This window comes from Mercenaria mercenaria, chromosome 1, assembly GCF_021730395.1.
Source record: "Mercenaria mercenaria strain notata chromosome 1, MADL_Memer_1, whole genome shotgun sequence".
In the NCBI taxonomy this organism is placed as follows: Eukaryota; Metazoa; Mollusca; class Bivalvia; order Venerida; family Veneridae; genus Mercenaria; species Mercenaria mercenaria.
Genome location: NC_069361.1, coordinates 63,612,405 through 63,732,770, shown reverse-complemented (window position 1 = coordinate 63,732,770; position 120,366 = coordinate 63,612,405). Strand labels below are relative to the sequence as shown.

Below are 120,366 nucleotides of genomic sequence, written 5' to 3'. Positions count from 1 at the left end.
TGCATATTCTTTGCTTTAGAATTACTTTTAGTTTCAATATATTATAATTATGTATGTACAACGTTTAAATATTAAACAATGCTGAAGAAGAGTGCAATATTAAGTATTAAACCTGTAAGGTGTAGTTTTGACTGCATTATTTCAATGACCTTAATAATTATGTCAGAAAAAAGCAAAACAACTTGCTAGACGATTAAGCTTAATTATACAGTAGATTTTATTTTATCTATGGTAAATACAGACTTTAAGCAGGAAACTTTTAATTATCAGTAATATGATAGCATTTCAGCTGAAAGAAGAAACACCTTCTATCAAATTAAAATGGTAACATAAATAGATTTTGTTCTTGAAAATTATAATCTTGAAAACAAGTCGAGAATCCAAGGGATATTTTTTCCGAATTTTATCAGTAGTAGTGTACGTAAACGATGTTAATTAAATGTGTGACTGTTTTAGTTCTACCATTTTAGAAAATGCAAAGATGCTCCTATCAAAAAAGAAAAAAAAAGAACAGCAAAAATCGGCTCCATTTATGAACAGGGAGTTAAAGCAAGCTATTTTAAAAAAGATGCTTCTTCATAATATGTATATTAGAGATAAAAGTAGTAACACATGGGAGTCTTTTATGAAGCGAGGTAATTGGGTAACAAAACTGAGACGAAAATCTGTCAACACTTATTTCATTGAAAGATGAATTGGTGTTACTAAATCAAATGATCAAACCCTTTTTTAACAAATAAAGTGTCATTTTTTTTTTTGAAAAAGTATAATTTTAAATGAAAATAATACATTATTAATGTCCAGCAGGAAATGTGCAACTCTTTTAACAGATTGTGTTGATGTTGCCAAACACATTGGAGAAAACTCTTTACTAGTGAATGTCAACCACCCAAGTATTATTGTGACTGAAAAAAAAAATGAAGAAAAAAGTAAAGATAGAATTCTAGAACTCAGTTTCAATCTAACTGGCGAATCATTTATAGATATGCAAATAAATAAGTTATACAGCGTGATGGTCACTGGTTATTATGGGATTTCATCTTAATTAGTAAAACTTGTTAAACATTCTGTTGGGAAACGTCTAACACAAATAATTAATACTTCACTCGAGTTATCATCCTTTCAAGCTAATTTTGAGGTTGCACAAGTAGCCCCAATTTATAAATAAATCTGAGGGCATGCCACGCTGCCCACAAAAAACACATACAGAAGAATTCCAAGAATTTCGTAGGATCAATAAGTGAACAACTATATGTAATTTAAATAAGCATTTTGATATATATCTTTCAACATTTAAACCTTGTTATGGAAGAAAAAGTACCCTTTTGGAAATTATTGTGTGCTTAAAATTTGCATGTGACAAAAAAATTCTAGGTACTCCCAATGTTGAAAATGTTACAAAACATGTACATTTCAAAACATTGCGAAAAAAAGCAAAATGAAAGAAAGTAGAGCTGTCAAAATGGCGAAATACTGCTATGTTTAAGAAAATAACTAATTTAATCATATATTATTACTGGGAATACCTAAATAAATATGTTACACAAACATCCAAAACATAGTTAAAGAATAATTATGTTCAAAAAGGGTAGTTCTACAAAATAGAACATTGACATTCAAAGTACATGTAATATTATACAATATATATATTCTCAAAGAAACTTAGCTTTTTTCAGGCCTCAAAAGGGAAAACCCCGTATATTTTCAGAAAATTATATGTACATATTGATGGCATCATTTTTTGTTATCATATATTGCATATAATCTATGAATGATAACATATCAACAGTAGTAAATCGTCTATTGTCCACAATTAATAGATGGGAAATAACTCAGTTTGCTAATATATTAAACTTGTGGCTGTTTTTCAAAGTCTTCAAATTGTGGAATGTATAAGTGTCAAATATATCCTATACAAAGTATCAATTTTAGGCAAGATTTTTCTTGTTAAACTAAACAAGTCTTGCAAAAACTGAAAGGCAACAGTACGAAATTCAAAATGCAAGACAAAGATGATAGGGTATACAGGGTTTTCGTTTGTTTGTTGTTGTTTTTTCATTAAAGGGAGAAAACTCTTACATATTCTTACTTCTTTTCAAATTCTGGTCATCCTTCTTACAATGACTAATCATCATTTATGATATAAGAAATTTGTATCATAAAAAAGGGAAAAGAAGGGATAAAAAGCTCAGTGTCAATAGGAAACATCGTGCAATCTTAAGTGGTGATAATTATAAGACTTCGCAGTATACAGGAATGTACACAAAAGTAATAGAGAGATAAAAAATGGGAGTGGGGTGCAGTATCAGCCGGATCAGGCCTCTATAAAAACAACCAGTAAGAATTTAGTTCTGTTTTGTCATCAATGCCATATATTCGCTCCATTTTCTGTCAAACTTAGATACCTTGTTGTTTTTTTTCATTGTACAACTCAGTCTGTAAAAGTACATTAAATTGCTTTTTAAACAGTTGTGAACTTGGACCTGAGTTCTTAAATTTGCAACGATATATATTGTATTTAACCAAGAGTATAAGATTTGTTATTGCTTTATTTTATTTTTCATTACCTATAATTATGTCTGTTATTGGCCAATTTGTATTCACATTCGAACATTTTAAGTTTATCCATCTTTTGACATCTTTCCAGTAAGTGTTCGTTAACTGACAATCCCCCAAAAAATGCTTTATGGTTTCAGTTTGATTTCCGCAAAAAGAACACCGGTTGTCATTTTTTATTTTCATTTTTTGTAGTAAATGATTTGTTGCAAGAATCCTATGATTGATTTTTGTACTTGTAGCATGTGTAACTGTTTAGTTCTGCTCAACGCGTGGACAGTAGCATCCATTTCCACTACAGTTCATGAAAAGGCTCAATTAAACCTAGGCTACAACATTTTCGTTTCTGTCGTGTTGAGCGACATGTGGAGTTTACACATTTTCTATTTTATACTGAAACCACTGTAATTTTGAATCATTGGTAGTTTTGAAAGAAAGTTTATATGTGTATTTCCGGTTAAAGTTGGCATCTAAATGAAGTTCCTCATTCCATTTAAAGAAGCTTACCTTTTTATAAAGTATAAACTACCATCGAAACCAACACTTAGGCCTAAAAAAAATCTTTGTTTCCGGTGACATGCTGAAAAAAATTGGGTAGGTTGGTCGGAAAAAAAAATTTTTTTTGAATATTTTTTTATTAAGGGAGATTAATCGGAAATTATTTTTGTGTCAAAAAAAAAATACAAATAAGGGAGTTATGCTTTTAGAGCATCAGTAAGTTGATTTCTAGCATCACTGACCATGTTTAAAGCATATAAAGTGCAGTTTTGCAACTTTTTGTTAAAAAGTTGAAAAAGATATTCTCCAAGGCCATAAAAACATTAAGGATCGGGCCAAAAATTAGGGTAGGTCGGGATACCGGAAACAAACAATTTTTTATGCCTTATAAGTACAGTTTCTTTTTAAGGACTGTACTTACTTAGAATTCTTTACCGGCAAGAGTAGCCGAGGCTCCTGACTTGGCACAGCAGGAGCTTACCAAGATTACAATCTAATCGCAGCTATCCCCCCAGACTGTCTTAGAACCTAGGATGGTCAGAGCTGTACCGGCTGGGTGAATTCCCATTAGGCGCTATGCTAGCTGGGTTAGTCTGTCACTGAGGAACCAACGCAGTCTTGGGACTATCTCTTATATTCTATTACTTTAAACTTGCTTGTTTCTGCCTATTCTGTTATATCTGTACTGCTTATCTTAATTGCTTTTCCACTTTTTCTTGCCACTAGCCGAAACATAATGGTCAAATCGATAACAGGGTTTCGTACGATGTAGATGTAAATGTAGATATATTTCCTACTTTTTCTGAACAATTCGGTATATACTATCAATAGTGATGGTCTATGAGGTATAAATTTTCAAAATCAAAATTCACCTGAGGGGTGGTCTTCAAATATTTTGATGAACCTTAAAAAAAGAAGAAAACAAGTATAAAAAATCCACAAAAACAACGGTTTCACATGCGAACTGGTAAGAGAACATCATGACGTCAATTAGGACGTCAAATGTAGATGCATGACGTCCAATCTATTACTACTAGGATGAATAAACTTCAGAAACGTATTAACCATAATAATTCTTATGGGTATTTTAGAATGAAAATAAATAGTACCTTCTTATTGTTTATTATCTCTTATATCATATTTCATCGCTAATGCCTTCATGGTTAAATTCATGTGCGATCATCATCATCATCATCTTCATGCAGTAATCGCCTCGCTGTAGAAGTGTATATTCGCGATTTCATGGACGAAAAACAACGCCAAGGGCCTTGATTATTTGTTAAACAAACAAACAAGCTACCAATACCATGTTTCGCGTCTTTGCAATGGTATCAAGTCAACTCGGCCCCTAGTCAACTCGACCCCCAGTCAACTCGTCCCCAATTTGGTCATTTCGTCCCCCAAAATTGGTTATTTCGTCCCCCTCATGATAAAATTTGGTCAACTCGTCCCCATTTTGGTCAACTCGTCCCCCTTTTTGGTCAATTCGTCCCTCTTTTGGTAATCTTGTCCCCCTTAATATTTTAGGAATTTTTGTTTTTTTTTGTGATATTTTGACTTTGAAAACTTGTATTTAAAATCATCGAGAGTTTTGAAGGAGTTATATTGGAAATAGTTAACTTTAAATAATTAGGTTTGATAAAATAATAAAAGAAATGTACTGAAAATAAAAGACAATTAACTGAAATGAAATAACTAAATACAATGCCCTTAGTATTAAAAATATAATATAATAGAAAATCTAATTAACTTTTTAAAAATCATAGTAAGAAAAGAGAGAGCAATAAATCCTTACACCTGGTCATAATAAAAGAAAGTTTTAATTAGAAATACAATAAAGAATAAATAAACAACTAATATCTGTCACATATGTTTAACTAAAAATAACCAGTATGCTTTATATTCATTTTTGTCATTAAAATAAAATAAATACTTCAAATGTAGGGAGACAGTGGTTTCTAAAAAAAAAAGTAGAATGAGCATATCCCTGCATACGGAAGGTGTTAAAGGTTATTGATCACATTAAAAGGCGTTGACTGGGCTGACTGGAAGGTGTTAATGGTATTTTATTGCATGAAAAGTTGTTGACTGGCCGAATGAAATGTGTCAAAATTTTCCCCTAGTAGAATTAAATGTGTTAATGGTTGATTGGAGTGAGGAAATTATTTGTTATAAAAAAAGTTTAATAAAAAGTTTAATCTTATTCAAGAGTTTTAAAATAAGCAGCATCAAATACGGACATTTAAACAGCAATCATGTTGTTCAACATAGCAGACTTACAAAAACAAAGGAAAAAAAACCAGAAAATTCTCCTTGTTAAACCGATAATTTTTAAAGCAAAAAGTTCTTAAAACAAACGAAAACTTATGTATATTTCTAGCATAAAATATACTTATTTGAAAAAAAAAGACTTAATTTATCATACTTTGATTTTTTTTCAAAAATTCGTTTTAAAAAAGGGGGACAAAAAGGGGGGACGAAATGACCAATTTGAAATCGCCGAGGGGGACGAAATGACCTGGCAGGGAATCGCAGACCGCTCGCACTCAAAGCGGACACTACCGCAGTCGATGTCGGATACGGATTTTATTGATATCTAGACCGACCACAGTAAGGAATAGGGATTTAATATGCGATGTTCGATGGTATAAGCGATATAGATTTCAGACGGAAATTTCGAGAAAGCGTGATTGTAATTTCTACAACAAAAAGATCAAACAAAACAAAATCAAGCCCATTACACGAACTGAGAAGCAAAATTACCGGATAAAATGGCCAAGTGGGGCGAGGGAGATCCACGATGGATTGTAGAGGAACGACCGGATGCGAAAAATGTCAACAACTGGCACTGGTAAGCTGATCAGTATGCACTTGTAACCCTTGGGCATACTCATGGCATCTTGTTTACCCTTGGGGGCACATAAAGTTACCTTTGTCAGTCCCGTCCATCCAAATTTATATCCTGCCTCAAAATAGTCTAAATAATGAGACCTCGGGCAGACCGATTTTACATTTTGATATATTAGTTGTCTACCTAGAGGTCTCAACCAGAAACAATCAAAACTGTGGTGGAAACTGTGGTTAATTGAAATTACGATTTATCAGTAGTCACGATTTTTCTTTAGCCCTAACTGCTTACCTGTTGTTTTAAATCATAAATAGTAACTAAAAAACATAAGAACAGGACATATTTATCAAGAATTTCTGTTGTAAAAAATTTAAACCTCTAACGTTTCAATTGTCTTCATGTAATGGCGGTCGGAGGCGTGACCAATGAAAACGCTTCGTGTAGTAATGTGTTTACTGGTGATCGGCCATTTTCCAATATGTAGTACACTCGTGTTAAACCTTGGCATTTTTTTAACTGCCATAGTTTGAATTTTTCTCAAGAAATCTCGGTAATATATACATCATTGAAAAGGAAAAATTACAGGCTTTCTATGTATGTATTTCTCTTTCTTATCCGTTGCATTATTGTAACATAATTCCCGCCCAACGGATTCCATTGGGTGTTACTTACGCAAAGAAGAGGACAGTGCTACCACATTCTTTACCTTTTCTGGTTTGTACTCGGAGGCGGATATCGACAAGTCAAAATATTATAACGATATTCAACTCTTGAGTACAATTATTTGGACTAGCCTCAAAATTGTTTGATGTTGACGTGATCCTAGGAAAATATTGAGTTATTTTTCTTATGGGCAATATCTTTAGTTGTGTCAAACACTCAAAAGACTAAAACAGAGATAGTGGAGGAAATTTCCAATGAAATTGTGACCTATGCTGATTTGGGTTTAAATGCTGATTTTGCTGCGAATATGAGATAAATTCAAATGAAACTTGCATCATCAAGTTACATGTATCAAAAGGGGATGCAATTCCTCATTGATTTAGGAAGTGGCTAGGCCGTATTCCTAGTGTAAAAGGTAATTGCTGGTAATAAGTCGTGATTACTTGTCATAAAGTTGCCGTTATTACATTTTAATGTAACTCGGGTTCGAGGCATATTTACTGAACATGAAATTTTAACAGCGATTTCTGGTAGTCACCTTTATTTATTCACTCAAGCAGTAAAACGTTAATGTCTTAAATACTAAAGAAAACATTAACTTGATTAAGTTTATTATTTAAATTTATCAGTCCCGAGAAAAACAAAAATTTGATAAAAACATCCGATTACGGTGTACAAATTGCTATTTATTATTTATCGAAATTGCAATTATATTTTTGTCAGGACTAAAGAATAAGACACTTGTTTCCTGTCACTTACAATGTATTTAAGATGATGAGAAAAATACAAGCGCAAACATTTGAAATCATCTCCTCTCTAAGATATAGTCTCCGCTTTGTAAATACTGTTCTCAGTATTCATATTGATTACCGGCCCTCTAGCCTGCCCTGTAGGGGTTAGCTAGAGGTCTGGTAACCGGACCTCTAGACTCCTGGTCTACCGGTAACCGGACCTCTACCCTAGCCACTGCCATTGATTTATGTAAACATTATCAAATATTTTCCAAATTTACAAATTTTCTGGTGATTTAAACATGTATGTACTGTACACAATACACTGGGACCCCGTTATAACGCTGTCGTCGGGGTCCAAGGTTTGAGACCCGCGGATCTAGCGGGGTTAAATTTATAATGCGGGTTGATCGTATCAGCGGTATACGCAATACCCCACCCACCGGTAACGTATTTTGGACGCTGTTTTATGTTAATAAGAAATAAGAATCGTATAAACAGGACATCTATTTACCTTAAATGCTACTGAAAAATACATTAAAAGAATTATAACGCTGTGTCATCTTCTCATTTTGACGTGATTATGAAAGAAAATTGGATTTGTGTATCCCGGAAGTAAACATATATAACGCTGTGTGAGGAGTGCACGGTCGTGAGAATTACATATGCAATGCAATTGCACTGGGGGTTTATGTAACTAAAAGAGAAAAAAGCAGAGTCTTAAAAAGATTAATTTTGAATAGATCTACATAAAGGAAATCGATAAATAAGATAGAAAATTTTTAAATCATCATCGTTGATATACCATATTAAAAAGGGAGCACATTCTCAGTAAGGCTTTCAGTGCGTCGAATCTTCGTTATTTCTGATGAATTGAGTGTGATGATTACGAAAAACGGCTGCAGTTTATTACAAAATTCGATTTTTTTAGCTCACCTGTCACAAAGTGACAAGGTGAGCTTTTGTGATCGTGCGGTGTCCGTCGTCCGTCCGTGCGTGCATGCGTGCGTCCGTCCGTAAACTTTTGCTTGTGACCACTCTAGAGGTCACATTTTTCATGGGATCTTTATGAAAGTTGGTCAGAATATTCATCTTGATGATAGCTAGGTCAAGTTCGAAACTGGGTCACGTGACGTCAAAAACTAGGTCAGAAGGTCTAAAAATAGAAAAACCTTGTGACCTCTCTAGAGGCCATATATTTCACAAGATCTTCATGAAACTTGGTCAGAATGTTCACCTTGATAATATCTAGGTCAAGTTCGAAACTGGGTCACGTGCCATCAAAAATTAGGTCAGTAGGTCAAATAATAGAAAAACCTTGTGACCTCCCTAGAGGCCATATTTTTCATGGGATCTGTATGAAAGTTGGTCTGAATGTTCATCTTGATGATATCTAGGTCAAGTTCTAAACTGGGTCATGTGCGGTCTAAAACTAGGTCAGCAGGTCTAAAAATAGAAAAACCTTGTGACCTCTCTAGAGGCCATATATTTCATGAGATCTTCATGAAAATTGGTCAGAATGTTCTCCTTGATGATATCTAGGTCAAGTTCGAAAATGGGTCACGTGCGGTCAAAAACTAGGTCAGTAGGTCAAATAATAGAAAAACCTTGTGACCTCTCTAAAGGCCATATTTTTCATGGGATCTGTATGAAAATTGGTCTGAATGTTCATCTTGATGATATCTAGGTCAAGTTTGAAAGTGGGTCACGTGCCGTCAAAAACTAGGTCAGTAGGTCAAATAATAGAAAAACCTTGTGACCTCTCTAAAGGCCATATTTTTCATGGGATCTGTATGAAAATTGGTCTGAATGTTCATCTTGATGATATCTAGGTCAAGTTGAAACAGGGTCATGTGCGGTCAAAAACTAGGTCATTAGGTCTAAAAATAGAAAAACCTTGTGACCTCTCTAGAGACCATACTTGTGAATGGGTATCCATAAGAATTGGTCAGAATGTTCACCTTGATGATATCTAGGTCAAGTTTGAAACTGGGTCACGTGCCATAAAAAACTAGGTCAGTAGGTCAAATAATCAAAAAACCTTGTGACCTCTCTAGAGGCCATACTTTTCATGGGATCTGTATGAAAGTTGGTCTGAATGTTCATCTTGATGATATCTAGGTCAAGTTTGAAACTGGGTCAACTGCGGTCAAAAACTAGGTCAGTAGGTCTAAAATTATTAAAATATTTTGACCTCTCTAGAGACCATATATTTCAATGGATCTTCATGAAAATTGGTCAGAATTTTTATCTTGATAATATCTAGGTCAAGTTCAAAACTGGGTCACATGAGCTCAAAAACTAGGTCACTATGTCAAATAATAGAAAAAAACGACGTCATACTCAAAACTGGGTCATGTGGGAAGAGGTGAGCGATTCAGGACCATCATGGTCCTCTTGTATTCACTCAAGTGATCATGTCATCTGCTTAATTGGTGCAAACTTAAACGGTTTGATAGTTGACTGACCAATGTTACACGCTTGTTATGCAAACAATCTAATTTTGACACGGTACTGATTGCCTAATTGTCACATGTCTACATGTATTGAAACTGTAACAAAGGCGATACGCAAACAAGTAAGCTAGCAGACGATTATTGATTTTTGTGATGGAAAGGTGTTAAAGTACACAGGTACTTGTAGTTTTAACGCTGGTTATGATTAAATTATGTAACATCCGCGGATTTTTTAAAATTTTTTTTTTATTGTTTTTACCCTCTAAAATTTGGGCGCCAAGGCCATACAGCGTTATACTGAGGACCGCGGTATATCGAGGAGCGTAATAACGGGTTTCGAGTGTACATACTGCATCTACTCGGCAATAGTTGCAACTGATAAAACCAATAACTTTACATGACAGTGTAATGTGATTTATCCTCCATAATTATGCCCCCCTTCGAAGAAGGAGGGGTATATTGTTTTGCAGATGTCGGTCGGTAGGTCAGTCGGAATGTAGACCAATCCGTTTCCGGATGATAACTCAAGAATGCTTGGGCCTAGGATCATGAAAGTTGATAGGGAGGTTGGTCATCACCAGCAGATGACCCCTATTGATTTTGAGGTCTGTATGTCAAAGGTCAAGGTCACAGTGACCCTGAATAGTTAAACGGTTTCCAGATGATAACTCAATAACACTTGAGCTTAGGATCATGAAAGTTGATAGGGAGGCTGGTCATGACCAGCAGATGACCCCTATTGATTTTGAGATCAGTATGTTAAAGGTCAAGGTCACAGTGACCCTGAACAGTTGAACGGTTTCCGGATGATAACTCAAGAACGCTTAGGCCTAGGGTCATGAAAATTGATAGGGAGGTTGGTCATGACCAGCAGATGACCCCTATTGTTTTTGAGGTCAGTATATTAAAGGTCAAGGTCACAGTGACCAGGAACAGTTAAATGGTTTCAAGGCAATATCTCAAGAACGCTTTGGCCTAGTAGCAGGAAAATTGATAGTGAGGTTGGTCATGACCAGCAGATCAGACCTGGGGTAATTAAAAATGTAATTGTAATTAATTGCAATATAATTACATTTCCCAAGTAATTGAATGTAATTTGTTATTGGGTCGTTTATCAATTACATGTAATTGTAATTTAATTAATTACAGAACAGTTCTAGGGTGTAATTGACAATTACATTTCAATTACTTTCCAATTACATGACACATGCAAACCGAGTTTGTTGAACAAATAGTAGATATAAATTGTTCAACAAACGGGATTATTATTTATGTTTACTACCAGTGACACTTCACTTTAACATGCTAATATGCATTTCATAGCTGTGAAAAATAACAATAGAATATTATAGTAGGTGTTAACCCCTTGGACATAGCTCCTTTGTTCTGATATTTGTTTCATTAGAACCAACTGGTAATCTTTGATGGTGTTTGTCACTATGTTTTTGGAGAAAATGATCAAATAATGATTTGAAATTGTTATTTGCAAAATTATTATTTAGATTTTTATCTGAGCAAAAATTGAAATGCTTAGCATTTAGTTTAATCATTTTTTATCTGTGATAAAATTTGTTGTATTAAATGATATAAACAGCATAGCATTTCACAGTTCTAACAAGATAAAAAAATTAATTATTATTGTAGACATTATGAGTATTCTACAGTTTTAGTGACATAGTTATTCTAGGATGACTCATGAATGTTTTACAACTTATTTTCAATGTGGTCCTTAACTTGTAGTGTCAAGGATAAAAACTTAAAATATATGTTTAAAATGTAAATAATTAAATACTGAACTTGACTAGTTAAATTTGAAACATATTGCAGAACCATGATCCTATAAACTTCAGAGAAATTCAGACCTCAGAGAAATACCTGACTTAACATGCATCTTCTCTAACCGAATTCTGCTAGACGATGTATTAACTATTAATTAGGGCTGACTTGTAGCTCCTTTTGCAATTATATTAAAGACAGAGTAATGTTCTCCCGCAAACACAGATTTTACTTTGAGCTTAAATTCAATTTTGAAATAACTGAAATCAGTTAACATGTGGATTATCATGTTTGTGTAGTACAAAGTAAAGAACTTTGCTACAGTGTTTGTGTAAGAAGCACCACATTTGGTATTGTAATTGAATGTAATTAATTACAATTCCCAATGTAATTGTAATTTAATTGATTACATTGCTAAATTTCATGTAATGGTAATTGTAATTTAATTGGTCATTTCTCCATGTAATTGTAATTTAATTAATTACATTTTAAAGTAATTGACCCCAGGTCTGCAGCAGATGACCCTTATTGATTTTGAGGTCATTAGGTCAAAAGTCAAGATCACATTGGCCAGGAAAAGTTAAACGGTTTCTGATCTTCTTGTCCAAACCACAGCGCCTAGGGCTTTGATATTTGGTATGTAGCAAAATCTAGTGGTCCTCTACCAAGATTGTTCATATTATTTCCCTAGGGTCAAATATGGCCCGACCCCGGGGGTCACATGGTTTATATAGACTTATATAGGAAAAAACTTTGAAAAACATCTTGTCCAAAACCACAGGGCCTAGGGCTTTGATATTTTGTATATGACTAGGGTTTTGATATTTGTAATGTAGCATCATCTAGTGGTTCTCTACCAAGTTTGTTCAAATTATCCCTCTAGGGTCAAATATGGCCCCGCCTCGGGGGTCACACGGTTCATAATAGACTTATACAAGGAAAAACTTAGAATCTTCATGTCCGTAACCTATATCATTCAAATTTGGACCACATGTATAGTTTTGAGTGGCAAGATGAACCTTGACATGAGTTGATCTTGATCTTGACCTAGTGACCTACTTTCACATTTCTGTAGCTACAGCCTTAAAATTTGGACCACATGCATAGGTTTGTGTACCAAAATAAACTTTGACCTTGTTATTGACCTAGTGACCTATTTTCATATTTTTGAAGATACAGGCTTCAAATTTGGACCACATGCATAGTTTTGTGTTCCGAAATGAAATTTGACCTTGCTTTTGACCTAGTGACCTACTTTCACATTTTGCAAGCTACAGCCTTCAAATTTGAACCACAAGCATAGTTTTGTGTACCGAAAGGAACTTTGATCTTTAGATTGACCTAGTGACCTACTTACACATTTCTGAAGGTACAGGCTTCAAATTTGGACCACGTGCATAGTTTTGCAGGCCCGTGTGCAGGATTTGTTTGCTGGGGGGCCCAACCTGGGGTGGGTTCGGGAGGGTTATCCCCTCCCGATTGCAAAATTTTTAGCTCGACTATTCGAAGAATAGTCTAGCTATTCTACTCACCCTGGCGTCGGCGTTGGCGTCTGCGTCACACCTTGGTTAAGTTTTTGCATGCAAGTACATACAGCTATCATTTAAAGGCATATATATTGAAACTTATTTATTCTTTTTCTAGGTCAATTACCAACCTCACTGGGTCAAGTTCCATAACTCTAACATGTATTTTGAGCAAATTATGCCCCCTTTTGGACTTAGAAAATTCTGGTTAAAGTTTTACATGCAAGTTACTATCTCCAAAACTAATGTAGATATTGAATTGAAACTTCACATGTGTCTTCGGGGTTATAAAACTAGTTGATAGCAGCAAGTCCCATAACTCTGACCTTCATTTTGGCCAAATTATGCCCCCTTTTGGACTTAGAAAATTCTGGTTAAAGTTTTGCATGCAAGTACATACAGCTATTACCAAAAGGCATATAGATTTGAAACTTATTTTTTCTTTTTCTAGATCAATTACCTACATCACTAGGTCAAGTCCAATAACTCTGACATGTATTTTGGCCAAATTATGCCCCCTTTTGGACTTAGAAAATTCTGGTTAAAGTTCTGCGTGCAAGTACATACAGCTATTACTAAAAGGCATATGGATTTAAAACTTATTTTTTCTTTTTCTAGATCAATTACCTACCTCACTGGGTCAAGTCCCATAACTCTGACATGTATTTTGGGCACTTTTATGCCCCCTTTTGGACTTAAAAAATTCTGGTTAAAGTTTTACATGCAAGTTACTATCTCCAAAACTAATGCAGATATTGAATTGAAACTTCACATGTGTCTTCGGGGTTATAAAACTAGTTGACAGAATCAAGTCCCATAACTTTGACATGTATTTTGGGCAAATTATGCCCCCTTTTGGACTTAGAAAATTCTGGTTAAAGTTTTACATGCAAGTTACTATCTCCAAAACTAATGCAGATATTGAATTGAAACTTCACATGGGTCTTCAGGGTTATAAAACTAGTTGACAGAATCAAGTCCCATAACTCTGACATGTATTTTGGGCAAATTATGCCCATTTTTGGACTTAGAAAATTCTGGTTAAAGTTTTACATGTAAGTTATTATCTCCAAAACTAATGCAGATATGGAATTGAAACTTAACATGTTTCTTCGGGGTTATAAAACTAGTTGATAGCATCAAGTCCCATAACTCTGATATGCATTTTGGTCAAATTATGTCCCCTTTCGAACTTAAAACTCTTTTGATATTTAACATTTTGGGTAATAATTTCCTGCTTCTGTGACAATATTTCGAATAGTCGAGCTTGGCTGTCTTACGGACAGCTGTTGTTAAATATGGCACATGAATAGATGCATTTTCCTGCTACCTGAAACACCTTTAAGGATGCATGAATGTATCATATATTTAAGGAAAAGTCTACTTTTTAATAATTTCATCAAGCCTTTTCAATGTATGTATGATTGTACAGTCACAGTGTATGGACTTATTTTTCTGTATGAAACCCAGTTGAAAAAAATGTTGAAGTTTTAAGATGATTATTAAGTAGACTAGCTCCTAGACTATGATAAAAAAAAATCATATTTTTATGATTTCATGTAGTGAACTGAGCCAGTCTATATACTATGTCCAGTATTACAATTTTAACATCAGTCCTCTTAGAAAATCTCTAGAATAGACAGGCTTTTGTCTCTATGAACATAATGATATTTAAAAAAAAAAAAGAAAAAAAATAGAAATATCATAATTATCAGTCTAGTGGCTAGTCTAATTATTAAGGGTATCCTATTTGCTAAATGGTCAAATGTTTTTAGATTTCCAACAAAACAAACAAAGTATTACGACAATTACTATTTACATCATAGATTTCAAATGACAATGAACTCTTAACTGTACCAAAGATCTATAAAAATAAATAGATGTGTATTGTATACTTCTTTGACCAACAAACTATAACATCACAGAACATATTAAATGATATTTTTATGTATAAAACCCCTCATAAGTAACGAGTTTTAAATGCGTTTTGTAAGATTTACTGAGAGACTACTTTTAAAACTATGAGAGTTTTTAAGTAAGGTTATTGGACCCAAAAGAGTAAAATTGATACAGTAGTTTCAAATTCATAACTGTTGTAAGATAGGATAAATATCTATCAATTTAATAAATTTGGAGAATGTGCCTTAATGTAAAAACAAAATAAAACCATCATAATGTTTCAATTTTCAGATTCATTTTAAGATTTACTTAACAAAACCAACAATGTTCTGATCATTTTATAACACTTCCAAAGAGTAAAAAACATAATAGTTTCTCCACTACCCAGTCAAGTACCGATCAAGCGATCAATGAAGCATGCACAGATAAACTTTTACCTGTGACATGCCTGGGGCTAATTTCCACTACCGGACACGGTTTTATGGCTCTTTAGCCTGTGTATTGCTGTCAAATCAAGCCAGTTGCGCTGGTGTATAAATTTGTTATTTGAGGGGCCCATAGTAATAAAAATCATAACTAGCCAGCCAGCTGGGGGGGGGGGGCCCTGGCCCCCTGGCCCCCCACCTGGACACGTGCCTGGTTTTGTGCTCTGAAATAAAATTTGACCTTGATTTTGACCTAGTGACCTACTTTCACATTTCTCAAGCTACAGCCTTCAAATTTTAACCACATGCATAGTTTTAGTGACCTACTTTCACATTTCTGAAGCCACAGCTTTCAAATGTGGACCACATGCACAGTGTTTTGTACCCAATGAAATTTGACCTTGATTTTCACCTTGAGCTAGTCTAGAAATTTGGAACATTCAAAAATGACTCAGTGGTGGGCGCCAAGATCACTCTGTGATCTCTTGTTAGGTTATTAGGTTAAAGGTCAAGGTCAGATTGAACCAGAACGGTAGAACTTTTGTTAACAGTGAGCATACAATTTCTGTTCCTTGTGCAGTTACTGAATGCATCAAGGGGGGCATTTCGTGTTCGACGAGCTCTTGTTTATTTATTTGGTCGTTCGAAGTTTTGACGGTAAGATTGCCGGTCACAAATACAAAAAAAATCTGACCATCAAATTATTTTGACTAAGGAGAGTCATCAAACCTCGCAGGATTGTTGTGCACCAGGTGTTTGAATTGGGATTTCACACAGCTAGACCAGAGCTATGGCCCTTGACTAAGTAAAAATTATGCATAAAAAAGGTCTAAATGTTTGTGTTGCATGTATGTCTAAAAGTATTTGACCTATGGTTAATGAAATTTTGCAAAGTTGTGCACCTAGTCCAAATAATTAGACATGAGAAAAATTGTCATTTGACGTTCAACATTCAATATTCTTACATTTGACATTTTTACCATCAAAACTTTTTTCGACATCTAAACATATACTATCAACACAGTGTAGGCTAGCATATATTTGATTTATCAGTTTGAAACATTATAAAGTTGGTTAACTTTGTACCTAGTTGAAAAGAAATACCTTTGCTTCAATTCTGCAAGGTTAGAATAATTTTCAATTCATTATTTTGCAGGAAATGTCACTTCATTTTTTTTCACACCAAATTATTTACATTTGCCGAGCCACCATCTTGTTCAGAAATTGAAACTACCAAATTGAATTAAATTTGATCGGGGTTAGACGAAAAATTATTTCCATACTAATAAATTCATTGTAATTTTGATTTATTTTCTTCATAATTGTATATTTTCGATTCGTATCCTTATAAAAAAATTTAACGTATCTTCTAAAAAATGAAAGTTTACTGACATTTGTTATCTCTCTATATCATATATGGGATGGAAAAAGATAAATTTCGTTCAGAAAATGATTCTGATGTGAAAATCATGTTTCCATCCGGAACACCTGCCACTATTCAAATTTTCATGGACTGCTAGCCTGCGCATACTGGATTTATTACTCAGATAATTAATAAATAATGTAAAATATTACTTTTGATTGCTACCATAATGCCTAGTTCACATTTGGTCACGATGTATCTGGAGCTGGTAGACTGCCCGTATCCTCCTTTCCATGCAGAGGCAGGAGGTTTTCGTAGGGATTCACGGGCTCTGCAACCTCTACAATTTTGTTTAGCGAAAAGTTATACAAATTTGAAAAGTCTTAAGCCTGTAGCCAGTAGACTTGTCACAAGTGGCATTGCACAGTCCCCGCACGGGCATCGTAAGGAGGCAGCGCGCTGATCATGCAGCCAATGCACAATTTTCCATGGACATGGTTTCCAAAAGAAATTGTACAGAGATTGTAGACTTGTAAGACCTTCGCATGGCCCTCGCAAGCTGCCGTAAGGTTGCCGCTTGCAGCCCATGCAGTGAAATCGCACGGATATTGAGCAATCATTGTGGGGCAACCCTACAGCGGGTGCACCATTGCCGTGCAGCGGCCTTTCAGATGGTTATATATATTGGCCATCTCCAGCATGCTGCACTGTCACCATTTCTTCTCCGCAAGTTGTACGGGTAACATATGATTTCTGTGGGAAGCTTGCTGAGACTGCACAGCAACTGCACTGAAATTGCACAATTTCCGTAAAATCTCTCTGCAGGGTCCGTACAGATTTCTCCCAGCCTTTCCCCGAGAGCCTGTACAAAAAATGGCACGATGCTCGTATATAATGTGACCATGTACCCCGTAGCCTGTAGCCACCTACGATGCCTGGAAAACAGCAAGGAAAATCGTAGACAAATATATTGCACGGCGCCTGGGTCAAATGTGAATTAGGCATAAAGCTTATTTATGGTTTTTCTTCACACTGAATGTGAAAGTTTCAGTCTCATTTGTCTGATAATGTCCATTACTCTATAAAGCTACAGATCAATATTGACTGACTTCCCCCTATTTTTCTTGCTGCTTTTAGGACAGAGAAGAATGCTACAGGTTGGTCGAAAGATAAAATTAAAGAATTGTTGATGGGCCTTGTGGTAGAGACAGCAGATGGTAAGATTTTGATTTTGTACTAAAACAAATGTTGGCATGTTATGACCGGGAATTGTGTCATTATCTTGTATTAAGAATTTGTTGATAACGGCTTTTGATTATGAAATGGAGAGCAAACAGTATTTTTAAGGATATGGTGAATCAGAAGTAGAATTGTTTTGTTGAAAGTTGTTCTTAGACAATTGTAGTTCTGGTAAGAGCATTTTACAGTCATGTCACTTTAAAAGGCTTTCATAAGCTAATTGTGAAAAACTATTCAAAGCTCATCATAGGTTTATAACATGTTTACATGTAAGTGATTTTGATCATAAGTTATTTAAAGATTTAAAATGTCACGTTTGCATTTTTCTTCTGGAGCATTTGAAAATATTAAGTCAGTAATATACAGTCAGTTTATAGCTGCAAACCAGCTTATGCAAGAAGAAAACATTAAAGATTCTGAAAAATATATTTACAGCTAAATGTGAAATAACATCAGTGACCAGTATTGAAGGGGAGGCTTCGGCTAACAACAGAAAGGCTAAACTTATATTCTTCTATGAATGGGTTATAAAAGGAGAATGGTCTGGTAAGTTTGACTCTGATTTATTTAACACTGACCTCGAAGAACCTTTTATAATGAAAATTAAATATATCTGTTGACTGCTTCATTGACTTGTAGTTGTAGAATCTGGATTCAACTTGGGACCTATGGCTCAGAAATCAATACTGCTTTGCATCTCTTGGCTTTATAAATACAACAGGGGCAAAGTGTCCGGAAGAGAAATTTATCATGTTATGTCTTAAAATATGATAAGAGAACTATTATTTTTGTTCACAGTTTACTTGTATATGAATGTTGAGGAAGACTGCAAATGCTGTTAACTGTTGTAAGCACCATCATTTTCAATATGTTTTGTAGGGCGTATGAAGGAAGGAGAGAAGAAATACAAGGGCAAATTTGATGTACCAAATCTCAGTGAAGAAAATGAAGCAGACGAAGTTGATGTATGATATTTAAGTCAATTTTAGAATAAATAAACACTATTTTACACCTAAGAAATATGCAAGAGCCAGTGAAAACACAGGCAACACATTAAAGAATATATGATAGGAGTTTCCAACATATTTTGAATGAAAATTTCACGTTTACTCTTTGGTTCGAGGTCATAAAGGTGTCTCCCAATACAACCTCGTTGTTAGATCATTTCAACATAAATCTCAGAAACAGCCTATCAGGGTCTTGGGGTTATATAAGACTGAGTGTGGAGACCAGTCTGAAATACACAGAATCTGATTGGTTGTTTCTGAGCACAATTTTGAAATTGACCTATCACAAGACTGTATTCTGAGACTTGTCTCATAGTCTGGTTTTATAATATTGACTTTGGTGCCAATACTTTAATTGTTGCAGAAGTATACAGTTGTGATCATTCAGAGCTGTAGATCAGTATTGTATGTACAGAAAGGGTAAAATAAAATATTTTTTGGAATGAAATTGCTGAAATTTATAATCTGTTTCCAAACATAATTATACATACACAAGACAGGAGTTTAACCATGTGGAGCAAGTGTCCATTTTAAACAGATATACAGATGTACTGGTAATGTGTCACATATAATTGCAGGTAAATTTTACTGTTGACAAAGACACTGGTGATGGACCAAAACTGAAGGAGATAATGAGGACTGTCGGCACAGGGGTAATGCAGGAACAGTTTGCAAAGTATATCAAGACCTTAAAAGAAGGTATGCCAGTCTGTTGTTACTACAAGTTTGATCCATAAATATGCCATTTTGTTTACTTTGACAACCAGTCTCAGGTTTTACATGTATGTAAAAAGTGATACTTACATGGGTTGTTCTTCAGTGAAAAATCTGATTTGTTTTCATTTCACCAAAGTGATGTATTCAAGTATTAGACTGGTACTACAAAAAAATGAAATCCTGATACAGGGTCAAGTGATGTATTCAAGTATATTTGAGATGTAGCCACTTTCTGTACTGAAATGGTTATAGTTAAGGACTAGAAGTTCCCAGTTCTTTGTCTAGCAGAAGCTTGTTGTGCAGGCTTTAAAAGATGAGAGGAATCATTACATTGACCTAAAATTCTTTTTTTCATATTACAGAATACAGCCATAATGTGATATTACCTACAAAAGATGAGAAGAAGAAAACAACTAAAGAAGAAGTGGTAATCATTTAAAATTTTGTTACAGTTTGTCAAGAATTACCTTGGTTTTAATTGATTTGGTTCAGGTTGGAATGAGAGCGTAAGGCTTTGTGTGCTGAATCTGTAACATATAATGATACGGGGAATATGTCAGTTTGAGTGCACTTTGAACACTGCTGATACGTACAATAATTTTTGAAAATAGTCATACCTTGATGAATTATGACTATGAAGTGCTTCAGTCGACAAGTGATAATGAATTTATTTTTCATGAGATGGAGAAATAGTTTGAAATTAGGTCTAACCGTTTTCACCACAGTTGATGGTAGTAAAGTTGATTGTGTAATAACGGGAATGATTTTATGTAATTATTAATAGATAAATGCGAAGGAGGAGATGAACAAAATGATGATCAGCAATGAAGCTCCTTCAAACAAATCAGTCGGCGTGAAGATCGCAACAAAAACATTGTCTACACAAGAGGATTTTGTCTGCAGCCCACCAGAACTATACAGAGTATTTACAGAAAAACAGGTTTATATTTTTTTAGTGTTTGGAATTTATGCACAGAACAGTACTACACAAGATGATTTTGTTATGTGCAGTATTAAGAGCTTTTAAAGGTTTGTACAGTCATTTTTACCTGTTAACTCTGTAGGTAGGATATTATTCCTGCACTGTGATTTTGTACCTTTGTTATCCACCATATTAACTCTCATTACTAATATTGTAGGTTCAAGGGGGTGGTGGTAATTTCAGACTTGTTTTTAACCTTTAGCCCGCTGGCAGCAAGTGATTCTGCCTTTGCGACCAGTGCAAAACAAGATCAGCCTGCACATCCGTGCAGTCTGATCATGGACTGCACTGTTCCCTATTTAGTCAGTAAATTTTCAGTGAACACCACTTTGAATAATAAATGGTACTGCCCAAATTGAATGATGGAGCAGTCATTTTAGAAATTTAGCATGCTAAAGGTTAAATGCCAAATTACATCAATTGTTTTTATTCGACCTTCATGAATGTTACAATAGCGGTAATACTTTAAAGATTTACCTGCATATAAAACAGATTCGTATATATTATAATATGGGGTGGAACGCTGCGTCTTTTTTCAAGAGTTAATTCCGTATACAGCATATTAAACTGCACTTACATTGCTGAAACATTTATTTCAGATGGTACAAGCTTTTACAGGTGGTCCAGCAATATACGAGGTGGAGAAGGGAGGCAGAATTTCCTTAATGAATGGCTTTGTAACGGGAGGATTTGTTGATTTGGTCAGTACATGAATTTATATATTATCATTTATTTAGCGCCCTTTTTAGCTCACATGTCACGAAGTGACAAGGTAAGCTTTTGTGATCATGCAGCGTCCGTCCGTCCGCCCGTGCGTGCGTCCGTAAACTTTTGCTTGTGACCACTTTAGAGGTCACATTTTTCATGGGATCTTTATGAAAGTTGGTCAGAATGTTCATCTTGATGATATCTAGGTCAAGTTCGAAACTGGGTCACATGCCATCCAAAACTAGGTCAGTAGGTCTAAAAATAGAAAAACCTTGTGACCTCTCTAGAGGCCATATTTTTCAATGGATCTTCATGAAAGTTAGAATGTTCACCTTTATGATATCTAGGTCAAGTTCGAAACTGGGTCACGTGCCGACAAAAACTAGGTCAGAAGGTCAAATAATAAAAAAACCTTGTGACCTCTCTAGAGGCCATATTTTTCATGGGATCTGTATGAAAGTTGGTCTGAATGTTCATCTTGATGATATCTAGGTCAGGTTTGAAACTGGGTCAACTGCGATCAAAAACTAGGTCAGTAGGTCTAAAAATAGAAAAACCTTGTGACCTCTGTAGAGGCCATACTTTTGAATTGATCTTCATGAAAACTGGTCAGAATGTTCATCTTGATGATATCTAGGTCAAGTTCCAAACTGGGTTACATGCCTTCAAAAACTAGGTCAGTAGGTCAAATAATAAAAAAAAACTTGTGACCTCTCTAGAGGCCATATTTTTCATGGGATCTGTATGAAAGTTGGTCTGAATGTTCATCTTGATGATATCCAGGTAAAGTTCGAAACTGGGTCACAGGCGGTCAAAAACTAGGTCAGTAAGTTTAAAAATAGAAAAACCTTGTGACCTCTCTTAGAGGCCATATTTTTCATGAGATCTTCATGAAAATTGGTGAGAATGTTCATCTTGATGATATCTAGGTCAAGTTCAAAACTGGGTCACGTGCCTTCAAAAACTAGGTCATTGAGTCAGATGACAGAAAAACCTTGTGACCTCTCTAGAGGCCATATTTTTCAGTGGATCTTCATGAAAATTGGTCAGAATTTTTATCTTGATGATATCTAGGTCAAGTTCAAAACTGGGTCACATGAGCTCAAAAACTAGGTCACTATGTCAAATAATAGAAAAAACGACGTCATACTCTGTTCAAAACTGGGTTATGTGGGGATAGGTGAGCGATTCAGGACCATTATGGTCCTCTTGTTGTGAAAAACAAATCAGAATGTGCTTTATAGAAATATAAATCGGACACATCAGTATGTAGAAGGTCATGTATACAATATTTCTAGTGCTCTATTAAGAACAGTTTTCATGATCGATTAAAATGTTTTATTTCAGAGCTGTATGATACTGTGATACAGGATGTTACATATCATTTGTATGTATTCATATTTTACTCATTTTGCAGGAGCCGAATAAAAAGATAGTGAAAAGGTGGCGATTAAAAACGTGGCCAGATGCACATTTCTCAGAAGTGACTTTAGAATTTGAAGAAAATGATGGTAATACTTTGTTGAAACTGAAACAAACTGGAGTACCTGCTAATGAATATGAGAAAACTCTGGAAGGCTGGAGAGTGAACTATTGGGAACGTATTAAACAAGTTTTTGGATACGGAGCAAATATTTTTTAATGATCAGCTTTGTTGTTAAGGGTATTTACGTTTTTGAAGCAAGATGTACCACACTTTACATGGTTACAAAGACTGCACCGCTGAGCTGATGTGGCTTATTTGGATATGGCAACTATTCATTGTTGAACATGCTGATCAGTCGTCTATTTGTACAAGGAAATAAAACAGCTGTCAGGCATCAGCAGTTATTTTTCATTTCATCTTTGTCCTTACGGAACTCCAAGTGTGCTTAAAACACAGCAGTTTTAAACATGAACAAGTAGCTTGTATTTTGACAATAATCTTTGTAGAATATTGACTTACGTAAAACTTTTTATTTTCTTGTTGTGAGGCTGTAGTCGTCTTTATACAATTGTTTACATTCAAAAACTGCTTTCCAACTGGTTCATGCCCAGATTAGATTGTCAGAGTTGTTATTTTATAAATTGGCTAAAAAAATCCAGGGAATAGGGGGGATTTTGCAAGATGTAAGAGGCTGATTATTCTGCAAGCTTTTTCATATTTAATATTCTTTTACACTTTTATAATTACAGTAGAATATGCCAAAGAGTTTTGCCTTTTGAAAATGATTCAAGATAAGCATTCTTACTTGAATCACATTTGTTAAAATTTTGAATTCCTGCACCTTAATGTTCAAAAATTCAGCAGAGAATGTCAGTGCTTTGTGTTATTTATTTTGCTATTGCAGTTTGTTGGATTACAAGAAAGGTAGTTTGTATGATTAATTTCGAGGATTTGAATAGAGCTTAAAATTCTGTGATACTATATTTGGTTTTAGCTTATTTTCTATATTCTATTTACAGTCCTACCAAAATGTCTTAGAAGGTTACTAAAATCTAGCAGGGGCTATTCAGCTAGGCAAATAATCTGTAACTGTTAATATCCCATAAATCTCCATGGCCTGCTGTGCTGACCGACATCCTCACATTAATTACCTGCTATTTGACCTTATCTTACATCAATTACCGACCACAAGTTTCATGCCTTTTTACTAATCAGCAGAAATTTATAGAAGTCTTATATTGTCTACAAAGCAGGGAATGTTGTTTTTTTTCATCATTTCCAAAGAGCTATAAAATAAATTTAATCATATTTGTTATTTTTTACAGGTGAGTAATTATATATTTTTTTGTCTTTATCAGTTATGTTCTTGAAACAAAATTTATCTGGCAAAGCAATTGGCAGTACAGTACAGTTATTTTCGAGAAAGTTTTTTATTATCATTATTATCATACACAATAAAACTAAGAAAATTAGTATTCGTCCCTACCTGTTTCATCTAGAGGGTTTATAGTTTTACTACTTCCATTATTTTGTCTGTCCATGCTTTTATACGAATCGGTACTTATGCTGCTACAGGAGACAATAAATAATATTGAATTCAGTTTATTCGCTAATTCTTATTTAGTGATGAAAACTTCTTTTAGGTGGCTTAATTCCGTCTAACAGAATGTCCTTCTAATTGTTTCAATAAGTGTACAAAGAAAGGATGAAACTTTCTATATGTTATAAAAACATCAGGTGAAAATGCATGCATTTTGTTTTTACCTAGTTATGCAAATGTAAGAAACTACATGTATCCTGAAATGACTTAAAAGTATATGGTAGGTTATTGTAAATTGCTATACTGATACGAGGCACATCATTTAATTTCTGCAATTTTTGTACCTTGTCATGAGAAAACTTAATAAAACAGCTCTTGCAATAAATTGAAAAGCATTAGAGGTAGATCAATTAAGGGACTTTTGTTCACAGAATGAGTACACACATAAGACATTTGACCATTCCTGTGGGAAAATTATGAAATTTTGCGATAGTTTTAAAAGTATTTTGGTTGTATAAAAATAGGGGATATTGAGAAGATAGTGACATTTATGCTCCCATGTATTTTAGCAGAAGTATTTTTTACTTAAAGAAAACAAATTCAATTTATTTTTTGCATGCAAGTTAAAATCTCTGTAACTACTAAAGATATTCAATTTAAACCTCACGCATGTCTTCAATGTCATTATGTTAGGTCACTGGCTATGTCCCATAACTCTGACCTACAATTTAGCAGAATTATGCCCTTTTTGTACTTAGAAAATTCTAGTTAAAATTCTGCATCAAAGTACATATCTCTGTTACTTCTAAAGTACTTATAGTACCGCGATATTTACATACAACATAGTCTAATGCTGTTATTTGTCTATGAATGTTTCTTCTCCACTTACAACATGTTTTTTTTTTGTTGATCACTTCTACAAAATAATTACTGTACTGTAACATGCGATGTACAGAATGAGGTACATACTATCAAATTAAAAAATGTGTACTTCTGAAACGTGCAAAGAGCGTCTGACCATGGATTTTTTTGGAAGAATACGCTTTTTCCTTGTGCCTAGTAAGTGTCAACATTACTTGTATGAACCACATCTTCTTGCACAATAGTACAAATATGGGCAGTTCTGTCTTTATTCCAGAATGTACCTTTAAATTGATAGGGAACAGATCTTGAGCGAAGCGATAAAAATCGGGATCGATCCATTTTCGTTAACATGCGATATACCGAATGATATATTTACTGTCGACTTGAAAATTGTGTCCTACGGTCCGTGCCATAATCAGACAGTTCTTTTTAAATGTTATGTTTGATCGATTCCCAGTTGAGCCAGTGCTTTTTTCATATAATCATGAAATGATTGTTTTCTTTTCTAAAGGTCAAGTAAGACTTAGGATTAACTTACAGCATGTTACCATTATATTTTTCTGTGACATTTTAGTTGTCTCTTCATAGAAAACAGTTAAAGACCTGCTCCGCTGCTATTCAAATTCTTTTGTGTGTATGCAACCCATGATTACAATAGGTAACAGCTGTAACGGCCATATTTCTGATTTATAATTTAAACTTTTGAAAAGCAACGCTAAATTATGTTCTGAGCAAATAAAGGCCAATTTCGTCAGAAAGTTTATAACTTTCTAGGTAAAATAAATGCTGCTTGTAATTATTACATTCAAAGTATTACTGGGCCTTTAAACTATAACTCCAATATGAACTGCTAATTGTAAAGATTAATTTGTTTAACTTTCATAGATTCATATGCATTACTTGAATTTCAAGTGTGTTAAATTTCCTTCAACATTTCATTCAAAATACAACAATTGTATCTTTTTCTTGATTCCTCATGCAATAAAACCACCTGACCTAATGGGCATGTTCTAATCTCTGGCCTGGCCTGGCCCGGCCTGGCCTGGCCTGGCCCGGCCTGGCCTGGCCTGGCCCGATGAACCCAATTTTCGACCGAGCCGGGCCAGGCCAGGCCAGGCCAGGCCATAGATTTCAATTTCGTAAAAGGTGAAAGTGATTTTTATAGCTTCTTTAAAATCTGACTTTTTGAATAAGTTTAGATATTTCAGACATTATATAAATACATTTTGAACTCCCACTCTGTAAAATTATACACCTGGGAATAAGCCTGTAGCTAACATAACTATTATGTTTAATTTAAAGGTGATGCCTGATTAATTGTTATGACTATTATCAGGGGATTTCCACCTCAATTGACTCTTGACTGGTGGCTTGGTTTTCCCCCAATTGAATAAGCTAACTAAGTTCATTATTTTGTCTATTGAGGATTATTTAGTATTGTCCGAAATTATTGAACTAGCACTCAAGAGTATTCCATATGCTTCCATAAAAAATCGGTGCCCAAACATAAATAAATATATAAATATTGAAAACCAAATAAGATACCGGTATAAACATTTCTTTACTGCCAGGTCGTACATGCAGATAAAATTGTGCTGACAAAACGTTCAGCTACCAATCTCGGGACTGTAAGTTCGAAACCGTGACCTGTTTGACCATTTTCATTATCATTTTTTCTCTGTAAACTTAGAATGCAGGAGTTGTCACTTATGATATATTGTTCATTTTTTGAAAGAAATACACAAGTATTTGACATTCTTCTACATACAAGTTATTACCATGAAATGTTGTAAGAATAAAATTATAAAACCAGTATCAATAAAATGACATTATATTGATTTAATGAAAACAATCTGAATTGAAATCGAACCCATGGTAACATGTGTGAAAGTCGCAGAACTTATCACTACGCCACTGTGTCATTGGTAAACTTTGCATGTTATTTTGGTCAATTTAGATATTTTCAGGTTACAAATATGGTGTAAAATAAAGAGTGGCACCTGTCAATACTAACGGACAACAACTTTCAATTTCTAAAATAATGCTACATCCGTTCTAGAACCTGGGATAGTATGGTGCGGGGAAGCGATATATAAATTTTGTAGTTTAGGTTATACATATACTGAATATTTTTGTAAGATTGTTTTTATATTGATCTAAGTATGTGGAAAAAAATCCTACAAAGTTTTGTAAAACAGGCTCAAGAGCATCTTTTAGCATTAAATATATCACTTAGAAATAACATAAACACAATGCACCATTATTTTTTTTGTGCAAGACAAATATCAATAATTTAAAATGCAAACACCCTGACAATGAGTTAGAGGTCCCACAATGAATATTATTTTTATTACTCTTCCATAAATTGAACATCAGCTTAACTAAACCAAACACATTAAAAGTTCAACTGAACAGTTAAAAGGTCAGCTAAGGATAGTAGGGACACAACCTGTAATTACAATTCCCAAAGAGATGCATGCAAATATTCAGTTATATTGCAGCAGGTAAACTTATCAATGAAATTAGCCATTAGTTTTAAAACCAAGTGTTAAAGCTGACTTTAAATAATTTGATCACAGAAAAAATGGGTAGTTATCATTTAGTTACACCATTTTCTTCAGTGCAAATCTGTATTTCAAATAAGATGAATGATGGCTAATTAATGATTCTCCAGGGGACTGGTTTCTCATTTTGTTTGACATGCAGCAAGTAAACAATGCAGGTTAATACGGCAGCCTGGAAAACCTGGGATGGGCTCGTGGGATGGGCTCATGGGATGGGATGGGATGGGCTGAAGGTCATGGGATCGTGGGCCCAAGGTCAGAGAAATATATAGTGAGAAACATGAATTAAAAGTTCAACTGGGCAATTAAGAGGTCAGCTAAGGATAACAGGGACACAGCCTGTAATTACAATTCCCAGAGTGAGACTCACACTGTATTGGCTGCCAAGAAGGGAAACAAAGAAGAAAATACCAACACTTAGTCTTCTAACCTGTTAGAATGTACTTCTACGGTTCCAATATAAGTGATGAAAAATTTATGGACTGTATTTTTATCATAAGTAAAGCAAAAGAGCAATTATTTTTAACAAAATATGACCATTTATTGTCCATTTAGTGTTAATATAAACATCATTTTTTATTATATTTAAAGCAAAAAAAAAGCAATTAATTTGGATAAAATATAATCATTTATTGTCCACTTGGTGTTAATGTAAACATCAAAATCTATTACCAATAAATTGAAAACTGTCATATGTTTGAGAATCCCCCTTTTCGTATGTTATAATATGTCTAATACATTAAATTCATTTCTGTCATCTTTTTATTCTGAAATTTGTCAATTATTGTTTTCTTTTCAGTAACTTTTTTTTCAGAACTGATTTGTCATAAGCTCCATTTCATATTTTCTCTCAAAATGAATTTTCATCAAACATTAATGTTGTAGGTTCATTCTCTTACTTGGGTTAGAGGTCAACTGCTGAATTCATCATTTTTCTCCCTGTGACATATATACATGTAATTCTACCCTTTATCTTCATAATTCTTCATTATACCAAATTGTTTTGTTTTGATATTCAATTTCTTCTGCTATAAAAATAAGTCTACTTTTATTTCATAAAGGTATCAATTATAAATACACATGCAAGAAGTATATATTTTTTAATTTTCATAATATTACTTTAAAATTATTACTGTTCTACGTGTTTTTATTTTTCATAATATTACTTTAAAATTGTTACTGTTTTATTAAGTGTATTACTGACTGAATCAAGAGAATTAACAATAATAATAATAGCAATATACTGTTATTAGCCTACAGAATAAGACATTAACCCATTTTGTTACTCTCGGCCAGATCTTATTGACAGTATGGCATGAATTCCCAGGAGTATCATTTATTTTATAGAGAACTGTTCACCTTAAGAAACCTTCGAGAATCTGAGAAAATTTTAGGGGCAAATAAGTTCAGCCCATGTCCTTGAGCCCATCCCATCCCATCCCCAGAGCCCATCCCATGAGCCCATCCCAGGTTTTCCAGGATTCCGGTTAATACTGCCTGCTATTGTAATTGTATATTTAGATTTCATGCCATTCATTTCTCTATGTACAATAAAATCTGGCCTGGCCTGGCCTGGCCCAGTCGAAAATTGGGCTCATCGGGCCAGGCCAGGCCGGGCCAGGCCAGGCCAGAGATTAGAACATGCCGACCTAATGTTCATCTCAATGTCATAAGCTGACCATGGAGAAGGGTGCCAGTAATTTGATAGGGCTATTAAAAGCCAATCTAAAGATGCTATCTGTAACTCTCTGGCATTCCATGTTATTATAATTTCAAGCCAATCATTAACCCTCTGACCCGAAATTCTGGGAGAAATTGAAATCTTGGACATTTTAGTAGGAGTGTTTACAAGCATTTCTATGTGGAAAGCATTTGTTGAAAAACCTTCACATGTTCACATTAGTTTTTCCTTACATAATATTTGACAGTTAACATTTTGAGTTTCCTGTTGTCTAAAAAATGAAGAATAAAGGCAAGGGTTCTTTGATAGCTGCTTTCATTTTGGTCCAGCATTGGCAGTTGTGTTCCCAGTATTATTTTGCATGTATGCTTTTATTCATTAATCTTTAAATTCAGAAACACATATAAGAAGTGGTAAATTTCCTTTTGCTCATAGTTTTGCTCATTACAGATTTTTAAATGGATGGCCTGCAGAACAGCGTTGTATTAATGAAAGCACAATTTATGATTTTGACATTTTTTTTAGCTCACCTGAGCACAATGTGCGCAAAGGTGAGCTTTTGTGATCGCCCTGTTTCCGTCGTCGTCAACAGTTTGACTGTTAACACTCTAGAGGTCACAATTTTGGCCCAATCATAATGAAACTTGGTCAGAATGTTACTCTCAAATCTTGGACGAGTTCAATATTGGGTCAAAAGCTAGGTCACCAGGTCAAATCAAAGGAAAAGCTTTTTAACACTCTACAGGTCACAATTTTGGCTCAATCATAATGAAACTTGGTCAGAATGTTACCCTCAATAAAATCTTGGACAAGTTCGATATTGGGTCATCTGGGGTTAAAAAATAGGTCACCAGGTCAAATCAAAGGAAAAGCTTGTTAACACTCTAGAGGTCACAATTTTAGCCCAATCTTAATGAAACTTGGTCAGAATATTATCCTCAATAAAATCTTGGACGAATTCGATATTGGGTCATCTGGGGTTAAAAACTAGGTCACCAGGTCAAATCAAAGGAAAAGCTTGTTAACACTCTAGAGGTCACAATTTTGGCCCAATCTGAATGAAACTTAGTCAGAATGTTACTCTCAATAAAATATTGGTCAAGTTTGATATCGGGTCACCTGGGGTCAAAAACTAGGTCACCAGGTCAAGTCAAAGGAAAAGCTTGTTAACACTACGGGCCACATTTATGACTATATCCTCATGAAACCTGGTCAGAATGTTAATCATGATGATGTCAAGGTCCAGTTTGAATCTGGGTCATGTAGGATCTAAAACAAGGTCACTAGGTCAAATCAAAGTAAAAGCTAGTTAACACTGTAGAGGCCACATTTATGACCATATCTTAATGAAACTTGGTCAGAATGTTAATCTTGATGATCTATAGGTCACGTTCAAACCTGGGTCAGGTGGGGTAAAAAACTAGGTCACTAGGTCAAATCAAAGGAAAAGCTTGTTAACACACTAGAGGCCACATTTATGTCTGTATCTTCATGAAACTTGGTCAGAATGCTAATCTTCATGATCTTTAGGTCAATAGGTCAGGTGAGCGATGCAGGGCCTTCATGGCCCTCTTGTTTTCATTTATGGTTCAAAAACATATATGTTAAGTCATTTATTCAATTTTCATCCTGATCTGTTGTCTAAAAAGCCTTTTCCTTGTGAATAAATAATTGTAAAAATTGAAGTTCAGTATTTTTCATTATGAAGTTTTGTGTTGCCGATATAGTTTGACACCTGACAGATCATTCTGTCAAACCACAAAGAATGTTTGGGCATTGGTACTGAACAATAGATGAACTTCAAACTTTATTCATTCATTATCACTAAGACAAAGGTTAAGGTCACAAGTGACCTTGGAATAAAACAACTTATCCACTCAGCATCTCCAGAATGATTGCACTTGCAATCCTAAAATCTTGTGGGCAGTTTTGGGATTTGTACTTTTTGTCATTGAAAGAGAGGCCAAGGTCATGGTGACCTTTGAATTCCTTATATTATCTTGAGAATGGCTGCACTTGCAATCCTTAGTATCTTTAATTACATGGAAAATGATCTTGTTCATTTAAGAGATATTTTGGATATTAGATATTATGCAGTCCTTGCTTTTCTGAAGAAGTTTGCCTTGTCTCAGTTGCCTGGGGATAGAACTTGGCATTTGCTGATGTCTTTGTTGCTGTACTTACTGAGCACAGACGAATATAGCAGGCCATGATGGTCTTGAAGATCTCTTTTCTAGTCGCCTCTAAAAGGGACTGGGTGCCTCCATTGAGCAAGTTTAGCAATGAAGCTACAAACTGTCATCAGTGAAGATTCATGAATCCATTCATGAGAAGACTTATAAAGGTATTTTTTTTTTAGCTATGCTCAGGTGAGTTATTGTGATCGCTTGGTGTCTGGTGTCTGTTGTCTGTCAACATTTAGCTTGTGTATGCGATAGAGGCTGTATTTTCAACTGATCTTCATGAAATTTTGTCAGAATGATAAACTTGATGAAATCTAGGCCAAGTTTGAAAATGGGTCATCTGGGGTCAAAAACTAGGTCACTAGGTCAAATCAAAGAGAAACCTTGTGTATGCAGTAGAGGCTGTATTTTTCAACTGATCTTCATGAAATACTTGTCAGAATGATTACCTTGATAAAATCTAGGCCAACTTTGAAAATGGGTCATCTGGGGTCAAAAACTAGGTCACTAGGTCAAATCAAAGAAAAACCTTGTGTATGCAATAGAGGCTGTATTTTTCAATTGATCTTTATGAATTCTTGTCCGAATAATTGCCTTGAAATCTAGGTCAAGTTCGAATATGGGTTATCTGGGGTCAAAAACTAGGCCATTAGGTCAAATCAAAGAAAAACCTTGTGTATGCATTAGGGGCTGCATTTCACACCGGATCTTCATGAAATTTGATCAGAATGTCTGGATGAAATCTAGGTCAGTTTGAATATGGGTCATCTAGGGTTAAAAACTAGGTAACACGGTAAAATTAAAGAAAAAACTTGTGTGGGCAACGGTCTGCATTTTATACTGGATATTCATAAAATTTAGAATGATTGCCTCGATGGAATCTAGGTCAAGTTAGAATATGGGTCATCTGGGGTCAAAAACTAGGTCGCTAGGACAAATCAAAGAAAAATGTTTTGGTCCAATCTTAATGAAAATTGGTCAGAATATTTGTGTCCTTGAAATCACTAGGTCAAACATGTTTACACTGTTATGGTGTGTCTCAGGGGAGTGACCTAGGGCCATCTTGACCCTCTTGTTTTAGCTCTAGCAGTCCAGAAAAGGGAGCGGCCCATGCCCACATGCCCTATTGAATAAAGGAATACATTTCTGCTACATTCAAATGGTTCTTGACAAGGTGTTTCTATTTTAAGCTCTAGTGGCCCAAACACACCCCATTTTAATAAAAGGGAGCTTAAAGGGAGGACCTTAAAATGAATCTTCATATCCAGATTGATGTACCGGAAGATCCGTCAAGCAGCTGGTAAGAAAAAGTTTTTATATTAAAGGTATTTCTATTTTTAACTAAACAGCCTCTGAAAGGAGCCAAGCAATCATGTTTGAACAAATTTGGAAGAGGACCTTCTAACAATGCTACAAAATTTGGTAAAATCCATCAAGCAGTTCATGAGTTGTAAAAAGATTTTTTTTTTATTTTGCTCTGGCATCCCCTAAAAGGGGTCAAGCTAAAACATTTCAATAAAGTTGACAGAGAACAATGCCAAGGATGCTACTGATCTATGACCAGTAGTTTCAGAGTTGTCATCTGAAGAAAAATGTGGATGGACAGAGGAACAGACGGACAAAACGATGGTGAAGCACAATAGCTCATTCCGAGCACTTCCTGCTCTGACGAGCTATAAATGTGCATTTCTGCCATGCTTAAATGAAAATGGGAATAGCACAAACAAGTGAAACTGGGACTGTTTCTAGAATCATTCGGGTCTCTTATGGTAGGTAGCCTCTAGCCTCTGTGTCCTTAAAATCACTGTGACCCTCACCTACTGATCCCAAGACCAACAGGGGTCATCTACTGATTACAGGGAATTGACAATACCATCATATGTATGTCCAAGGGTTCTCCAGTTATTACCTGGAAACAAAACAACCCTCTGACAGACTGACTGATATAGTGGAGTAACTGATTTCATATTCGTTGAATAGAGCATGCAAACAGCATCCTAATGTCTTATATGTCACTATCTCTGGACATTTAAGTGTTGTGTCGAAAGTTCAATCAAAACAGCAAACCAGATTGAAAATTTTTTATTCATCAATGCAACATTGACATCGGCAATAAACAACATCACTGATGAATTTCAAATGGCATCTGCCAAAAAGATACGTGCAAAACAAAAAATAGCCCTTGAAAAAAATAGCAAACTTGCTATGAACAGCATTTCATCCTTTACTGAATATACACATCGTGCAAGTTGCTCCCACGCAAGAAACTGGAGATCTTAATACTTAAAACATTCATAAATAGTAGTATAGTACATAAAAATGTTAAAACGTCAAATCACAGATTCAAACTTTACAGCAGTGAATTGTTTTAAAAAGAAACAAGAGGGCCATGATGGCTCTGGATCGCTCACCTGAGTAGAGTTGCTTGCTTGAACAAATTTCTTAGCTAAAGCTTTAAGATCTAGGCCTTCTGGTTTATTTTTAGCAAATTTATGAAGATTTCCCTATGCACAATCAAGTAACCCTGGGGCTTGGTCAATTTGACCCTGGGGGGTCAAGATTTGAACAAATTTTGTAGAGGTCCACTAGGCAATGCTACATGTAAAATATCTAAGCTCTAGGCCTTCTTGGTTTTTTTTAAAGAAAATTTTGAAGATTTTTCTATGTACAATCAAGTAACCCCATGGGGCGGAGCCAATTTGACCCCGGGGGGGGGGGGTCATGATTTGAACAAATTTTGTAGAAGTCTACTAGGCAATGCTACATGTCAAATATCTAAGATATAGGCCTTCTGGTTTATTTTTTGAAGATTTTCATATGTAAAATCAAGTTACACTTGGGGCGGGTTCAATTTTGACCCCGGGGGTCATGATTTGAACAAATGTTGTAGAGGTCCACTAGGCCATGCTACATGTGAAATATCTAAGCTCTAGGCCTTCTGGTTTATTTTTAGAAATGTTTTGAAGATTTTCATATGTAAAATCAAGTGACCCCTAGGGCGGGGTCAATTTTGATCCCGGGGTCATGAATTGAACAACTTTAGTAGAGGTCCACTAGGCAATGCTACATGTCAAATATCTAAGCTCTAGGGCTTCTGGTTTTTGAGAAGATTTTTTAAGATTTTCCTATGTAAAATCAAGTGACCCCTGGGGCGGGGTCAATTTTGACCCCGGGGGTCATGATTTATACAAATTTTGTAGAGGTTCACTAGGCAATGCTACATGTCAAATATCTAAGCTCTAGGCCTTCTACTTTTTGAGAAGAAGATTTTTTAAGATCTTCCTATGTAAAATCAAGTGACCCCTGGGTCATGATTTGAACAAACTTGGTAGAGGTCCACTAGGCAATGCTTCACACCAAATATCTAAGCTCTAGGGCTTCTGGTTTTTGAGAAGATTTTTAGTTTTTCCTTTCGGTTGCCATGGCAACCAGAGTTCTCCATGGAATTCAATTCTTTGAACAATTTTGAAAGGGGGCCACCCAAGGATCATTCCTGTGAAGTTTGGTGTAATTCTGCCCAGTGGTTTTCAAGATTTTTTTACAAACTGTTGACGCACGATGGACGACGGACATCAAGCGGTCACAATAGCTCACCTTGTCACTTCGTGATAGGTGAGCTAAAAATAATGTACCTCGCTGCAGAGATATTTTAGCAGAGTAAAGTGTGAATATAACCAGGATCATTTTATACCCTACATATCCAGTAATTTTTCATTTAGCTGTAACTTGGTATCTTGAATTCCAAGGGATCAAACGTTTGAGACCAGAGAAAACTGTCTTACAAATTGAACTTGGGGCGTGTTTTTTCTCCTCTAAATTCATTGCTGTAGCTTCATACACATTCACATGTATATATTTTCATTTCTGAGAGTTCTAAGTAAGCAGAACTGCCTTTCTTTTCCTATTTTTGCGCACTAAAAAAGTTACAAATGTCATAGCTTAATTAATATATGTTGCAAGCACTTCAATCAGGCACCATTTGTTTACTTCGTGCCTGGCCAGATAAATACATAGGATACCTACTGATGGCACTTCAAATTCACTAAAGTTGCAGTATGTCAAAATACAGAGAGGAAGAATTTTTATGGACCTTGAACTTTTACTAGAAATAACCAGAATTTTGAGAGAATTCAAGATACCAAATTACAACTGTATAAAACATAATTCTGGACAGATATTCTCAATAATTCTACAGACAAGAACACTGGTCTACTAAAAACAGACATGGAATTCAACCCCTCTAAATGTTCAATATTGAACACAACCAGATCAAAGAGCCCAACTATAACTTTGATTGGATAACTATCACGACACTGGAAATATACCAACTGCATATATGGTTGGGCTGTGTCTTCTAGCCATAACAGCATACCTAGTGCCAATAATGAAACTAAGGTATACCCATCCCTTATCTTTTTTATTATATACATCGCAATATCACATCAATGTTAGAATGCCTGGATGTTCCTCCAAAGACCAAAGGTGTTAGCAAGTCAAATATGTAGTATTAACATAAATTTGTTACTATTTATAGTAACAGATATAATAACAGCACCTAATTCGTGTCTCTATAAATGTATACTCGTGAACAAATTTCTTTAAAAAGTTTGCCATATATGTATTAGCATAAAATACTTTAATCTAACATGTAAGCTATCTGAAAATAGCCATATGAAAATGCTCAGTGCTAAGAACACACTGCATTCCTTACGAAAAGAATTTCTTTGAATAGTCAAAGGCCCTGTAGACATGGCATTACAACTGTTTTATTGCAACATTAATGACTCAGCAATCTGTGCCATTTACAACAGCATTTTCTGTACTTGTCCCAGAATATTACTATGTTAAGTACTCGTTCTTCAGAAAAAAAGATGATTTTCTGGCTTCAACGATACTGTTTAAAATTTGAGGACGTAATACGACTACTAAATGCTTCATTACCTCTAATAAATGCTGTATTGAAAGTTTCAGAACTCTAGGAATAGTTTTAACTGCAGAAACAAACTTTTCACACACCCTTCATATACAACATCAAATACTTTGCCATAAGTTTTACTGCCAAGGACATGCTAAGAATTTGGATTGTTTCCTGTACTCTGACCATCAAACATTTTATTAAAAGAAAAAAAAAGGGGATCTTTTTTTGTTTTCTGTCTAAATAGCCTATTTTCTTACTATCAGTCATAATCATTTTTAATCTGATTAACCTGTAAAATCTGAGAAATACGTCTTCATAGTTCTATTAATGTAGCACCTAGAATTACGAGTCTGGGCATAGCAAATAAACAGATTTTAAGGATGGTCCTACTAAAAGGAACTTAACATAAAATTTGGAATTAAAAGATATACACAAGTTATCTGTGTAAAAATACGTAACTGTCAGCTTATGGAAAAGTGTATATGGCATATATGCCATAAATGGAATCAATGCTACACATGTGATAGAAATGTAGCTTCAAGCAGCTACAATATAGATAACACAACACAAAATGCACCATAACTGAAAGCACCATGGCAGTTTGAACAAGAAATTCTAAATGTCTGCATATTGATGAATGGAGTCATCAACAACATTGGTACTGGAAAGTTCTATCTATACATATAAATATGGTTTTTCCAATAATGATGAAATGTAGTTCTTAGCCAGGTGTATTCTACATTATTTGTGATATACTTTGTAGTAATAAATATATCATTAAAAAATTATTACAAACCAATGGTAAAGCTGAATCAGCCCAACTTTAATTTAAAAACACCATCAAATTTCACATGGTGAAGTCTTTTGCCCACCTACTGCAAAACTTGTATGCAGCAGTTACACATACTTAGTAGTTTATTAACACACATCATTCCATCATCTGTCAATGAAATTCTATTTTCTTTGACCTATTATGGTTGTAAGTGTTTTGGGCAAATCAGCACTAAACCAATGCATATTTATTAAATGAACTATTATCAACAAAACCTAGCTATCACTGTCACTTTTTGAGAGCAGGTTGAACAGAGATTCAATATGTTTTGCCACAATATCGACCCACATTGGCCGATCTCGAGGCCGTGGTCTCTGTGGCTCCTCCTGACTCTCGCGTCTGTTTTGACGCTGACTGGATGTTCCCGCCTCTTCTTGATCCTGACCCTGGTTACTGGTCTCTTTCGGTTTACTGGATGAACTGGGTCCTGGCTCAGGAGTTTCCGGCCTCGTGACAGGTCTCGGGGAACCAAGACTCTCTTTTATGTCTGGTTCTGAGTCTGATTTTCCACTGCTCTGTCTCTTTTTGCCTTCAGTCTTATTTTCTGTTTTTGCACGTTCAGTGCTGCGTGTTTCAGGTTTTTCTGACTCTTTATTGTCTTTGGATTTTGTTTCAGTATTTGACTCGGTCTTTCCACTGTCACCACCTCCCTCTTTATTAGAATCTGATGACATTTTTCTTCTTTTTGAGGGTGTTTCTCCTGTTGGGGAAAATAAACATTTGACAAGCAACATACAGGCATGGCCTCACTTTTCGCTAGCAATTTTAATGTTCTGCATTTAACAGCAAATACAAGTAATAATTAACTGTAACATTTTCATTTCTAAAACATGTACCTGTAAGCATTTAAGAAAGTTTCAACAAACTTTTCATGTAAGTTTTTCAATTTAACCTGTTTGCCTTATTTTTTCTTGCAGCACTAACAGACATTTTTGCAGCCTTGCAATTTACTAATTGTGCATTTCATATTTTCACTGCAGTCTAAAATCATGCAATTTCAACAACCTGTTCACAAGATCTGATGAAAATATATAGGACTGAATGCAAATGAGGTCTAAAAGCATATACCGGTAGACAATGGAGCGCCTAGACTTCTTTTGCAGTCACCACTTGATATATTAAACACGTACCAGATTCTTCTGAGACACTGCTATCTTGACTCTCCTGTGAAGAGTTTCTCCGTCTCTGCTGACGTGTACGTGTTGATGTAGTTTGCTCTGCTCTCTGTTGCTGATGTTCCCGACAAACATGCAGTATATACTGTAGGCTCTCGTACAGCATTTTGTTCATGTGTTTTGGTGGTTGCACAGAAAATATTAACAACATTGCACGCAAGTCCTGAAATGAACAAAAGTTTGAAAATTGTAAAAATTTTGCAAAATATCCATTACGGCCTGCATTAAAAGTCAGAGTGACAGCTGCAGAAGACAAGAGTTGTCAGTGACAGGTCGCTCCACTTTTTTTATTCTCGACAGTGAAATAGGACATATTTAAACTTGTTCTAACTGTTCTTAAAACAGGGATAAAGAGCTTATGTTCATTGTTTCACAAAACCATAGTAAATAAAATTTACCTTTATCTGAGGAAACCAGACCTACCAATAGAGTGAATAATAATCCTGTTGTGAAGGAAGAGTGGGACAACAGTGTGAATCAAGTAAAAGTGAAAGTGGATCAAACCATTAACCAGAATTCAGAATTTCTAAGTACACATAAGGGACATAATTTACATGATAAAAGTCTCATCCTTGAATACTATAAGTAATGAAATTCTATTAAATGGCTGCTTGGTCCAGATTTCAAAACAAAGGCAATACCTTTAAAAATTAGTTAAAACATCCTGACAACAAGAGCTCGTCAAACATGAAATGCCCCCCTTGATGCATTCAGTAATTGCAAAAGTAACAGAAATTATTTGCTCACTGTAAACAAAAGTTCTACTGTTCTGGTTCAATGTGACCTTGACCTTTGACCTACTGACCTCAGAATCTATATGGGTCATCTGCTGGTCATGATCAACCTCTCTATAAGGTTTCATGATCCTAGGCCCAAGCGTTCTTAAGGTATCGCCGGGAAAGGGTTTAACTGTTCTGGGTCAATGTGACCTTGACCTTTGGCCTACTGACCTCAAAATCTATAGGGGCATCTACTAGTTATGACCAACCTCCCTATCACGTTTCATGATCCTACATGTAGGCCCAAGCATTCTCAAGTAATAGTCTGGAAACGGTTTAAATGTTCTGGGTCACTGTAACCTTGACCTTTGACCTCAAAATCAATAGGGGTCATCTGCTGGTCATGATGAACCTCTCTATCATCTTTCATGACACTTGGCCAAAGCGTTCTTAAGTTATCGTCCAGAAACCGTTAAACTGCTCCTGGCCAATGTGACCTTGAACTTTGACCTAATGACCTCAAAATCATTAGGGGTCATCTGCTGGTCATGACCAACATCCCTATCAATTTTCCTGATCTTAGGCCCAAGCGTTCTGGAGTTATTGCCCGGAAACCGTTTTACTGTTCCTTGTCACTGTGACCTTGAACTTTGATCTACTGATCTCAAAATCAATAGGGGTCATCTGCTGGTGATGAATAACCTCATTATCAACTTTCACGATCATAGGCCCAAGCAAACTTGAGATATCATCCGGAAACCGTTTTACTGTTCCGGGTCACTGTGACCTTGATCTTTGACATACTGACCTCAAAATCAATAGGGGTCATCTGATCATGACCAACCTCCCTATCAATTTTCATGATCCTAGGCCCAAGCGTTCATGAGTTATCATCCGGAAAACGTTTAATTATTCAGGGTCACTGTGACCTTGACCTTTGACATACAGATCTCAAAATCAATTGGGGTCATCTACTGGTGATGACCAACCTTCCTATCAACTTTCATGATCCTAGGCCCAAGCGTTCTTGAGTTATCATCCGGAAATGGATTGGTCTACATACCGATCGACAGACCGACATCTGCAAAACAATATACCCCTCCTTCTTCGAAGTGGGGCATAAAAATTGCATGTGCATAATTGTCTTACAAAGATCTGTATTTGTATTACATATCATAAAGATCCATCAATGGGTTACTCTATGAATTTTAAAACAAAGGGCAATAACTCCGCTTTTACCGAGATCCTGATAAAAATTGCACAAGCACCACCTGATCTATAATTGTATTAAGTTTCATGAAGATTCATCAATAAGTTTCTTAAATACAGTCAAAAATCCCTATTTTCTACCAAATCAAGGGGAAAACTCTTCTTTTAATGGGTCAAGGGGGATAATACTAAATGTGAGCAAAGGTGATGTGCTTATTTGTAATTAAGTAAGGTTTAGTAATTCCAGCTAAAATACTTTGAATTATAAGCATTTTCAATTTGGGATATATCTTCAGCATGGATAGTAGTTGTGCATCAAAATCTGTCAAATGACAATGGATATATTATTTGACCAAGGTTAAAATTACTTATAATTACCCCAGAAATTCTTTGGAAGATGGCCATAAGCTCACGTTCAGACTTCATGTTTTCTACTGCAGATTTTTCGGCAGTGATAGAAGCTACGAGCGAATCCAAGAGTGGTCTCCCTTGCTCACTTAGAACCTGGTCAGATACCTACAAACAAACACAGTAACACTGAAAATGACGTTAATATAACAAAACTCTACTGGAATCAGTTAAATCACATCTAAAACTCAAAAAACTACAACTGACTTAATTCAAGGGCCAAAGTCCCATTACTTCCATCAAAAGCTATAGTACACTATATGTTTGGTTGTACTCACGGTGGTGTTATATTTTTTGCTAATAATTGCCAACAGAGCAATTCACATTCAAAACAATCGTGACTATTTTTGGGCCTTATATGTATGTCCAGAAGCATAATCAACTATCATGAAGCTATGGGAATATGTCTTTTGTCTGTCCAATCACACAAAATAAAAGTCAATTACGTGATACAAACATTATCCAATATTCTGTAGTCAATACACTGGAAATTAAAACTTCATCAACATCCAGTTATATACGAGATCACATTTTGCAACATTTACCTCACATTCTGGTTATCCTACTGTTACCAGTTAGAACGAGATACCATATTTATCAAGTTTTAAATCTACACTAACACAAAACTAGAACTGTCACAGGAGTGACTCATACAAAAGTGAATACAAAAAAGTGTCTTACCGACCCATGTTACCACAGAAAAATGTTTTTACTTTTTACATAGGACTTATAATAAAAGATTTAGAAAAATATCTAAAATATTAAAAATCTAAAAATAGGATTTCTAAAAATAGACTAATTCCTGGAATTTAAGGGGAAGAAACTAAGTACAAAAGTTAAAAAAGGTTACTTCCCTTTGGCTCTAAGCCAATCAGAATGAGATATAGTGAAAATACATCAAAATTAACCTAAATTCTAGGTAAAAGGGGACACAATTCATGAAAAATTAGTGTCAGAGTTATGCACCTTGTGTCACATGATGTGGGTGATGAGGTGGAACATCTATTTTAAGTCTGAATCAAATCCATTCAGTAGTAACTGAGATATAGTGAAAATACATCAAAATTAACCTTAAATTCTAAGTAAAAAGGGGCATAATTCATGAAAAATTGGTGTCAGAGTTATGCACCTTGTGTCACATGATGTGGGTGATGAGGTGGAACATCTATTTTAAGTTTGAATCAAATCCATTTTGTAATAATTGAGATATAGTGAAAATACATCAAAATCAACCTTAAATTTAAAGTAAAAGGGGACATAATTCATAAAAAATTTATGTCATAGTTAAGCACCTTATGTCACATCATCTGGGTGATGAGGTGGAACAACTATTTTAAGTTTGAATCAAATCCATTTAGTAATAACTGAGATATAGCGAAAATACAACAAAATTAACCTTAAATTCTAAGTAAAAGGGGACATAATTCATGAAAACTTGGTGTCAGAGTTATGCACCTTGTGTCACATGATGTGGGCACATGATGTGGGTGATGAGGTGGAACATCTATTTTAAGTTTGAATCAAATCCATTTAGTAGTAACTGAGATATAGTGAAAATACATCAAAATCAACCTTAAATTCTAAGTAAAAAGGGGCATAATTCATAAAAAAATGGTGTCAGAGTTATGCACCTTGTGTCACATGATGTGGGTGATGAGGTGGAACATCTATTTTAAGTTTGAATCAAATCCATTTAGTAATAACTGAGATATAGTGAAAATACAACAAAATTAACCTTAAATTCTAAGTAAAAGGGGACATAATTCATGAAAACTTGGTGTCAAGAGTTATGCACCTTGTGTCACATGATGTGGGTGATAAGGTAGAACATATATTTTAAGTTTGAATCAAATCCATTTGGTAATAACTGAGATAATAGATTTCGGGACATGACGGGACAGGACGTGACGCGACGGGACGGGACAAAACTGACTCCTATATACCCCCCTCAAACATGTTTGGTGGGGGTATAATAACAGAAATTGATGTAATTTATACAAACCTTGGGAAAAAAGTTACAGAAGAACTGGTATATATTTTGATTGTTTAGAGACAGTCGTTCGTCCATCAATACAGCATCAACATAGTCTATGAAGAAACTACTGGTACATAATATCTTGATGAAGTTTTTGTCAACCTATTGAATATATAAAACATAACTTAATGAAACTGTATCAAAAACTTTAAAATCATATCCTTCATTTTCAACAAAATTCTAAAATGCTTTATATAAAATAGGTGTAAAAGGAAAGTTTAATTAAAGCACAGTCTGAAATAATAAGTAGTACATAATATAATGTCATTTATGTAATAATATTTACTGTGTACATGCATTTCATACATGTAACAACATATATCAATGAAATACTACGTAGGTGGATCTCTTATTTACATACATATGTTTATTTTATGCAACATTGCAGTGGAAAGTGTGTTTTGTACTGCAACTTTACTATGTCTGTTGTTACAAGTACCTTTCACTGGATAATTTGGTCTATTTTACAGATTTATAACTATAAAACCAAGATATAAATATATACACATACTGACCAATGACACGGTGAAACAATACTTACCTCTGTGTGATAGATTTCGTACCAAAGTTTTGCAAAGTATGGGGAATGTAATGGAACACCTTCATACGCAACCATTGCACCTATAAAATATAGTCAATTATAATCAATGTATAAACCTGAAGGGGGGAAATCTCACCAAATTGTATTAAAATACCCATTCTCAGAATGTTTTTTTTCTCCTCTTTTTTTTTTGCATAAATTTCTCATCAGCTGCTAAATAGATTTCTCATTACTGTTTTCAAATAACACATTTACTTATAATGTTTAAAGAGTTTATTTTTTTTTATTAATGTATATAGGCATCAAATACATATCAAAATTCTGTTTTCTTCTTCTAAATATCATACATACATACACAAAAAAACTTAAACATTATTTGGTTATGCTATACAACCAAAATTTTAATTTTCCTTAACATGCAGAACTGGCCAAATACTTTTGTTTTTTCGTTGTTTTTTTTTTGGGTCATGACAACTACTTATACAGGACTTTTTCAAAGTTACTTCCATTCAGGTAGTAACTTGAATTATTTTAGGTTTAAGGATTTTATACACGAAAGATACAGCAATAAGAAACACTTGAAAAACACTGTAAGAGAACTTACTAAATGTGATAATGGGTTCAGTAAGGATCTGCTGATTGACAGCTACCCTACACATGAGATCAACCATTGAATGATAGGGAATGAAAAAATCCTGCAACGCTGCATCATACATTTCATCTACTCCCTGAAATAACAAAAATATTTCATCTGCAACTTGATATAAATGCAAAATATATACAAGACATATATTTAATGAAACTTTTTAGCTGTCATTATCTTAATATGATTCAAATATTTCATTTATACATCATGAATTCGTGACTAATCAAGTATTTATCATACTTCCTCACCAAAGAAAGATCCAAACTGACAAAGTGCTTCTGATTTCAATTCTTCATCTTCACATGGTGTGGAATAACATGGCATGTTAGGAAACTGACAGTATTTTATAAACTAACTCAATAACTCATTCAGAGTTTGTAAATGTAGCATATGGCTGTTAAATCAATTTGAAAGTGGATGTTTAAAGCCACAGCAGAAAGGTGAGTACCTTTGTTGCCTCTATTTGACTAGTATGTAAGAGCATGTTGAAATGCGGTCTTGGTGGTCGTATATTGGACTTTGGTCCAATTGGTTTCTGTCCACGCCTTGGAAAATAAGGACCATTTGCCACTGAAAATATTCAAATATATAATTTACTGATATGTGATGTTAACTATAAATAGTTAAGTATAGATAAAAAGAAACTTGATGACTTTCATATAAACAGAGTAAACAAACTAACAGTATGGTGAATATCCTTTAAGCCAATCATGAATATCCTTTAAGCCAATCATGAAAAGAGTCTTTCTTTTCTTAGCATTAGAATCATTTGAACAAACATGAAACAGCACCATCCTGGATGCTTCTTACCAATTTCAACCAGTTCATGATAAGTTGTTTACATATGTTTCTAGTTTAAGCTCTGGCCATGCTGAAATGCAGTCAAACACAACCATATGAACAAAACTGAGACAAAGTTTGGTAATCAAGTGGTTCAGGAGAAGAAATTGTTCCACGAAAATTGCCTGATCATCCATCTTTACTTATTTCATATGTCAGAGCTAAAGGCATCAGTATCAACAGACATTTACAGGGCTGCATCAGACAATAATTTTTGAATGACATTGCTTCAACTCTCAAAGTTTTGATGATATGGCAATTTCTGCATGTAACGGGTTTAACATCACACAAGCACAATTAAAGGTCATATGACGACTTTTCCTGCTTTTAATGATTAAGAAAAACCCTTCAGGCATTATTTCATCACAGCATGGCACCTAGGTGGAACCACCTCACATGAAGGAAGTCTACACCCTAGCCAGGTTTTGAACCTACAGCAACAAGGGGTAAAATATCTGAAGTTGGTAATCTTAATCACTCTGGCAATTAGGCCCCTTAGATGCTGATATGACAAATCTTGATAAAACATGTAATTAATGTATTAACTTACATGGCATGGAAGTATCCTGGTATGAGAGATGTGCCTGTGTCAGACTGGGAACTATAGCATTGATACACTCACTCTGATACGTCAGTATCATTTCCTTTAACACATCTGAAATTAAACACAACATTATCTTCGTTAATCTTCAAATTATCATATATGTTCATTGGCAGTAATACACATTTCTGTCTACTATCAAGGGTATTTAATTACTACTCTAAAAATATCACAAACTTAAATACTTCAGTTCCTTTTTTTGGAAGTTCATTCATTTCAAGTTAAACCTGTCTATAAAGACCACCCTTGAGAGAGCCAAAATGTGGTCTTTATTGGAAGCTGGTCTTTATTCACAGGTTAAAATACACTGTAAATGTTAAAATGGGAAACAAAACATGTGGTCTTTACAGCCAGGTGGTCTCTGTTCAGAGTGGTCTTTAACACAGGTTTGACTGTACATGTATAAACAATATATTACTGAAGCCATTGCCTTTCTTAAGATTTATACTAGATCTTATACATACACCTCCAAATTCGACAGCCCCTACTGGACCTCAGTCAAATGGCATATCTATACATGCAATCAACACATTAGACAGAACTATGACCAGTTTTACACATACCTATACAGACTATCTCAGGTGGAGTACAACTACTATACAGACTATGCATCCCTGATGGCGTATAACACTAACCTATACAGACTATCTCAGGTGGAGTATAACTACTGTACAGACTATGCATCCCTGATGGAGTATAACACTAACCTATACAGACTATCTCAGGTGGAGTATAACTACTGTACAGACTATGCATCCCTGATGGAGTATAACACTAACCTATACAGACTATCTCAGGTGGAGTATAACTACTGTACAGACTATGCATCCCTGATGGAGTATAAGACTAACCTATACAGACTATCTCAGGTGGAGTATAACTACTGTACAGACTATGCATCCCTGATGGCGTATAACACTAACCTATACAGACTATCTCAGGTGGAGTATAACTACTATACAGACTATGCATCCCTGATGGCGTATAACACTAACCTATACAGACTATCTCAGGTGGAGTATAACTACTATACAGACTATGCATCCCTGATGGCGTATAACACTAACCTATACAGACTATCTCAGGTGGAGTATAACTACTGTACAGACTATGCATCCCTGATGGAGTATAAGACTAACCTATACAGACTATCTCAGGTGGAGTATAACTACTGTACAGACTATGCATCCCTGATGGAGTATAACACTAACCTATACAGACTATGTACCTATATACAACGTATGTATCTCAGGTGGAATTTGACACTTACCTATACAGACAGTACGTATCTCAGGAGGAGTATAGGAGTTGAGAAGTGTCAGTAACTTCTTTGCTATAGTAACTTTCTCATCCCAGCTGTGTACATACATCTTCACATCATTCGACTGTGGTCCTGAACATAATTTAATGCAATGCGTTTATTCAAGAAATGTTTTAATTATTCTTGTATCTGAGTACATCAGAGCACTATGTGCATTTAACAATAACCTACATTAAACAAGGTGAATTCTCATTCCTCTTCAACTGGTTAGAATACAGTCTTTCCAAATTTCTCATACAAAGCATTAATCTTTTTGTCAGGGTTGCAGGCTCTAAGTACATGTAGATTAAATTTGATTTCATGAAATATGTAATTCCCTTGAACAAACCTACTAAAATGGTGTAACCTAATGATCTGACTGGAAACCAGGTACAGTTTATCAAGACTGGATATGCCAACTTTTTCATATTCTTTTCTATTTTAATAGATTCACTTTATGAATCATAATCTTATGATATGATATTTGTACTTGTTTCCAGTAACAATATTTTTTCATCCTGTACTTGTTTTCATATTCCTCTCTATGCAATTACAGCATATACAAAACATACCTTTCTTTTGCTCGACATAGTTCCTGGCATTTTTGAGCACCTGCAGCAATATGGACAACAGGTCTACAATATCACCCGTCACATGACACGCTGTGGCCTCATGGTACATCACATGTAGGGTGATAAATGCCTGGCAAATAAATATACAATGTCATATGTGATGTTGTACATAAAATAGCTCCACATTAGTTTAACAGTATCTTCTTACTTCTTAGTAAATATAAACTGCCAATACTTGCTCAATGCAAGCTTTCAGGATTTTGAACCAATAAAACTTGAAGATCAAAGGCAAACTTCAATGTCTGTTTGTTTTGGGTTTAACGCCAATTTTCAACAGTGCTTCAGTTATGTAACGGCAGGCAGTTAACCTAACCAGTGTTCCTAGATTCTGTACCAGTACAAACCTGTTCTCCGCAAGTAACTGCCAACTTCCCCAAATGAATCAGAGGTGAAGGACGAATGATTTAAGACACAATGCTTTTTATCGAATCGTCGCAGAGAACATACGCCTCACCCTGGGCTCAGACTCACCATCCGGGATCTGTAGATCTGTGCTCTCCCTATTGAGCTAAGCAGGCGGGCTTCAGTTTTCAATGAGATATGAAGCACCGACTTCCAGGTAACAAGGGAGATACACTAAAATGTCACTGATATTCATTATAGTTACAATAAAATATTATTACAACTTTTCTGTTTGTTTTAGTTTCTTTTAATGCCACACCAACACTAATATAGGTCATATGGATACTTTCCAGCTTTTGAGGGTGAAGACCCTAGACACCATTTTTTGCAATATTTCAGGCATAAACTGGCATCTGCCTCAGTAAGCCAGCTGGATGGAATCATCATATGAAAGATTTCTACACCCCAAACCCCAAGTAGGGTTGAACCCAAAAAGGTGAGGGGCAAAGGATTCAAAGTCAGCAGCATTAAACACTCGTACCACAGTGGCCCCTTATAACAATTATAGTAGCAACAGCTGCAAAAACTTCAAAAGTATTCTACAAACATTCCTACCTCACCCAACATCTGAAGACCTTTGTTAAACAAGACTATCAATCTGTCAGTCTCTGTGTCAACCAAAATCTTCAAGGCTCTGAAAAATTAAAATAAACTAACATACATTTTCTTATAAAGCTAAAATAAAAAATATAGCTTGTATAATAAGCCAAATTAATTACTTCAACTGACATTTACATTGTATATGTTCTTCAGTCAGTAATAACTACAAAATTAATTTTCTAGTACAAAACTGAAATCTGCCTAGACAAAATTTTAGACCTGAACATTCAATGTTTTAAATAGGGACTACATAACTCACTATTAGCACATGTCAGAGTAAAGACCTTAAAATTCATCTGAATGTAATCATACAGTTTATTTACCCTATCAAAGTTTGCCATCCTGACCGAGCATCAAGATTCTGTAGATACAGCTGTATGGTGTTGCGTCTGAAGCTGTTGATGGCCTTGATTTCCTCATCACTGCAGTCCTGGTACTTGGTTGCCATCAGTCGCATCATCTTGAACAATTCATCTACAGCCTGTACATATAGACAGCTTCATTTTGAATTCAATACAAACTAAAGCTGCTTTTGAGAAAAGCCCATGTCTCCCACAACTGCATAATCATCTAAATAGTAGTATATGAGTCAACCATGCACCAAGACCTCAACTGCCTTATCAGACTTTGGTGAGTGCTTTGATTATCAAACAAGAGCTGTCGGAGGACAGCAACGCTCGACTATTCAACAGCCTTGTCAATTGAATGAATACAAAAGTTGAAAAAGGGGCATAATTTTGTAAAATGCAAAGTAGAGGTATTGAACCTCTGTACTGCATGTCATATCACGACAGTGAACAAGTGTGTGAAGTTTCAATCCTTTCCAATTTGTGGATACTGAGATACCAGCTTACATACAAAAACTTAACCAAAAACTGCTAAGTCAAAGGGGCATAGTTTTGTAAAAATGCCAAGTAGAGTTATGGGACCTTCACAGTGCATGTTAGATCATGACAGTGAACAAGTGTGTGAAGTTTCAATCCATTCCAATTAGTGGATACTGAGATATCAGATTACATACAAAAATTTAACCAAAAACTACTAAGTCGAAAAAGGGGCATAATTTTGTAAAAAAGCAAAATAGAGTTATGGAACCTGTGCAATGTAAGTCAGTTTGTCACAGTGAATAAGTGTGTGAAGTTTCAATCCATTCCCACAAGTGGTTACTGAGTTACCAGCTTACATACAAAACCTTAACCAAAAATTTCTAAGTCGAAAAAGGGGCATAATTTTGTAAAAAAGCAAAATAGAGTTATGGAACCTGTGCAATGTAAGTCAGTTTGTCACAGTGAATAAGTGTGTGAAGTTTCAATCCATTCCCACAAGTGGTTACTGAGATACCAGCTTACATACAAAACCTTAACCAAAATCGGGACGCGGACGCCGACGCATGGGCGAGTGCAATAGCTCTACTATTCTATGAATAGTCGAGCTAAAAACAAGTTTCAAGGGCCATAATTCCAAAGTACCTGGGCCGATTTGGCTAGTTATTGAACTTGGCCGAGGACTTATTGGCAAACACATTTTGTTCAAGTTTGGTGAAGATCGGATGAGAAATTTTCAACTTAAGTGGACAAGCTTTATGACAGACAGACTGACAGACACACACACAGACAGGAGTAAATCGATATGTCTCCCATACCACTGTGTGGTGGGAGACATAATACTTATTACTGAAGGTAAAACTTTGAAAAATCTGTACTAAAACGCTGACGCACAAAGGGCAAAAATGTCAAGATGCTGTTTCCATGACTCAAACATTTCAGTAAATTAAAAATAAAACTTAAAGTTACAAAGCCAACAAGATCTGATATGACCTTTTTGACTACTAAGTGTGACTTTGGCTTTACAGGACATTTGACTCTTAAGTGTGACGTTAACCTTTGAGATAGGGGCCTGGTATTTTCGAGCAACCCTTTGTCCCACTAATGCAAGATTTAAGTCATACAAAAATAAGATTGCTCAATGCTGTTATGGCCCGGAAAAGCTCTAAAATTACCTTTGACCCCTAAATGTGAATCTGACTTTTAAGACAGAACCCTAAGTTTGTGTGCGACAGTCCATCTCATTGTATTTAAGCTAATAAAATTACTGTTCAAATTTAAAACCGAGACAAAATCTGAAATGACCTTTGACATCTTTATGTGACCTTGAACTTTGTGATGTGGACTGGAATTTGAATGCAACATTCTAACTCACTGTGGGTAAACATTTATGTCAAATATAAAAGAGATTAGTCTATACATGTCTGGACAAAATCGGATGGATGGATCCATACAAATACACCAAACACCCACTCTGATGACTATGTAGAGCTCACCACAGGAGAATTAACAAGTTTCAATCAGCCTAGAATTTCTTTAGTCCAGGATCTTATAACCACCAAGATAAATTCATAAAACTGTATTGGAACTGTAAAAATGGTCTTACCCCTGGATACTGGGCAGGATAAGGTGTTATGTTCTTGAAAGCCCACAGAATATTTTGATGCTGAGCTAGTTGTCTTGTAAATATTCTTGATTGCTGACAACACATACGTAACAGTCCGTAGTATGCAGGTAATGTCATACGATTAAACATCATTACATCCTGGTCCTCATGGTCAGCACTGTAACATAAAAAAGATTATTCTGTTCTTTAACTTTATCCAGTACAATATGGAGATTTATTTGGTCCAGCACTAAGGTGAACAAAAGCAAATAATAACTCATCCTTCAAACAACTGAGGTAGTGGATGAATGATCTTGGACATACAACTGAAGTAGTACACAAATAATCTTGAACAACTGAAGTAGTGCATGAATAATCTTGGACAAACAACTAATATAATCATTATGGATGAATAATCTCGGACAAACAGTTGAAGTAGTAGACGAATAATCACAGGCATACAACAGAAGTAGTGGATGAAAAATCTCAGACAAACAACTTTAGTGGAGCATGAATAATCTTGAAGTAGTGAAATGAATAATCTTGGATAAACAACTAATATAGTGAAATGAATAATCTTGGATAAACAACAGAAGTAGTAGATGAATAATCTTGGACAACAACTGGAGTAGTAGCAGTTTTCCCAGGAATCACTATCAACTCTTGGGCACAGATTATGACTGCAGGTCTCCTTACATTTTATTTTGTTTCTGCAAGATTGACACTATTTAAAGGATAAAATAATACTTACAGTATGTATGTAAATGGTATATGTTTACAGACATGTGAGTTGGTGACAATCAGTTTTACATTCTCTGGACAATCTACACAAGCCTGGTACCAGAATAACAACAGTGCCTGAAACCAAATATTGGGAAATATTAGGCTAGGACCCAGGAAAACAAATGATGAGCCAGATAAACTCTAGCACAATAATTTACGAACAATTGTATCTGTAAAAAACACCATTTTCTACATTTTTCAGAGCACAACTTGAATGACACAAATAAAGCAAAATTAATATGAAAATTTATATTTCAACAAAACGCTTACTTGCTAGATATAAAAATTTCTTGACAGACAGTAAGTTTACATGCATAACCTAACAGTTCACCAATCCTTGTAGGATTGTAGAATAAAGTTAGATCAAAAGGTGACTTTCCAGATATTAATGGTGAAGGAAGACCCCAGATGCCCTTTTGGACATCCTTTTAGGCACTGGCCTTCACTTGGGCAGTGACAAGTGATTTGAAGAAAGATTGGAAGGAAGAAACCACTCAGCCACTGAGGCTCCTCAAATCAATGACCTAATTCCTATAACAATACAAATAACTCACCTGTTTATTGTGATGCATTGAGATCTGTGGTTCTGACAATTTGGGCTGGAAAAGTGCCCACAAGTCATTGAAATGATGTGCAAACTGGAAAAAAAGATCATACAGCTCAAGACAAGATGTCACAGATACAAGACAAATATAAATTAAATCATTTAATAAAGATACGACTTTGTGGTACTGTAGAGGAGAACTGGTTATGAAATGAGGACTGTTTTTTGTTTGTTTGAAGGCTGTGCCATTCACAAAATTAAATTACAATGCTAGATAAAATTCATAATTAATTTACCTTTAAATTCTTTAAATTTAAAAAAATGCAAATCCATGTTGCTACAAATCAAAACAGAAAGGTTAAGCTTACAAAATAAAAAGTATTACAAGCAATAGAAAAATAAGTAACTTAATTCAAAACTTGTTTTTCACTCAGAATGTTGTTTAATTTAAAAGTTTTAATTTGAACTATATTTACCATGAGTTTCTCCTGTTTGGACACCAGACAGAATTGTAAGACTGTGAAATAACAAATAAGTTTTGTTGTTCCCTGTGTTTGAGGATCTACATAGAGTCGGCATCGTGGTAACAGACTCAGTAAATGCTCATAAACTTTGTGTAGCACCATCAGAGCCTCGCTGCTCATCTAAATATAGAAAATGATTACATCTTTGTTTTGTTAAAATTCCAGACAGACATTACATCAAGTCTTCAGATATATTTAACATAAAAGCTTTATTTTCAAATACATTATAATGAAAGCTGAACATCTATTTTATCAATCAACATAAAGAAAACTTTATACAAATTAAACTCAGTTAATACCAAACAAACACCAGACGATGCTTTATATTTTCATTCCCTTATTTGGGGCAGCAAAATCTGATATTTGACTTTCTTGGCCTTTCTTCTAAGATCTATTTTGTACATGTCATTGTAAAATATGGTGAAACTGTGTTTGTCCAATAGGGTCTCGGACAAGCTGGGGTAGTCGGACAATCGCGTTTGTGCCAATGATATTATTTTCTACACACTAAATATTTCTTACAAAATTCTGAAGTTACTGAGAAAATCTTACTGCAATATGCAAATTGTATTTAAAGTTATTTCTAAAATGCAACTAGTACCTCAAGGCTGGATAAATATATAATCATAAAGTCTGATAGGACACTCACCGGGATTTCTTTATGTGGACTGAGAACACTTCTAGAGGTTCTATACATCTGTCTAAAATGTGTACTGGGTACCAGTGATACAACCAGGGCACCAGCAGCTAAAATGCATAACACAAACAAGTTTCTTACCATTATCTATTAAAACATTTGTGTAAATAAAAAAAAGAACAATATTTATGTCAAGTGTCAAAGTTACAAAATTATATGAAAGAATGTTGTTGCTCTTTTGTTCAGCTTTAAGTCACACGATCACAATCTAGGTTATTTTCCAGGTGACTCTTCAGTGGTGGAGGAAGACCTAAGGTTCCCCTCTAGGTATTGTTCAATGCACAGTTCAGCACCTGGGTAGAACCACCCACCTTCTGCCAACCAGTGCGATAAAACATAGGACCTACTGGCAGTCTATTTTAAATCAAATAATGTACAGGAATTTTAGTCGTCACTGATATATTGATGCAATGTTTTAATGACCACTAAAATAAATAAAACAATAAATGTAGAATCCCACTTACAATTTCTGACTCTAGCGTTGTTGTTTTTGATGAGATAATGTTCCACCCAGCTGTCCATCTGGTTAAGCATGTAGTGATTGGCCAGTTTGTTACGAGTCACCTGATTGGCCATCCAATCTAGACATGCCACTGGATTACACATTGCCAACTTAAATGAAATGTAACATACATAATTATAAAAATTATTACTTTTGAAGTACAACAGAATAAACCTTTTTTTTTCATAAAAATGTTCACTTCACCAATAGCTACACCACTATCATCTTCAAATAGAAATCTAGAAAAAAAGGTAACTGGTGAGCCAATATCACTATGTTCTGCTATCAACAACTTTCAGATTATTAACTGTCCTAACACAGCATGCTCATTTTCCATAGGAAACAAAATGTTTGCATTATAACAATCAGACATGGAAGGCAAATGCAAGAGAATCGAAATTAAAAAATACTAAAATATGAAGCAAATACACTTTGTACAGCATTAAACATATACTCTTGCAGTGACCTTTATGTTTTGTAATTCTGAGACAGAGATATCATGAAATACACAATTACCTCCCAGAACCTCTGCAGTATAAGCTGAGTAAATGGGGGCATCCCTGGAGGGCCTCCAACAAATTCCACTAGCATAGACATCAGTTTGAAGAATGGTTGGGATTGCTGCAACATTAAAATATCAATGATCACTTACAAGCTCCTAACTTATGGTAAGTACATATCACATTACAATGATAGTGAAAAGCCTTTATCAGTTACTGTGAAATCATTTAATTTTGCGGGTTTAAAACTCTGTGGTTTTGCCTAAAACTGCTATTTCATTTGGATACAAGTTCGTGGATTTCAATTTATGAAGTTAAAAGAATGGGAATTTAACTTGTTTGTTAGAATTCAATTCTTTTAATTGATGGAACCACACAATGCGTTAAATTCAGTCCCCCACAAATATTGATAATTTCGCAGTAAGCAATAAGTCAAGAACCATCAATCTTCTGCAAACCAGCTGAATGGTTTCCTCACATTATGTGAGTTGGGCTCAAACCCTGGAGGTGAAGGACAAGTGATATGAAATCAGGTAACGTAACCCCAGAGGCTCATCACCCCTCTGACAGAGAAAGCAAGTATAAAATACATTATTTCTTTAGGGCAATGGACAGTCAAATCTCCTAAAGCAATAACAGTTACCACTAGTGATGAGAATCGGACAGCTGAAGCAGAATCGATTAATCGGTCCGATTCTAATCTCTCTCCGATTCGATTAATCGAAATAATCGGAACTGAAAGATCAAAAACAGACTTATGTAATGTGGCAATATGGTAGTAACAGCAAACCTTTCTCAAGACTTTCAGATTATTTTATGACTACCTTTATTACTTTTTATGAAGAATTCTATGACACAGCTACTGTATTAAGCAACTGTTGGGCAAAAATGACCCAGTTGTTCGAATCTTTAACCGGCTGTTAACCTATCTGCTGGTTAGATCTTGATTCAAAATATTTGTCTTGATGGGATTTTTTTTTATTTCACTATAAAGGCAGTCCTTAACTCAAAGATTTGTTTTTCAAATTCTTCTAAAATGTCGACATATAGCCTTAAAAGTTAACCAACCGATAGCTTACCCGGTTGTTCAAAGCTTTGAACAAATAAGTCCAAACTGCGATCTGGGAGGAACTATTGGACGAAATGCAAAAGTAACTATAATTCATCTTTTCTCTATGACTCAAGGTGTGGGATTCAAGCCATGCTAGATGCACTGCCAAATTTGACATAGAATATATGCTGGGGACATTGCTGGCAGGTCTGGAATTAGTTTATCATCTTTTTTTAAGGAAATCCACTATTTTGTATTGAATGAATTATAAAAACTTGTCAAATAAAATCTGAAAATTATTTCCAGTTAGAAAAAAAAGTGGGTGGGGTACCTTCGTTAATGTACGCTTTAAAGCATATTTTGCAAACAGCTCTAGTAATATCAAAGATTTCTTTAAAAGGAGCCAATATCCGGCATTCAGGCTTCATGCAGAACCCAAAATATTTCAAGGCGTCTGATTTTTTACTGCCAGGGCAACAAAATTTTTATTATGGTTACGATCATGACAGCTGGCCTGACAGCGTTCTCTATTTTAAAGAGCAGATATTTTGAAATACTAACCCAAAGACTATAAAAGAGCAAACGTATCAAAAGTATTTAAGCTTAACAGCGAGAAGTATCTGAAAAAGTCTAGAAAGCGGGATTTTAATTTTTTAACAAAATCGGCGACTAGAATCGATTCTTTTTAGTCAGAATCGATGTCGCCGACTTTGAAACTTTGGCGATGATTAATCGAACATCGGCGACAATCGGAACATCACTAGTTACCACTGACCTACATACTAAATTATTTTTTCATGGAACTAGTCCACACATATAAAATCTCATGATTCAACAAACATACAATTATCTGTACAATCTCATACAAATATATGTTTTTTTTAACAAGAATGGAGCATTCCAATATTGCTTCAAATCACAAACAAATGTCAGTTTTCCATTGTTTAGATGACTTAAACATGTTACATACCTCTGGACTTAACTTCTTTATAGCACCAAAAACCATATTCACAATCTGAAATAAACAATTATACAATGTATTTGACATTTGAAAGTCTACAAAACTAGAAATGATGACATAGGTATACACAAGCAGCAAAGTCAACAGACATCTAACAACTGAAGAACCCTAACACATGTTCTAGGAGTTGATACAAAATTTTATCATAAAAAAATAAAAGATGTAATAATTTTGACAATGTAAAGAATATCTTTTGAGTCAGCAATTTGTTTTGAAACAAAATTTTGACTCAAAATACTTTTTTTTTCATATCTATGATGTGCATATAATTCTGCATTATCCCCCTTTCTTATATAAAGTTGTACTATGTGAGAGAGTTAAAAGGTGAACTTACTGCACTAGCCAGTCCATCATTCCAACGACACAGACTGAATATAAGGTTACAGGTCTGTCGGACATTGATGTTGTCTCGAATCTGGTTGAAGAGGAAAGGATACCCCTGAAAAAGAACATATTTTTTTTTATTAAACAGTATTCAAAACAACAGTTCACAGAAGTAAGAGTATTCAATGAGCTGAAACATAATCATATGTCATAAAAAGACTTTCCACCTTTGGTAATTGTGTATTTCTTGATATTTATTTAAACAATACTTGCCATGTTGTTATATTAGTGTCAGTACTGCTCTATGTATATGATGTACAAAACCATCTAAATAGTTCTTAGGAAAACTGCAAAATTTTCCATTTTCTCATCATTCAAGAAATATGCAAATATTTTAAACTTTTTAAAAAAGATACATGTCATTTTAAAAAAAAAAAAATTTCTAAGACAGAATGTTACTTACTTTATTACCAGCAATAATACAATTATAATCTTTATCCGAAATCTGTAGCTGGTTATCCTCGGCACTCCGCGACTTCTCCACAAGTAGAGATATGAGAGCAATCATTTTCTCCAGTGACAGAGGTTTATATGTGTCGTCTGGTATCGTTATAACTTCTTCCTCCTCTTCATCATCAGACAGTATCTCCACCTGAAATAACATGGTAAATCAAGACCAACAATGACAATTTTTGTCTCAATTCAAAACTAGAAATTGCTTTTGTAAAAAAGCGTATGTCTCCCCCAATGCAAAGTCCTATAGGCAAGAAGTCAACAGGGGTCAGGAGCGAAAGTCAAAGAGACACTGATGGTTGGCTGCAATAGGGATCATCTACTTGGCATGTCCAGTCATCCCGCTAAGTTTCAACACTCTTGGCCTAGTGGTTCTCAAGTCACTGTTCAGGCTCCTGTGACCTTGACCTTTGATCAAGTGACCCCAAAATAAATAGGGGTCATCTACTCTGCATGTCCAATCATCCTATTAAGTTTCAACATTCTAGGTCAAGTGGTTCTCAAGTTATTTTCCAGAAATGATTTTACATGACCAGGCCCCTGTGACCTTGACCATTAATAGACTGACCTAAAAATCGATAGGGGTCATCTACTCTGCATGTTCAATCATCCTATGAAGTTTCAACATTCTGGGTCAAGTGGTTCTCAAGTTATTGATCGGAAATTGTTTTCCATGTTCAGGCTCCTGTGACCTTGACCTTTAACAGAGTGACCCCAAAATCGATAGGGGTCATCTACTCTGCATGTTCAATCATCCTATGAAGCGTTATCATTCTGGGTTGAGAGGTTCTCAAGTTATTGATTGGAAACGGTTTTCGACGTTCAGGCCCCTGTGACCTTGACCTTTATCAGAGTGACCCCAAAATCGATAGGGTCATCTACTCTGCATGACCAACCATCCTATGAAGTTTCAACATTCTGGGTAAAGTGGTTCTCAAGTTATTGATCGGAAATTGTTTTCCATGTTCAGGCTCCTGTGACCTTGACCTTTAACAGAGTGACCCCAAAATTGATAGGGGTCATCTACTCTGCATGTTCAATCATCCTATGAAGCGTTATCATTCTGGGTTGAGAGGTTCTCAAGTTATTGATCGGAAACGGTTTTCGACGTTCAGGCCCCTGTGACCTTGACCTTTAACAGAGTGACCCCAAAATCGATAGGGGTCATTTACTCTGCATGACAAACCATCCTATGAAGTTTCAACATTCTCGGTCAAGTGGTTCTCAAGATACTGATCGGAAATGGTTTTCAATGTTTAGGCCCCTGTGACCTTGACCTTTGATAGAGTGACACCAAAAACAATGGAGTTCATCTACTCTACATGACCAATCATCCTATGAAGTTTCAACATTTTGGGTCAAGTGGTTCTCTAGTTATTGATCGGAAATGGTTTTCAATGTTCAGGCTCCTGTGACCTTGACCTTTGACGGAGTGACACCAAAAACAATAGGGGTTGTCTACTCCAGCAGCCCTACAACCCTATGAAGTTTGAAGGTTCTAGATCAAATGGTTCTCCAGTTATTGATCGGAAATGAAGTGTGACGTATGGACGGACGGGGGAAAAAGAATACATCTCCCCCAGAATGGGGGGTGGGGGGGAGACATAATTTTGTAAGGATTTTGGGCTTAACATGGAGTCATGTACTATGGAGTCTTAAGAATTGACCTGTCTTTGACCTTAAAATTAAGTTAGCTTCCAAATGAAATGAGTAGTTTGTAGCTTGCTGGCTTTAAATGGGTTTAAATCAACACTGAGAGTCAGTGTTAGCACTGCAGCATGCTTTTCTCATGTAAGTCAAAACAAAGGCAAACTCACCCTTATTTTTTCATTGCTGCAAAAATATTCAAATCTATAAAAAATTTAAGTTCTTGTACTCCATCTTAAATTGCTTGTCTCTTCCCCTAAACACAATTTTTATATTTTCTATTGCACTTTTATCATAACAGAAAGGAAAGTATGTCTAGTCGATCCAACTTTTAACAAAACATGTTAATTATAAGCTATGAACTGCTTTTACTTTTTATAGTCTTGTTCCTTCAATAACTATTTCACCTTTTCAGATCATTAAATTCTATAATCACACATAATTTTCCCATGCTTTTCTGCTGATATCATGAACACTTACATGGTTTTCACATGCATTTTTGTTGATATTATGAATACTTACATAATTTTCCTGTGCTTTCTGTCCCATGTAGAAGTTGACCATGGTAGATATAGAGTTGGTATGTATAAGGAACATACACTCTGTATCACCCATCTTGGCAAAGTCATACAAAAATGCAAAATACTCCATCAAATACTTGCTGTGTGGCCTCACTCCATGCTCAAGCTAGAAAAAAATTAAAGACAGGATTTACATACACAATATACATATATGCAGCTGCTTTGGTCTTTCTGCTGTACTGACAGTATTTTGGACATTATTTCATAAAAAAACTGTTATAAATGGTAACAAATATTTGTGCCAACTTTAACTTGAGGATATATGGTTGTTTGATGACAAATGTCAGTTGAAAAAGATCTTTTACTTGAAGAAATAAAATTTCTGTATATAAAAACATACTCTCCTTTCTTTTATACTTTTTTCTAGTGACATATAATGGAGATTCTATATTGTAACCAAAAGATAAAAGGTCAAGACAAAATGTCACTCCAAGATAAAATGTCACTCAAACTTAAAACACTGAGAGTGAAAAAGCGGCAAAATAAAGTGAAATAACTTACTATACTGAGCATTTTCTTGATAAATCTGGTCACGCATGACTTGTTACCTAACTGTACTGTGTCTATTTCACCATCTTCACTGAAAACAATACAACAGATACACCTTATTCTATAACACAAATGTTTTATTCAAATACTACAGAAAAAGGTTTCAACAATCCTTGGTCACAACTATCATTTGAAGGAGTCTTATTTCTGTTGATTTTGCAACTGTATCAATCCATAAAATAAAATCCAAATTAACAAATAAAATTTCCATTTTATTTTATTTTCTGAGTCTGAAATCTATAGTTGCTTGCCTTAAGAAAATATTATTTCTTTAAACTTATGAACCCAAACTTAGAAGTGCAAAACTCCAGCCACTGAGTTCAAAGACAAATTTTACTTGACTTACTTTTCAATGAAGGGTTGTAGATACAGCTCTATTTGTGTTGGTTTTAATCTGTTTATCACATGTATCAACAGCCTCTGAAACATCTATAAAACAAAAATATCTTCTCTTTATCCCTACACAGTCTCTATTTGTCCATTATTTTGTGACATTTTTATACAACCTTCATGCTGTTGGATTTGTATTATTTCTGCTATTAGTAATTTGTTCCTCAGCAGTAATTTACATCTTTCTGTGATGAACAGGTAAAGGACTTAGGCATGTCTTTTGTCCAATTTTCGTAGAAAAACCCCCTCATATATCTGGAATCCAGTGGAAACAACAGAACTGGTAATCTATGACCACTACAATTGTAACAAGAGCTCGTAGAACACGAAACACCCCCACTGATGCATTCAGTAACTGAACAAGGAACAGAAATTATTTGGTCACTGTGCACTGGTCGTTTGACCAACTGACCCCAAAACCAATAGGGGTAATCAGCTGGTCATGATCAACCTCCTTATTAAGTTTAGTGATCCTATGCCCAAGCATTCTCAAGTTCGTCCTGAATTAGTTTGACTTTACACGGTCACTGTGACCTTGATCTTTGACCTATTGACCTAAAAATCAATAGGGGTCATCTGCTTGTAATGATCAATCTTCCTACCAAGTTTCAAGATCCTAGGACTAAGCGTTCTTGAGTTATTAACTGGAAACAGTTTAACTGTTCCCAGTCACTGTTGACCTTATCAATAAGGGTCATCTGCTGGTCATGACCAACCTCCCTTTCAATTTTCATGATCCTAGGCCCAAATGTTCGTAACTAATCATCCAGAAACGGTTGTAACAGTTCTGAGTCACCTTGACTTTTGACCTAATGACCTCAAAATCAATAGGGTCATCTGCTGGTCATGACAACCTCCCTATCAACATTCATTATTCTAGGCCCAAGAGTTCTTGAGTTACCATCCAGAAACCGTTTAACTGTTCCAGGTCATTTTGACCTTGACCTTTTGACTACTGACCTCAAAATCAATAGGGGTCATCTGTTCGTCATGACCAACTTCACTATCAACTTTGATGACCCTAGGACCAAGCGTTCTTGAGTTATCATCTGGAAACTGATTGGTCTTCGGATGGACCAAACCAACGGACCAACTGACCAACATCTGCAAAACATTATACCCCTCCTTCTTCGAAAAGTTTATAATTATGAAAGGCTTTCCTTACAGTCTTGACTCAAAATACAGACAACACTGGGAGAGCTGATAAATAGATTTGTGTATTTGTAGTGTGTTCGTAGTCTTTGTCCACAACTTAAATACACCTTAATTTAAAATTCATGGTAAATATTTAATTAAGCCTGAAAAAACAGTTATTCTTAGTGACAAGATGGTCTTTACCTCAAGTTTAACTGCACCATGTTTTTTCAAAAACTTCAATCTACTTCAAGATAGCATGGAAAGTAACAAACCTGTCTAGTGATCTGGTTAGGACACTTGATAAGGATCTGTTGTGGCCACCAATCACTCTCTGCCATATGATCCAAGAACCACTGTAAACACAAGAAAATTACTGACTAGCTCAATTTTTACATTACAAGAAGAAATATTGCAGGTTTGATCTCAAGATTAATAATTTTCTATCTTCAATAAATAATGCATATCATCAACACCAAAGTTATTTATTTCTGTTCACCAGTGAAGTTTTAATCATGATTTATACAAGCACATTAAATAGATTCCTGTTTATAACTGTTCTTACCTCACATGCAGCCTGACACGAATTAAACTGTTTGGTTAACAACTCTATCCACTGGACCATGGTTGGCTGCAAGTAGAGTAAAGAAGTAATATAAAACTCCATAAATATGGGGGGAAAATACAGAAAATTTGTCAAAACTGAGACTCAATGTGTCACCACTAAGCTTGATCTCATGCAAGAAACACAAAGATCCACTTCACCTCTTGTGAACAACACTTTCCAATGTTTTGATCTACAGTTTTCTATTAGCAGCCAACTGTACATGTATCACTGTTTTGGATCAAATAAATTGTTTGAATCAACTTAGATTATTACCCTGTTAACAGATAAGAGCTCCACAGGACATAGTATGACAATGTGGAAAAGTCAACATAATAAATTAAAGTACTTACTTTTTCTTTAGCGTGTATAAATGTTTCTAGGACAAAGGATGTACTCAGCTGTGAGGATTTCAAGGCTACAAGCAGTGGATCTGTCTTTGGTAATGTTGTTGGGATATAGGAACAAGTCTGCATCATAAAACTGAAAGAAAAATACAGGCCATGAATTAAACACAAAATGAACATATTATTGTATTTAACAAAAGAATTGTATTGTGGGAAAAAACACCCAAAGTCAGTCTGAAATGAATATAACCTACTGAAAAAATATGAAAAATTGAATGATGACGAAATAAGATTATTATTTGCCCCATATTTAGGTTTAATGTTTTATCATAAAGTGTAATTTTTCTGTTAAGAAAGTTACTTATTTACAGCTGCTGGCTGATGTAAGGATCTAAAAAGAATGGATGGAACATTTATCTCCTCAGCATCCATTCTAGGGTCATACTACTGTAAGTAGCACCAATTTTAGTCACAAGGAACTAAACTAGTCTGAATATCAGAAGTAACAGATAATCAAACCAGGACCACTAGCACTGTTGTCAACCTACAAACCATCCTGTTATAGTACTGGTAATCTATCATAGGGGAAGACTGTACAGAGACACTAATCACCAAAGCCAATCAAGATATTCATAGATGAATAATACATTAACATACTTACTCAAAGTAAGTGTGTTCTATAATGTTTTTGTCTTGAAGGAATTGCATATTGTCCTGCCAGATCCACTGCAAAATACATAAAAGTTCTAATGAGGTAATATCTTACAAGCTAATATCTATCATATATGACAAGTCATTTTCTACCAAACGATAAGAAATGTCACATATATATTCATTTAAAGAAAATATTTTAAATTCTAACCTACATTTGTACTATATATTTCTGACATGTAATTGACTCTGCAACTTCTCTACAGAAAAAGAAATTCCAGGAAAATTAAGATATGTGATTCATAACAGTATACTGCATTAGGAATGTGAAAATTGGTGGACAAATACCTGTTCAAGTTCTTTTGAAAGTTCAAAATTGAATTTTTTGGCTGGTTCCCCTATTTTTTCTTCCTCTGGTACCTTCTCCTTCATACTTGGTAAACATTTCTCATAGAACAACATGTATGCACTGTTTGTCTATAAATAACAAAATACTTAGTATACAAAAGTATAATTATATGAATAATGCCAGAAATTAATATGAAAATATCTGATAGCTGATTCAACCTATACAATCAATATTTGTAAAGCAATGAGTGTACAAAAGGCCCTAATTGTTTTATCATAGAAATTTCACATTTGGTTTACACCATATGGAATAGATTTTCTTCAACAAGTAAAGGAATGTTTGAAGTTATCTGCTTTATATCTTTGGTATTCACCTTGTAAAATGAAGCGGAACAATTTAATTTAACACTTAGCCTGCTGGCGGCACATGATTTTGCCTTTGCGACCAGTGCAGACCAAGATCAGCCTGCACGGATCATGGTCTGCACTGTTCGCCATTCAGTCAGTATCTTTTTGGTAAGCACCCCTTTTAACAGCTAATGGTACTGTCCAAGTTAAAAGATGGACAAGTTCATTATAGAAATTTAGCAGTGTAAGGGTAAAGTAAAGCACTTCAGGCAAATCTTGGTGACTGTCTATCTAGAGATAGACTGGTACTAACTTGTTTCTTTTTTAAGATCTGGCAATTTTCCTGTATCAGCAGGTTTGGTATAATATATATCAATGCATGGAAACATGTTTGAAGTTTCCAAGGTACTACAAGCTATACACAATTCTGATAGGATCATTTTCCCCATAACATTAAAGAATGTAAGCAGAGGTTACACTGAAACTGAATCAGTGTAGTAACAACAAGCGTGTTAAAAATGGAAAAATAGAGATATTCTTTGTCATACCTTTTCAAATGAAAAATCCATAAACTTCTCAGTAACTGAATCATAGGTTTTACTCTGAAACATACAATATGAAAATATAGAATATCATCATACAATTATTATCTTTGTTAGTTAGCAAGCAGTAACTTTGGAAAAAGTTAATAAACAAAGGTAACAACAACTGGAAATGAAAGGATTACAATCGCTTTTTTTTCAGGTTTAAAGATTTTAAATTGACTTACAGTCATTTCTCCACCGAAACATTCTGTAGCTATCTGTGTAGGATCAAACTGTTTCACTTCAGCATCATTGAACAAAAACCTGCAATAATAAAACCATCTCATATTGTATGCCTGATCCCTCATTAATGCCACAATATTTCAAACTCTATATTAAAACATAATCACTGCTTAGCACTGACATCTAGGGATGCACTTTTACATTTTCTGACAACTGCCTAAAATCTCTCCAATTATTCAACAGATGAAAAAGACAAGAGCTGTCTCCATAGGATGACATATGCCCCCAATGGCACTTTGAATGAGTAGTTATGGCCGATGTTAAGAGTTTAGGACCTTTGACCTATAGAGCTGGGTCTTGCGCGCGACACGTCGTCTTACTGTGTCACGCATTCATGCGTAGTTATTTTAAAATCCATGCATGAATGACAAAGATATGGACCGGACACGCCCATCAATGCACTATCATGAAAAATGACCTTTAACGTCTAAGTGTGACCTTGACCTTTGAGCTACGGACCTGGTCTTGTGCACGACACGTCGTCTTACTGTGGTACACATTCATGCCAAGTTATTTGAAAATCCATCCATAGATGACAAAGATATGAACCGGACATGCCCATCAATGCACTATCCTTTAATGTCTAAGTGTGACCTTGACCTTTGAGCTACAGACCTGGGTCTTGCGCGCGACACGTCATCTTACTGTGGTACACATTCATGCCAAGTTATTTGAAAATCCATCCATGGTTGACAAAGATATGGACCGGACACGCCCATCAATGCACTATCCTTTAATGTCTAAGTGTGACCTTGACCTTTGAGCTACGGACGTGGGTCTTGCGCACGACACGTCGTCTTACTGTGGTACACATTCATGCCAAGTTATTTGAAAATCCATCCATCGATGACAAAGATATGGACCGGACACGCCCATCAATGCACTATCCTTTAATGTCTAAGTGTGACCTTGACCTTTGAGCTACAGACCTGGGTCTTGCGCGTGACATGTCGTCTTACTGTGGTACACATTCATGCCAAGTTATTTGAAAATCCATCCATCGATGACAAAGATATGGACCGGACACGAAAATTGCGGACAGACTGACAGACGGTTCAAAAACTATATGCCTCCCTTCGGGGGCATAAAAACAATGCCCTACATAGTACCAACCATTTGTCCTGTCCAGACTCTGACTTGTTCAACCTGTCACGTATAAAACTGTAGTAATGACCCCCGTCAGCTGTTCCGGTGTGTACCGTTACACCAATCAGTTCATAGTCATAATGTTCATCATCCGGTACACCTGTGTCTCTCTCTATAAACCCATTATCATCATCCTCATCTGAAAATTGAAAGAAATACTCCAGAAAATATCATAATAGTAACATATGATCACTACTTAATTCTGGAATCAGCTGTCACTGCACATCAGTCCAGTCTGAACTATCCACACTTGTCGATTTCTCCCCATAAACATGAGGTAGAGGATGAATGACTTCAGACACATATTGTCTTACATGTATGATGAATCAGCACAGACAACACACCCTCATCCAGGGATCAAACATGAGATCTCTTGATTCACAGTGCTCTACCTAATCAGTAAACTTGTCAATCTGAGATAATTATAAAACTCAATTATTTTATGAGAATTTTTCTTCTTCAATAAAAAAATTCTCATAATGTATGCCAGCTAGGAAATAACTCTAGATGCAAACTGCATTTTATGTATTACAGTTATGGGTCATATTCATTACCATAAGTCATTGCAGTCACAAACCTTGCTGTAGTTTATCCGAGGAGATAAGATTTTTCTCCATGTAGGGTGACATATCGAGCCTGAGAGGGAACGAGAAATGAGTGTTCACTTTCTCCTTCATCATAGTTAACATGTTGAATGTGTACCGCATCGTGTTAAAACATATTATCTTTGGTAACTTCTTGAAACATGCTCTAAAAATATACAAATACACTTCCTAGATTATCTACATAATCAAAGTACATGTAATATGAATTCCTAAAATGTACCAATACAGAGTTTATCCAAAATGTATACTTTCAAACTAATTGAAACCAAATCTGCAATTAATTTCCTTGGTTGCATTCTGTGCTTTAAGAAGATCTAATAGATTTAATAAACCTTTACAACAGCTGGCTTCAAGTGATATGGGCAGCCATAAACTCGCCCAGTTTATGGACCCTCTTTTGTTATTATCAATATTATTCTATAATAGAATTTGACTTGTCGGTGCTAGGTGGCATAAGAGGTGTTACACATTCATTATCACTCATGAAAAGACTCAACCAAATCAAGTCTGATATTGTTTTACTCATGTGCCTTTTAAGTTTCTAACGGATCTTCTTGAAAAACCAACATTTAGAGGAATCTAAAATTTTCTGCTTGATCTCAAGAAAGACAACACAAAGGTAATATATGATCCATTTCATAAAAGTTCATGATATTTTTTACGAAGTATTCAACAAATCAAGGTATTTTTCCTCTTCAGGTTAGGATCTCATCTAACAGCTACAGATATTGATACAAAATGCCAGTTATTGTATTACTGAAGTTTTCAAGCCACTTGTGCAAGACCTTTGGCAAACAAGTTGGGCGATTATCTGCAATCAATGTTTCAACTCACCTTTTCTCTGCTCGCACTTTCTTGCCACATTTAGAACATGTATACATATTGTCCCCTTCCAACATATCCTTGACAGTCACCTCATCTAGTGATTCCTTCAAATAATATGGTTGTTAGACAAATTAATACTGACAACAAAAACTAAGATTTTAAGTATTTATTGAAAGATGCCTAAGTATCAAGCAAATAAGCACAGAATCTGTCAAGAGAGCCCTTTTATAAATTGCATGACATGACACACATTAACATTCTATTGGCAGTTGTTTAAAATCATTTTCATCCATATTTCGGTTACATTTCAACACAGGTAATTTTACTACAGTTATGTGCCAAAGTTAATTTCAAAAAACAGTTTTCTCCCAAACTCATGTCTTTACATTGATGAGCTGCAGTTAGTCTTGAACAATTTCATCATTTTTTTCTTTGGTTTATCATTACTGTCAGTGTCCTTCAGCATCGCCAAAAATTTCAAAATTTGTTTCTTCTTTACGGATAAAGATGTACAACACTTGAACAGAAAATAACGTAAGTTTATAAAGATATAATCAATACATGTTAAGTCTATGGGAAAAATCATTTTGTGAACTTTTATTTGGTACACAACTATATGTTCTCCATCTCTGGTCCACAGCTAATTAGTTCTGTACAAGTCATGACAATATAAATGTTGTTAGATACAAGTCCTCAGTAAAATGCCGAGACAGGGATATTATTCAAAGCCAATCCAAAGAGCTCTCTGTTCTATATGAATGAAACATACATAGAGCATATAAAACTCATTGTTTCCACCAAATGGTAACTTTATGGGGATATGTAATCATGAACTTCAAATCTTACAACGAAACATAAGTCAAAATTATATTTACTGTTGGGGTTCAATTTCCGAGATTTATAAAACAAAGAAACCCATAAAATTAGTCATCTACCTATAATGGTTTCCAAGTAAATAAAATACCAAATGATGTGCTAGATGGTACTGAATTACCCTAACGATACATAATACAGTTGAAACTCAGTATCTCGAATTCCATGCGATCAAGCTTTTTACTTCAAGATAACTGTGCAAAATTTGACTTATGGTATTTTGCGTACGTTTTCAGGACAGAGCTTGATAATGTCTTTGGGTTAGCCATAAATTTGAGATAAGCGAGTTTGAGATATTGAGTTTTAACTGTATGTATCCTGTATCAGAATGTTTACTTACATATAGATTTTTCATATCAGTGACTTGACACCTGACAGTGTAGAATTCCTCCAATGTTCTACTCACATGTTGACAGTCCTGCAAAGATTACACACCACATGAAACAACACCGTTTCTAAGAAACGAAAAGTATTTTTGCATACACTAAAATGACTTCAACAATATCAAAAAACTTTCCTTGCCTTTACAACAGTATTAAGTATTTAACAAAGTTCTCCATAACATTACAAACTTTAAACTTGTTGCATAATTTGTAAGAATTTCTAGTCAAAATACAGATGACCTGAAGGAACCCAGTTTCAATATTTCTTTCTGAACATCAGGGAAGGATGTCATGAATATACCTATTTTTCATCTTTATAACTGTATGTACTCCCATTATTTGACTAAATAAAATAAAAGTATATAACTTAATATGCAAAACAACATGCAGTAATAAAAACTAGAGCCATCACTAGGTGATTAATACCCCAAGATATTGCTTTGATACAGAGCAGGTAAAAAGTTGTGATTGTAACCTTTGACCTCCGTGGCCTAATCTCGGACCTAATGACCTGGACCTTGTGCTCCGCATTTTAACTTGATGAATAGAACAACTGATGCTAGTTTCATCAAAATTCTTCCTGCAGTTCAGAAGATACAGAGCAGACACTGATAAAGCTATGTGAAATTTGATCTCCAAATGAGGCACTGAACCTAAAAAACTGTGTCTTGCTTATATCTTGTCACATTATGGTGTAAATAAAAGGATAGAAATTTGAAGAATGGTATGTCTCCGGAAAGAAATTACCAGTGGACTGACTGATTGATATATGTGACTTTGACATAAACATCATATACTTTGGGAGTATAATAAAAAAATCACTTCATACTTACCAAGGATACAACATTATTTGTAATCACTCCACCAAATAATGTCTTGATCAACTTTTTCTGTAAGAAAAATGCACAAAAAAATCCTTATTTCCATTTCATGTTTTGTATACTCACAATACAATACTCATAATACAAAGTGCAAAATAAATAAGAAATGCTTTTTATGACTGTTTTAAATGAACCTTTCATGCTCAGGTTAGCTAAAAAGGGGAACGGTGATATAGTAGTTAAGGTGCAGGCCACTCAACCTGGTCATGGATATCAGCCCTACTGAACTCATACTTGCATCTCCTTATATGACACCTGTACTGGTTTTTTCAGGAAGCATAATCAAATAAACTTTAAAAGCTTTCATGTGAATCATTTTCTCATTTGAGTTTTTTTGCCATGTCCATTTATATCAAGATTTTTGTTACCATGTCAGGTGACATTTCCTCAAGTTTAGTGATCAAGTCTGTAAAGAATTCTGTCATATCTTTCTGTTCTCCTGTATTGAGAGGCTGTTTATCCATTGTGTAAGCCTTACAGAATCCACGTGGGTTGTACGCTTTTCTCTCACTCTCCTGTAACCAATATTTTTCCAATGAAATTAGATATTTGAAAAATCAACAATGAATTTTGTTAAACAGGATAGTAAAGAGCTGATCTACAGTAACAATTCTAACGACTTTTACAAAATGTTGAGAAAGCAGCTTTCATTTAGCTTGTTTTAAGTACCTTTGGGAAAACTACTGGCAATATATGCATTCTTTGCAAAATAGAACAGCCACTATTGGAAAATAAATGTGAAGATGATGGGCATCTTCCAATGTTCTGCCCTGAGAATTTCAAGGTCCAGAGTACGGGCAGATAATTATTAATGTATGAAGTACAATACAAGAAGCTGTATGTACCCACCTGTAAGTAAGCAAACATTTTCTGCAGCTCCATCAATGTGTTTTCATGCTTGGTCTGGATTGAACACTGAAAAAATACAAGATATTAATGAAACTTTAATATCCTTCAATTTCTTATAGTCTTCACAAGTTTAACAGAATTTAATTATGCATGTCAGTATATTTACATATATTTAACTTGTAAATGGAAGTTTTCACCAGATAGTAGAAAATATTCCCCATTTCTGTCACTGAGAAAAGAGATACACATTTTGTCTGTGACTGAATTCTAATTGAGGTTATGGCAGACTCCTATCGCTGAACATGAAGCTAAACAGGGTCTACATTCATACATGATACTGTGTAATACTGTCATTGCAGATTAATGACAAAACTCAACTGATCAATACCAGATTAATACATGTACTACATTTCTGTAGCATTTTGATAACGTTACACTGTTCTACTGACTAAACTAGAGTTCTTAACTTTGCCTGCCTTGTAGTTTTCGATAAATGTTGAATATATGTATATACATGTAACCAGAAAAAATTACAATGTAATAATATACTAACCTTGGCCTGTAATACAGACTGCCTGGCTTGTGGTATCATGTATAAATGCTGCATACATGTTGCCATATAGCAGGTAGCACCGAGATTGGTCAGTCCAACATATCCACACTTAGATCTCCCATCTTCATGTGGCCAGTAGTCCCATGGGTATGGTGCATGTGTATCTGTAAAATTTTTTCATTTAAATACTTTGCCAAGAATGATAAACAAGAGCTGTCTCCATAGGATGACACATGCCCCCGATGGCACTTTGAATGAATAGTTATGGCCGATGTTAGAATTTAGAACCTTTGACCTACGGACCTGGGTCTTGCGCGCGACACGTCGTCTTACTGTGGTACACATTCATGTCCAATAATTTTAAAATCCATGCATGAATGACAAAGATATGGACCGGACACGCCCATCAATGCACTATCATGAAATATGACCTTTAATGTCTAAGTGTGACCTTGACCTTTGAGCTACGGACCTGGGTCTTGCGTGAGACACGTCGTCTTACTGTGGTACACATTCATGCCAAGTTATTTAAAAATCCATCCATGGATGACAAAGATCTGGACCGGACACGAATGCACATCATGAAAAATGACCTTAATCGTCTAAGTGTGACCTTGACCTTTGAGCTACGGACCTGGGTCTTGCGCGCGACACGTCGTCTTACTGTGGTACACATTCATGCCAAGTTATTTGAAAATCCATCCATCGATGACAAAGATATGGACCGGTCACGAAAATTGCAGACAGACCGACAGACTGACAGATGGACAGATGGTTCAAAAACTATATGCCTCCCTTCGGGGGCATAAAAATGAAGTAGAAGTATAGGATACACTCTTATTTTGTCTATTCATATTTTGTTTAGATATCTTTGTATTGTTAGACAATACAAATTCACTCTAAGACAACATATTATTCTGTCTGAACAATTTATCTTCGTAGAAATCTGCAAGCATTTACCAGATAGGAAAGTTTATAAAGTATATACTTGTACTAGTACAATGTATGGAAACAACAAAGTAAATTGATATTTAACCAGGCAATCTGACAATAACTAACCTTTGGTATGTTGTTGTAACATCTTAGCATGCAGTATTTTATAGTTGTCAATATTTCCCTTCACCAGTTCCACCAGCAGATCGTAGGCTCCAGATCTTGACGCCTGACTCTTACATTTCGGGAAGTAACGTTTTGTTGGTGAAGGCAGTGCGAAAAGACTCTGAAATACTTCTCCCAGAAATTCCTGAAACAAATTTACGTACATATAAAAAATGAATTGAAAATCTTATTCAAGAACCTAATGTTGATAAATATTTTCGGAAAAAAGCAGTCCTGCAAAAACAGTAATGTATGATAGTTTCTTAATGAAACACAGTTTCGTTGCCTGTACTCTTCTATGATGAAATATTTATTGATATTCTCTGAAACTGATATTAATTAAATAGACTGTAACAAAATCAAACACCTGTCATGGAAAATAACATACAAAATCTGCATTCATCAGAGTATTTATATGGAAGATTATGTTTTAATACTGTTGTGGCAATACTGAACCTACCCTGCATTCATCAGTATTTTTATATGGTGGATTATGTTTGAATACTGCTGTGGCAATATTGAACAGTCCAATAAGACCATCATCTTCCTCATACCCATGGCGAGTCTCTAAAAACTCTCTGTTCAAAAGGTGTTGACTCAATTCCCTTGCTAAGGTGTTCAAATTTACTGGGCTATCCTAGATAAAGACAGAAAACAAGAGCTTAATTTTCTACCAGTTGTTTCAACAATTCTACTTTTCATCACTTTATTAGAGTTTGCTTTTTAGGATAGGTTTTAAGTTGCATGGTCACAATTTAAATAGGTTATTTTCCAGTTGAAGATGCTAAGTAACCCTCTGGGTATTATTTCAGGCAACGGACAACACCTGGGTAGGACCATCAACTTTTCATAAGCCAGCTGGATGGCTTTCCCTGGCAAAGAATTTAACATCTCTCATGGGATTTCGAAACCAACATGGATGCCGGGCAAAAGGACTGAAGTCAGTGAACCATTCAGCTGCAAATTAATAAATCATATAACTTTATCATTTTACTGTCAGCTGATTCCAATCTATTCACTAAGATTTAAAGCAGTACAGTTCGAAACAAGAGCTGTCTGATGACAGCGTGCTCGACTATTCGATGAATTGATTGAAGAATGGGGTCAAAATAGTTCCACGGATATTCAGACAAAAGAAAGAAATAGATTAGACAAACAATGTTCCTGTATTACTTTGATTTCGGTAAGTCTTGCACTAAATGGCAATATACCAATTTCAAAGTTCAAAAAGGGCCATAATTCAGTCAAAATAGTTACTTACTCTTGCCTACAGATGTAAATCATAATGATAAGCAAGTGTTCAAAGTTTAAAAGCCATATGTCAAATAGTTTTGACTAAACATGGACTTGTATGAAAACAGAACCAATTTCACAGTCCAACAAGGGTGCAGAATGTCACAATATACGCCCGTCACAGCAAATTTGTTTACACTAGCACCTGTATTTGCAAATGGAATTTTAATTTTCTAGTTGTTTACAATGTTGTTTTTTTTAGAAATTATTGTAATTCTTTTATTTTTCTAAGTCCACAAAAAACATCCTTACCAGGTAGAGATACCTTAAGATACACCCAAAATTTGAAAGTAATATCAATGTTGTACCACAGAAAAGTGGTCATGGTTTTTCCCTACGGTCAATTATAAAAAAGTTACAATGTAAGTTATTTATAGTAACAACTAAGGGAAGTTAATCTTTAAAGAGAAAAAAAAAAAAAAAAAAAAAAAAAAAAAAAAAAAAAAAAAAAAAAAATTTACAAGTCCACATAAAAATCCTTACCAGGTAGAGATAGCTCAAAATACACCTCAGAATTGGATGTAACATGCATGTTGTACTACAGAAAAGTGGTCTCGATTTTTCCCTACGACTTGTAATGAAAAAGTTACAATATAAGCTATTTATAGTAACAGCAAAGGGAAGTAATTCAAAAGAAGGGACCAGTGCATGACACTCCGTCTCATGATGGTGTACAATTGTGCCAAGTTACATCAAAATCCCTCCATGCATGAAGAAGAAATGCTCCAGACAAAGTCATTCTTGTATCTGACCTTTGACCTTTAAGTGTGACCTTGACCTTAGACCGAGGGACCTGGTTCTTGCGCATGACACTCCGTCTCATGCTTGTGAACATTTGTGCCAAGTTGTATCAAAATCCCTCAATGCATGAAGAAGAAATGCTCCGGACAAAGTTTTCATTCTTGTATCCTTTGACCTCTAAGTGTGACCTTGACCTTACCCCTAGGGACCTGGTTCTTGCGCATGACACTCCGTCTCATGCTTGTGAACAATTTTGCCAAGCTACATCAAAGTCCTTTCATGCATGAAGAAGATATGCTCCGGACAAAGTTTTCATTCTTGTATCCTTTGACCTCTAAGTGTGACCTTGACCTTAGACCTAGGAACCTGGTTCTTGCGCATGACACTCCCTCTCATTATGGTGAACAACTGTGCCAAGCTACATCAAAATCATTCCATGCATGAAGAAGATATGCTCCGGACAAAGTCATTCTTGAATTTTTCATTCTTGTATCCTTTGACCTCTAAGTGTGACCTTGACCTTAGACCTAGGGACCTGGTTTTTGCGCATGCCACTCCGTCTCATGATGATGAACAATTGTGCCAACTTTCATCAAAATCCCTCCATACATGAAGAAGATATGCTCCGGACAAAGTCATTCTTGAATTTGACCTTTGACCTCTAAGTGTGACCTTGACCTTAGACCTAGGGACCTGGTTCTTGCGCATGACACTCCGTCTCATGATGGTGAACAACTGTGCCAAGTTTCATCAAAATCCCTCCCTGCATGTAGAAGATATGCTCCGGACAAGGTCTGTGGACGCCGCCCGCCCGCCCGCCCAACCGCCCATCCGCCCGCCAGGGGCGTTCCCATAATACGTCCCGTTTTTCAAACGGGCGTATAAAAAGGGCCATAATTCAGCCAAAATAGATGACAGTGTTAAAATGTTCTCTTTCCTACAGATAGAGACTTTTATACTAAACAAGTGATAAAAGTCTCAAAGCCATATGTCAAACACTTTACAAAAAATATGAACTGGTATGAAAAACTTAACCAAGATTTCTAAGTCAAAAGGGGCCATAATTCAGCCAAAATCCTTGATGGAGTTATGTACTCTTGCCTATAACTGGACATGGTGATGGTAAACAGGTGTTGAAGGTTTCAAAGCTTTATCTCAAAAGACTTTGTCAAAATATGAACTGGTACGAAATATTAACCCAGATTTCTAAGTCAAAAAAGGCCATAATTCAGCCAAAATCCTTGATGGAGTTATGTGCTCTTGCCTATAACTGGACATGGTGATGGTAAACAAGTGTTGAAAGTTTCAAAGCTTTATCTCAAAAGACTTTGTCTAAATATGAACTGGTACGAAAAACTTAACCAAGATTTCTAAGTCGAAAGGGGCCATAATTCAGCCAAAATCCCTGATGGAGTTATGTACTCTTGCCTATAACTGGCCATGGTGATGGTAAACAAGTGTTGTAAGTTTCAAAGCTTTATCTTAAAAGATTTTGTCAAAATATGAACTGGTACGAAAAACTTAACCATGATTTCTAAGTCAAAAAGGGCCATAATTCAGCCAAAATCCTTGATGGAGTTATGTGCTCTTGCCTATAACTAGCCATGATGATGGTAAACAAGTACTAAAAGTTTGAAAGCTTTAATCAAAAGACTTTGTCAAAATGTGGACTGGTACGAAAAACTTAACCAAGGTGTGATGCCGATGCCGTGGTGAGTAGGATAGCTCTACTTATTCTTCGAATAGTCGAGCTAAAAAGTGTATCAAACAAGAGCTGTCTCCATAGGATGACATATGCCCCCAATGGCACTTTGAATGAGTAGTTATGGCCGATGTTAGAGTTTAGGACCTTTGACCTACGGAGCTGGGTCTTGCGCGCGACACGTCGTCTTACTGTGTCACACATTCATGCGTAGTTATTTTAAAATCCATGCATGAATGACAAAGATATGGACCGGACACGCCCATCAATGCACTATCATGAAAAATGACCTTTAACGTCTAAGTGTGACCTTGACCTTTGAGCTACGGACCTGGGTCTTGCGCACGACACGTCGTCTTACTGTGGTACACATTCATGCCAAGTTATTTGAAAATCCATCCATGGATGACAAAGATATGAACCGGACATGCCCATCAATGCACTATCCTTTAATGTCTAAGTGTGACCTTGACCTTTGAGCTACGGACCTGGGTCTTGCGCGCGACACGTCGTCTTACTGTGGTACACATTCATGCCAAGTTATTTGAAAATCCATCCATGGTTGACAAAGATATGGACTGGACACGCCCATCAATGCACTATCCTTTAATGTCTAAGTGTGACCTTGACCTTTGAGCTACGGACCTGGGTCTTGCGCAAGACACGTCGTCTTACTGTGGTACACATTCATGCCAAGTTATTTGAAAATCCATCCATCGATGACAAAGATATGGACCGGACACGCCCATCAATGCACTATCCTTTAATGTCTAAGTGTGACCTAGACCTTTGAGATACGGACCTGGGTCTTGCGCGCGACACGTCGTCTTACTGTGGTACACATTCATGCCAAGTTATTTGAAAATCCATCCATCGATGACAAAGATATGGACCGGAAACGAAAATTGCGGACAGACCAACAGACGGTTCAAAAACTATATGCCTCCCTTCGGGGGCATAAAAATATCGGAAATTAAATACAACAAGTTAACTAAACATTTTAATGTGAAATAAAATGACTTACCGACTCAACGTTAGCATCAGCCTTGGAGATACTCTCTACAAACCTACACACCAGCCAGAAATAATCTCTACATCCAGGACCATATGGTTCTTTCTCTTTAGGGGAACCTTCATCCTGTTAAAATATACGAAAAATGCATTTGTCTGAAATTTAGATAGAAATCATTATCAAGTTATTTGTTCTATTGTATTTTTAATATTTGTATTTTTTAATAAAAAATTTGATATTTTAGAATTTAGAAGTGTATTGTAAATATATATTTAAACTCGTATCTTTTCCAACTGTATACATGTAATTTACTACTACATTGTGCATTAAATCAAATGTAGCTTCAATCACTAGAGTTTTTTTTTTAAGTAACAGCTTCTAAGTTTCTTAATGATCTTTATAAACATCTGACAATCATCTGTTTTTTTAATATATTGCATTTCGATGAACTCAGAATCCATAATTTTTCAGACAGTACTGAAAGTGAAATATTCAGATATTTCCACACTGTTGTTGAATATTGCTGAAACTGTCTTACATCCAATCTTTTCTGTGGTTTTATCTTCAATGCATCTGGCAGGAAACTAAGAAGACTGGCTAAAATTGGCAACAAGAATGGATAACCAGTCTTTCCCTCAGCAGTTCTACCAAAACACAGTCTGTAAAGGCCCGCACATGCTTCACGACGGACGTGTGGCTGGAAGAATTTAAACAAGCTTTAAGTGAGATGAAGAAAACTGACATGCTCTATAAGCAAAGATGTCAATGGTAACAGCATATACTTTGCACAGTTTAATCTATATCTAAAATAAAGTTCTCTATCTTTCACATATAAGCTCAACAAACATTGTTCCAACAGTTATTCTCAGAAATATGAATTATTGACAAATGCAGTGTTCCTTTAGCATTTTCTCATATACATGTACTGGTACAATGAGCTTCTGAGGAGCTAAAATTCAGATTATTTCATTTTTGACACAATTCAGTAATACATGTTAAAAAGAGCTGTCACTATTAGTGACAAATGCCCTTGTAGCAACCCTTAGAATTAGATGAACATTTGTGTTAGGGTTAGGGTGAGGTTTGGGTTACGGTTTAGGCATGACCTTGACCTGAGAGACTAGGTCATAAGCGCGACACATCTTCTCAATATGGTTAACATTTATGTCAAATTATTTTCAAATCCCCCCATCTATGTTGAAGTTACAGTTCGGACAAGAATTTACATGAATGCACACACACACTGACAGTGCGAATTTAATATGCTCACCTTCAGGGGCATAAAAATGTACTTTTATAATCAAATTTAATGTGGGGACATGTAAATTTACATGTAGCAAATTTACATGTAGCAAGCACTCATTAAAGTTTTCTGACAATTTCTGGTAGACACTTAATCCTACAAATAGGAATTTTTTCAGCATAAATGCATACAGGTACATGTCTTAAAATCGCAAACATTCTGTTCCCAAACTATCAATCACAGTAAATACACATGTAAGAGTTTAAAATTTCACCTCTGGTGCCTCCAAGGTTAGCCGCTTTAACCAGCTGTCAAAGTTAGGGGATGAACACAAGCAGTCTTTCACTTTCTCCGACGAGAATGCCCAGGATACAAGGAAGGACAGCGAGTAGTGCACAACTGAAAATACATTACAGTATCATTATATCTATATCAATGGTACATTGTAGTATCAATGATACATTACAATATCATTATTTCTTTATCAGCATAACTTCAAATATCAAAGGAAATATTCAGCATTAAGATATTTTAATTCAGAAAGGACAATAGAAACTAATTGGTCATTTTTGCATTTAAGTAATATCACTATTATTCTTTATAGCAGGAAACATTAATTTACAGAAACACCTTGCACCTACACTGTGCATATAAGATTTTAGAAAACAAAAAGCTATATATATACCTTCTGTTCTACCCCACGTCCCTGCATGTATCTGGTTTGAGTCGCTGAAAAAAAAGACATTTAGATGTAACTAAAGTAAGAGTCCATTCCATTCATATCAAACTGTGTCTGTTTGTATATCTGGCAATAGCAATGTTCAATCATTGAATGTAACATGATTTTATTTACAGAAAACACAACTGATAATATAGTGCGTAACTTACACAGGCATGGCAGCATCATAGAGAATTCTCATCAAGATCTGGAGAACATCACCAACATTCAACATTGATATAATACTCTGAAAAATTGAAAGACAAGAAAAAATATTTTCATCATGGAGGCAAAACCTTAGCATATTTTAAAACCATTTTGACATTTTTCAACTAAAGCCTGAACTTAATATTTAATTTTACATCGGCATAAACTCTTAAATCTAAAGGGGGCCTCAATGGCTAAGTGATCTAACCTGATCTAGTCTGGGAATGATAATTTTATCCTGTTGTTTTTGTTTCTTGAGTTTCTTGCGAGGACTCTCGTATGTTTCAAACACATCATCATGTCCAGCCTCAATGTCCGAAGCATCTATAGAAAACTGGGTGATCAGACGTAGAAGAAATGCAAGACACTCTTGGTCCCACTATAAAAACAAATTTCAAGTTAGCAACAGCAGCAGAAGCAGAGAAAGGTCTGAACATAGTACTTTTAATCTAAAATGTACACAGTTCAGTTTTAACTGATAGTGTAAACATGATGCATCTATTTCATAAATTATCCATGTAGTATTACAGCGTAATTTTCTCAGCTTGAATTCTTGAATAATTGTTGATAAAACATTTGTGTTTAAAAACAGAAGACTACAATTACACTAATGACTTAATCCTGGCGTTTGCTCCCTTTTTTTTTAAATTCAAGGACTACTCTCTGGAACCCTGATGAAAGTTCTTGACAAATGGCAAACACGGAAAACTGACTATTGAGTTTATCTGCTAGTCACAAATATTTGCAAAATCTATATCCCTCTTCATAAACTTCAAGTATGCAAAATTAACTCAATTCTCTGTATTTTTTCTGAAGTATCATTTCATTCCTAAATGGAGTAAACAACTGGAAGTTAAGAGACCAGTTACCTGACTCCAAGCTTCATCCTCTTTCATCTGTAGACTGCCAGACATAAATATACTGAACATATGACTCAACCCTTTCTTCTCTATAAACTGCAGAATGAACAAAATACATTTCATACAATGTAATACAACTATAAAACAATTTTATACATTCATCTACACTAGCATACAGGCCTCCTAGCAGGCCTGAACAAAAATAAAGGTTTTTATAAAGGCTCCAATCTATGGAAATAAAGGCCTTTTAGTTTAAATTATTAAAAAAATAAAGAGTAAATAAAGGCTATTTTTGTCGGAATTCTCGTTGAAAACACATAATATATATAGGTATTTACTACATGTATGTGGTCTGGTGAACACAACAGCATTCTGAAAAACTCAAGATAAAAGATACACAAGCAGTATCCTAATAACAACACTTAAAAGGGGGGAAGAAATACAGTAGTATAACCATTAGTTGCTTTAAACTGGCATGGCAAGCAGTCTGAACAAAAAAATATAGGTTTTGAGTGAAAATTACAGGCTATTTGGCCATTTTAAAGGTTTTTTCAGAAGATTTAAAGGTTTTAAAGGTTTGCTCTGAAATTAAAGGTTTTTAAAGGTTTTAAAGGTTTCACTAGGAGGCCTGAGCTGCATATATTTCATTAACAGTTTGGTTTGTTTGGGGTTTAATGCCTTTTTTCAACAGTATTTCAGTTAAGCAACAACAGGCAGTTAACCTAACCAGTGTTCCTGTATTCTGTTCCAGTACAAACCTGTTCTACACAAGTAACTGCAAACTGACCCACATGAACCAAAGGTGGAGGATAAATGATTTCAGACACAATCTCTTTTTATCAAATCATCAAGGAAAACATACGCTTCATGCAGACTTTTTATATTTGTAAACAAATATTCAGAGATGAAAATTAATGCTCAAATGTTTTTCATTTCCTTTTGCAGACTGTTACTTTTGAAAGCATTATGCATTTTAACATCCTATCACCTATGAGGCCTTGCAAGAAACTCTTTTGAAGAAAACAACTTCAAATTAACTCCTAACTGACTTTGAAATGATATAAAACTTGATACATCATGAACTTTACTTAGGCAACCTTTACAACAGAAACACACACCTTTTTACTCCAGAGTTCCTCCGGAGCCTGCTCCTCATCTACTGACATCTCAGACTCCGTGCTCATCCGTAAAGAATCTCCACCCCCTCGGTGGGCCTAAAAAACATTGGTGAAAGTTGGAAAAAATTGAATAAGATATCTTATGCAAATAGTCAAAAAAAATTTTTTGAATGTGTAGTGCATATTATACAACATATAGTTAACATTGTCTCTCTATTCTGTAAAGGAGGCAAAAAAATTTTATTAAAAAAAAAACAAAACGTGATGAATAACTAGCAGCAGAAATAACTATATGTAGTTTGTATAACTTCTTTCCATCAATACTACTGTGCATTCTGTTAGCTAGACAGAAGGTATCATTTCTTATGTTGTACTTACTGTAGATTTTCTCCTATGTTTAGGACCCCTTGAAAGCCCCTCTACAATCTGAAGAGAGTACATCAATCTGTGTGGACCCTGGGGGTCAAGCAACTTCTGCCAGTTGGGAGTCATACTGGGGGTCTGCAATGAACATATATATACAATTTTTTTACAGTAAAACATTGTGAATTTAAAACATTATATATAATAGTTTCATTATTGCATTTCCCTTTAAAATGACAAAAAAACCTAACTCAGTTTTAACTATTTCATTACTTGAACTAGAGTAAATACCTTATCCTGAGTAATGCTCCTAAATCCTTGCAGGACGTCCGAGTTTGTGGGCAGCAGCATCAGTAGTTCCCACACCTTCCTTGATAATACAGTCGCTTTTGTAGTTTGGTTTAACTTTTCTTGACTCTCCTTAAAAAGTAAAAGTGTTCTATGCTACTGAGTAAAATCTTACTTTTTATAAAAGCAAAGACAAGAGCTTAAAAGAGGATTTTCAACGTCTTTTTCAGCAAGTATGCAATAGAATCGTAGAAAACCTCCTTATCATTTGCAGCAATGCTTCATATATGTCTAAACACAAACAAGACGGTAAAGGGGGTGACCAAAAACTGGGTAACTTCTTTATTATAGCCATCATTTTTTAATATGATCTAATCCTATACTTTGTTTCATTGCTGTATTTCATTGTTTATCTTCCATGTACTACTCCTATTCTGATATGAATGCATCCTTTTTTTGCAATATCCAAAAGATACTTGTAACTATTTACAACAGAAAAACCACTTATGATCTGATACAACAGATTTTTTTATTAAACTGGAACACAATTTGGCTCAAACAGAATCATGTCTACTGAATGAATGCAAACCTACCATATTGAGTGTAGCTAGATCAAGCCTGCTCAGTCTCTCTAACATTGTCAGAAGCTGACCAAAAAATGGTTCCTGGTTCAGAAGCATCATGGGTAATTTATCTCTGGGAGGAATTGGTAGGCTAGCAGAGGGAATGGAACCATCCATCTTCCTAGGCTGGCGCCCAGCTCCAACAGAAACAAACACAATCTAAAACAAACATATGTCCTATGTAAAACAATGATTCTTAACTTAGGTCTTTTTCTTTATAAAAAGAAAGATTATTCTTTGATAAAATCACTATTTTGTTAAAATTTACTCCTCCTTCTCATAAATTGCTCTATAAAATATATCAAACAATAAAACTTTTATACTAACAATGGGATAAAGTTGTTTAAGGATCAATTCAAAATTTGTTAATTAGTTTGTGCCATTTACCATTCCTCTACTGAAACAAGATGGCCGGATCTAAAAAATGTTTAATTTGTGGATAGAGGAGTCCATTGTACTGGACTAACATATTTAGGATTTAAAAATGATATATTACCTGACCGTCTTTGAAAGACATCTCACTGAGAGTTTTCTCGTCTATCTCACATGTCAGTTCCTGACCCTGGGTGATCATTCGTATTGGCCCATCCCCTAACATAGCACCAAGTATAGGAGTTAACAGACTACTTCCTGCAATACATAATTTAGAAATATATTGCATAAATGCTGAAGCATGCTTTATATGACTTAGTGTCAAATGTAGTCAGTACTTCTAATTCTTTCTTACTAATTTACATTTCATGTGTATCAAAACAGAAGAGATTGGCTGTTTCAAAAGAGAAAACATTAGAAAAGAGTTAAAGTTATTAAGCAGAAACAGTTTTTTAGGTTCAGGCCTGTGTGACCTTGACCTTTGGGCAAACTGACCCAAAAAACAATAGGGGTCATTTCCTTCATAAGGTGAATTATGCTGGCAAGTTAAAATGTTTGAAGGTTCTGGGTCAAGTGGTTTTTAAGTTACTTGGCAGAAATTGTTTTCAAGGTTCAGGTTGTTGTGGCATTCATCTTTGACCTGCTGACCCCTAACACAATAGAGATCATCTACTTCATAAGCCCAATCATGCTACCAGGTTTGAAGGTTCTGGGGCAAGTGGTCTGAAGTTACAGGATGGAAACCATTTTCATGGTTCCAACCCATGTGACCTTGACCTTTGACTACTGATCCCAAAAGCAATAGGCATTATCTACTTCACAAGCCCAATCATGCCACCAAATTTGAAGGTTCTAAATCAAGTGGTTCTCAAATTATTGGGTAGAGACCGTTTTCATCCCCTGTGACCTTGACCTTTGATCTATTAATCACAAAAAAACATAGGGGTCATCTCCTTGATAAGCCCCAACAAGCTTTAAGGTTTAAGGTCCTGGGTCAAGTGGTTCCCCAGTTATTGAGCAGAACTGCTTTGTTTTCAAGGTTCAAGACTGTGACCTTAACATTTAACCTACTGACCCCAAAAACTGTAGGGGTCATTTACTAGATGACCTTGTACAAGTGGTTCTCCAGTTATTGGGCAGAAACCATTTTCAAAGTTCTGGCCCTAGTGACCTTGACTTTTGCCCTACTGACCCCAAAACCTAAAGAGATCATCTACTTGATAAGACTAATAAAGCTATCAAGTTTGAAGGTCCTGGGTCAAGCAGTGAGTTACTTACCTAAACCACTTGCCTCCCTCTGTTGCCCGGCCTGGATTTGTTGTTTCTGTAATTGTTCCCACCAGTTAGTTACCTCAGCTCTCAGTTCAGCTACAAGGTCAGTGGACGACATTTCTACCTGTGTCTGTAAATATTTTACACTGATCAATTAAATATTTAGCTTAATATCCCATATTAATTATTACCTTTATACCCAACCAGAAGGCACAAGTTCCCCATCTTACCAGTAACTGGCCACTGTAAAACAGTAGGTAGCCACAATAATGTTTAGGTGCTGTCCAAACTGCTTTCAAAATATAATGAATACAGATATTCTTTTGAAATGTCAATAACACAAATATTTAAAAGTCCTTTATACATATTTTTGACTATGTTGAGAGCAGCAAGACATTTCACATTTAGTGAAATCAAAAACAAAACTCGAGGGGCAAAATTTTGCATTGAATTTCTTAATAACATTCCTATAAAGATTCTCAACATAAGTCAAATACTTTTGGGGAAATGTGCAAGAATAATTTTGTTAAATAAGGGACACTCCATGCACTCCACCCAGAAGTTGTGAAAATAAGATATCAGATAGTACTGTCCTTCTGTGCTGTTAGTTTCAATGATCATTAAATAACTTGATATCTCCAGACAGTTTATTTATTATGCTATGTATGAATGTCGCCTATGCAAATGTTTGTACAACTTACCTTCTCTCCGAGTCCTGCAGGTTGCAGCAGTATCCTGATCTGTGCTGACTGTTTATCTACAAGACTGCGTTGATGACTGATAATGCCATTCCCAGTGATCTGCCAGTTCCGTAGATGAAATGCGTACCTCTTTCTGAACAGCTCTAGATGGTTCTTCATGAGGACAAGACCACGTTGTATCACCATCAAACTCGTGTCTGGATCCTTAAAAAAAAAAAATATTTTAAAAAGCGGTAATATTACCAGTACTGTATGAAAACAAACAACACAATGACAGTTTTTTGTTTTCAGAACCCTAAAGCAGCAGTAAGACAGTAGAGGAGAACATGCTGACATACATGATCATATTCATGAACAGATTTTTTACTTATAACTGCAACCTATTTCTTTTTACAATCATCACAAGGTGTTACTATGGCTTCATAAGTTCATACAATATAAACACATTCTAACACTTTCCATCCTTAGGAAAGGAAATAGGTCTTAAATAATATTATGTAGCCCATTTCAAACTACCATGGAGATCAAAAATGTTGTAAATCAATGGGGCAATAACATAATCATGATTAAGTATGGCTTTCAAAGCCTTATCTGAAAAGGTAACTTCTAAATTGATTCCACAAAACTAAAACAGTTATATATATTTACCTCCTGGACATTGTTGGTAGCTCTCACTAAACTGTCCATACATCTCTGAACAAATTCCTCCTCCTTCTCCAGTAAACCGTTCCCGAACCCTATATAGTAACCGTTTACATACTGTATAGCTGTTATGCTGACATCAGCATTCAATGCTTGTAGAGCTATCTCCCATAGCTGATCCATACCACTGATCTGTAATCAAATCATTTACAATACAACAAATACAACCAAATATGCAGTAATTTTCGGAAAGATGCATGCTTTATCTTTTGAACAGATGTATGTTGTAACTTTTGTAAGATATGCTCATTTTGTTAAAAAAAAATGAAGGAAAAACGAAAACAAAGTTTACGATGCAAAAACTACATCTTTTAACGGATTGTAGAGCAATCCTTTGTGATAATTTCTTTTTTCCTTTTGAACAGACTTTAGTGAACTTTCTTAAATCTGTCACAACTTTCATCATGAAGTAACTATTAAAACTTGACTATCCGTATAATAAAGGTTAATGACAACTATACCTTATCTTCTGGCAATGAACAATCACTGGACGCATTGGCAATCCTGGACAGGTGTGATAACTGCTGGAACAGGTTTAAACCTATCATACTGGTTGACTTTGGACTCAACTGTGGCATCTGTACAGTAAAAATACATACAATACATAGTAGACTGGATAATTTCTGAGTTATTTTTATGTCATAATTATTTGCTTTTATCAAAAATTTGCAATTTAAAGGTGGATAATCAGATTTTGGCCATGTAACGGATTTGTTCGAAACTTTAGCATCTGATCATTTACACTCATTTATGTTCACTTAACACTTAATACAAATTAGATTTTCACTGGAGGTATTTTTAAAATTTCATTTTCCTATCCTGGTTGCCCAACCAAGATAGAGTTATTTTATCATAAGTATAAATTTGATAAACAGATTTTGCCTAAGGAAATGTATAAATATTAGACATATTGTAATATATTTGTAAAATATTTGCATTAAAAATTATGTATTTAGATGGAAATCATTAGAAACGCAAGTTTGAAAAATTACTATTACCTCCCTTTGCCTATCTTGGTTGCGCAACCAAGATAGATTGGAAATAAATGAATTCAGAAGCTACACACAGCTTTTAAACTTGCATTTTGGTTCAGATTGTTCAATAGTTGATATGTCTATCAAATGCAATGTAAAACTAGACATTGTATCAAAATAAAAAGAAATACCCAGCTTTTTATATACTTTCATATTAAAGGGAAGTAATTACAAAATTTTATAAAAATAATAAAATATACATTTCAAATAGGAATCTAACTCTATGTAATCGGTCTTTTTGTTCCTTAAATAATTCTCTACCAGAATATACAAAAAGTAAAAAATGTCATTAAATGTTGTTTAAATGTGGTTGACCACCTTTAAAAAAAAAAATGAACTGACTATAGTAATTCTAAACTCGAATTGACTGATACGCCACTTTCATGGTGTTTTTTCCCCCCCCATAAATCATACACAAGCAGGAAAAATTCAGACACTCTGTGTAACTGGCTTCTGAAATAACTTATACATGTCTGACCCTTCATCTTCCTCCTAGACTACTTATATATGATATTGCACCTTTCCCCCCAAGAATATATGCTGTTTATGTCGCACCTTTTCCAGGAATATATGTTTGAATGTTTCTAAGCCGAGAGCGTGATGATCTTTACTCTTGGCTTGATTCAGCATCCAACTTAACCATTCATCACAGCAGTCTTTATCATTGGCCAGGCATGCCCACAGTGTGTCTACCTGGTCTAGATTTAATCCTGAAACATGGGAAGTAATATGTCACTTTACAAATAAAGCTACATGAAATACCTGATTTTATTCAAAGTAGTGACTTACTGATAAAGAAGCTTTTATAAATATGAATATCCTTACTGAAAGCTTGCATGGAAGGTTTAAATTTAGATTGTACATAAACATTTTTGTCCAAATACGTAATTAATCATTGAAAGTCGGTATGGAATGCTACAATTTACAAAACTGTCAACAGTTTTGTCAGATAGTGTTTTGTATATTTATCAATCAAATGCAAAACCCTTTTAGTTTTGTTTAGTGTAAATCTGCCCAGTGATCAAATGCAAAACCAGGGACGACAAAATAAATCCGATAGAACATTTATGAAATCAATAGAACAGTTATGAAATCAATCCAGTATAATATGAGGAACACTCACTGAAGTTATCAGTTGAACACGTTGAAGAGAACACACCAGACAGGAACACAAGTCGAACTTGTATCTCCTCTTTATGACTGTACCTATATAGGGAAGCAAACAATCCAAATGTAAAATGTCTCATACATAGATAACAATTTCTACATCCCAAAATACCAAACAATGAAGTATGAATCAGTCACACAGCAAACATATTAAACATCTTAAAAAATGAAGAAGAGCTTAGCTGAGGAGGACCAAGTTAAGCAAAAGCTCTTATGCTAATCAAAACATGTATATCTCTTACTGCAGCCACTTACATAAACAAGACATTTGGACTCAGATTCGTGGATTTTTAATCTCTGCAAGAATAATATTTAATATGATTCCTTTCAAATAAAAGAACATTCTTTTCTTTATCTCTGTTTCACAGATGTTTCAGTTTTTCATTTTTTTCCAAGCGGAAGTACTAGCTGGATGTAAAAGTATACTAAGTATATATATAAGTCAGCAATAAACCAAATATAAAATGTAAATATTCTCAAATGAAGTTCACTAACAGAGCAGTGTTTGGAGTGCCATGTTCTCTATGATAGTCAGTATAATGTACGAGATTCACAAAGAAATGTGACATCATGTCCAGCTCCCTCTCGGACCACTGTGTGATAGCGTGACAGTTAGAATCACTACGATACTGCTGGAAGGAGTAGATTATCTTAGGAAGTAACCGTAGTGATACAACCACAGACCTGAAATGGAAAGTAAATATTTTACAATATGAACAAGAGTGTCATGATGACCCTGAATCGCTCACCCGAGTAATACAAGCCATATGTTTAAAATGGCACACTGATGCTAAAATATTAGAAAGTAGGTAAGTAGGTCACATTCACGGTCACTGAAAGTCAATTTTAAGATTGGTGTGCAAAACTGTATGTGTCATCCAAATTTCAAGGCTGTATCTTAAAAAAACAAGAAAGTAGGTCAGTAGGTCAAGGTCACAGTCAAGTGACCCCAAATCGATTGGGGTCATCAGGTAATTATAATTAAACAGTCTGGGAAATATGATCTGATAATTTTTGAAGTATATATTACTATATAATTCATATAACAAGTGACCCCTGGGGCAGGGCCTCTATCCACCCAAGGGGCATAATTTGAACAATATTGTTAGAGATCCACTAGGCAATGCTACATACCAACAAGAGCTGTCCGTAAGACAGCCAAGCTCGACTATTCGAAATATTGTCCCAGAAGCAGGAAAATATTACCCAAAAAGGTTAAATATCAAAAGAGTTTTAAGTTCAAAAGGGGAAATAATTTGACCAAAATGCATACCAGTTATGGGACTTGCTGCTATCAACTAGTTTTATAACCCCGAAGGCACATGTGAAGTTTCAATTCAATATCTGCATTAGTTTTGGAGATAGAAACTTGCATGTAAAACTTTAACCAGAATTTTCAAAGTCCAAAAGGGGGCATAATTTGCCCAAAATACATGCCAGAGTTATGGGACTTGACCCAGTGAGGTTGGTAATTGATCTAGAAAAAGAAAAAATAAGTTTCAAATCTATATGCCTTTTAGTAATAGCTGTATGTACTTGCACGCAAAACTTTAACCAGAATTTGCTAAGTCCAAAAGGGGACATAATTTGGCCAAAATGAAGGTCAGAGTTATGGGACTTGCTGCTATCAACTAGTTTTATAACCCCGAAGACACATGTGAAGTTTCAAATCAATATCTGCATTAGTTTTGGAGATAATAACTTGCATGTAAAACTTTAACCAAAATTTTCTAAGTCTAAAAGGGGGCATAATTTGCTCAAAAAACATGTCAGAGTTATGGGACTTGACCCAGTGAGGTTGGTAATTGATCTAGAAAAAGAAAAAATAAGTTTCAAATATATATGCCTTTTAGAAATAGCTGTATGTACTTGCACGCAAAACTTTAACCAGAATTTTCTAAGTCCAAAAGGGAGCATAATTTGGCCAAAATGAAGGTCAGAGTTATAGGACTTGCTGCTATCAACTAGATTTATAACCCCGAAGACACATGTGAAGTTTCAAATCAATATCTGCATTAGTTTTAGAGATAGTAACTTGCATGTAAAACTTTAACCAGAATTTTCTAAGTCTAAAAGGGGGCATAATTTGCTCAAAATACATGTCAGAGTTATGGGTCTTGACCCAGTGCGGTTGATAATTGATCTAGAAAAAGAAAAAATAAGTTTCAAATCTATATGCCTTTTAGAAATAGCTGTATGTACTTGCACGCAAAACTTTAACCAGAATTTTCTAAGTCCAAAAGGGGGCATAATTTGGCCAAAATGAAAGTTAGAGTTATGGGACTTGCTGCTATCAACTAGTTTTATAACGCTGAAGACACATGTGAAGTTTCAAATCAATATCTGCATTAATTTTGGAGATAGTAACTTGCATGTAAAACTTTAACCAAAATTTTCTAAGTCCAAAAGGGGGCATAATTTGCTCAAAATACATGTCAGAGTTATGGGACTTGACCCAGAGAGGTTGGTAATTGACCTAGAAAAAGAAAAAATAAGTTTCAAAGCTATATGCCTTTAATTGATGGCTGTATGTACTTGCATGCAAAAACTTAACCAAGGTGTGACGCCGACGCCGACGCCAGGGTGAGTAGAAAATCTAGACTATTCTTCGAATAGTCGAGCTAAAAATCAAAGGTCTAGGCCTTGAACTTAAAGACAAGAAGATTTATATTTTTTCTTATATAATTCTATGTTAAATTTGGGACCCCCAGGGCAGGGCCTCTATTCATCCCAGGGGCATAATTGAACAATTTTGGTAGAGGACCACAAGGCAATGCAACATACCATATATCAAAAGCCTAGGCCTTCCAGTTTCAGGCGAGAAGATTTTTAAAGTTTTTTCCTATATGTCTACATAAAACTTGGAACCCCCCGGGGCAGGGCCTCTTTTCACCCCAGGGTTATTTAATTTGAACAATATTGGTAAAGGACCACAAGGAAATGCTACATACCAAGTATCAAAGGCCTAGGTCTTGTGGTTTTAGACAAGAAGATTTTTAAAGTTTTTTCCTATATAAGTCTATGTAAAACTTTTGACCCCCAGGGCGGGGCCTCTTTTCACCCCAGGGGCACAATTCGAATAATCTTCATTGAAGACCATTAGATGATGTCACATGCCAAATATCAAGGCTCTAAGCCTTGCGGTTTTGGACAAGAAGATTTTTTAAGTTTTTCCTTTTGGTTGCCATGGCCACCAGAGTTCTGCATGGAATTCAATTCTTTGAACAATTTTGGAAGGGGTCCACCAAAGGATCATTTCTGAGAAGTTTGGTGTAATTCTGCCCAGTGGTTTTCAAGAAGAAGATTTTTTTAGAAATTGTTGACGGACGCACGCTGAACAACAGACAACTGACGATGGACATTGAGTGGTCACAAAAGCTCACCATGAGCCTTGGCTCAGGTGAGCTAACAAACACATCATTTATAAATGTTACTTTAAATGTTGATGCAACAAATAAATACAGATACAGCTGGATATGATGTAAATCTGGGATCAGTAACTAAGTTTAAAACACATACAAAAAGATATACAAAATAATTCTCTATACTCCTGCATATTATAAATATTATCAAAAATATTTCATGCTTTCCTGTAATTTTATTTTACAGATTAAGACAGACAATCCACTTATTTCTAGACTTAAGGAATGGTAGGCGGGGCCTTTTAAGTATTGGAGGGAAATTTTTCATTACTTTACCAGAAGAGGATTTTTTCACTATTTTAAGATTTTGCATGAAAGGTTCCAAGTAAGAATTACTTCCTTTTTTTAAAGGTGGATAATCAGATTTTGGCTAAGTAACGGATTTGTTTTAAACTTTAACATCTGATCATTTACACTCATTTATGTTCAGTTAGTGCTTAATACAAGTTAGGTTTTCACTGGAGATATTTTTAATAATTGGTTTTCCTATTGCAGTTGCCCAACCAAGATCGAGTTATTTTATCATAAGTATAAATGTGATAAACATACTTTACCTAAGAAAATGTATAACTAACCGATATATTGTATTATATTCGTAAAATAATTGCATTAACAATTACATATATAGATTGAATTCATAAGAAATGCAAGTTTGAAAAATTATTATTACCTCCCTTTGCCTATCGCAACCAAGATAGAATGGAAAAAAAATGAAATTCAAAAGCTACATGCATTTCAAAACCCACCTTTTGATTCAGATTGTTAAGTATTTGGTATATCTATCCAATGCGAATGTAAAACTCGGAATTATATGGAAATAAAAAGAAATACCAAGCATTTTAAATATTTTCATATTAAAGGGGAGTAATTACAAATTTTTATGAAAATCAATAAAGTATACATTTCTAACAGGGCTCTAATTCTAAGTAATGGGTATTTTTGTTTCTTAAATAAATCGCTAACAGAATATACAAAAAGTAAAAATGTCACTAAATTTTGCTTAAATGTGATTGACCACCTTTAAATATATAAACCAATCCTGGATGGCAAATTACTGGAAATTCAAAATACAAGACTTCCTTTTTTTTCAATATATAAAGTAATCCTGGATGGCAAATTATTGGAAATTCAAAATACAAGACTTCCTTTTTTTCAATATATAAAGTAATCCTGGATGGCAAATTATTGGTAATACAAAATTCATGTGACAATCATCAACCACAATTAGACTGGGAAAAAAAATTAACAAGTGTCTCATACTTATGGTGAGCCAGGTTATTAATACAAGCTTCAATGAACTTTTTCTTGATTCGTCTGTCTGTACAGAAGCACACAAGACTATGTAGCACCTTTTCAGCATCTACAGCTAAACCATCAGGCAGAAGATGCTGAAATATACATACAATAATGTCAACTCTCACTTAAACAGCTAATTCAAGTTTGGCTTCATTAATTATCTACAGTGAAATGCAGACAATTGAGATAAAACAATTCATTAACTAAAATTCAAATGTAGTAATTCACTTATAAATGCAAAAATAATATTGCTTATTGCACTCTATAACATAATTCTGTTTTGCACCAACTGTAGCACAAAATGGTGGATTCTGAAAATAACTATTAAATATTTCTTCCTTTTTGTGATGTATACTGATGAAACACATAACTCTTATCAAACACTGTATTTGACATTTATCTTCATTACCTTATATAGCTCTTGTATGTGGATACAATGTAGACTAGTAACAGTTAAGTGCTTAAAGGTATCTTCACACATAATGAAATTCTAAGAAAATGAATTTGCACTGCTCATCACTTGCAAACAATAGAAATTCTCAAATGTTTTACAAAACGCATGCTGGAGAGATGACCAAAGTGGGCGTGTGAGTTTAAGAAGTGATAAAACCAAAAAATATCAAGGCTTACCGCTTTATCATCCTGTACAAGATCCCATAGCAACGTGTTTCCTGGTTTACAAACATCTTCAAAATTAAACTCGGAACAACTAGATGTTGTACTGTTTGTATGTGTTGATGACTCTTTCTGAGACTGACGTTGGCTCATCACTGCAAATAAAGGTCAGTTATACAGTTTAATATAAATTAAAGCAAAATGGCTTATTTCCTTTGTTGGGTTTTAAATCATATCAACACAATTCAGTTCATATGACACCTTTAAAGCTTTTTATGGTGGAGGGAAAAACAGGCTTTGGGCTCCAGGCATTATTTTCAAGGTACAAACAGGCAACAGAACGGCTTTTTCAAAATGATAACCATCAGCAACTTCCAAACCATGGAGGTCTCATCTCTTTGCATTTTTTTCCTCTTCAAGTCTTGTTTTCATTTTCAAACAACTGCATCATTGTTTCAAAATACCATAAACCCACTACTCACTTTATACAATCTTAGAAATTTTGGCATAATAATGCATTATACGATGTGTTAAGATGTAAAAACAGTCAAAGGCTTGTGTTAAAATGACATGGGCAAATTGTTTTCGTAGTGATATGAACTAATAAATAACCAACTAGGACAGTGTTTCATACATGATAAAATAACATCACCTAATTACTCCAAAATATATAAAAGCTTTATGCTGTTTAGTACATAAATATTACCAGAAATAACAAATTACCATGTGGCATATGTGTATGATACATTGACGCCATGCTGGAGAGATGACCGAAGTGGGCATGTGAGTTTAGCTGTGAATGAGCATTGATCTGTGACAACTCGTCATCACTCAATAGATCCTCCCCATCAAAGTCGGCCATGTTCTTCTCCGACTTGTTACTAAGGTGTGAACTATGACAGCTTCTATCATCTGGACTCATAATCTCATCTCCATGGTAACTGCTGCAATATTACATAAGAACTAGATATATTTTTATAAAAGGCAAAAAATAGTACAACTTTACACTTAAATCAAGCATTAATGTGCCATCATTAATCTCTGTTAAAAAACAGGAAGGTTTTTTACATTACAACATCTGTTGAACAATGACTGTAAAAACCAACAAGTTTTTAGTCTTTAAATACCAATATGGAATACCAAAATTGATTAGACTTACATTTTCAAACAAGTTTATTTCTGTATTACTGGATATTCATGAGATAGATAAAGAAAATAGTGTTGAAGCCTGTCCTTAGCAAATTACTAATTGCTTTAAGATTCCTTAAGAACGAGTCTTCCCTTTACAAATTATTAATTCGTTTAAGATTCCCTAAGAACGAGTCTTCCCTTAACAAATTATTAATTCGTTAAACATTCCCTAAGAACGAGTCTTCCCTTTACAAATTATTTGCTTTAACATTCCCTAAGAACAAGTCTTCCCTTTACAAATTATTAATTCTTTTAAGATTCCCTAAGAACGAGTCTTCCCATTACAAATTATTAATTCGTTTAAGATTCCCTAAGAACGAGTCTTCCCTTAACAAATTATTAATTCGTTAAACATTCCCTAAGAACGAGTCTTCCCTTTACAAATTATTAATTCGTTTAACATTCCCTAAGAACGAGTCTTCCCTTTACAAATTATTAATTCGTTTAACATTCCCTAAGAACGAGTCTTCCCTTTACAAATTATTAATTCGTTTAACATTCCCTAAGAACGAGTCTTCCCTTTACAAATTATTAATTCGTTTAACATTCCCCAAGAACGAGTGTTTAAGATTCCCTAAGAACAAGTCTTCCCTTTACAAATTATTAATTCGTTTAAGATTCCCTAAGAACGAGTCTTCCCTTTACAAATTATTAATTCCTTTAACATTCCCTAAGAACGAGTCTTCCCTTAACAAATTATTAATTCATTTAACATTCCCTAAGAACGAGTCTTCCCTTAACAAATTATTAATTCATTTAACATTCTCTAAGAACGAGCCTGCCCTTAACAAATTATTAATTCATTTAACATTCCCTAATAAAATGATACCAGGAAAGGATTTCTGTGAAAACATTGAATACCTACTTGTGCACAATAATCTAAAAGATGGACAAACATGTCAATTCCTACAATATCCAAAGTTTTTAAATTGATTTGTACAACCTTACAAACACCAACAAAGCAATATCATCAATGGTACACACCGTGCATGTCTATGTTGTTTCTTGTGTGTTGTTTCCCCAATATGTGTACAGTCGTACACCTCTGTATCACTGTGTGCTTGTTTTACTTTTCCTTCGTTCTCTTCCAGCAGGGAAGCTGCCACAGCAGCAGTGTCAGAGTCCTGAACATTTAAAACAAAAGTTATGAAAGTAAAAACAAAATCTATCAATCTGTCAGTTGTAGAAGTTTTTGTAAACATTCTGACAGAAAGTATATCATTCCCTTCAGGGAAATGTGTAAAATATAACTATGCCAGTTTACTATGGACAAAACCATATATATTTTTTGTTTGCATTGCTCAAAACCCTGATAAATCGAGGATTTTGCTACTTAAAACCCCTTGACACTTTGAGTGATTGATGTTTTACTGTAATATGTCCATCATTTAAAGCAAAATTTAAAATTACGACATTTGAAAATTTCATGCAATAAATACAAGTTGACATACATGACCAGAGTTATTGCCCTCTACTTTTTCATCAGCTTTTCCTTCAGTCTCCTTCACCACAGTGGGGATGTTTCCAGCCTGAACCCTCTCCTCTTCTGCTTTCTTGTCCAGCATTTTCTGTTTCCGTTGCTGCATGGCTAAGTGTTTCCTCCTGTGCATGGCTAACTGGTGATTGTGGAAGGCATGAGCTTGCCGCAGCACGTGATGCTCGTACTCCTCCTCATCCTCCTCTTCATCATACTCCGAGTCTTCCTCACTGTTCTCGTGCAGGTCATGTGCCTCTAGGAACTGCTACAAAAGTTAAAATCAAGAAGTGTATGTCAAATAGGTTGAAGGTTCAATCACAGTTTGAGTAGACTTTGCCAATGATTTCCACATGTCTGCAATAGTTTTAAATCTCAAAAGTACTGAGTAAAGTAAACTTAAGTGGAAAGAAATTTTTCAAAAATAAACTAGAAAATGCTTTTGTAAAAAAGCGCATGTCTCCCTCAATGCAAAGTCCTATAGGCAAGAAGTCAATAGGGGTCAGGAGCGAAAGTCAAAGAGACACTGATGGTTGGCTGCAATAGGGATCATCTACTTGGCATGTCCAGTCATCCCGCTAAGTTTCAACACTCGTGGCCTAGTGGTTCTCAAGTCACTGTTCAGGCTCCTGTGACCCTGACCTTTGATCAAGTGACCTCAAAAAATAGGGGTCATCTACTCTGCATGTCCAATCATCCTATTAAGTTTCAACATTGTAGGTCAAGTGGTTCTCAAGTTATTTCCAAAAAATGATTTTACATGAACAGGCCACTGTGACCTTGACCTTTAATAGACTGACCCCAAAATCAATAGGGGTCATCTACTATGCATGTTCAATCATCCTATGAAGTTTCAACATTCTGGGTCAAGTGGTTCTCAAGTTATTGATCGGAACTGGTTATCAATGTTCAGGCCCCTGAGACCTTGACCTTTAATGGAGTGACCCCAAAAACAATAAGGGTCATTTACTCTGCATGAACAATCATCCTATGAAGTTTCAACATTCTGGGTCGAGAGGTTCTCAAGTTATTGATTGGAAATGGTTTTCCACGTTCAGGCCCCTGTGACCTTGACCTTTAACAGAGTGACCCCAAAATCATTAGGGGTCATCTACTCTTTATGATCAATCATCCTATTAAGTTTCAACATTCTGGGTCAAGTGGTTCTCAAGTTACTGACCGGAAAGGGTTTTCAATGTTCAGGTCCCTGTGACCTTGACCTTTAATGGAGTGACCCTAAAATCGATAGGGGTCATCTACTTTGCATGTACAATCATCCTATGAAGTTTCAACATTCTGGGTCAAGTGGTTCTTTAGTTATTGATCAGAAATGGTTTTCAACGTTCAGGCCCCTGTGACCTTGACCTTTGACAGAGTGATCCCATAATCAGTAAGGGTCATCTACTCTTTATGACCAATCATCCTATCAAGTTTCAACATTCTGGGTCAGGTGGTTCTCAAGTTATTGATTGAAAATGATTTTCAATGTTCAGGCCCCTGTGACCTTGACCTTTGATGGAGTGACCCCAAAATCATTAGGGGTCATCTACTCTTTATGATCAATCATCCTATTAAGTTTCAACATTCTGGGTCAAGTGGTTCTCAAGTTACTGACTGGAAAGGGTTTTCAATGTTCAGGTCCCTGTGACCTTGACCTTTAATGGAGTGACCCTAAAATCGATAGGGGTCATCTACTTTGCATGTACAATCATCCTATGAAGTTTCAACATTCTGGGTCAAGTGGTTCTTTAGTTATTGATCAGAAATGGTTTTCAACGTTCAGGCCCCTGTGACCTTGACCTTTGACAGAGTGATCCCATAATCAGTAAGGGTCATCTACTCTTTATGACCAATCATCCTATCAAGTTTCAACATTCTGGGTCAGGTGGTTCTCAAGTTATTGATTGAAAATGATTTTCAATGTTCAGGCCCCTGTGACCTTGACCTTTGATGGAGTGACCCCAAAATCAATAGGGGTCATCTACTCTTCATGACCAATCATCCTATGAAGTTTCAACACTCTGGGTCAAGTGGTTCTCTAGTTATTGATCGGAAATGGTTTTCAATGATCAGGCCCCTGTGACCTTGACCTTTGACAGTGATCCCAAAATCAATAGGGGTCATCTACTCTTCATGACCAATCATCCTATGAAGTTTCAACATTCTGGGTCAAGTGGTTCTCTAGTTATTGATCGGAAATGGTTTTCAGTGTTCAGGCCCCTGTGACCTTGACCTTTGACGGAGTGACCCCAAAATCAATAGGGGTTATCTACTCTTCATGACCAATCATCCTATGAAGTTTCAACATTCTGGGTCAAGTGGTTCTCTAGTTATTGATCGGAAATGGTTTTCAATGTTCAGGCTCCTGTGACCTTGACCTTTGACGGAGTGACCCCAAAATCAATAGGGGTCATCTACTCTTCATGACCAATCATCCTATGAAGTTTCAACATTCTGGGTCAAGTGGTTCTCTAGTTATTGATCAGAAATGGTTTTCAATGTTCAGGCCCCTGTGACCTTGACCTTTGACGGAGTGACCCCAAAAACAATAGGGGTCGTCTACTCCAGCAGCCCTACAACCCTATGAAGTTTAAAGGTTCTAGGTCAAATGGTTCTTCAGTTATTGCTTGGAAATGAAGTGTGACGGACGGAAGGACAGACGGACGGACAGGGCAAAAACAATATGTCTCCTGAGGGAGACATAATAACTGCCTTCTTCAACTTCCCAACTGTTAATAGCAGAAGAACAAGGTGCCTCCCTAGATATATACAGACACCTATTTAGAACTGAACACATTTATAAGCCTGCTGAATAGTTTCTAAGACAAAAGGACTCTACATTTTAAGTGAGATTTTCAACCCACAAGGAGACAGACGAGTAACTTAATGTCAGCAACTTTAACCACATAGCCAAAGGGGCCCTTTTTAATATTTACAAATGTTGTAAATTAAACATGTTTTAACTATTTGCTTTTAAATATTTGATCAAATAAAATTGGCAGATGACATCCTATGGAAAGTAAGAGAGTTGAGCAAAGGTACCTTGATTTTTCTTTGTTTAAGTATTTCTTCATCTTCAGAGTCGAGAAATTCCGAGTCAAGCTCTTCTTCCTCCTCGTCCTCTGGGTCAATCTCCTCGGAACTTTCTCCTTCTATATGATGGTGTTTGTGATGACCTTTTTTGTGCATTTCTATAGCACGCTGTCTGAGGGTGTCAATGTCTAATCCTTCAAGGTTCAAACCCTCACTGGAGTCGCTAGTTTCCATCTCACTTTCACTGTCACCGCTCTCAGCTTCTTGGTGAAGCTCATGCAAGTGATGCCTGTGTGCACGTACATGATGAGCATGATGACCTCTGACCCCGTGCTCATGACCACACCCACATTGCTCTGCCCCAGACTCTTCCTCTTCTTCACTATGAACATCTCCTGTATCATAATACATACATTCTGCAGAACCATATATCAAAATAATGACAAGAAACTAGAGCTGCTTTTGAGAAAAGCATATGTCTCCCACAACTGCCTAATCATCTAGATTGGCATTTCTTCTCCATTATGTATCTGAGTCAACTATGCACCAATACATGTATATGCATATGTGTACAGAGTGATTTTCAGTAATTCAATGGCCATCATTCTGAAGTGCCTGGGCCAATTTGGCTAGTTATCTAACTTGGCAGAGGACTTGTGGCAAACACATTTTGTTAAAGTTTGGTGAAGATTGGATGAGAAATGTTCGACTTAGAGCGCAGGCAAGATTTGTGACAAACAGACAGACAGACAGACACACGGACACACACAAAGACAGGAGTAAATCAGTATGTCTCTCACACCACTGTGTGGTGGAAGACATAATTCAGCTGATACTAAAAGCAAATTATTTCTGCCTTACAAAGTAAAATTCATGTTTTTTTCCAAAATACATGGGAATTCAGAATAAAACATGATTACTACAGTCATTTTATGGAAATCTTTTTCAAGAAAATGTCACATTTTTTGAGAGAACTAAAAAAGAAAACTTAACATATATATTATAAGTCCGAACCTATGTAAGTTAAACTATTTCTTACCCTCACTATCAACAACACTTTCTCCATCTTCGGATTCCTGACCCTCGGATTTCTTTACATGTCTATGTTTATGAACGACCTTTCTCTTTATCGGTGATTCACCACTGCTTTCTACAGATCTATCAAGCTCTTCTGGTGTTCCGGGTCTCTGTGTAAACATATTATGGCAACACATTCATACTAAATTTAGACTTATCTGAACTAAGTGCATATTAATATAAACATGTAGTTGTATTACTCTTGCTAAGAATCTACTCCCTTGTTACGCCCTGGAAACAGGATGGAACACCATGGGCTATGTGTCAGACAGTTAGTCCCTTGTCTTTTGTTTCTTCAAAACAGCCTCACCATTATATGTTAGCAGTACATTTGGGCCTGATTTTTGAGCTTGAATTACAGCTGCACACAATATGTAGGTAGAGTATTTGGCAGACCTTAAAAGGGTATTATACAGTTATGAACAATAATTTTAACAAAATACCCAAGTACCTGAACTTTTCTTCTATCACCATCACCATCTTCTGACACTTGAATACTTTCACTGCTACTTAAATCATGTTTCTGCTTATCTGTAAGGGAAATGAATAAAACTTCCATTATTTCTTTACATAATGTTTTCTATCATGTTTTCTGTCTGGGAAATAAATATATTAAGCAACATCTGCCACATCTTCTTGAAATCTTATCAGTGTAGGTTCCAGAAGTACCGGTACTTCAGTCAAATTATATCTCTTGTGGAAGTCATCTTAGGTGGTTTGCAGAATCCTAAGACCACAATCGTATTTTCTCTTACATAACAGGTGTGTAATAAAATGTCTTAAATTTTATCTATAGGGACTAGCATATAGTTCCAACCAACTGTAAACAATTTGGCAAATAAGTCCAGCTTTGAAGAAAACTTAAATTTATGCACAGAAATATAGCAGCTGAGAAAATATTTGTAATACAAACATGTGCACCAAAATTTCACAAAATAATACAATGAATTTAATTCTAACCACTGTCTGTGTGTTCATGTTTGGCCGCACTGTAATTCTGGTTTTGTGGCAGTGAAGCTTTTGGTTGTACAGCCCATGTGTTCCATACACACTTGATCAACGCTGATGCCAAATATAGGGTCTGAAAAAAAAACCCAAGTTAAACATGAATATAACTCAACTTTATCAAATTGGTGATAACCACACCTCATGTGCTCTTGTTAAATAAAGGAGCAGGTTCACTTTTGCACCAAAATGGCCTAAAAAAAGAAAGTCTCTAAATTTAGTAAAGAACATGTTTTCTTTCATCAAGTAGTATTGTTTTATCAAACTGTACAATAATTTTTACAATATATTCATTATAGAAGAAAATATCGGACATAACTGAAAATGATTTTAACATTATGGGTATGGGAAACCTTCAGTTTTTAATTGAATTTTTAAATACATCTGAAATTTTCGTTATGAGCACAACTGTCGACCACAATCAAAAAATGACCATAAATTCTGTGAAATAAGCTGGACCAATGGTCAAAATATTTTTGTGGTCCTTGAGTGTGCTCACTACTAAAACCATTCCCATATGACCTAAATATGGTAAAAAATGCCCATTTTCCCAAAAGTCTGTGATTTCAGCAATATTCAATGACCTGTTGTGAACAAAATAATAAATTTATTTATAAAAACTAAATTCCTTGCAGTAGATAAACATTCTGGTAGTAAACAATATATAGTTTTTTCAAATAACAGCCAATTTGAAAATTTTCAAAATTGCATAGGCCATATTAGGCTTAAGTGAACTTTGTCCTTTCTTAAAGTCAAAAGAAAAGAAAAAGAACACAGATATGGCTGATGATTGTATTAGTGAAATAACTTGGCATGCAAGGACATGACCTTTCTGAAGTAAAGCAGAAACACTTAAAACTATTCAAACCTTTTAACGAAACAAATGGAGAGCAATACCAGCTGAATTCCAGAAAAATTTACATCCATGTTTATATTATTCCTGACTGTAAATAGTACTTACAGATTCAGTGTGTGCAGCAATATCTAGACTGGATACCAACTGCAGTAGATGCTGGACTGGCTGCAGTTCAAGATTCTTTATCAATGGAATAAGTGACTCAAAAACTTGCTTTCCACAATGCTTCAACTGTAGGTAAAAACAAAATAATTAAACAATTACCCTGAAACTTAAGATGTCAGTGACCTTGCTCACATTGCCTTGCCTTTTTAATAAGTCGGTGTCTGTAAAACTTACACATTGTAAAGTGTTACCTATAGACATATAATGATACTATATTTATCACTTTTAACTGTATGTATGTTTTAACACCTCTAATTACATGCATCTTTAAACCTTGACAGCTCTAAACCTGTCGCAAATATTTGTGTATAATCATGGCTTTACATAAATGTGATAGACATCCTGGGACATAAATTTCATTGTTTAACACAAAGCACACAGAATTATTACATGGATTCTTAATTAAAAATCTGAGTGGTTTGTTCTATTTTACTGTTAAATCACTTTTGTTGCATTGTATTTCTGCTATTTAATGGGTACATAAATTCCAGTAGCTGTAAGTTAGGATTTCATTTGATGCTTTAGTGCAACCACTGTTTTAACAGTATGAGTAAAATAGTTTAATGTGTGGCCTTTTCAAGGATATGCTGTGCTAACAGTCAATGTAGCGATCAAAAAATGTTATTGCTAGGCAAAGTAACCATGTTGATGCATGTTCATTTCTTGACAAAGGCTAAATTGCACTTATACCCATACTTTGAGAACTTACCTGAGCAGCTGCCCATATACAATCTACATGTTCACTTGTAATTCTACCTTCAACTGCCAGAAAATTCAGGATAATCTGACTCTGTTTTATCAGCTGAAACAGATCATTTCAAAATTACATAACTTAATACAAAAGAAAAGTGAGGAGTAAATATACTGAATTTCACATGAAAAATAAACATGCGACAAAAAGTAACAAAAGAATATCACACAATTCCAAGAATCAAATTTTGTGTAGAGACACCACAGGACCATTCCAGTCAAACTATTTCAAAATCAGACTAGTTCTTTTTGAGGATCATAACATTTTAAGATTTCTCTATTTTTAGCTTCTGGCAGCCATGTTTTTGACAAGTCAAAACAATTTAAACTAGAGTTGTCACAGGAGTGACGAATTATACCCCCACAATATGGCCTTGTCACAGAACTAAGCCAACGTCAAAGCCGAATTTGCTTGGCTTTTGACCTACTGACCACAAAATCAATAGAGGTCATCTGCTAGTCAAGATCAACCTCCCTAAGAAGTTTCATGATCCTCCGCCCAAGCGTTCTCAAGTTATTGTCCGTAAAAGGTTTAAATGACCTTTGACCTTTGGAACTCAAAATCAATACGGGTCATCTGCTTGACATGACTAACCTCAAGATTAAGTTTTCTGATCCTAGTCCCAAAACATTCTAAAGTTATTGTCCGAAAACTGTTTGAATGTTCCAGGCCACTGTGACCTTGACTTGTGACCTACTGACCCCAAAATCACTAGGGGTCATCTGCTAGTCATAACCAAACTCCCTATCAATTTTCATGATCCTAGGCCCAAGCATTCTTAAGTTATCATCCGGAAACCGTTTAACTGTTCCAAGTCACTGGGACCTTGACCTTTGACCTACTGATCTCAAAGTAGAACTTGACCTGTATTTCATGATGTTACACCTGTGTACCAAAACTTATGATCCTAGGCCCATTCGTTCTCAAGTTATCATCCGGAAACCATTTAACTGTTCCGAGTCACTGTGACCTTGACCTTTGAACTACTGACCTTAAAGTAGTCCTTGACCTGTATTTCATGATGTTACACCTGTGTACCAAAATTTATGATCCTAGGCCCAATCGTTCTCAAGTAATCATCCGGAAACCATTTAACTGTTTCGAGTCACTGTGACCTTGACTTTTGACCTGCAGACCTCAGTCAAACTTGACCTGCATTTCATGATGTTACACCTGTGTACCAAAATTTATGATCCTAGGCCCAAGCTTTCTCAAGTAATCATCCGGAAACCATTTAACTGTTCAGAGTCACTGTGACCTTGATCTTTGACCTACAGACCTCAAAGTTAAACTTGACCTGCATTTTATGATGTTACATCTGTGTACCAAAATTTATGATTCTAGGCCCAAGCGTTCTCAAGTTATCATCCGGAAACCGTTTTACTGTTCAGGGTCACTGTGACCTTGACCTTTGACCTACTGACCCCAAATTCAAACTTGACCTGTACTTTCTGATTTTACACCTGTGTACCAAAAATTATTTAAATCAGTCATGCCTTTCATGAGTTATCATTCGGAACCCATGACAACCAACGGACCAACCCACCGACCAACCGCCAAGATCACTCCTATATACCCCCCAAATGTCGTTTTGTGGGGGTATAATGATCTTAAACGAGGGTTCCCCAAGAAACATTCTCAGTCTTATGAAAATACCCTCAAAGAAAGAAAGAAAACCTGTCTAGCCCGCTAGTGGTTTTGTTTTTTAAGAAGTGGAATGATCCAAGGGTAGAGGGTTACCCAGCAAACAGCTGGGTGAAATTATTTTGAAATGGGGCAAGCAGTTTCTGAGAAGACTTTTTAAGTTTTCCTTCTGTCTTGCTTTTTGGTTCCCATGGTAACTCGATGTATTGCATTGACACCCTAGATTTGAATAAATTTGAAAGAGGATAACCTAAGGAACATTCTTGTTAAGTTTGGTTGAAATCGGCTTTGTGGTTTAAAGGGAGATATCCTCAAAAGAAATAGTGGGCGACAGACGAATGGATGACAGAAATTTAAATATACAAAAAGGTCATCATAAGCAAAGCACTCAGGTATGCTAAAAAGCCAGTATTACTTTTCATTGCTTAAACTATTTTGTATTAATTAAAATTCAAAGCAATCAGGTACACAGTTATTGTAGAAGTACTACACACCTCTACATGTAGATTGGGTCCAAATATATGTTCTATGATCTTGCTATCTATTAACCAATCAGCTAGCTGGCGACCTTCTCTGAAACATTGAAAACAAAATACATTAAACAGATAGAGAATAAAGAGACTGATAGAAACATATTTTGTTAGAAATATTTTGCTTTGAAATAGAGGCCAGTTTTAAGTAAAAACATTTGCCAAGATTTTCATCACAATACTGTCTTTAAACAAGAGCACCGCCTTGCGGGTGCTGACGCTCATCTGATTTTTTTTGTGTAATAGAAATATTGTCCTACCCATGATTTTCTAAGTCTAAAAAGGGCCATCATTCTTGCAAAAAGCAGGTTAGAGTTATGTTTCTTAATGTTCAGTGTCCACTTATGATGGTGAAAAACTGTTGCAAGTTTTAAAGCAATAGCTTTGATAGTTTATGAGAAAAGTTGACTTAAACATAATACTCAACCAAGAAAATTATTTTTTAAGTCCAAAAAGGGCAATAATTATTGCAAAAAGCAGGATGGAGTTATGTTGCTTGCTGTACAGGGTCAGCTTATGATGGTCAACAAGTGTTGCAAGTTTCAAAGCAATAGCTTTGATAGTTTAAGAGAAAAAGTTGACCTAAACATAAAACTTAACCAAGAAATCTGATATTTTCTAAGTCCAAAAGGGGCCATAAATCTTGCAAAAAGCAGGATGGAGTTATGTTTCTTGCTGTATAGGGTCAACTTATGATGGTGAACAAGTGTTGCAAGTTTTAAAGCAATAGCTTTGATAGTTTAGGATAAAAGCTGACCTAAACATACAAGAGGACCATGATGGTCCTGAATCGCTCACCTATCTCCACATGACCCAGTGTTCAACTGAGTATGACATCGTTATTTCTATTATTTGACATAGTGACCTAGTTTTTGAGCACATGTGACCTACTATACTCCAAGATCCAAAATTCTGACAATTTCATGAAGTCCATTGAAAAAAATGGCCTCTAGAGCACAAGTTGTTCTATTAAATTTGACTAATGACCTATTTTTTGAGTCACTGACCATTTTAACTTGACCTGCAGATCATCAAGGTAACATTCTCACCCAATTTCATGAAGATCCGTGAAAAATAGGGCTCTACAAGGTCCCCAAGGTTTTTCTATTTTTCCCAACCATGAACCTAGTTTTAGAGGCACATGACCGTTACGACCTGACCTAGATACATCAAAGCTGAACATTCTCCCAATTTTCATGAAGATCCTTTGGGAAAATATGCTCTAGAGAGGTCACAAGGTTTTTTCTATTTTTAGACCTACTGGACCTAGTTTTTGACCCCACTTGACCAGTTTTGAATCTGACCATTAGTTATCATCAAGATGAACTTCTGACCAATAAATTCATGAAGCAACTCATGAAAAAATACCCCTAGAGAGGTCACAAAGTTTTTCTATTTAGATCTACTGACTAGTTTTTACCCCAAGTGACCAGTTCCAATCTTGACAGATATCTCAAAGGTAAACATCTGAACCATGTCTATCCATAAGATCATTTGTTTTTTAAATATGATCCTAGTAGAGGTACACCAGACGTTTGTAACCTATTTTAAGGCAACTTCTGACCAATTTTGAACATTCCTTCGTTTGAACTTTGGACCCAGTAATCATAAGATGAACATTTGAAAATTGAAAGAGCATCCTAAGAACATTGGCTTAGAGAGGTTGACAAGGTTTTTCTATTTAAGGATCTACTCGACAAGTTTATGACCCACATGGACCCAATTTTTCAAAATGACCATAGATAGCATCAAGGTGAACATTCTGACCAATATTCATAAGATCTCATAAAAAAATATGGCCTCTAGAGAGTCAACAAGGTTTTTCTAATTTAGTCTATGACCTAGTTTTTAATCCCACGTGACCCAGTTTCGAACTTGACCTAGATACATCAAGATGAACATTCGACCAAATTCATGAAGATGCATTGAGAAATATGCTTAAAGAGGTCACAGTTTTTAATTTTAGACCTAATGACCTAGTTTTTGACCCACATACTCATTTAACGAACTGACCTAGATATCATCAAGATAAACATTCTGACCAATATTCATGAAATCATCATGAAAAATGGCACTCTAGAGAGTTCATGTTTTCTATTTTTAGAACTACTGACTAGTTTTGACCCAACGTGACCAGTTTTCGAACTTGACCTAGATATCATCAAGAATGAACATTCTGACCAATTTCAATGAAATCTTTGAAAACTATATGGCTCTAGAGAGGTCACAAGGTTTTCATTTTTAGACCTAATGACAAGTTTTTGAGCACGTGACCAGTTTCGAACTTGACCTAGATATCATCAAGATGAACATTCTGAACCAATTTCATAAGATCCAGAAAAGTGACCTCAATTGTCACAAGCAAAAGTTTACGGACGACAGGGACGACGGACATGTCGCAGTCAAAAGCTCACCTTGTCACTTTGTGACAGGTGAGCTAAAAACTTAACCAAGAAAACTGATTTTCTAAGTCCAAAAGGGGCAATAAATCTTGCAAAAAGCAAGATGGAGTTATGTTTCTTTATGTACAGGGTCTGCTTATGATGGTGAACAAGTATTCCAAGTTTCAAAGCAATAGCTTTGATAGTTTAGGAGAAAAGTTGACCTAAACATAAAACTTAACCAAGAAATCTGATATTTTCTAAGTACAAAAGGGGCCATAAATCTTGCAAAAAGCAAGATGGAGTTATGTTTCTTGCTATACAGGGTCAGCTTATGATGGTGAACAAGTATTCCAAGTTTCAAAGCAATAGCTTTGATAGTTTAGGAGAAAAGCTGACCTAAACATAAAACTTAACCAGGCAACGCCGACAACCGCTCAAGTGATGACAATAACTCATCATTTTTTTCTCAAAAAATCAGATGAGCTAACAAAATAACAATAAATCAGAATTTGAAATATTTTACCAGCTATACATCTATTATCTGCAAAAACACACTCATTTTGTTTGATAAGAGTTGAACATGATTTTTGAACCATATTTCAATTACTTCATGCAGGCCAGTTAACCTAACCATGGATTCTTTTAAAGTACTGACTTGTTATATGCAAGTACACATGAATCTTAGACAGAAAACAAATAACCACGTAAATTGCCTTGTCAAATTATATTTTGCTTGCCTGGTGACCTAACTCACCATCTGTCACTGTACAGTTTTGATCTCAGTACCTAACAGGACAAGCTATCCAAATACGGTACTAAGAAAACATGTTTAAAAGTTAATAAAATTTTAACACACCTTTCTGCATCCATCAGTGTTTCATTGTTACAACTTTCATTGTAAAGTGTTATTTGATTCTGAAAATTGTAAAAATACCCGTGTTAAAGGTTACTGCATGAAAATTCTTTCTAACTATCAAAAAAACTTCACTAAAGGACACATTTCTGAGCAAAAATGTAAAAATACTTCTAAAGTTTCTGTAAATGAGTAACTTTCTTTGATGACTTTTGTTGTATATTTTATTTAACTATCAAGTTCTGCTATGGGAGTAGCATTTATAAAGTGCAATACTTTCTACCCCAAATCAATATCCTTACTGGACAACAAAGTAAAGTTATCAAACTGTATTACATGATGGCAAAGAAGAGATACATATTGCAGTCATTCCAGATGGTATATTACTATACCAGCAAGGTCATTATTTGACAACTAGTTTCCCAACATGCTTTATTTCTCATGAATTTAGACTTAAAGCGCAACCTTATTGTCAGTAAGAAAACTAATGCCAAGTAATTTTTCTAGGCAACTAAATTTACTTCAATGAAATGAACTTAATTACAGATTTAAAGTGATAGTAAATAAATGTTTTCATGAATACCCAGTAAGAGATCAATACTGGTCTTCTTACCCTTGGCCTAAACTAAAATGACACATATTGTTATAGAACCATTATGAAAACTTATGTTTATTACAGTAACATTACATTCACGACATTCTACATAGACTGGATATCTACTTACATTCAATTGAGCAATTCCAGCAAGTCTTATGGTCAAAGTTGAACACGTAAAATATTTAAATGCCAGTTCCAAACCATCCTTGTCAAACGTAAAATGTGTTTCCAATGGTTCCTTGACGGCTGCCCACATCAGATCTGTCATGTTACGGTTACCTGCCATTCTCAAGTCCTTATCCGATAGTTTACACATGTATCTTAAACACAAGACATCAAAAACATTAGAAACTCCATAATGAAGTTGGCCTAAAAATCTTTATTCTTATACATGTACTGCGTTAAAATTTCTGACAAGTTTATTACTTTTCCTTGTTTGAAAAAATGGCTATAGATGTTCATGAAAGTCCCAACTTCTCTAAGAAAAATGCAAACTCTTAATCTGAATAGCTCAAGAACTTTTCCTGATGCTCATCACTTGGTTTTAACCAATCTGATTCTGTTTGATTTTCTGTCACATAGACACAATATAGTCCACACGACAACTGGGAACCTATAATGGCAGATGAAGACTCTAGGTATCATTTCAAGCATGAGAGAGTTTCAGACCGACTGCAGAGAGGGGAAAGTGAACTGAAGTTAGACACTGCTACCGTTTCCATTTAGTTATCTAGGCCCCCTAACCAATTCATATTTATCTACTAATAGTGCACACTAACTTTACTAGAAATACATATCTACCTTATAACGGCAGTTCTCAGAGGTACAATATACTGCATAACTGTTGGTATATTCATCCACAGACGAAGCTGTAAACATAAACAGAACAGTAACAATCCACACTCAAACTGTGAGCTTTCAACTTAAATCTTTATAGCAGGTATAGTTTTGATTACCTCCCTTTGACCAATAAAACTAAGTTATATTTCAACATCTGTTTTATTTAATACAACTTTTATAATATTTTAGTGTTATCTAAGATTCAGCCTTTATTACAAGCCAAAAATACTTTCTCTAACACAGTCGAATATTTCAAAGAATTTCAATTTACAAAATGCATATCAAGGTATAACACAACCTCTGGTTCTTTATACAGTTACATATTTAATTCTCATGTCACATGAACAGCATTTGCAGCATAGAGAGTATGTTCAATATAGATTTTTTGAGTCAAACAAAATGACTTACATTAGCTATTAAGGTGATAAGTATATGTGCAAAGTTGAACGGCAGTGTCTCAGGTGTAGCCTTCTCAAAACACACTTTCAGAGATCCTATACCATTTGTATCACAGAAATAACAAACATTGCGCAATAAGAACAGGGGCACCTCTGGATCCTAAACCAAAAATATATATCTATTAACAATGTTATGTCAAATAAGTTAGTATAATAGTTACCGTAGTAACCTTATTTCTTATGTCCAAGTTTATTTCTCATTTATATGTTTACAAAATCTACTTCAGAATTCGATGGTTCAACCCCAGCATATTAAACCATTGCACATGCAACATTCCTTCCTGATGAAAAAGCATTAGGTCTTATCTATCAGCTCAAAAAAAGGCAAAAGACACGAAACCTTAATTTAAACAACAGTTAAATGACATATTATACTTTCAGTTAAGAATTTTAGAAATTCACTGTTTACATTTACACGCATATTAAAACATCCCTTCAGAAAAGTTGGGGGCAAACACTTGAATTGATACACACTATTTACTGCACATAAGAAATATATAGGCAAAAAATTGGATCATATGACTGCTTGAAAATTCCTCCCAGAGTTAGACCTCCTTCAAAATCTTAAAGTGACTGTCATCTGTTCAAAATTATACAATATGACATCTAAACACTTAGCAATATTTGCACCAACGTAAAATTAGCATGTGACAAGAGAGAGAATACTCACTGATATTTCACAATAATTATTCAAAGCACTTGTTTCCTGTTGAGACAGTTCCTGTAAATAGATGCCCAGACATGACAATCTGTTGACTTGAATCCAAGTAAACACTGATATAGATGCCAATACTTAATGCTCATGATTTTAATCACATTATGGCTACATTACAATATGGCAACACAACTATTTTTCTCAGTTTTTTTCAAACTGTAATAGTTACTTGTGACAATTTCTTAACTTCTGTGTTCATAATGATTATAAGTCTTTTCTTCATAGAATGTGGTTGAATCTTACTAAAATTCTTTACTGCAGGATTCTAATTTACTTTATTACCATTAGACTTTATTTTAATACTTTTCTGTAGTCGGGTTAAGTCAAACCAACACAGTTTAGGTCATATGGCAACTTTTCTAGCTTTTGATGGTGGGGGAAGACCCCAGGGGCCCCTCTGGGAATTGTTTCAGGCATGGGTGAGCTATTGGGTAGAACCACCAAAATTCTGCAAGCCAGCTGAATGGCTTCCTCGCATGAAGAATTCTACACCCAAAGCGAGGTTTCGGACCCACATCTGTGAGGGGCAAGTGATTTGAAGTCAGCAACCATTCCACTTTGCAGGCCCCTCTTTATTTTACCTCTAAAATTGAGTGTACTATGTTTATGGGAAGTTTTTCACCTCTTAACCATAGAGTGCTGTATGTTTACATGCAATGTACGAACTATAATCAGAAGTTCATTACCTCTAAACTGGAGTGTACTATGTCAACACACAATGCATGATGGGAAGTTCATTACCTCTTAACCAGAGTGTAGTTTATATTTACATGTTACATGCAACGCATGATGAGAAGTTCATTACCTCTAAACTGGAGTGTACTATATGTTTGTATGCAATGTATGATGGGAAGTTCATTAGGAAGACTTTGGTGACAAACTGCAGTAATTTCTCTTTTTCCTCTATTGTCCAGACATCTTTTTCTTTGTCATCCTGTTTTTCACTTTCACTTTCTTTGTCTGTTTTTTCACCCTCTGAGCCACTTTCTGCCATCTTCTTTGCATCCTCTTTGTCATCTGCTGCAATAACACATAGAAACAATTGATTGCATGCCTTTACAACATATATCTACTGCCAGTAGAAATGCAAATAACATAAACATGAAATATGTGCTGCTAGATGGTGGATGTTCGATTATTTTTGTGTTTCTGGACTTACTACTGTCACAGTGACCAAATCCGCTGCTGATCTCTTGATTTAAAATAGAATTTGGAGAGGCTTTGTACACAATGAATCAATAAAAACACCTTTTCAGAACTAAAGATGCTTTTGAGAAAAGCGTATGTCTCCCACAACTGCCTAATCATCTAAATAGTAAGCCAGTCTTTATATACTGTTTACTTAATCCACATGTGCATGCGCTTTCTTGACACCAAAAGGACACCTATACTACTACTTTTAAAAGTAGTATAGGCGCCGGTTTGGGGGCAAAAATAAGCAAGAAATCTTGAGTGTTTTTTTGGTAATTCAAGGGACATAATTCCTAAGTGCCTAGGTTGATTTGGCTAGTTATCGAACTTGGCCAAGCACTTATTGGCAGACACATTTTGTTGAAGTTCGGTGAAGATCGGATGAGAAATGTTCGACTTAAGAGTGTGGAGAAGTTTTGTGACAGACAGACAGACAGACAGACACACACACAGACAGACTGGAGTAAATCAATATGTCTCCCACACTACTGCGTGGTGGGAGACATAATAATGTTACCTTTCTCAAAGTAATACATCAACATGTATAAATGTATTACCTTTCTCAAACAAGAGCATCAACATGTATTACCTTTCCCAAAGTAATACATCAACATGTATCCATGTATCTCAAACAAGTGCATCAACATGTATTACCTTTCTCAACAGTTGTATCCTTTTCTCTCTGTGTCAGTTCTTTCTCGTTATCTTCAGGTAGAGTCTGTATCAGTCTGATACCAACACTGAGAGCATCTTGAACCATTGTATTGAGCTTCTCAAAGTTTCTGTAGTCCTTGAAGCAGCACATACATTGCCTGCAATGGTTTATGAATAAATACTGTGCTAGCAATTGTCTGAAAAAAAGTGGCTCAATACACAGACAGTAAAATTCTTTCTTTACAATACATGTCAGAGACTGTAAAACCATTTCCTTTCCTGTATGTATTTACTTAGGCAGAGAAACTTGTCATATTGTGGCTAAGCAACTAGGTATTCAAAGTTAAATATTGCAATATACTTGAAAATAATACTGTATTTTTTCACAACTTCATCTATTTATTGTTCCGCTCCCTTAGTGAGTATACCATCATGTAAGTAGCACCTCTACTTCACATAAACCCTTAAAAAGTTACAAATACTTAAATCTTTTTTACTGATTTACCTTTGAGGCCAGAGACAAACATACAGCACAAAGGAAAGAATCTCTTTTTTGTCCATATGAAACCCCCCATGCTGACTTCTTTCTTCAACTGAAGAAGAAAAACAAAAATATACTTATAAGTTATAACCACTAGACTTCTAGATACTGATTTAATATCATAATGAGATGTAAATAAATTGATATACATGTACACAGAAGCTACTGGCAAGCAGGAACTAAAAACATGCTGTCTTACAATGCCACTGGCTATAAAGATAACGGATGTTGCATCACACTACATATCTCTTCATCTATTGATTTTAACTTATGTATGATTTACTTGTACACGTTAAGAAGATGACTGGTGCTATAACAAGAGAAATCTTAAGGACTATTTGAAGCATTTTCGCAAATGAAGACATAATTATTGCCTTTATTTTTGCCAAAAACAGAAAATTATGAAGTTAAAGTTATGGGTCACATTTTTATCAAGAATGTACCTTCAAATGACCCTGGATTTTGATTTTTCCTTCTTAGTGTCTAAAACTAATGAAGCCTTGGTATGATTCGTGACACATTTAGAGTATGATTTACTCGCATAGATATAAACTTTTTCTACCGCTTTAAAAAAGTTCTGTTAGACCACATTAGAAATATATGCAAGTGTGATCTGGTTCCCAACTTACAAAAGGACATTATCTCTGTAGAAAACGTGCAGTGTATGGCTACCAAGATGGTTACAGGGCTGAAATACATAACTTACGAACAAAGACTTAAATTTTAGGCCTACTGACACTTGCTTAAAGAAGAGATCGCACTTGTATAGTAGTCGCAACTTGACCGCGATGGTTGACCTTCGGCTGATTATTCATGTGATTTTTCATTGTAGAAATAAGGGTGATTAGGGGCCATGTATATTTATTGGAATAGTTGTTTACATGCATTATCAAAGTATGTATACTTGCATGTGATCAGTTAAAACTTTCCAATACACTAATTTATAATTTCACAAATTTATAATTCCACTTTCTCATGCAGCTCGTGTTTTACGTACACTCCTTTACAATAATAGGTTGTGCCTCATTATGTATTATAATACAAAGGTCAACCATCGGGGTCAAGTTGCGTCTACTATATGTAACAAATATTCAAGATCATGAGGGGGCTACATGAATGTTACAATTGAAATTATTAACAGTGCTTCAAATTCAAATCAGGGTCATATGTACTAGTCGTGGAAACTTCCCGTTCAGGAAACAATCTATGGGTTTTTCCTTACTTCCCGAACAGGTAACTTGATACTAAATACAGTAATTTACATGTACTTCCTGTTCGGGCAATGAAATCACTATTTTTTCTTTGTTACTTTCTGAAGACCCGGTGCTGCGGTGCATAAACATATACATGCTATCATTAAACAAAACACATCACTGTGCTGATATAAACAAAACAGAACAAAATCCCTAGAAAGAAAGAGGTAGGAAAGAAACCTAGAAAAGAAAAAATGTACAACGTATACTTTAACTGCTACAGAAATCCAAAATGCAGATTTCAATAAAGCCACCACAAGCTACGCTCACTGAATGGCCAACAGGTTCAAGATAAATCATTTAATTTACATCAACCTGGAGAAGAGTTTGTTGTGGGGTGCCCAAAGGCAGTGTGCTAGGGCCAGTGCTTTTTATTATATATCTGAATGATGTCACAGAGAATGTAAAATCGAGCAATAAAATTTTTGCTGAGAGTAATATTTATGCACCAACAAGTGAATCCGATATACTCCAAGATGTTCTTATGAAATGGGCTGAAAAAATGGAAACTGAAATTTAATATTGTGCAAAGTGATCCATTATGGACACGTAAATCCTCAAAACGAGTATATTATGAGTAACAAAAGTCAAAAAGTGGCACAGGAGGAATGTGATCTTGATGTTATATTTGAAAGAGACATGAAGTTCAGTAAGCATACATTCTAATGTATTTCAACAAAAATCAACGAAGCAAACAGCATATTAGCCCTCATCAGCAAGAGTTTTGAATATATAGATGAATACACCTTCATGATACACTGCATTGATTCGCCCCCATATTGAATTTGCAAATGTTGTCTGTCACCCATATTTACTAAAGGACATAGACAGTTTACAGGGCACTAGACAACTTTTGGGGACAGGTAACCATACCCTCAGGAAGGGGAATTTTTCGACATTTTAGGACGAAAAGGGGAAGTTTAAGCCATGTATATGTAACTACTTTTCACACTTATTAATACTGTTTTCAATAATTCCTAACTGATGTGACTATATTGCAACAGTAATCTTCCTTAGAGGCACTATATAATATTAAAAGAAGGAGTTCATATCTATTTGTGTGAAACAACCTATCATGAGGGGAATTTTTCTCTGAGAAAGGGAAAAAAACATATTTTAGGAGGGGAATGGTACCCATATTCGGCCCCAAAAATGGCCAAACGAGTGCCCTGGTTTAGAAAGACTTAAAAGGTCAAATAGTACTAAATAGGTAATGAAGCAGCACTTCCGAGCTAATCTGATAATGGCGGAAAGAAAAAATCCTCAATTTTTTTCCCATTTAAAGTGTCATATTCATGTTTTATGTAAAGCCAGTTTCTGTTTTTATTTCATTGTAGACCTATACTTGACATTTTGGTAGCATTTTCAAGGAGATTTTTTGCATTTATAGAAATGTAAACAAACCTATTACTCAGGTGTTCATACCCACATTTTAGCTGTCAGTTTGGAAGATATTCCATAGTGTTGACCTGTCGGACAAGAAATCTCTCTTAGAAGATACATGACCCCTACTTTTCTTGGTGTTTTTTTTAGTGGTTTATAGGTCATTTAAGAACATAAGGCTAGTAATTCTTTTTTAAAATGGGCCTGGCTATGCGTTACAGCTCTCAGAATATTGTTAATTTTATATAGAACATATAGCAAATTTATTTACTACTGTACAACCTTCAAGAGAGCAACAAATCTTGTGCAATCTTTGAAAGACTTTACTTATACTAGTATCGAATCGGATGAAAAAACTGAAATTACCCAGTCTTTCTCATTGCAGATTAAGAGGTGACTTAATACAGGTTTTTAAAATTGTTAAAGGAATTGATGACTGTCCTTTTGAGAGATTTTTCAAGTATTCTGCTTCAATACGAGGTCATAACCTGAAAACTTGAAATCCCGTGTTCTAGAACAACATTTTGCTTCAACCAGTTTTCTCATCGAGTTATTAAACCATGGAATGAATTACCAAAACATGTTGTACATGTAGATGGTAAAACTGTAAATGACTTTAAAATAAGGTTAGATAAGCACTGGCAGGAAGAATCTCCATACAAAATAAGACACAAAAACACTGAGCTGTAAACTGTTTTTACAGGTACAATGACAATACTAGAGCTGCTTTTGAGAAAAGCGCCTGTCTCCCACAATTGCCTAATCATCTGAATAGTAAGTCTGTCTTTATATACTGTTTAGTGTTTACTCACAGAAAATATACCTTTGATGGTTTTGGAGTAAGCGGCCTATCAATAATTCAAGGGCCATAATTCCAAAGTGCTTGGGCCAATTTGTCTAGTTTATTAATACTGAACTTGGTCAAGGACATACTGGCAAACACATTTGTTCAAGTTTGGTGAAGTTCGGATGAGAAATGTTCGACTTACAAGTTACAGACTGTAGAGTGCGGACAAGATCTGTGACAGAGTGACTGACACACACACAGACAGTTAAGATTTTCTAGCCGTCCGGTTTACTGGCTAGGCATCCGGTCACCGGACGGCTAGACACTTCCTATTTTATATAAATATTGGACTGATTTCTTAAGTATTATAGATACAGTCATATTAGTCCAACTAATTGTTAAAGAGTCGCGATATTGTGATAATTTTTGTACAGGTCAATATCTACCCTCCAAGAACAACATAAGAATGACCCTTTCTGTGGTGAACTTTCCACGATGATTCTATGCAGCTATTCTTAAATTCAGTTTTATTTTGTTTTATGATTTCATTGTTTAAGTATTTTGCCTGATTGTGTCTTTACCTAAATCTGTTTTCACCACAGAAACGGTCTTTACTGGTTTTGACGTAAAGAGAGGGATTCTGCCCTATCAAGAAAATATCTCAGAATCAGTTCTGACGTCAAATTAATATGAATTAAGGCACTGCCTAGAATGGGGATTTATCTTTTATAAATCCGCTTACAAAGAAACAAGAAAGTGAAACTTCGCGAGAACTTGAAACAGTAAAGTTTACATTTAGTGTCATTATATCTGTTACAGTGAATATCATACTTTGCAAAATTTACGGGAAGCCGGTGTAACGGTGACGTCATTCGCCGCGTTCTCGTACTGGCTTAGGATTTTTTTGTTTCTTTGCACTCCACGCAGAAACTTGACAGCCTTTACACTTCCTTAATGTTTACAATGTGTTTTTCAGTTGCATTAACATTTTTCATTATGAAAAAGAAATAAAAGAATCATGTTGGCACGGTTTACGAATTTCTGTGACTGATTCTGGGTACTCTGTTGCTCATGCAGGCAACTAGTTCTATAAATAAACGTCGGACTTCCATATTTTACGATTTTGACATTTCATATCAGACGTTTTATCGAAATTATAAATTTCCCAGTAGAGCGTTCCGCAAAATATCTTGCAGAAGGTTTTACAAGTTCACGGTGGAAGTGACTGAAAAGCAATAACTAAATACCAACAACGGACAAAGAAACCTATTTTACACACCAATTGAACATACTGTCTTACTGAAAATATTGAAGGTCTGTCCGCACTCTCAAAGTGAAATTTACATCCATGCACTTCCGCAACACAACACGAAACTGTCAAATCTTCTTTATTATAAAGAATGATTTTAGACGAAAAAATATTCTCACAGTCTGCTTTGAAAAAAAATGCGGCCCGTTACTCTATGTAGTATGCATATGTTTATAATCGATGGGTGTAACCAGCATTCATTGGTTGTAATTTAATTAAAAGTTATTTCAATAAATTATTAGTTCATATCAAAGCAGTTTGAAAGGCTTGTCCACATGTATTCGGCGGTACCCATGCGTTAAATAATGGCTGCATATTTTTCACTAGTGCCGTAGGTTAAATGTATTTTTTGTCTTAGCATGTATAACTGATTCAGTGTTGTACTTTACATGATATTTCATTTAATTACGCTAGAAGAATCAGTGTAATATGTCAGGGAAGTGATTGGAGACTGTGCAGTTTTAGTTACGGTAAACCAATATATCACGTGTTTGAGAGTTTTCCTACATTACACTTCAATAAAATAAGGACTTAGGTCGAAATTTGTGCTATGCAAACGGCTGTCATTCGATTAAACTTGACACAGGGACATGTTGAATGTCCAAATATTAAAAGGCGCCCTGTGCAAGTTTAATGTTATTGAACTAGCAGGCAACCAGTCTGCGGACTGTACATAAACCGGATCCGGAAAACATCTAAAAAATTGCCTCAGTATATGCACACAACGGCCCAGACAACAAAGAGGAATAACTATATACGGACGTTACAGTCTTGGGGATTTTCATCCCCTATAAATAATTTTGGACCAGAATAGCGTTACATATCAGACTCCTGTATGCATGCACACTTGTCAACAAAGAAAGCACAAGGAAACAGTTATTGGTTTCATGTATATATCCATTCTGTAATAAAATAAAGTCGCCTAAAGTACAAACAGGAAGACAGGAATTTGCAATATTGAATGAGAAAACCAGGAGAACTAAAACTTACAGTTTTCAAGTATTGTCAGCAAATCTGAGCAGACGTCACACATGTTTGATGATTGCGTTTGAATGACAATATCGAAACCTTAGTTTTACAATATAAGAATGAATACTCTGCTTAACAAATAAGGAGAAATAAGTGTTTTCGTTTTGAAGAGTCGCAAAATTGTCTCATTCCCCGCCATATTGGAAATTTAACCGGAAGTGTACTGATTAAATTTTGCTTTATCACCATTTTTCTTTTATCTTCAATATTTCACATTTTTTATATGTTTATCCCTTAAATATAATTTGCTAAAATGGGTAACAAATCATAAACTGTAAAAAAAATCACTGAAAATATTTCACAGGAAATAAACGAAACGCGGTTACTCCACGACACAACAAAAGTTTTTGCGATCAAATCATGATCTAGAAAAATGGGCATTCAGATGTCACACATAGCTAGACCGATTTCAGAGTACCATCCTTTCCTCATTTTGAAAAAAAACAAACAAAACAAAACAAACCTAAACGTAAAAAAATGAGTGGTCAAGTATCTTCTAATGGAGATGTTTAATGTCATATATTGACAGTAACACAACAAAACCATAGATTAGTTCTAATGATGTGACCTGGTATTAGGCCTACTACTAATATTGAAATTGAACTTTACTTCAGTAAATATATCTTTTGCCTTATTTTCTACCAAGATGTTAAAAAGATGCATCTACGATGAAATTTAAACAACACTTGACTCTTACACACTGTGCTCACAAGAGTCAGGAAGGTCTAATACGTATCAGCTGTTCATCTACATCTACATGGTACGTTAAAACTGTCAATCTTGACCATTACTTAACGGTGCGCAAGAGAAAAGTGGTATAGGAAAGAATAATCAAAAGTAAGATAGTAAAAGTAAATAGTAAAAAGTAATAAAGTAGAGAGAGTAAGAAAGACAAGAATCCAACCACATACACCCGTCAGAGAATAGTGTGACCACTCCGGCTTGCGTGGCGCTACCAGGACACAAGGCCCCGCCGGCACAGCTCACTCTCTTCTAGGCATAGTAGTTGGGTCATAGTTCCCCTTAGAAGGGTTGGGAAAGGAGCTCTCTCTTGAAGGATGCCGAAGAGGGAGCCTCAGCTACAGTCGCTGGTAGTGCATTCCATGCTGGTATAGTTCGAGGGAAGAAGCTGTGCTTGAAAGTGTCAGTTGATGTAGAGTAGTGATGGTACTTGTATGAGTGTGATGCTCTGGTCCTGGAAGAAACGTGTTTCAGGTAGTATGAGGCAGGAATGTCCACTAGATCGTGTTTTATCTTGTACAGCATCGTTAGTTGATTCTTCTGTCTTCTTGATTTTAAAGTATTCCAGTTGAGATGGTTAAGCATGCTGGTGACACTGCTGGTGTTCCTATATCTGTTCGTGACATAGCGTGCAGCTCTAACTCAATGAGTTCCAGCAAGAGTGAAACAAGAGGGCCATGATGGCCCTGTATCGCTCATCTGAGTTTAGTTACTTGCTTGAACAAATTTCATTGCTAAAGCTTCAAAAACAAAAACAAAACAAAAACAAACTAGGTGAGTAGGTCATGCAAAAGATTACTCAAGATAACAATTGATATCTGTTAAAAATTATACTTGTGGTCCAAATATCTTTGCTGCAGCTTCAAAAACAAGAAAGTGGGGCGATGGTCTAGTGGTAACACGCTTGACTGTCAATCCAGAGGTCCGGGATTCGAATCCCGGTCCAGGCACTGGACATTTCTGAGATGCTCTTGAGTGTCTCCCACCTAACTAGAGGCCTGTACTGGTTCTTCCCAGGAAAGACGGCTTCGCGTGTATCGGTGCTGTACATCGGGCACGTTAAAGAACCAGACTGTCTATTCGAAAAGAGCTAGGCTAAGTTAGCCGGACACGTCTG

At 35.3% G+C, this 120,366-nt stretch overlaps 2 protein-coding genes across 3 annotated transcripts; one reads left to right on the top strand and one right to left on the bottom strand.

Annotated features, from left to right (window-relative positions):
* The first annotated feature begins 5,700 nt into the window (after positions 1 to 5,700).
* On the top strand, positions 5,701 to 23,214 carry LOC123535995 (activator of 90 kDa heat shock protein ATPase homolog 1-like). The gene is made up of 9 exons (XM_045318767.2): positions 5,701 to 5,905; positions 17,879 to 17,958; positions 18,416 to 18,526; positions 18,860 to 18,945; positions 19,566 to 19,686; positions 20,067 to 20,131; positions 20,489 to 20,644; positions 21,286 to 21,387; positions 22,812 to 23,214. The coding sequence occupies exons 1-9, from the start codon at positions 5,826 to 5,828 to the stop codon at positions 23,034 to 23,036; spliced, it is 1,026 nt and encodes a 341-aa protein (XP_045174702.2). The 5' UTR covers positions 5,701 to 5,825; the 3' UTR covers positions 23,037 to 23,214.
* Positions 23,215 to 33,718: 10,504 nt separating this feature from the next.
* LOC123536006 (ubiquitin carboxyl-terminal hydrolase 34-like) lies at positions 33,719 to 118,716 on the bottom strand. 2 transcript variants are annotated; one of them, XM_053549350.1, is made up of 82 exons: positions 118,470 to 118,716; positions 112,712 to 112,799; positions 112,207 to 112,364; positions 111,167 to 111,378; positions 110,317 to 110,367; positions 109,597 to 109,746; positions 109,150 to 109,217; positions 108,476 to 108,668; positions 107,754 to 107,812; positions 104,478 to 104,556; positions 102,298 to 102,390; positions 101,529 to 101,654; positions 100,523 to 100,643; positions 100,014 to 100,093; positions 99,525 to 99,672; positions 98,495 to 98,880; positions 95,430 to 95,720; positions 94,963 to 95,102; positions 93,511 to 93,731; positions 92,803 to 92,942; positions 92,137 to 92,264; positions 87,950 to 88,138; positions 87,411 to 87,493; positions 86,843 to 86,997; positions 85,715 to 85,831; positions 85,200 to 85,385; positions 84,552 to 84,755; positions 83,857 to 83,980; positions 82,703 to 82,836; positions 82,177 to 82,365; positions 81,587 to 81,715; positions 81,311 to 81,433; positions 80,933 to 81,028; positions 79,824 to 79,910; positions 79,163 to 79,333; positions 78,918 to 78,994; positions 78,715 to 78,758; positions 78,304 to 78,428; positions 77,325 to 77,483; positions 76,799 to 76,912; positions 72,499 to 72,675; positions 72,000 to 72,183; positions 70,941 to 71,104; positions 70,388 to 70,453; positions 69,907 to 70,053; positions 69,491 to 69,547; positions 68,615 to 68,692; positions 67,411 to 67,505; positions 66,549 to 66,721; positions 65,939 to 66,110; positions 64,768 to 64,846; positions 64,547 to 64,600; positions 63,651 to 63,779; positions 63,313 to 63,377; positions 62,658 to 62,787; positions 62,266 to 62,331; positions 61,976 to 62,056; positions 60,523 to 60,605; positions 60,129 to 60,207; positions 59,569 to 59,733; positions 57,350 to 57,538; positions 56,897 to 57,001; positions 56,512 to 56,556; positions 54,507 to 54,611; positions 53,953 to 54,100; positions 53,441 to 53,538; positions 52,744 to 52,911; positions 52,278 to 52,361; positions 51,692 to 51,798; positions 50,941 to 51,118; positions 48,834 to 48,991; positions 48,466 to 48,544; positions 47,449 to 47,578; positions 46,847 to 46,969; positions 45,526 to 45,630; positions 44,584 to 44,705; positions 44,094 to 44,217; positions 43,490 to 43,569; positions 42,916 to 43,050; positions 40,884 to 41,021; positions 38,533 to 38,740; positions 33,719 to 38,102 (listed from the first exon to the last, which is right to left on the bottom strand). In XM_053549350.1, exons 1-82 carry the CDS (start codon positions 118,510 to 118,512, stop codon positions 37,618 to 37,620), a joined length of 10,839 nt encoding a protein of 3,612 aa, XP_053405325.1. In that variant the 5' UTR covers positions 118,513 to 118,716; the 3' UTR covers positions 33,719 to 37,617. The 2 variants fall into 2 exon arrangements, with proteins under 2 accessions (XP_053405325.1, XP_053405320.1); XM_053549345.1 differs by having other exon boundaries at positions 111,167 to 111,381; positions 118,470 to 118,715.
* Between the last annotated feature and the right edge of the window lie 1,650 nt (positions 118,717 to 120,366).

Bases quoted from the DNA above. Each gene is read 5' to 3' on its own strand.
- LOC123535995 (XM_045318767.2), top strand. From the start codon at position 5,826: ATGGCCAAGTGGGGCGAGGGAGATCCACGATGGATTGTAGAGGAACGA. The intron at 18,527-18,859 runs GTAAGTTTGACT...TATGTTTTGTAG, and splicing joins TATAAAAGGAGAATGGTCTG to GGCGTATGAAGGAAGGAGAG. The intron at 18,946-19,565 runs GTATGATATTTA...ATATAATTGCAG, and splicing joins ATGAAGCAGACGAAGTTGAT to GTAAATTTTACTGTTGACAA.
- LOC123536006 (XM_053549345.1), bottom strand. From the start codon at position 118,512: ATGTGTGACGTCTGCTCAGATTTGCTGACAATACTTGAAAACT. The intron at 82,837-83,856 runs GTAAGTAACTCA...TATGTATTGCAG, and splicing joins GAGGGAGGCAAGTGGTTTAG to GAAGTAGTCTGTTAACTCCT. The intron at 60,606-61,975 runs GTTTGTTACTTT...TTTGTTTTATAG, and splicing joins CTAACCAGATCACTAGACAG to ATGTTTCAGAGGCTGTTGAT.